The sequence below is a fragment of the Pelmatolapia mariae genome, linkage group LG15 (assembly GCF_036321145.2).
Source record: "Pelmatolapia mariae isolate MD_Pm_ZW linkage group LG15, Pm_UMD_F_2, whole genome shotgun sequence".
Taxonomy (NCBI): Eukaryota; Metazoa; Chordata; class Actinopteri; order Cichliformes; family Cichlidae; genus Pelmatolapia; species Pelmatolapia mariae.
Genome location: NC_086240.1, coordinates 28,339,629 through 28,472,841, shown reverse-complemented (window position 1 = coordinate 28,472,841; position 133,213 = coordinate 28,339,629). Strand labels below are relative to the sequence as shown.

The 133,213-nt window shown below is 45.0% G+C and overlaps 5 protein-coding genes across 9 annotated transcripts in view; 1 reads left to right on the top strand and 4 right to left on the bottom strand.

Moving 5' to 3' along the window:
- Window positions 1–20,881: 20,881 nt before the first annotated feature.
- LOC134643783 (MAP/microtubule affinity-regulating kinase 3-like) lies at window positions 20,882–29,769 on the bottom strand. Of its 2 annotated transcripts, XM_063496337.1 has the most exons (19): window positions 29,292–29,769; window positions 28,172–28,360; window positions 28,040–28,093; window positions 27,194–27,242; window positions 26,735–26,800; window positions 26,561–26,631; window positions 26,400–26,456; window positions 25,506–25,640; window positions 25,303–25,404; window positions 25,115–25,234; window positions 23,305–23,404; window positions 23,118–23,230; window positions 22,920–23,037; window positions 22,652–22,842; window positions 22,441–22,529; window positions 22,096–22,368; window positions 21,843–21,887; window positions 21,335–21,712; window positions 20,884–21,250 (listed from the first exon to the last, which is right to left on the bottom strand). In XM_063496337.1, exons 1-18 carry the CDS (start codon window positions 29,340–29,342, stop codon window positions 21,343–21,345), a joined length of 2,193 nt encoding a protein of 730 aa, XP_063352407.1. In that variant the 5' UTR covers window positions 29,343–29,769; the 3' UTR covers window positions 20,884–21,250; window positions 21,335–21,342. The 2 variants fall into 2 exon arrangements, with proteins under 2 accessions (XP_063352408.1, XP_063352407.1); XM_063496338.1 differs by lacking the exon at window positions 21,843–21,887 and having other exon boundaries at window positions 20,882–21,250.
- Window positions 29,770–37,822: 8,053 nt separating this feature from the next.
- LOC134642742 (tumor necrosis factor alpha-induced protein 2-like) lies at window positions 37,823–85,820 on the bottom strand. Its single transcript, XM_065471974.1, is given in 13 exon segments — window positions 37,823–37,934; window positions 42,972–43,151; window positions 49,149–49,273; window positions 50,623–50,748; window positions 50,818–50,970; window positions 51,215–51,341; window positions 55,642–55,724; window positions 56,035–56,149; window positions 57,951–57,962; window positions 74,716–74,915; window positions 75,045–75,055; window positions 76,345–76,758; window positions 85,703–85,820. Coding segments are annotated over 13 exon segments (1,776 nt in total).
- Window positions 85,821–86,885: 1,065 nt separating this feature from the next.
- Window positions 86,886–102,327, top strand: LOC134643807 (neuroglobin-like). Its single transcript, XM_063496378.1, has 5 exons — window positions 86,886–87,109; window positions 87,970–88,077; window positions 88,729–88,849; window positions 99,305–99,385; window positions 102,167–102,327. The coding sequence occupies exons 1-5, from the start codon at window positions 86,928–86,930 to the stop codon at window positions 102,239–102,241; spliced, it is 567 nt and encodes a 188-aa protein (XP_063352448.1). The 5' UTR covers window positions 86,886–86,927; the 3' UTR covers window positions 102,242–102,327.
- Window positions 102,328–102,599: 272 nt separating this feature from the next.
- Window positions 102,600–122,094, bottom strand: cep170bb (centrosomal protein 170Bb). Of its 4 annotated transcripts, XM_063496319.2 has the most exons (20): window positions 121,981–122,094; window positions 120,466–120,603; window positions 120,233–120,322; window positions 119,888–119,966; window positions 119,677–119,735; window positions 119,314–119,431; window positions 118,847–118,948; window positions 118,212–118,724; window positions 116,853–117,931; window positions 116,235–116,411; window positions 115,928–116,045; window positions 113,915–115,639; window positions 111,328–111,571; window positions 111,078–111,234; window positions 110,796–110,837; window positions 109,521–109,658; window positions 108,419–108,507; window positions 107,936–108,029; window positions 107,795–107,846; window positions 102,600–105,508 (listed from the first exon to the last, which is right to left on the bottom strand). In XM_063496319.2, exons 2-20 carry the CDS (start codon window positions 120,568–120,570, stop codon window positions 105,324–105,326), a joined length of 5,166 nt encoding a protein of 1,721 aa, XP_063352389.1. In that variant the 5' UTR covers window positions 120,571–120,603; window positions 121,981–122,094; the 3' UTR covers window positions 102,600–105,323. The 4 variants fall into 4 exon arrangements, with proteins under 4 accessions (XP_063352389.1, XP_063352391.1, XP_063352390.1 ...); XM_063496321.2 differs by lacking the exon at window positions 109,521–109,658 and having other exon boundaries at window positions 121,981–122,085; XM_063496320.2 differs by lacking the exon at window positions 110,796–110,837 and having other exon boundaries at window positions 121,981–122,085.
- A 3,369-nt stretch (window positions 122,095–125,463) lies between these two features.
- Window positions 125,464–133,213, bottom strand: part of LOC134643780 (inverted formin-2-like) — an 11,936-nt gene continuing 4,186 nt past the window's right edge. Inside the window, exons 6-24 of the mRNA XM_063496333.1 lie at window positions 133,004–133,037; window positions 132,775–132,916; window positions 131,969–132,101; window positions 131,195–131,728; window positions 130,996–131,126; window positions 130,846–130,907; window positions 130,651–130,753; window positions 130,446–130,531; window positions 130,241–130,341; window positions 130,043–130,113; window positions 128,460–128,567; window positions 128,298–128,368; window positions 128,061–128,181; window positions 127,762–127,926; window positions 127,435–127,525; window positions 126,926–127,048; window positions 126,506–126,853; window positions 126,030–126,092; window positions 125,464–125,857 (exon numbers count right to left, since the gene is read on the bottom strand). Of these exons, the coding sequence (XP_063352403.1) occupies window positions 126,031–126,092; window positions 126,506–126,853; window positions 126,926–127,048; window positions 127,435–127,525; window positions 127,762–127,926; window positions 128,061–128,181; window positions 128,298–128,368; window positions 128,460–128,567; window positions 130,043–130,113; window positions 130,241–130,341; window positions 130,446–130,531; window positions 130,651–130,753; window positions 130,846–130,907; window positions 130,996–131,126; window positions 131,195–131,728; window positions 131,969–132,101; window positions 132,775–132,916; window positions 133,004–133,037 (2,486 nt within the window). The 3' untranslated portion in view covers window positions 125,464–125,857; window position 126,030. The remainder of the gene's footprint in view (window positions 125,858–126,029; window positions 126,093–126,505; window positions 126,854–126,925; window positions 127,049–127,434; window positions 127,526–127,761; window positions 127,927–128,060; window positions 128,182–128,297; window positions 128,369–128,459; window positions 128,568–130,042; window positions 130,114–130,240; window positions 130,342–130,445; window positions 130,532–130,650; window positions 130,754–130,845; window positions 130,908–130,995; window positions 131,127–131,194; window positions 131,729–131,968; window positions 132,102–132,774; window positions 132,917–133,003; window positions 133,038–133,213) is intronic.

Below are 133,213 nucleotides of genomic sequence, written 5' to 3'. Positions count from 1 at the left end.
GTGAATGGCAAGACGATTTATTTTGATCATGACTATGCATCAGATATTGTCCAAAAGCGTAAACAATACAGAGAAATAAAACGGATATTAAAGGACGTGGGTGTGCGCTTCCAAACCCCCTACACGAGCATACGGATCCATTGGCGGGACGGAGTCAGATACTACAGCAGTGCACGAGATGCGGCTTTGGAGTTGCAGAGGCGGGGATATGATATACAGATCCCGGCGGAATCTGAGGAAGAGGACGCGCTAATCAGAAGGTATCGAGAGTGGAAACGGGTCCCAATTTCCAGTCAAGAGCAAATTATCTCCCCGGGGCAGAGAGCTAAAAAAAAAGCTGAAGGAATTTCAGAGAAAGGTTAATTAGTTCAGGGGACATCTCTCCCCTGCCACTGATCAGAATACCACAGGACTGCCTCATCAGTTCAAAGAACGGGAGGAGCAACACCGGATGGAGGTAAAAACGTTGGACTATAAGATGGGAACAATATTTTCAGTTTTCAAACTTTTTATAGGGCCCTCCCTTTATGGAGGTCTTTACCCTAGACCTACCAACGGGGTCATGGTGGGAGATTGCCCTCTCCTACTGATTGGGAGTCACAAGTTTTTGATTATTTTTTGTTTTATGTTTAGTGATATTGTTTTTTGTTTTTTTCAAATCTGAGGGGATGGTCACTGCACATTGTACAAGTCATGAGTGGTGTAGGTAAAATAAACATTATCTCAATCAATATCAACGGTCTGGGGAATCCGGTTAAAAGGAATAGGTTGTTATCTAAATTGAAATGACACAAGGCGCAGATTATATTCATTCAAGAAACTCATATGTCAAAAGAAGAACATGAAAAATTTAAAAAGTTTGGCTATGTAAATTCCTTTTACAGCTCATGTAAGAATAGCAGACGAAGAGGAGTTATAACTTTAATCTCTAATACGGTTAATTTTGAAATGTTAGAGGAAGCCTGTGACAAGGATGGTAGATACGTTGCTGTTAAAGGGAGGATTAATAATAATGTGGTATCTCTGATAAATGTGTATGCCCCTCCAGAGGGCAACCCAAAATTCTATCAAAAACTATCTGAAAAAATTATTAGTTTTAGTGAAGGGACTCTGATATGTGGGGGTGACTGGAACTGTGTATTAAATCATACTAAAGATACTACAAGCTTAAAAAGACGCAAAAATAATAAATCTAAGGCTCTTAATTTACTTATAAAGGAAGTGGATCTTTGCGATGTATGGAGAGAATTACACCCTCTGGAGAAAGACTATACACATTATTCAGTAGCCCATAAGGTACACTCAAGGATAGATTTCTTTTTGATAAATAGAAGCGATAAACATAGAGTCATAGATTGTAGTATCGGCATAGCTGATCTTTCAGATCACAACGCCATACACTTGACCATTCACTTATATAATCAGAAAAAGAAATCACTGTGGAAATTAAATACTGGTATTCTTAACAATGAATCTGTGGTACAAGAGATTAAAAAAGAATTACAACTCTGTATTGCTGACAACAAGGATGAACAGATGGATCCAACAATAATTTGGGATACTGTTAAGGCAGTAATCCGAGGGTATCTGATATCAAGGACTACCCATATCAAAAAAATGAAAAAGCTCACACAATTCAAATTAGAACAACAATTAAGAGATTTAGAAAAAAAACAACATACAGATATGAGTGCCAACTTGGCTGAAAGCATTAAAGATGTAAGAAAACAACTAAGCGATCTGTCTATGGAGGAAATAGAAAAGAAACTGAGATTCACAAAACAAACATTTTATGAGTCTGGTTCCAAAGCAACCAAAATACTGGCTAAACGATTAAAATCAATACAAATAAGTAATGCAGTTAATAAGATTAGAGATCCAAATACTAAGGAACTATTATATGAACCAACACAGATAAAAAATGCCTTTCAAAAATACTATAAAACATTGTATAATCAACCCGACTAGAAAAACGGACAAGAAATTGAAGAGTACTTGGATCAGTTAGACCTTCCTTCTATTGGGACAACTCAAAATGAATTTTTAACTAAACCAATCACTAAGGAAGAACTGGATAGGGCAATAAGGAGATTGAAATCTAACAAAAGTCCAGGGAGTGGTGGATATCCCAATGAGTGGTATAAGACTTTTAAAGAGGACTTGGCTCCTATTTTGATAGATTCTTTTAAGTGAACACTAAAACACGCTAAAACGCCACCCTCTTGGAAAGAGGCCATCATATCAGTCTTACCAAAAGAAGGTAAAAACAAGGAAAACTGTGACTCTTATCGCCCAGTCTCCATCTTAAATGTGGATTATAAACTATTTACATCTATAATCACAAGACGCTTAGAGCTGTTTCTCCCAGATTTGGTGGATGAAGACCAGACAGGATTCATTAAGGGGCGACAGACACAAGATAATATACGACGCACATTGCATATAATTAACGAAGTTAATAAAGAGAAAATCCCAACAGCTTTAGTGAGCTTAGATGCTGAAAAGGCCTTTGATAGAGTTTCTTGGATGTTTCTTTTTGCTGTTTTGAGAAGAATGGGCTTTAACAGTATCTTCATCGAGTGTATACAATCCTTGTACCACAGGCCATTGGCTAGAGTTAAAATAAATGGGGACCTGACAGACAGTTTTGAGCTCTTCAGAGGAACCAGGCAGGGTTGCTGCCTGAGTCCAGCCCTTTTTGCTCTGTATATCGAGCCTTTGGCTCAGTATATACGGCAAAGTGCAGACTTAAAAGGGGTTTCAGTTTCTAAAATTGAACAACGAATAGGTCTCTTCGCTGACGATATAATTATATACCTACAGGATCCTGATACGACCTTTCCTCGATTGATTAAAGAATTAAAATATTTTGGCAAAAATTCAGGGTATAAACTAAATATCTTAAAGACTCAAGTACTTTGTCTGAATTATTTCCCCAAAGATTCAATTCAAAACGAATATAAATAAAAATGGGACTCAAATAAGATCAAATATTTAGGTGTCTATCTAACTAGCGAAATAAGTACACTATACGAGGCAAATTATGTAAAGATTAGTAATACAATTCAAAATGATTTGATTAAATGGGCTCCACTTGTTATGGACCTTAGTTCAAGAATAGAGGTAATAAAAATGAATGTGCTTCCTCGACTACTGTATCCATTCACTTCATTGCCAGTCCATATACCAGACGCACAATTTGTTAGATGGGATAAATTAGTTAGTAGATTTATTTGGAAAGGGGCAAAGCCAAGAATAAGATTTAAAATACTCCAATTAAGAAAAGAAAAAGGAGGATTTGCCGTCCCGAATTTCAAGGAATATTTCTATGCAGCCCAGCTGAGATATATTGTTTACTGGTGTTCACCGGATTACACCTCAAAATGGAAGCATATGGAGATAAATTATTGCTCATCATGTCATCCACAAGCAAGATTGGGAGAGGAAACTATACAGCCTATGAACGTAAATTTTATTACTGAATTCACTATTAAACTCTGGTGGATCATAGTGAAGAAATATAGAATCATAGAAGACTGTAAATTGTTGATTTGGCCTGCATATTCTCGAAAATTCCAAAGTGGACAATGGGACAGTACATTTTTAAGATGGGTCAATAAAGGAATTACAGCAATGTGCACATTAATAGACGGGAAAACATTCAAATCCTTCGAGAATCTACAGAGACAATTTGGACTGGATAAATCAGATTTATTTAGGTACTTTCACAATTAAGACATTTTTACAATACAGAAATTTGGAAGAAGCCCTTGAGAGAAGGAAGCCAGATAATAGAAATAATAACAGGTGCATATAAAAATCCTCCATCAAGAATTTTATCGAAATTATATAATGGTCTGCAAAATTTGAATAGGAATGAAACATTATATATCAAACAAAAGTGGGAATCTGAATTACATCTTGAATTGTCAGAGGATGACTGGCGATCCGTATGTCTCACACAGCATAATTCCACCAGCTCTAGACGATGGAGAGAATATGGCTGGAAAAATGTGATTAGGTTCTTTATTACTCCTTATATTAAAAGCAAGCAGCTGAAAACACCCCAACGATGCTGGAGATTATGTGGAGACTGGGACGCCAATCATTCTCATGTGTTTTGGAAGTGTAAACATATCAAACCTTACTGGGAAAGCATTGCAGTAACAATGAAGAGAGTGCTGGGGTACGAAGTGCCGTGTGAGGCACGAGTAATGTATTTTGGAATATGGGGAAATGTAAGAAAGGAGGACCATTATTTGTTTAAAATTATGTTGTTGTCAAGCAAAAAGGTAATAACAAAAAACTGGCTGAAAAGTGACCATTTAAAAATGGAAGAATGGACTGATGTAATCGAGGAAATATATATAATGGAGAAAATGACCTACACTCTGAGACTGAAATCTGACAAACATCGAAAACAGTGGGCAAAATGGATAACCTACGAGACCCATTCAGTTCCATAAGGCAGGGACCTTTCCTCGGTTTTTTTTTTGTTTGTTTGTTTGTTTGCCTGTTTGTTTGTTTTTTCTCTTCCTTTTCATATTTTTGTCTGCGTGAACTATAAATTTGGAAAAGTACAAAATAAAAAGTAAAAAAAAAAAAAAAAAAGTTACAGTGGGATACAAATAATATCAGGCTGATCCTGCCACGATTTGTTCCCCCTGTCTAAATCACGGACAAACAGTATCCTACAGTTGTTTATGTTTTTAAACCCATTTTGCACAGACAGGCATTTTTTGAAAAATGTATTGATAGCAATGTTGAACATTATTACACAGGAAAAAAACAACTACACGTAAAATAATTATGCCTCTGCCTTTCTAAATGGAGGGACAATAACTGCCTGTGTATATGTAAGCGTGTAAAACCTGAAGATAGTCAGATTAACAGTATTTTGTCTCTATCTGCCATTCTGCAATTCATCTCATGTAAACAATAACGTGCGCACAGCATGACGTGAAAAAAGGCACATACCTTTGACGTTGCGTAACGAACTCTGTATTCCTCGTCCACACGTAAACGCAAAAAAGGAGTTTTAAAAAATCTCCGTTTTCGGTGATTCGAAACGCCGTTTACGTGTGGACGAAAGGCCCAAACGCATAGAAACAGCTGCGCTTTCAAAAATACCCGTGTAGGTGTGGACGTAGCGTAAAAGAGTTAGTAGTTTATTTTATTACAACCTGTAATTTATTGCAGTTTACTTGTATTTGTTTAATTGTTTACTAAATGTTTGAGGTGTGAAATAAACCGCAATGGAGCAAGATATGGGTGTGTGTGGTTGGAGGATGTGTTTGTGCACGCCCCCCCCACACACACACACACACACACACACACACACACATATTTTTCTTGTAAAACAAAGGGGGGAACCACTGGAGTAATGTATTCTGAATACTTTGGATTACTTAATATGTTATCATGCTTTTTACAACTACATATGAATGTTCTATTGCTGTGTGATTTATTGCAGTTACTGAAGGTTACTCGCCATACCAATACCAACTAGATTTGTAAATCTAACAGTAGGGTGGACATTAGGTAAGGCAGCACTTTTTGCAGCGATCTCGTATAGAAAACTATTCCACGCGTATATAAAACAGGTCCGCGGCTCCGAACCGTAGTAAAGGAACCTCTGGCTAATACGTCGGGTTCCGTGTCGGGCTCGTAGCCGAAAACTAGCTTTACTCTCTGGGTCAACTTTGCTAGCGAGAGACAGAGAGAGGCATTGAAAGGCTGCTCCAACGGAACTTATTGTTTCGGAGGAAAACAATAAGTCGAGTCTTAATAGCTTACTTACAACTGGGCTCGTCAGGCACTCTTTTTGGCTGCAGTGGTTATTATTATTTTTATTCCGTGAGGCCTGATATGATATTATGCACCCTCTAATATAGGCTTTAAATGTTTCCCATAATATACCAGGTGAAATTTAGAATGTAGTCCATTCTCACTGCAGCATGGACTACACTGCCCACGAGGCTACATTCTTTAGGGCTATGCCTGTAACACTCTGCCGATTGCCTTCATATAAAATTATTTTTAAAATTATTTTTAAAATTATTTTTTCATGTCATTATGCAACTAGGGGTGACATGGGCCGCGAGATTGAGACCCAGGCATTAGGGCCTCTTAATGCGTGTTTTGTTTGGGTTTCCACTGGCGTGGAATTACCAAAAATAGAGAGGGCGTAGACTAATATATGAAACAGCAAAAGACCGCTGTGTAATCCATTTATTTTAACAAAGTAGCTGTATTCTGAATACCAGCTTTTTAAAGGTGTAACGCTGTTAACTGTGACGGAATATAGTTAGTCATATTTTGTATTTTAAATACGTAACGGCGGTACATGTATTCCGTTACTCCCCAACACTGGTCATACCTGAGGGTGGCGTTGTTCGTTTTCTCTGCTGTTTGTGCTTATGTAAGTTCCAGGTAGAGGCTGACCATTGGTTGAAGACTAAATGGAGCTGGCTATAAAATGGGAGAGCTTGGTTGTCTTGTATATATTGTAAATAGTGTAAATTGAGTTTTTCTGAGTGATCTGGTGGCTTTAGGGGTGGAAGCCTTTTTCTCCTATTTAGGTCAGGGAGACAGGTAAGAGCCCTGTATTTTCTTTTGGATTTCTTGTCATAGGTAAGTTAGTTCCATTTCATTTCTAGAGCCTTTTTTTGTTGTCTTGGTCATGCCCACCCTGACGCTTGCTATCTTTAAAGGTTAATAAAATATCCAGTTGTTGTGAACCCGCAAATCTGTGGCACCGTTGGTCTTTCCTTGGGAGCTGGGGTGTTAGGTTTTTTTTCCCTTAGACTGGGTGTAACAGCCTGCTTTTCTGTTCTCTACATCAGTTTCCCAACCACTGTGCTGCGGCACATAGGTGTGCCATGGAAATGATCAGGTGTGGAAGATTATCTGGTTTCACCTGATTGGTAGTCTAAACAATCAGTGTGAGTAACAGGCAGAACAATTACATTCTCTTCCACTAGAAGGCAATACAACTTCTTGCTCCTATTATATGGGATTCCAACTGCCATTAAAACAGAAGAAGATGAAGAAGAACTTACAGGAAATTACACGTAATAGCAATAGATAAATATTTGAAAAGAAAGAGTAGTTAATCTGATCTGGGTCCTGGAGAAAACTCTGACCCAGATAAAGGCCCTAGCATGAGTAGTGGTCAGAAGAAAGCAACAAAGGACAAACCAAGCAAATTCTGCTATACCTGGTGCGCAGGGAAATATTATCAACATGCTTTTTAGTTTGGTGGTGTGCCGTGTGATTTTTCTAATGTGAAATATGTGTGGTGGCTCCAAAAGGTTGGGAAACATAACTACTGCTTTCCCTTCCTGTCAGTCTCAATACTGACATCATTACTCTAGTCCAGTTATCTTCTTTGAGCCAATCAGCCTGTGCTAAATCTCTGTTCTGTCATTCTCCCCTTCAGACTCTCTTTTGTTCAACCCACCACTCCCCATCTCCAACTCAGCCAGAGCTCTATTTAAGTTCTGCAGTCTTCAGCCTACCACCACCAGCACTAGACTCTGGGGGCCCCCATCCTAAATCCTATCACTGCTGGGATTCCTGATGGGTCATCACTCTAGTAGACAAATACAATAATTTCTCTCTCAATAAGTCATGTTCAATTCTTCTAAGTGATCTCTCCTCATTGAACTGTCTGTTGTTTATTGGTTTGTGCAGTATTAAGAATGAACAATTTGAAAGAATGAGATTTTAGAATTGAAATTAGAAAAAAAAATCCATATTTCAATTGTCACAAATATATATCTCGATATATATTTTGATATATATTTAGATTCTAATATCTATCTTTCTGAACTAACTTCAGTATTTACTTTTTCTAAACTATAAAAACAACCCCAAACATACATCCAAAGTCATTACGAACTATCTTCAGCGTAAAGAAGAACAAGAAGTACGGGAAGTGATGGTATGGCCCCCACAGAGCCCTGTTCTTTTTTTCTCCTCTTCTCTCCTCATGTATTGTTTATTTCCATTGGGGGTTTTTTTCTTACCTCTCTGACCTGTCTTACCAGTGTTATGTTAGTGTATTCTATGTGTGGTCGGAAGGGGTGCTCATCAATGTTCCCTCTAATTTTTCATGTGTCTGAGCGAACACACAAACTCCCTGAGCGGTCCCTTGGACCACTGTGAGCAACATTAGACGTGTGCACTGTGGTCACGCCAGCATCGAATCCATCCAAGTTACATGGTTTATTAAAATAATGAAATTTAAGGCATTTACATTTATGTTACACTACTTTTAATTAAGTGCTTTAGCCCACTTACAATAAAATTTAAAAAGAAAAAAACTTGTTCATGACCTGTGTACTATGTAAACACTATTGGAAGTAAAAATAACTTGAACTCCAATTTTGAAAACACAACTTGTATTATGAGTATGAGTCTGTGGTCTGGGAGAGAGTCCTGTAACTCTCTGTCTGCAAAATACAGTATACAATGACCAATGTTGGGCAATTAATTACATAGTTACTTCTTCAAAAAAGTAACTGAGTTTTGCAAACAACAAAGTTTTTTGCAGCTATTTACCTAAAAATGCAGCCAAGGCGGTTTTTTAAATAAACATTTTAAACTATTTACAGAACAATCAGGTGTTCTGCATCAAATTTGATGCCACACAAATTATTTGTGCCACTCCAAAAAATAATTTCTGTCGACTATGAGATAAAGGAGAACAACAGCCTGATACCTGCAGGCCTGACAACAGGAGATGTATCACTCCTGTAACACCTGTAACATTCAGCAGTCGCCTTATTGTTCTGACACACACAACAAAACTATTGACTATAATACACACTAACTACACAAGACAACACACTCACTTTAGACTCCAAACACGCTAAACGTCGCGAATCTCACACATCTCAAAACGCCGCCGTCACTCCTAAAACTTCCCCCCTTGCTAAAAAACTAAATGCCAAGTTGCCATATCATTTTTTGATTGGTCCACATGGTACATTTTTCCACCAATAGGAAAGGGTGGGGTTTTTTTTGGTTTTGTTTTTGCTCACAGGCGGAGAGTGCTTTCGAGCGCTGATGTGGCTTCACTCCACATCAGCCACGCCACTTTGCTAGCTAAAACACCGGTGTCGGCCCATAAGGACGCTGTCATAGCCTGTCAACGACGTTGATTAGCTGCGTATATACGAATGTGAATCGCATCATTGGCTGGAGCAGCCAGTCACCCGTCACTTACTGACTCACACTGCAAAACAGAATGATTGTTAACGTATTTATTTTAATTTCAATTCAGGTTAGATTTTTTTTTTGTGCACAACGCAGATTTTCTGTGCGCAGAGACCGTGCCAGCAGTGCGCAATTGCGCACGCGCGCAGCTTAGGGGGAACATTGGTGCTCATGATGGTGCCAGATCGTCTGGCAGCCTTTAAAACAATTTCCCTCGGATAAATAAACTATCCCAAGGGATCAATCAATCTCAACATCATCGAGTGTATCTGGGATTACATGAAGACACAGAAGGATGTGAGGAAACCTACAGCCACAGAAGATCTGTGGTTAGTTCTCCAAGATGTTTCAAAAACTGTGTGCAAGTGTACCTAGAAGAAGGCAAAGGTGGTCATACCAAATATTGTTTTGATTTAAATTTCTCTTTTGTTCATTCACTGCATTTTGTTGATTGATGAATATAAATGATTAACACTTGGAGCGCCCACTCCAGGTCAGGGACAAGTTGCTACCTTAAGAGGAGGAGTTTAAGTATCTTGGGGTTTTGTTAATGTGACAGGAGCACGAGATTAAGAGATGGATTGCAGTATCTGCATCATTGCAGACGCTGCTCCAGTCTATGGTGGTATAGAAAGAGCTAAGCATAAAAGTGAAACTGTTGATTTACTGGTTGATCTACGTACATAACCTCACCTATGGTAACGACCTATGGCTAGTGATCGAGAGAATTCAGTTTTATTTTTATATTGCCAAATCACAACAATCACCTTAGACAACAAACCTGAAGGCTCTGCCTCCCATTTTCTTTTAACCCTCTAAAGCGTAACCTGTCACTGCTGTCAGGTGCAGCATTTCGGTGACATTAGGGTCATTACGGTAATCCTAGGTTGCAGCAGCCCCACAAAGATGAAGTTTGGTTAAGAGAAGACCATGAGTGTTTAATGGAGCTCTATGGAAAACAGACATTTCATTTGGCTTCTTTTTTCTGTGTTATTTACCAAGATTTGAATGTGGCGTCATGCCTGGGATTACCGTAATGATCATAATATTACTGAAAAAGCACAGAGCGGATGCTTTCAGGAACCGTTGTAATTTTTCTATTGCGTCAGTGGTATAAGAGTTACTCTAAAGTTTGAAGAGTTAGTTTGACCTAAAACCGACACAAGCATCCACACTCCCATTAGTTTTAATGGGTTTAATATTCTAGGAACAACAAGTAAGCCAGCTGTCTTTGGGATCAACTTAAGACTTTTCAGAAACTTTTAGACAGCCTGATAATAATGAATTACAATAATCCAGCCTCGTAGTAATGAATGCATGAACTAGTTTTCTGAGCATGAGAATAAGATTATGGATACAAGCGGCAGAAATTGGTTTCCTCTGAGGGTGTTTGATGGTCCTTTGGGAGGAACTCAGAGTAGAGCCACTACTGGTCCTTATTGAAAAGAGCCAGTTGGGGTGGTTCGGGCATCTAACTAGGATGCCTCCTGGACTTCCCCCTAGGTGAGGTGTTTTGGGCCACAGAGAGGAGAATCTGGAGCAGACTGAGGACACATGGGAGAGGTGTTCCACTAGATAAGCTTAAGGAAGTCACCAGAACAAGGGAAGTATGAGCTTCTCAGTGTATGCTGGTGCATTTTCATTGTTATGTAAAAGAGACCCGTTTTATTTTTTATCTATGAAGCTAGCTAGCAGAAATCAGTTCTTTAAATTAGGTTAGATGCAAATGTTCCATGTCCAGGAGGGTGGGCTTGTTCATGTGTGTCCCACACTGGTGTCCTGGTGTTTATTATTCAGTTCTAATTCTCTGATGTTTGTTACTCTAAGTATATGACAAGTATTTGGTTCTATTATGTGAACATAGACTGATGTGGACAAGATGGAGGTCTGAACGTGGAGGCCACTTTGTTTACTGTTGCCATGTTAGTTTGTGAAACTGAGCATGCCCATGTCTTTGCAGGTAAATGTGTATCAGATACCCTGCAGAAAGATTTCGTCAATGCTCAGCGTTGTGACTCTGTGTTTTTTGCCCCACAACATCCTGTGATCCTTTCAAATCGTAAGCATGTTTATTGTAGCCTGTTCATTGTAAATCTTTAACAGCGCTGATTATTCAAACTGTGTTACCCATGTTTAAAAAAGTGTCAACAACATTTGTTGACACTCTGGATTGACAGTTGTAGTGATTTAGGGCTATGCACATAATAAAGATCTGTTTGTGTTTAGATATTAAAGAAGTGTTTTTAGCCTGATGCTCCAGTTTCTATGCTGAAAGCCTGAAAGGTAATATGAGTGATACCTCCGTATATCTACACAGTGTTATTAATGACGCAGTGCACAAGCTGTAATTAAAGAAAAGAGGCCAAATACCAGACTCTTATTAACGGAGACTTCACAAACATGCACTCTGACCTCGTCACTTCCTTTCTGGTTTTAATGCAAGCAGTTGTTCAGCTGCTTGTAAACAACAACTGGCTGTGTGTGTGTAGTGAAAGTCCCATAAATGGAATTATCACTTCAGATGGAGGTTTGTATATGTGTGTTGAATTGTATGTGCCATTGTATGTGTCTTTAATGATGGCGCATAATACTCTCCTTTTTCTACAGACCCATTCAAGTCTGTCACATGTGCTAAGGGTGAACTTGCCCTAATCCATGAGAAACACAGGGTGCCAGTGGTGGTGCTGCGGCACATAGGTGTGCCATGGAAATGATCAGGTGTGGAAGATTATCTGGTTTCACCTGATTGGTAGTCTAAACAATCAGTGTGAGTAACAGGCAGAACAATTACATTCTCTTCCACTAGAAGGCAATACAACTTCTTGCTCCTATTATATGGGATTCCAACTGCCATTAAAACAGAAGAAGATGAAGAAGAACTTACAGGAAATTACACGTAATAGCAATAGATAAATATTTGAAAAGAAAGAGTAGTTAATCTGATCTGGGTCCTGGAGAAAACTCTGACCCAGATAAAGGCCCTAGCATGAGTAGTGGTCAGAAGAAAGCAACAAAGGACAAACCAAGCAAATTCTGCTATACCTGGTGCGCAGGGAAATATTATCAACATGCTTTTTAGTTTGGTGGTGTGCCGTGTGATTTTTCTAATGTGAAATATGTGTGGTGGCTCCAAAAGGTTGGGAAACATAACTACTGCTTTCCCTTCCTGTCAGTCTCAATACTGACATCATTACTCTAGTCCAGTTATCTTCTTTGAGCCAATCAGCCTGTGCTAAATCTCTGTTCTGTCATTCTCCCCTTCAGACTCTCTTTTGTTCAACCCACCACTCCCCATCTCCAACTCAGCCAGAGCTCTATTTAAGTTCTGCAGTCTTCAGCCTACCACCACCAGCACTAGACTCTGGGGGCCCCCATCCTAAATCCTATCACTGCTGGGATTCCTGATGGGTCATCACTCTAGTAGACAAATACAATAATTTCTCTCTCAATAAGTCATGTTCAATTCTTCTAAGTGATCTCTCCTCATTGAACTGTCTGTTGTTTATTGGTTTGTGCAGTATTAAGAATGAACAATTTGAAAGAATGAGATTTTAGAATTGAAATTAGAAAAAAAAAAATCCATATTTCAATTGTCACAAATATATATCTCGATATATATTTTGATATATATTTAGATTCTAATATCTATCTTTCTGAACTAACTTCAGTATTTACTTTTTCTAAACTATAAAAACAACCCCAAACATACATCCAAAGTCATTACGAACTATCTTCAGCGTAAAGAAGAACAAGAAGTACGGGAAGTGATGGTATGGCCCCCACAGAGCCCTGTTCTTTTTTTCTCCTCTTCTCTCCTCATGTATTGTTTATTTCCATTGGGGGTTTTTTTCTTACCTCTCTGACCTGTCTTACCAGTGTTATGTTAGTGTATTCTATGTGTGGTCGGAAGGGGTGCTCATCAATGTTCCCTCTAATTTTTCATGTGTCTGAGCGAACACACAAACTCCCTGAGCGGTCCCTTGGACCACTGTGAGCAACATTAGACGTGTGCACTGTGGTCACGCCAGCATCGAATCCATCCAAGTTACATGGTTTATTAAAATAATGAAATTTAAGGCATTTACATTTATGTTACACTACTTTTAATTAAGTGCTTTAGCCCACTTACAATAAAATTTAAAAAGAAAAAAACTTGTTCATGACCTGTGTACTATGTAAACACTATTGGAAGTAAAAATAACTTGAACTCCAATTTTGAAAACACAACTTGTATTATGAGTATGAGTCTGTGGTCTGGGAGAGAGTCCTGTAACTCTCTGTCTGCAAAATACAGTATACAATGACCAATGTTGGGCAATTAATTACATAGTTACTTCTTCAAAAAAGTAACTGAGTTTTGCAAACAACAAAGTTTTTTGCAGCTATTTACCTAAAAATGCAGCCAAGGCGGTTTTTTAAATAAACATTTTAAACTATTTACAGAACAATCAGGTGTTCTGCATCAAATTTGATGCCACACAAATTATTTGTGCCACTCCAAAAAATAATTTCTGTCGACTATGAGATAAAGGAGAACAACAGCCTGATACCTGCAGGCCTGACAACAGGAGATGTATCACTCCTGTAACACCTGTAACATTCAGCAGTCGCCTTATTGTTCTGACACACACAACAAAACTATTGACTATAATACACACTAACTACACAAGACAACACACTCACTTTAGACTCCAAACACGCTAAACGTCGCGAATCTCACACATCTCAAAACGCCGCCGTCACTCCTAAAACTTCCCCCCTTGCTAAAAAACTAAATGCCAAGTTGCCATATCATTTTTTGATTGGTCCACATGGTACATTTTTCCACCAATAGGAAAGGGTGGGGTTTTTTTTGGTTTTGTTTTTGCTCACAGGCGGAGAGTGCTTTCGAGCGCTGATGTGGCTTCACTCCACATCAGCCACGCCACTTTGCTAGCTAAAACACCGGTGTCGGCCCATAAGGACGCTGTCATAGCCTGTCAACGACGTTGATTAGCTGCGTATATACGAATGTGAATCGCATCATTGGCTGGAGCAGCCAGTCACCCGTCACTTACTGACTCACACTGCAAAACAGAATGATTGTTAACGTATTTATTTTAATTTCAATTCAGGTTAGATTTTTTTTTTGTGCACAACGCAGATTTTCTGTGCGCAGAGACCGTGCCAGCAGTGCGCAATTGCGCACGCGCGCAGCTTAGGGGGAACATTGGTGCTCATGATGGTGCCAGATCGTCTGGCAGCCTTTAAAACAATTTCCCTCGGATAAATAAACTATCCCAAGGGATCAATCAATCTCAACATCATCGAGTGTATCTGGGATTACATGAAGACACAGAAGGATGTGAGGAAACCTACAGCCACAGAAGATCTGTGGTTAGTTCTCCAAGATGTTTCAAAAACTGTGTGCAAGTGTACCTAGAAGAAGGCAAAGGTGGTCATACCAAATATTGTTTTGATTTAAATTTCTCTTTTGTTCATTCACTGCATTTTGTTGATTGATGAATATAAATGATTAACACTTGGAGCGCCCACTCCAGGTCAGGGACAAGTTGCTACCTTAAGAGGAGGAGTTTAAGTATCTTGGGGTTTTGTTAATGTGACAGGAGCACGAGATTAAGAGATGGATTGCAGTATCTGCATCATTGCAGACGCTGCTCCAGTCTATGGTGGTATAGAAAGAGCTAAGCATAAAAGTGAAACTGTTGATTTACTGGTTGATCTACGTACATAACCTCACCTATGGTAACGACCTATGGCTAGTGATCGAGAGAATTCAGTTTTATTTTTATATTGCCAAATCACAACAATCACCTTAGACAACAAACCTGAAGGCTCTGCCTCCCATTTTCTTTTAACCCTCTAAAGCGTAACCTGTCACTGCTGTCAGGTGCAGCATTTCGGTGACATTAGGGTCATTACGGTAATCCTAGGTTGCAGCAGCCCCACAAAGATGAAGTTTGGTTAAGAGAAGACCATGAGTGTTTAATGGAGCTCTATGGAAAACAGACATTTCATTTGGCTTCTTTTTTCTGTGTTATTTACCAAGATTTGAATGTGGCGTCATGCCTGGGATTACCGTAATGATCATAATATTACTGAAAAAGCACAGAGCGGATGCTTTCAGGAACCGTTGTAATTTTTCTATTGCGTCAGTGGTATAAGAGTTACTCTAAAGTTTGAAGAGTTAGTTTGACCTAAAACCGACACAAGCATCCACACTCCCATTAGTTTTAATGGGTTTAATATTCTAGGAACAACAAGTAAGCCAGCTGTCTTTGGGATCAACTTAAGACTTTTCAGAAACTTTTAGACAGCCTGATAATAATGAATTACAATAATCCAGCCTCGTAGTAATGAATGCATGAACTAGTTTTCTGAGCATGAGAATAAGATTATGGATACAAGCGGCAGAAATTGGTTTCCTCTGAGGGTGTTTGATGGTCCTTTGGGAGGAACTCAGAGTAGAGCCACTACTGGTCCTTATTGAAAAGAGCCAGTTGGGGTGGTTCGGGCATCTAACTAGGATGCCTCCTGGACTTCCCCCTAGGTGAGGTGTTTTGGGCCACAGAGAGGAGAATCTGGAGCAGACTGAGGACACATGGGAGAGGTGTTCCACTAGATAAGCTTAAGGAAGTCACCAGAACAAGGGAAGTATGAGCTTCTCAGTGTATGCTGGTGCATTTTCATTGTTATGTAAAAGAGACCCGTTTTATTTTTTATCTATGAAGCTAGCTAGCAGAAATCAGTTCTTTAAATTAGGTTAGATGCAAATGTTCCATGTCCAGGAGGGTGGGCTTGTTCATGTGTGTCCCACACTGGTGTCCTGGTGTTTATTATTCAGTTCTAATTCTCTGATGTTTGTTACTCTAAGTATATGACAAGTATTTGGTTCTATTATGTGAACATAGACTGATGTGGACAAGATGGAGGTCTGAACGTGGAGGCCACTTTGTTTACTGTTGCCATGTTAGTTTGTGAAACTGAGCATGCCCATGTCTTTGCAGGTAAATGTGTATCAGATACCCTGCAGAAAGATTTCGTCAATGCTCAGCGTTGTGACTCTGTGTTTTTTGCCCCACAACATCCTGTGATCCTTTCAAATCGTAAGCATGTTTATTGTAGCCTGTTCATTGTAAATCTTTAACAGCGCTGATTATTCAAACTGTGTTACCCATGTTTAAAAAAGTGTCAACAACATTTGTTGACACTCTGGATTGACAGTTGTAGTGATTTAGGGCTATGCACATAATAAAGATCTGTTTGTGTTTAGATATTAAAGAAGTGTTTTTAGCCTGATGCTCCAGTTTCTATGCTGAAAGCCTGAAAGGTAATATGAGTGATACCTCCGTATATCTACACAGTGTTATTAATGACGCAGTGCACAAGCTGTAATTAAAGAAAAGAGGCCAAATACCAGACTCTTATTAACGGAGACTTCACAAACATGCACTCTGACCTCGTCACTTCCTTTCTGGTTTTAATGCAAGCAGTTGTTCAGCTGCTTGTAAACAACAACTGGCTGTGTGTGTGTAGTGAAAGTCCCATAAATGGAATTATCACTTCAGATGGAGGTTTGTATATGTGTGTTGAATTGTATGTGCCATTGTATGTGTCTTTAATGATGGCGCATAATACTCTCCTTTTTCTACAGACCCATTCAAGTCTGTCACATGTGCTAAGGGTGAACTTGCCCTAATCCATGAGAAACACAGGGTGCCAGTGGTGGATCTACCAAATTTGGTATACTATGGCAAATCCCAATAAGGCCCCACAAACCCACTAGAGGAAGCCTGGCCCTCAGGACGCCCTCATGAATCTTTTGGCCAGAAAGATTCACACCAGTGTAGAAGTTGGACTAACTGTGCAACCTCTGTAGGGTTCAGGTATCGCCTAATTCATTTCAGTTCAGTACCCTTAGGCCCCCTCCTCGATTCAGAGATAGTCTTTCCCTTTTCACATAAATGGCCTCCTTGATTCCCCGCTCAAAGCAGCGTTCCTCCCAGGATGTGTACATCCTCATCATTGGAAAATGACTGGCCTGGTAAGTGTAAGACACCATGTTACAATGCTGTGATTGCAGCCATTCCCCAACTCTGTTAATGGTACTCATGGCCATTGATCAATGATCAATGGTCCAGATACGTTTCTCCTTCCTCTCACTGACCTTTATTCTTCTTGATCTTCTTCATTATTATTCTCGTCACCCTCACAGCATCTTTGGAAGCATACGTGTGGAACATCAATTCCACTGTTCCCATTATGTCTGCTTTCTCCAGACGGATCTTTTTTCTGGCCTGGAAACTAGCTACAGGCACGTTCTGCAGGATCCACTGGAAGTATCGTAGATCCTCCTCATCCAATTCCCGCAACATGTGCAGCAGCTGCTCCTCTACAGGTTTTTCCATCTCTGTAAAAAGTCAGAGGGCATTTTCAGCTGAAGGACGAGACTCAGGGCATCACATTAAACCACTTTATAGCTCATTAAAGAAACATTGTCTGTTCTGACTATTCTGGATGGATTCATTGTTTAAAATAGCCTGAAGCTATGAGTAAAGTCTGTGTCATGAATTCCCCTCGTTTAACATCGCTGTGTACCACAGGAGGAGTATCTGTGATCAGGAAAAAGTAACAGACCTGGAACGACTGAAGGCAGCTTCTTGTTCTTGGTGAGCCTCCTCTGACTTCCTGTGCCCTTATTTAAACAGAGTGGAGAGGTTTTAGTCTCCAAACGTGCTCCTAACCTTGAGAGCTGAATCCTGGTTAGAGTCCAGCTGAATGTTCCCCAAGAAACCCAAAGTGTAACCTCGGGTTGTGCAACGTGTGGCCGACGCTGCAGTACGTACACCTGGGCAGCTTCTCCTCAGATCTCCTGACCTCCCGTGGCTTTTATTCAACATTAAATACAAGATTGGTTCAAGTTCAGGCCAAGCTAACCTCTGCTTAAGCATGAAGCTGAAGTTCTAAACCTGCAGTTCCTCTAGCATTCAGCAGAGGCAGCATTGAATCAGTCCTCAGAGACTCCCGTGTTAAACATGTTTACAGCCTGATACCAAAATAATTTGCCCCATAACAGCTGCACGAGGGGAGAATGTTTTTACACCTCCACTGTTTCTATTATCAGGGGCATGGCCTCTTTGACTGACAGGTAGTGTACCTTAAAATGTTCATATTTCCAGCATCTCTTCAAGACTTTAAAGTGGCCTTTTTGCCCCACCTGTATGGGTCCACAGTGATGGTGACACAGCAAGAGATCCAACCTGAGAGCTGGCTCATGATGTCGTGGGTTGGGAATGTGGCGGGCTCTATTGTGTTGTCAGTTCACTTCCTGCCTTTGCCCTCACATGCTGTATAAAGTCCTTTGAGGGCTCCGGGAGTAGAAAAGTGTGATATAAGAACCATTTGCCTTCGGGGCCCAGAGAGATGGACAGCAGAGTTGCACATTGTCAAAAAAATAAGACTCGCCACATTGACACCACCCTTGGAGTCGTGGGGTCCTTTGTTACACCCAGTAATCAGCTGGGCATTCCTGATGGTGTCAGGAGGTGTGTGACTGTGTGGATGGAGGAATTTTGGACTTGATGAAGGAATCGTTTTCTCCCTGGAGTAAAGGTGAGGCCTTTACTCTGCCGTCTCATCTGTGAGTGAACGTCAGACTCTCAGCTTTAATAAAGTTTTGCACCAACTGTTCAGAAATTACATTTTTACACTCAGTTCTCTACTTTTACAGGCTCTACAGTAACTGGACAGACAACATGTTTTAAATATAAACACTTTAATGTAAAGTTTTCAATACTTGGATGAAAATCCTCTGCAGTCAGTGAGTTCCTGAGGACCCCATGGACCACATGCTGTGTTTCAGCTGCTGCTGGTTTGAGGCTCTTTGCTCCTGTTTGGATTTAATCAGTGAAAAGCTGCTCCGCTGGCCTGAGATCAGCTCACTGACTTTATGAATATCTAATTTCTTGGGCTGCTGCTGCAGTTTGCTTTGCTCGCCATCATCTGCTCTGTGGAGCTCAGTGTGAGACAGTACAGCTCTGTACCCGCTCTGTACCGGCCAGCTCTGTTCTGGGATGCACCCTGGACCCAGTGCAGGTGGTGGGAGACAGAAGGACTCTGGCCAAAGTAACATCTCTGATGGACAGGGCCTCCCACCCCATGCATGTAAATGTTGCTGAACTGCAGAGCTCCTTCAGTGACAGACTGCTACATCCTAGATGCATGAAGGAGCGTTTCCGCAGGTCCTTCCTCCCTGCAGCTGTCAGACTGTACAATCAAAACTGCTCCCAACAATCATAATGTTTACATCTGCACTGTAACTGCAATAATTTAATCAACCGATTCGCACTACAACCTGGTTTGCCTCTTATCTGTAGTTAATTTAATTTAATTTAATAACTGTACAGTACTCTGTTTATAGTAACCATTGTCCTTGATGTAAATATGCAAGAAAAATTGTGTATGTTTCTGTTCTGTGTCCTGTTTGTTGTATATGTGTCTTTCTGGCTGCTGTTACAAACAAATTTCCTCTTGTGGGACAATTAAAGGATTATTCTATTCTATTCTATACTTCATACTGCTGAGACGCCAAAGCCCACGCCATAACATCCCCTCCCCCGTGTCAGATACACACAGTATTTTTTCCCCAGTAAGTAGGGTGTGGGTAACCCTGTTGTCATTGTAACCCTTCCAGTGTTTGTGAAGCAAGAATCTGCTGTGCATGTCTGAGTTCGCAGTTTTCACCCTGCACGCACACTTTATGCCTAATCTGCTCCCTGATTGGCATCTGCTTTAAGTCCTGAGCAGCACCCCCATCTCTCTGACGGTCACCAGGTACATCCAGCTGACCCTCCACAGAGTCACAGGACTCCACCCCCTCACCTCGAGCCGACCAGTGGTGCTGAAGCAGGAAATGCATGCGTGTTCCTGCCCCAGTCGGTAGGATTAGTGCAGCTAATCACGCAGCGCTGGCAGTTCGTTTCAGACGCACTTCAAACACAAACCGAGATTTTAACCTGTAACATTCCACCTTTGACATGATGTAACAGGTACGCTGTGGTACGGCATAACAACACCCCCACTCGCCCAGCACCACCCAACAGCTGGACCTTTATTTAACTCAGTCGTGCGTACAAAGCGTGCACGTACCGTTATCTCCGACTCCTGCTGAGGTTATCCAGGTGAGATTACATCCACATTTCTATGGAGACCAACAGTGAACCAAGGTGCTCGAAAACGACCTAAAAACACGACTGAGCTCGGTCTGCAGGCACATCTGGACTTCATCTGGCTCCGCCCGCCCCTTATGCCCCCCTGAACATCACGTGGGCTAAAAACCACGAGGCGGGCTTCCTGTGGTTACAGGAAGTGAGCTGTGACCTAGATGTCACGACACACCTGGACGTACAGGTCAGAGCTGTGGCTGCGCTGTCACATAGATGTGCATGACATGTGTTACTCTAACCAGGATGTGAACCTTTCTGTCTCAGTTAAAGAAAAATGTTCACTCTGACCATGAACTGACTATGAATCCTGACCCGTTCGCCAGCCTCCATCAGCGCCAACACCCGTTTGAAACGCTCGCAGAGTGTACAACTTACTTTTAGGGTTTTCAGCAGCTTTTATTTTGGAAACCAGCAGGAAACAAAGGCTCCTTTAAATCGAGACACGGGCCTGTCATGTGATCTCAGCTTACAGTGAGACAGGGGTGTCTCTAGGCTCCTGTAGCTTCACAGAGACGCCACACAGGAAGTTGAGCTGCGTTCAAGGTGTTTAATGAGACACAGGTGAACCAGCTGACCGCTCACACGTACAAAACTAATGAAAATATCTACATTCACAAACACTGAACTGTCCACAAGCCCCGCCCAGCCCTCTCTGCCAGGCTCCAGGGGTCAGGCTAGGCTCTTTCAAAATAAAACAGCAGTACAGTTCCTATGTCTTCCCAGGATGCTTTGCACCTGTCAGTCTGTTGATCCGGAGCAGTGACAAACAGCTGACCCTGCTGTGGACAGGATGTCGGGAAACCCTGTGCATAGAAAGAGGTCATCATCATCAGAGCAACCTGTGACATCAGCATCCAGTAATCAGTAACCAATGAGGTTGCACGTACCTGCGCGGCTACAGTTTGAGCTCGTTGGCGATCTTGGAAGCGATGTTCTTGAAGGCAATGGACGTTCCTGAAATCCGTTTGAAGCGGACGCCGTTGAGTGAGAGGCGGGGCAGCTTGCACACCTCCATCTCCCATTGGACAAGACTGTCGGCGTGGCCATCTCCATGGACACAGAGCAACAGGAAGTGCTCGGGCTGCTCATAGTCGCAGTTGTTGGCATCAAGGACTTTCCTGATCTCGCGCATCATGTCCAGTGGCTCCATAGAGGATGTGGTCTTCATGCTCCACGTGAACCTCAGCGAGCGAGGCTTGGCGTCCTTCAGCAGAGGAGCAGCGGGGGACGCAGGCTCCTCTTTCTGCTCCGACGACATGTTACGGCTGCAGATGGACAGATGGGAAGTATCAGCTGACAAACATGCTGCTCTCTGATTGGAAAGTCTCTGTGTTTACCATCAACACTCCAAACCAATCACAATAAAGAGATGATGACATCATCTGTCTGACTCACCTGGAGCCCTCAGCTCTGCCATTCCTCTCAAGCTCTGAGAGCCCTCTGACAGCAAGGACACAGGAAGCAAGAGCAAAAAGGTGACATTGATGCAGCAGGAAAGGAAGGAGGAAAGGCAGAAGGAAGCAAGGGAGGAAGAAAGCAGAGTTAGTTGTAGCAGAAGAAGAAAACACTGGAGGTTCTGGTGCTGGTCGTTACAGCGCCCCCTGTCAGCTGCCCAGTAAACCTCCCATGATGCCTCGCTGTTACATACCTGCGTGTGAATTTGGAGGTGAGCTTGGAGAAGAGGTTGGTGGAGCCTCTGGCCCGTGATTGGGCAAGTGGTGCAGTGTCATGTGACAGGGTGGGGGAAGCAGGGGGGCCATTGTAGGTGGCAGTGCGTCTCTCTCGGAGCTGACCACCGTGAAATGTGCTGCGACTTGCCGTCCCTCGAGGGAAACGAAGCCTGTCAGGAGGAGTTGTTCCGCTGCTGACGCTGTGAGTGGAAGCTCCACCCCCTGATCGCTGGGGGGGCGTGGTCACTGCACTGTGTGGAGGATGGCAAAAGTTAGATACAAAGCGTACGGATCAGCAGGCATGACTCACCTGGCAACTGTACCTGCCGTCTCTGCCGTTATGGACCGCAGCATGGCGTTCCGCAGAGCTGCACACGTACGTGTTCCTTCTCGTCATGCTGGAGGACCCGCCCTGTGACACACAGCCAATGAAAGATCATAGACAATAATCAACCAATAACTGAGACGCAGTAGGTGGACATGAGCTTCGAAAAGCACAACTCAAGCTCATCTGCAAGCTGCAGTGTCACTCACAGGGGGTGTGGCTAAGCTCTTCTTCCTCTCTGGGATATCGGCCACATTGGGGTTGTTGGCGCTCCCCAGCAGAGGACTTCCTGTCTCCACAGGACTGGACTTCGTGTTCTGACTTCTGCCCTCCAGCTTCACCTCACACTCTGCTGACGTGGTGGCCTGACTCCTGGTGGGAGGAGCCATGACAGAACACACTGAGGAGGAGAGGAAGAAGGAGGTGTTAGTGTGCCATGGGTTGGAGCCAGGTCCCGGTGTAGGAGTGGGCGTTTACCTTGGTCGCTGTATCGCCTTTGTTTGGAGGAGGAGCTACGTGGGGCAGTGACGTGCGCCGGAGACTGGCTGCTGCTAGACGGCCGCGGTTTGAGCAGGGAGGAGTCGCTGGCCTCCACCTGAAACACAGACACAGCTACACCTGTTACACCTGCTACACCTACCAACTTTACCTGCTGTCAACACTGTAACCACTTACCTCCACGGTCTTGCGTCCCAGCAGCAGGTAGGTGGCCGTAATGTCATCGTACTTCATCTTGGAGAGCGAATCAGTGATTGCATCTCTGGAGTAGCCCATCCCCACCATCAGGTCTGACAGATCAATACTGACAGTCAGTGTGTGTCTGTGTGCGTCTATATGTGTGCGTCTGTGTCTGTGTGTGTACCGATCCTCTGCTCGTCTCTGATGTTCAGCTCTGGTTCGATGAAGGGTTTCATCTCGTCTTCATCAGAGCTGCTGTTGATCCACCGATCCTTCATGATTTGCTGAAAAAAGAAACAACGTAACGTTCAGGTAACGTGTTACCCGGTGAGGGTTAGTCATTATAAACAGATATTCAGTACATAATTAATACCCTCACTATCACTGCTGTACTGATTATTTATCATGGCTATATTGACTAGGATCCAGTAATTGTTGTCCTGTGTGAGGGATCTGAGCTGTGGTGTAATGATGTCATCTCACTCTGTGCTGATGTCACAGGACCAACATTACAGAGTAAACATTTCATGGCAACAAAGGAGCCAATATTTTTACAGATATCATGTTTCTGATGCTAAAGATCAAACTGTGACGGAGGACGAGGTCACACCAGCATTCAAGGAGGCTCACGGAACCGTGATCACACACACCATTCATCATATGTAAGAATGGGAAACACACACACACAGTCCACGATTAGCTGATTCCTGTAGTCAGGCTAAAGTTCAGTCAGCTGTGCGCGTTGTTCAGTTCAAACTGAGTGGAAACATGAAAACAGACCCAAGCTGCCATAGTAACCAGCAGCTCATGACACCAATGCATAATTAGGTAACCAGGTTTCTGACAAGCACACGAACCACAGGAAGGTGCCGTTCTATCTATACCGAGTCGCACCTCAAGACAGATTCTCCAACATTAAGCAGCACATGACAGAGGACAGAGATGTATAGACTATCAGGATGTCCTAAAGACTCCTTGAAAAGCCTCCAGTTGATTTAAAATGCTGCAGCAAGAGTACTGACAGGGACTAGAAAGAGAGAGCATATTTCTCCTATAATGGCTTCCCTTCATTGGCTCCCTGTTAAATCCAGAATTTAAAATCCTGCTCCTCACATAGGTCTTGAATAATCAGGCCCCATCTTATCTTAATGACCTTATAGTACCATGTCACCCCATTAGAGCACTTTGCTCTCGCACTGCAGGCTTACTTGTTGTTCCTAGAGTATTTAAAAGTAGACTGGGAGGCAGAGCCTTCAGTTTTCAGGCCCTTCTTCCGTGGAACCAGCTTCCTGTTTGGATTCAGGACACAGACACTATCTCTACTTTTAAAATTAGGTTTCAAACTTTCCTTTTTGCTAAAGCATATAGTTAGGGGTGGATCAGGTGACCCTGAATCCTTGCTTAGTTATGCTGCAATAGGTGTAGGCTGCTGGGGGATTCCCATGATGCACTGGGTGTTTCTTCTTCACTCACTATGTGTTAATAGACCCCTCTGCACTGAATCATACTTGTTATTAATCTCTGGCTCTCTTCCACAGCATGTCTTTGTCCTGTCTTCCTCCCCCCGGCCCTCACTGAGCCTGGTTCTGTCGGAGGTTTCTTCCTGTTAAAAGGGGGTTTTCCTTCTCACTGTTACCAAAGTGCTTGCTCATAGTGGGTCATATGATTGTTGGGTTTTCTCTGTATGTATTATTGTAGGGTCTACAAGCACCTTGAGGCGACTGTTGTTGTGATTTGGCGCTGTATAAATAAAATTGAATTGAACTGAAACATGAAAGATGCCAAAGTGGCTTCAGAGACTTAAAGTCGTAAAAACCTGAAACGAGTCAGCGTTGTGCACTTCCTACACCCTCGTCCAAGTCGATAGGTTTTTAGTTCATGTTTTTGTTTTCATCTGTTTATCCTTCACTCTGAATTGAACTGAATTATGCATATATGATGTATTGATTATGTACAGATGATGTATTGATTATATTGCTGATGTAGTGGTTCACCTCCAGTGTTCCTCTCTTGCCCGGGTTCAGCACCAGGAAGCGTTTCAGCAGGTTCTCGCAGTCCGTCGACATGTAGAAGGGGATTCGATATTTCCCTCGCAGCACGCGCTCCCTCAGCTCCTGCACACACACCAATCACTGTCATGTCCTGACGCTGCAGGACATCCTTAGACCTCCCTGCTCCTCACCTTCAGGTTCTGCCCGTCAAACGGCAGAGAGCCACTGACCAGCGTGTAGAGGATCACCCCGAGACTCCACACATCCACCTCTGGACCGTCATACTTCTTACCCTGAAACAAACACGCACAAGCATACGTCACAAATACACACACACTCTATACTCTGCAGCTTCACAGCAAACCACACACACCACAGACACCTTTGTGTGTACCTGGAAGAGCTCAGGTGCAGCGTATGGAGGAGACCCACAGAAGGTGTCCAGTTTTCCTCCCACGGTGAACTCGTTGCTGAATCCAAAGTCTGCGATCTTTATGTTCATGTCGGCGTCCAAGAGGAGGTTCTCCGCCTGCAAGGTAGAAGAGACCATTTGTTAGGAACACATGGAAGCCTGTTTATAGCTGGAGCGAAGGCAAACACCTGTTCACTGTGACAGTGAGCACAATGCAGACAGGAGCTGGATTCAGCTCTCTAAAACATCAGAGGAAAACCTCAATGCTTCAAAGTCAGCCTGTGTGTGTTTGTGTGTGTAACTACACTCTGTAGTAATACAGTTGTAGGAGCTAACATGGAGAGTCAGAGTGGTTGGCTCACTGTACATGACTGCAGCCTGTATATCAAAACATGGAAATAGGTGAGCAGCTAATGCTAAGTGCTAACCTATTCCTACACTAATAAATGAAAAATAAAACCAGACAGAAAATAAAATACTGCAGTTAGTCCGACGCCTCGAGCGTTTTCATCCTCCTGCTGTTTTTAAATTTATGCGATGACTGTAGGGGCGTCCAATGTTAGCCCCGCCCTGAACCCTACCTCCTTCCTGCTCCTCTCTGTCTTTAACAGGACCTGACAGGAAACGGATCACCGAGCAGGACGCTCACTTTCTCACTTCTCCACAACCAGAGGAATCACCCCCTGATGCTAGACATCAGAGAGAATGCAGCTTTTAAGGAGCTGCTTCCATTTTTACATACAGTTTGATAACTTCAGAAGAGGAAATCGAAAACACCCGAAAACGTTAAATTTCAGATGTGAAGGTGATTCCACACCTGCAGACTTCTCATATAAAGTTTAGGTGGGGCTTCAGAATAACCGCCCGGGGCATTACCTTGAGGTCTCGGTGAACGATGTGCTTCTGATGGCAGTACTGGACTGCAGACACAATCTGTGGAGACACACACGGACCTGAAACACTTGGGTATTATGGGATGGATAGTACTGCCAATGTGTTAGCATGGTAACGGCAGTGTGTGCATGTGTACGTGTTACCTGTCTAAATTTAGCTCTGGCCTCCTTCTCCTTCATCCTACCATGAGCTACGAGGTAGTCGAATACTTCACCTGCACACACACACACACACACACACACACACACACACACACAGGGTTCAAAGGTCACACCTGTCCCAGCCTCTGATTGGTTTAAAATATATGAAGAACTAACCTCCGCTGGCGTACTCCATCACTAGGTACAGAGTCTTCTCCGTCTCAATCACCTCGAACAGCTTCACTGCAAACACGTACATGTGTATACACACACACGGACAGGGTTCAGATAATGTAAGAGAGCTCAGCTCGCTCTCTTACATTATCTGAACCCTGCGTGAAGCCATCAGGCTGTACTTCCATGAAGTACAAGGGGAGTCCTCTGCACTGAACTCAGGCTCAGTGCAGAGAACTCCCCTTGTACCGAGGCTCTTAGAGCAGAAACAGAAACCAAACTGATCGCAGCAAAGAAAAACAAAGTCATGAACCACCTGATAGAAGCAGCCAGGTGATACGAAACAGCAGTGTGACGAGGCTCTGCCCCTCACCTGTTTAACCCCAGGAAAATTACAAACATGGCATCTGAGCAACTCTGGTCGGTCACACAGGTGTAGTGATGACATGAGGAGGTACTCACCGATATTCGGGTGATTTAAGATCTTCATTATTCGGACCTCCCTGTAGAGCTGAGACACAGACAGGAAACAGACAGCGTCAGGAACGCCGGGATAAATCACAGACGTCATCAAGAACGATGGGAACAGTTTGGTACGAAACAAAGTTCCTGTCTTTCAGAGGTCAGCTGTGTGTGAGAGATGACGCAGCGCTCTAACCATTTTTTTCAAAGTGAGCTGTGTGATTACGGAACAATGATCAATAATTATAATGTTAAAAATCACATCACTGCCTCAGCACGGCTCCTGTAAAAACCATTCCTGATTAAAATCATCCCAGCAGCACGCAGACACTTGCAACTGAAGGTACATCAGGTCAACTCACCTATAACACCTGACTGTTTCAGACCAGCCTGAAAACATTCAGGTGAAAGATCATCTTGATGTGAATTATGATGAACGTCAGCTCCCTGCGTCATTAAGAACACTGAGAGTGGGGCTGCTGTCAGACGTTTGTCTAGCTTTGTTTTTTTAGGGTGAATTCTGAGGGGTGAGGTCAGGTGAGGTCAGACTAAGGACGCGTGTATGATCTGTGATCACAGGTTTGGTAGTCTGCACAAAGCACAGGCTGAGATTTGATGGCAGAATCACACATTAAAAACACGTTTTTTCCTTGAACTTCAGCAGCGAGTCAGTAAACCAGCTCCAGATGAGTGTTTTCATGTTTCCTGCTCAGGTAAACCTAAAAACACCGTTCTCTGCTTCAGCCTGACTCTTTCTAAATAATAATAATAATTTGTACCATTTCAGTGTAATTTCTGCTGTGACACTTGTGAGCACGTTACTTCCTGTCAGGTGACAGTGCTCACCTTCTGCAGGCTGCTGGGGTTCAGCTGGGTCTTATCGATGATCTTGATGGCGACCTGTCAGACACACACAGGTGATCAGTGCTCTGTAGGGGGTCTGGGATATTTCCCAGTGGTCCCCGGGACTCATCTCACCTCCCATCCTGTTGGGATATGTCGAGCCAGCTTCACTTTGGCAAAGTTTCCCTTCCCGATGGTTTTCAGCAGCCGGTAGTTTCCCACATGCGGTGACTCGTCTGTGCCAGACGCCGACGAGTTTTTACAGCGGGCGGAACGGACAGAGCGGGATGGCACCTCGCTGCGCCCGTCGTCCACCGAGGCATGCTGGGAAATAAACACACAGTCAGCATGGAGCATGGTCCCAGCTCAAAGTATCTGTTCATGTTCCAACCCTTTTATCCAGCAAGCACCTGGTAGCAGTGGATTGTGGACATATCCCAAAATCATAGGTCGAAATGATGAAGAATAAAGAACATCACAGTACTCATTGATATAACATCAACGCTCACTAACATGACATCGCAGCGCCCACTGACATAACGTCATGCTCACTGACATGACATCAGTGATCATGATGATAATAATAATAATGGATTGCATTTCTATAGCGCTTTACAATTCCACTATTCATTCACTCTCACATTCACACACTGGTGCAGGCAAACCACAGTTGTAGCCACAGCTGCTCTGGGGCAGACTGACAGAAGCAAGGCTGCCATATCGCGCCATCGGCCCCTCTGGCCAACACCAGTAGGTGGTATGGTAAAGTGTCTTGCCCAAGGACACAACGACCAGGACAGAGAGAGCTGGGGGATCGAACCGGCAAACTTCCGGATACAGATGCGCTTCCCAACCCCCCTGAACCACGGTCGCCCCAGACATCAGTGATCACTGACATAACATGACAGCACTCACTGACACAGCTGCCAGCACCTACATCTGCGCTTTACTGGGATGTTTTTATTATGTCTCTTGGCATTAGAAACACTGGAGCTGCTCATTTAGGAGGATGTTCACCTATTTAATGATGAAGTCTGAGCTTGAGGTAACCCTGTGATGCAAACCATATATAGGTAATATTAGCAGTGGTCAAAGGTCAGCAGTCAGATTTCTGCAGTCACGAGTATGTTATTTACATTTATCAGTAAACAAACAGTTTTATTAAATAGAAACTGAACTAGAAACTAAGTAACTCACTGATCTGTTTGTTTGTTGTTTTCTAACTTTTCCAAACGAAAAACACAGGCGCACTCACGTGCTCGGGGTCCCGCTCGTTCACGGTGGGCAGCGGGGTCCTGGCGGACATGTTCCAGGGTCACAATGAGCCAGGGTCGGTAGTTTCGGTCATGAAGCCCCCGCTCCGCTCCGGAACACCTGCGTGACGTCAGCCTGAGTTTACCTAAGCAGGTTCCCACGCAGCATCACCGGCCCCGGTCCTGGCTGCACGCCCGGCGGGTTATCTGTCCCGGCTCGGCTTGTCTCGGCTTCTTGTCCGGCTTTCTGTAACCGACATCGACCCGAACGGAACCGGAGCACCAGTTCCTCTCTGCTGGCGGCTAGCTGCTAGCAGCCCGGCACTACCGGGTGTGCGCGTGCGCGGAGCCTGTCCGGTGGCGTGTGGTGGCTTCTGGCTCGAGGACACGGTGCCGGTTCGGTTCGGTCAGCGTCTCCTCATCCTCCACGGCAGCCTCTCCGTTAGCCGCTACGCTAGCCAAGATGGAGGACTAACCCAGCCCAGCGCGCTGATGGGATGTGACGTTAGAGACAGCGTGCGAAAGGATTGGTTAGCCGAGCGGCGGCGTTTGTTGTTGCTGGAGTGTTTACGGAGGCCTCCAGCGGTGAAGGGCCGGAGGTCCGCATTGTTATAGTATTTCTGAACCGCTGAAACACTAAACTTCCTCTAAACCAAATTCTCAGCGGCCTAAACTTATTTTTCCAACCAAACACTCATTTGACCAAAACTCAATCACTGTTCAGAAAAACTCAGTCTTTTTTCAAAACCTTAAAACGATCCTCACTACGTACGACTCTGGATACTCCTGTGAAAAATAAGGCCTCAAACCAGAAGTACCTGTCTCCGTGGTATAATTCTCAAACACGTAGCCTAAAGCAGATAACTGGTAAGCTGGAGAGGAAATGGCGTGTCACAAATTTAGAAGATCATCATTTAGCCTGGAGAAATAGTTTGTTGCTTTATAAGAAAGCCCTCCGCAAAGCTAGAACATCTTACTATTCATCACTGATTGAAGAAAATAAGAACAACCCTAGGTTTCTCTTCAGCACTGTAGCCAGGCTGAAAAAAACCAGAGTACTGTTGAGCGAACCATCCCTTTAACATTAACTAGTAATAAATTCATGAACTTCTTCACAAATAAAATTTTAATCATTAGAGAAAAAATTACCAATAATCATCCCACAGATGTAACATTATTTACAGCTACTTTCAGTACCATTGATATTCATTTAGACTTTTTTTCTCCAATTGATCTTTCTGAGTTAACTTCAGTAATTACTTCCTCCAAACCATCAACGGGTCTTTAAGACCCCATTCCTACAAAACTGCTCAAAGAAGTCCTGCCATTAATTAATGCACCAATCTTAAATATGATCAACCTATCTCTAATAATCGGCTATGTACCACAGGCCTTCAAGCTGGCAGAGGTTAAACCTTTACTTAAAAAGCAATCTCTAGACCCAGCTGTCTTAGCTAATTATAGGCCAATCTCCAACCTTCCTTTCATATCAAAAATTCTTGAAAGAGTAGTTGTCAAACAGCTAACAGATCATCTGCAGAGGAATGGCTTATTTGAAGAGTTTCAGTCAGGTTTCATCATCACAGCACAGAAACAGCTTTAGTGAAGGTTACAAATGATCTTATGGCCTCTGACAGTGGACTCATCTCTGTGCTTGTCCTGCTAGACCGTAGTGCAGCGTTCGGTACTGTTGACCATAAAATTCTATTAGCGCGATTAGAGCACGCTGTAGGTATTACAGGTACTGCGCTACAGTGGTTTGTATCATATCTATCTAATAGATTCCAATTTGTGCATGTAAATGGAGGTCAATTATGGTGTTCCACAGGGTTCAGTGCTAGGACCAATTCTGTTTACATTATACATGCTTCCCTTAGGCAGTATCATTAGAAGACATAGTATACATTTTCACTGCTATGCAGATGACACCCAACTCTATCTGTCCAGCCAGATAACACACACCAATTAGTTAAACTGCAGGAATGTCTTAAAGACATAAAGACCTGAATGGCCGCTAACTTTCTGCTTCTTAATTCAGATAAAACTGAGGTTATTTTACTCGGCCCTGAAAATCTTAGAAATATGGTATCTAACCAAATTCTTACTCTGGATGTCATTACGCTGGCCTCCAACAACACTGTGAGGAACCTTGGAGTCATTTTTGACCAAGACTTGTCCTTCAATGCACATATTAAACAAATATGTAAGACTGATTTCTTCCATTTGCGCAACATCTCTAAAATTAGAAATATCCTGTCTCAGAGTGATGCTGAAAAACTAGTTCATGCATTTATTACTTCCAGGCTGGACTACTGTCATTCATTATTATCAGGGTGTCCTAAAAACTCCCTGAAAAGCCCTCAGTTAATCCAAAATGCTGCAGCAAGAGTACTGACAGGGACTAGAAAGAGAGAGCATATTTCTCCTGTATTGGCTTCCCTTCATTGGCTTCCTGTTAAATCCAAAATTGAATTCAAAATCCTGCTCCTCACATACAAGGTCTTAAATAATCAGGCCCCATCTTACCTTAATGACCTCGTAGTACCATATCACCCTATTAGAGCACTTCACTCTCACACTGCAGGCCTCCTTGTTGTTTCTAGAGTATTTAAAATTAGAATGGGAGGCATAGCCTTCGGTTTTCAGGCCCCTCTTCAGCTTCCTGTTTGGATTCGGGAGACAAACACTATCTCTACTTTTAAGATTAGGCTTAAAACTTTCCTTTTTGCTAAAGCATATAGTTAGGGCTGGACCAGGTGACCCTGAATCCTCCCTTAGTTATGCTGCAATAGGTGTAGGCTGCCAGGGGATTCCCATGATGCATTGAGTTTTTCCTTTCCAGTCACCTTTCTCACTCACTGTGTGTTAGTAGACCTCTCTGCATTGAATCATACCTGTTATTAATCTCTGGCTCTCTTCCACAGCATGTCTTTGTCCTGTTTTCCTTCTCTCACCCCAACCGGTCACAGCAGATGGCCAGGCTTCCTGAGCCTGGTTCTGCCGGAGGTTTCTTCCTGTTAAAAGGGAGTTTTTCCTTCCCACTGTCGCCAAAGTGCTTGCTCATCGGGGGTCATATGATTGTTGGGTTTTTCTCTTTATCTATTATTGTACGATCTACTGTACAATATAAAGCGCCTTGAGGCGACTGTTGTTGTGATTTGGCGCCATATAAATAAAATTGAATTGAAACTCAGTCACTAAATACATTTCACACTTGCACTGGAAAAATGTGAACACAACTCCAACACAGCTGTCACCTTTCACACACAGCAACTCACAACTGAACACACACGTTTGTAATGATGTGATCAGACCATTTGAGCAAAACTCTGCGACATCAGTATGTGCAAGCAGGTGTGAACTACACTCAGCAGCAACGCTTTCAGCACCTCGTTGCATCTGTGCATCTGTAGCTCTGTACCCATGTTAGTTCTGACCTACAATGCCATGGTTGTGCTCTCAGCTAAACTCTGGTCACGTGACAATTACAAACTCTACCTCAAACAAACTTTACAGCTTTAACAAAGTGCTTATTTTGTAATCACGTATTTTAGTATTTTAAGTTTTTAATTAATGTTATCCTTTTTATTATCTTATCTAAGACATGTTTAACCCTTTCCAACTAAATTAAACATGAATTTATCACAGAAACATATAAAATAAACACCTTTATTTAACTGTCTCAGGGACAGTTACATCAACTGTTTTCTCCTGTGTTGTTAAACCTGAATGATTGGTCCTGACATTTGCATCATCAGAGAAAGGCCACAAAATCAAATAGTTTGACCATAAAATCCCAGAAGTATTTGAGATTGTGGCAGTAACATCACTAAAGAAAAATATCTTCCCATGTCACTGTGCTTTCATTGCAAAAATTTCTGGCACAACTTCACCTACTTCCAAGGTGCGTGGAGAGGATGAAAGAATTCACAATGCAGGAACTCCAGCAACACTTAAGGCAGACCTTTCCAAAGTGTGGGGCCCGCCCCCTAGGGGGGGCGCAGAGCCATTGTGGGGGGGCGCGGTATGAAAAGGGGAAAAAAACAAAACAAAAACGCTTGGACACTGCTAGCAGTGGCGGTCCTAGCCTGTTTGGCGCCCTGGGCGAACACTCCCTCTGCCTCCCCCCCCCCCCCCCCCCCCCCCACACACACACACACACACAAACAAACACACACACACACAAAACATATTGAGGATTGTACATTAACATAAAACTGTTGTCGGAACCATACTGAATTTCACCAGAGAAACACACACACACACACACATATGAAGAGAGAGAGAGAGTATGCATAGTATGCAAACAGCTACCAAACAGCCATCATAATTCGTCATACAATGACAACAGGACAAATCAACAATTGACAATGACTAATTAATATTAAAATCTGTAACATAATGTATTGTTTGGAGTTTAGTCTGTTACTGTTACTATTTTTACCATTTCTTCTTGGAGCAACTGTAACCCACATAATTTCCTTAGGGATTAATAAAGTATTCTGATTCTGATCTTTTCAGGATACATGACCTGCCATTATCCAGTGACACATCTGCTTACCTGTATCTTTTGCTCGTTTCTCCTCCTCTTCTTTTCTATTTTTTCTAAACTGAGCTCCTGATGGCTTTGAGCTTTTCTTGTCCATCTTCCATTGGTTTTAATTTTGCACTCCAGTATGAGCACCCATCCCCCAACTCGAGGATCACCACAACATAACCTAATAGACCTACACCTTAGTTCACAGATTCACTTTGTCGAGGGTTTATTTCTGGGATTTCACACAACCCAGGATTCAAATCATGAATAGATAATGGACTTGGATTTACAACATTATGAATGAAATGTACTCTATTTGGAAGCAGCCGGGCCCCCTCCCCTTTCGACGGGTTGTGTGTGAGACTTTAAATCATCAAACTGTAAATTATAAATTTTAAATTGTTATTGAGCCCTTTACCCCTGGTCCTAAAGTGTATATTTATTTTCTTACTCTTCTTATATATATTGTTTGTTCACTTGCACTGTCGTCGTCTCGTCTCTCGGTGGGCAGCAAGCAGGCGCACCGAGGGCTCTCGCGCTCACTTTTCGCGTATAGAATTTCGAAAAAACATCGGTGCAAATTATAAGTCTGTATCATGATGTCTGGTGTTTTCGTGTTTGCTGGTTTGTTTTTATTTTGTTTTATTTTGCGAGTTGATTATTAGATGCCGCTCCAGCCAGCCAGAGAATCCCCCGCTGCCCCGCCCTCTCCTCCCTGTGCCGCAAGCAGCAGGCGCACCTTGCAAACGGAGGGCGCCCTTACTCCCAGCAAATGGGCGATAGAAAACCGCTCGGTGCCTATGCCATTCCCAATATGCGCTGGCATGATGTCAGGGCAGCATGAGTACGAGCAATTTTTTTTTTTGTCGATGCCCATGATGCCGCCCCCCACCACTATGCCGCCCCGGGCGACCGCCCGTCTCGCCCGTATCAAAAACCGCTACTGACTGCTAGCATGGGGCGCCCACAGAAACGCAAAGCAGGAGATGAAGCATCGCTGAATATGTTTCCAAACCAACTTCATTCTAAGTCAGAGACTAGAAAATATGGTGAAGCATATCTTCCCTTTGGTTTCACCTGCACAAGTGCCAGGGTAGGTCTCCCCTGCAGAATTGGTTTTCCCTTCGTCGGGAGCACGCGCTGGGCTGTTCAAATCGGGGACAAACAGTATCCCACATTCTTGATTTTTAGTTCCCAAACACTTGTTATAATGACAAACTACTGCTGACATTTTGGAGATGTTAGTTCTTTATACAGTAAAGTTACAGTGGGATACAAATAATATCAGGCTGATCTTGCCACGATTTGTTCCCCCTGTCTAAATCACGGACAAACAGTATCCTACAGTTGTTTATGTTTTTAAACCCATTTTGCACAGACAGGCATTTTTTAAAAAATGTATTGATAGCAATGTTGAATATTATTACACAGGAAAAAAACAACTACACGTAAAATAATTACGCCTCTGCCTTTCTAAATGGAGGGACAGTAACTGTGTGTGTATGTAAAAGCGTGTAAAACCTGAAGATAGTCAGATTAACAGTATTTTGTCTCTATCTGCCATTCTGCAATTCATCTCATGTAAACAATAACGTGCGCACAGCATGACCTGAAAAAAGGCACATACCTTTGATGTTGCATGACGAACTCTGTATTCCTCGTCCACACGTAAACACAAAAAAGGAGTTTTAAAAAATCTCAGTTTTCGGTGATTCGAAACGCCGTTTACGTGTGAACGAAACAGGTGCGTTTTCAAAAATACCCGTGTAGGTGTGGACGTAGCGTAAAAGAGTTAGTAGTTTATTTTCTTACAACCTGTAATTTATTGCAGATTACTTGTATTTGCTTAATTGTTTACTAAATGTTTGAGGTGTGAAATAAACCGCAATGGAGCAAAATATGGGTGTGTGTGGTTGGAGGATGTGTTTGGGGGGGGGGGGGGGGGGGGGGGGACCACTGACTTAAGGGAAAATGAACAACTTTAATAATTGACCAACGCGTTTCGGCTTGTGGCCGAATGTGATGACCCTGATGAAGGCCACAAGCCGAAACGCGTTGGTCAATTATTAAAGTTGTTCATCTTCCCTTAAGTGTTGCTGGAGTTCCTGCACTGTGCTTTCATTGGAAAATATAAAATGTTGACATTTTTTATGTAAAACAAAAAAACAACAAAAACTGAAGACTTTACAGATGGTCTAATGAAATCTGTGAATCTGTAGATTCATTGGTGTTTCCATCTGAGAGTGTACACAGCAGCACTGAAGTTGGCTTTAGAAATCCACCTGTGAAAGAACAAATATCAACGCTGTTGGGTTTTCTTGTTTTGCATGCAGACTCTTGGTGTTTTCTTATTTAAACGTTGGTGGCTTTTGTTTCAGCCATCTGTTTATCAGGAAGACGTGACGAATTTATATTCAATAACCACAAAGTACACAAATACAAGATTAAATATTTTATGTATCAAAGAAACATGATTATACACACAGAGTTTCTATACAAAATAACACAGTGAAAGAAAAACTGATTTTTAAAAAAAGCATAACATGGAAATTTGACATAGTTTCAAAGGATAAGAATAAAGTTTCATAAAAATCATGTTCTTTGATTATCATATTACATGTGTCACCTTTTAAAAGCGTAATATACTCAGAAAAGTGTTACACACCTTTACTTCCAAAACTCAGATAGATTGTCTGAGAGCTAACATCATTGCTGCTGTGTGAACACGTATTTTTACTTTTCTTGGGGATCCTCGCTCTGATACGACCGTCTCACGCTGAGGTGGAGTGTTCTTGGTCTAAAAAGTAGACCTCTTTTTTTTTAAATGACAGCTGCAACCCGTTCTGAATTATTATTCCATGGTTTTCATTTCTATCTCAAACATCATATTCATCACGCTGTTCCATTGCTGTGTTTTCATTATCATAATTTTGGGGGGATATGATTATTGATTATTACAGAGTTATGAATATCATGATTTTATGACATTCATAAACTTTTATTAATTCCACTGTCATAAATCATTTGACAGGGGTCATAAACAGGGGGCATCCTCTCTTCGTACAATAATAATAATAATAATAATAATAATAATAATAATAATAAAAATAAAAAGAAGCCTTGATGAATTTTTTACAAAAACAGGAAACTGCATTTGTAGCTCTTCAGCGTGGGTCTGAGGTACTCTTGTATTTCCTGCGTCTTGGATCTGATCCTTGTTGAGGTTATTTTGTGATTCATCTCTCATCACTGATTGATCATTTCACCAAGACTGTGATGATGAGTGAACTGCTCATTCTTATTAAAGTACTCCCAGATTGGACTTAAATGTTCAGGATGTGACATATGCGAGCAGAGATGAACGAAGCTGCGGTTTGTACCTGCAAAACATCACCTTCATCTGTTCGATGTCTCACAGACAGTCGGAGGAACAGCAGCCTCTAAATCTGTTCCTTCTCAACTGTCCTAAGCTCCAGAGAACAGTGTTTGTTTTCCATGATCTTCTTTTTAATAAGAAACTTTGCCGGAGGTGCTTCAGGATGAACAGGAAGCATTCACATCGGGGATCTGTTTGTGTGTTCCTGCCTCTGAGGTCTCTTCTTCGTACAGTGGCAGTGATGAGCTTGTGATCAAGCTGACTGATTGACCGGGCTTGTTTTGGAGCAGAGCTCTGGATTATTTGTTTAGATCTGATCGATGCACATTGATGTGGATTGTCACATCTTTATTTTCCTCTCTGATCTGGGTCAGACCACAAAAACAAAAAATCAGAGACAAAATTCGTCCTGTCCTTTTTTTCTTTGATTCAGTCAACGGTACAGTCTCCCAGGAGGAAAATGTCTTTGTCTTCATTTAATACCATTTCTGTTTTTTTCTTAAAATAATGTATTTTCCTGCTTGGTGCTCTGTAACAACATCCCACTAACTCTGGTTTGGTATGTGGCAGGTAGATCATCTCGAGGTCTTTGTGATCCAAGTCAGAGCTCTGAATAACTGTCATGTGACTGTGAACTTTGATCCTGATTTGTCCTGATGGAAAGTGTCCTCTCTGTGTCCTTCAGCTGAGAAGCTTTTGGCCTGATTCTTAGTCTCCTGGCCCAGGTTCAGTCTGCAGTACAAAGACCTCACAGTTATCATGCAAAGAGTACAAATAGAACTCACATACACTAGATAATCTCAATAAATCTCAATATCATGAAAAAGTTCTGTTTCTTTTTAACTTACTAATTTTCATATATTGTCATAAAACGCTGCGTGAAGCAAGCTAGGATGGGACCCAAATCCAGGACTCTCAGGCAGAACTAAACTCGCAAATAGCTTTAATCCTGCATTCACAGGATGATCACCAAAACTAGGAAAACACTAAAAAGACGAACGCACAGAGGGACGAGGGAGATGGCGATGAGGAACAGAAGGAAATGCAGATTCTGGGCAGAGATGAAACACTGAGCTACGTTAGGCTACGTTTGGACAGCAGAGAGAGGGAGACAGCTCTCCTTGGTCCTCACATGCAGAGCTGGTAAATCATGAATTAACCACATATTGTGAAAAGCTGAGTTCAGTCTCAGTGCCACACCCTGACTACTTCCAGACATACTTCCCTAACCCTTTGACATGACTGTTGCCCCACAGATCCATTTCTCTTAACAACATGGAGCCTGTCACAGCTGGGATAAAGTCAGAGGTTGGGCACACATGGTTAGGTCATACTTGTTATTAATCTCTGGCTCTCTTCCACAGAATGTCTTTCTCCTGTCGTCCTCCCCTCAATCGGTTGGTTTCTTCTTCCTGTTAAAAGGACGTTTTTCTTTCCCACTCTCACCAAAGTGCTTGTTCATATGGGGTCGTTTGATTGTTGGGTTTTCTCTGTATTATTGGAGGGTTTTTAATTTACAATATAAAGCACCTTTAGGTGACTGTTGTTGTGATTTGGTGCTGTATAAATAAAACTGAATTGCACAGAGGCCCAAGAGAACTTTGATCCTGCTTTAGGTCCTGACGTGGAAATGGAGTGTTGGTTACTTTTTGTCTTGTTCTTGTCATCTGTCTCCAGTTTAAAAGTCCTGTGAGAACAACAGAGTCACTGTAGAGGAGTCTGTAACCAACGCTGAAGCTCAACCACATGTAACTGAGACTGTGTGTAATGTTTTTTAAGTGTCAGGTAATTTGAAATGCAGCGTTTCTATCAGCTCACCAAACATCAGCAAACACACAAACTGTGTGCAGTTTGTCTCACAGCGTGTTGCAGCTGCTGTATTTCACAGGGAGAGAAAAGAAAGATATGGGCAGAACTTTGTGCCATCAGAAACTGAATTTGAATAAGTTAAATTCGAATTTGAATTGCTCAGATTGAATCTGAATTGTAACTTGAATAAATGCTTTTTTAAAACTGAATTTGAATTAGCCTAATTTGAAATTCAATGTATTGGTTTGAAAATGATCGTCACTAAATTGAAATTGAATTTTATATTTTGAAAATGAATTCATTTGCTTTGAAACTATTTTATCATTTAAAAATGTAGCTCCCGAATAATTTCACTTTCACTTTTCACCATTCAGTTTCAGTTCTACAATTCAATTTCAGTTTCAGAATTCATTTTTTGGGGACTTACATCCCATATTAGATATTGTTAACTTCCAACTGCACAGAGAATTTAGAAATGTAATTACTTACAAGAGTGAACAAGCACTGATAGTGTAATCTACAGCTGTGGCCAAACGTTTAGAGAATGAGAAGTGTTGTTGTTGTTGTTTTTTTTTTTTTTTTTTACAAAGTTTGCTGTTTCAGTCATAGTTATATATCATATTATATCACCTCAAACAGAGGTGATCCAGTAATGCTGCACTAAAGAATTTGACTAACTATTCACTGTAGCTAAAGTTATTAAGTTAGCTAAAGAGTTGGTATGCTGTGTAAGACATAAATATTTCTTCGTACCCCCTCCCCCCACCTGCTGAATCCAACTGTGCACATTTTACTGTTTAGAGGTAAAGTCACCCTTCTACAATGGAGGCAACAGAAAATACAAATATTTTTTATTTTCCTTCTTTTTCTCTGCTCATGTTCTACTTAACAGATTCGAGTTGAGTTCATTTATTAAAATTAAAATATTAAAATTAAAATTTAGACTGAAATAACATTTGTATTTCCATCTACTATTATTATTTTATTACATTAATATAGCACAGAGTTCAGTTAGATTTGGATAAAATCAGCTGGTAGAAACGTCCTCCAAGAAGATACTTTTACTTTCTTATTTTGAATACATTTCAGATCCAGTACTTCCACTTTTACTGGAGTATTATTAAACAGAAGTTTTTGTACTTCTACTTAAGTACAGAATGTGTGTACTTTTGAAAATTGTGGTTGTGGTCCACTGTGGCTGATCACATGATTAAATACTGGACTGAATGACTAAATCTTTGTCTGAGTCTCATCCTCCTCTCTCCCGGTCGGACCCAGCAGATTTCTCTGGTCTCGTGTTTAAACCAGTAAACGTTACCAGCTAAACAGATGTTCTCCTGCTCTATGATTCCCAAACCCCAAAAATTGTGTCCCAAAGAATGTTTCACAATAAGAGAAACAAAGCATTTCTGAAACATAAGAATGGTTTTATTTTGAAATGGATGCAGGAAATGTAGTTTTCGTAAATAAAGTCATAGAGGAAGTTTAAGAGGAAGGGAGCACATGAACACTTCAGGTAAAAGGATCATTAAATACTCAAATACAGGAAGTCTTTAGACCAGAATACATCAGTACTGTCTCCTCTGAAATACTTTAATTTCTCATATATTACTATTAACTTATTTCTGTTACTGTTAATAATATCCTCAGTATGTCATAAGTCAGTATATCAACATCTTGCAAACAAGCTGAAGTTAGTGCCTGGCAGTGTGGTGCAGAGCAGGCGGTGGTGAACATGAAGGAGATGAAGATATCGACCAGTTTCAGCACTGATTTCTAGCAGCTTCATATTCGAGCTCGTCAAACATCAGCTCGAACTTGTTGCGCTCAGGTGATTAAAGCAACAAACCTCTGATCAGCGTCACTGACAAACATCACTGCTGGAAGCCGGTCAGAGGAAGAGGAGCTAGGCCATGTGGACGAGGCCCAGAGGACATCAGACTGCAGAGGAGCATTTCTTCCTCTGATTGGGTGATTTTTGGAATGTTTCTGATCCTACATGTGTCATGTGACCACTGAAGAAAATATGTTTCCCAATCAGAAAGCAGAAGGTAAAAAACCTTGTTTCACTGAGAGCAGGTGTTCAGAGCCGGGCAGGTCAGAAACACACCTGGAGACAAAACATTAGGACCAGCCTGGTGTACATGCCATCAAAGAAACGTTTTATTTTGGAGGGAAGAACTTTTCTCTGATATGAGGTCAGGTTTTATTAGACTCAGAGCCTTCTGTGGGATCACCCTTTCACCAGCAGGGAGAAGCAGTGAGTAACACTCACACCTGCTTCTTCATTTTCCCCTGGAAAATTCCCACCTCGCGTGAGGAGGAAGAGGGGGAAGCTCGGTGAAGGTTACAGCACCAGCTGGAGTTCCTCCCAGAGGAGACGCTGCACAGAAAGACTCTTATTTTACTGAGAAGACGCTTCAAAAACTCATGTTCATCAGCCGGCTGTCACACACACACAGACAGACACACAGAGACACAAACAGAGACACACTCACAGACACACACTGGTATGAAGAAATAAGAGCACTATGAATTTCTTCAGCCCTCCTCAGAGGTACATTCCCAGCTTCTGCACGAGACACAAAGATGTCAGCTGACAGTGTGTGTGTACATGTTCACATATCTTTGTGAAGACAGGAAACTGGCATGCCACTATACCTGTGTTTTTAAAGGCATGTTTGTGGTTTTAGTATCAGGGTTACAGTTAGGTTATGGTTAGGTTTAGGCATTCACTTTTCATGGTTAGAGTAAGCAGCTAGGGGAAGCATTATGTCAATTAGATGTCCTCACTAAGATATGAAAACGACTTTGTGTGTGTGTGTGTGTGTGTGTGTGTCTGTGTTTGTGTGTCTGTGAATTTCTGCCTGTGTCTGTGTGTGCCTAAATGCCTCCTCAGACGCATTTAGTGCCGATGCTTCAGGAAATCATTCCTGGCGTTCTTTCAGTGGCAGGTGAGCACACCTGTTGGACATTAGAGTCCGCTCACAGATTTCTGTCTTCTCCTCTGCAGGCTTCCAGAAACCAGCCAATCAGAAGAAAGCAGAGCCCGGCTGCACAGCTCTTGAGAATTTCTAACGATAATTTGTGACCAAATTAAGGGGCAGCATGCTTCGAAGGCTGCATTTGTAGGCAATTACGTCACAGCGACGCGACGAAGGCTGTCCAAATTCGAAGACTCTTCCAAATGCGGCGACAAATGCATCCTCCTTTTCCCCAGATTTGAAGGATGGGTTGGGTGTATCCTTCGTGGCCCACCCTATCCCAGAAATCATAGTGCAGTCTAGCCAAATCCAGTTTCTAACAATGGCAGCAGCTACTTAGTTTTAATATTACTCTTTCTGGGTCACAAAATAAATTTTTAAGATATTTTCAGGGGAGAATGTAGCTGTGTAAACTTCAAATATATGCTCGATTTATCAAGACATCACATATTTGCAAAAGTGCTCCGATATTTTTGGAGACGTCTGTTACCCACCAGCTCGATAGCTGACTGGGAGGTTAAGGCTCACTAGAGCCGGAGAGAACACCGGACTCCCAGCACATCGGTTTCAGACCCCCGCGGTCTTCTGCTACTCAGGTTAAACATGATATATAAGTCAAATAGATAACTTAAAATGTTATTGTTTATTTTTTTCAGTGTTTTATTTGTTCTCGCGTAAATCGGTTTGGCTGAGATTACAGTTATAGTTTACACACAGCTGAATGAACGTCAAACAGAAGTGTGAGATGAGCTTTCAAAGGACCCGCCCTACATGGACCGGTTAGGTCGGGTCCTTCGAAACATGCTGCCCCTGAATTTGGACATAGGCGTTGTGTTTGCTGCTCTGTCCTTCATCATGGGCTCCAGCAGCACCTTTCACAATAAAATACTTGTTTGCATTAGGATGAAAAAGGTGGATAGCATACAGGAAACACTGCTCACATCCTGAACTACTAACATCATGCGGTTATACCTACAGTCCCATCTGATTCATCTTGTTGTCAGTCCATTTGACTTTGACCTTGGAGAAGAATGGAGGACTGTAATTGGTGGAGACGTCACCGTGGCGATTCTCCTCCACACTGCATCTGATAGAGCGAGCATCAGCAGCCGAGAGGCCAATTTTAAGAGACAGGAAAGCAGAGAAATGCGCGCCGCTGAGAAAGAGACACAGACACACAGGGTTACAGCAGTCAGCTGTGAGAGGCATCGTTAGGGTTAGAGTCACAAGTCAGACACAATAACAGGCGATAACGAATGATAACGAACACGATAACTAGAACAACAATGAATGATAACGAATGATAACGAACAATAATGAAAGAAAATGAATGATAACAAATCATAACGAACAACAATGAAAGAAAATAAGTGATACCGAACAATACCAAATGATGACGAATGATAAAGAATGATAATGAAAGAAAGAAAATGAACGATAATGAACAATAACAAAGATAGCGAATGATAATGAACGATAACGAAAGCATTAACTAGAATGATAACAATGATAACAAAGATAACGAACACATAACTACAATGATAACAAACACGATAACTAGAACTATAACGAACAATGACAAATGATAACAAATGATAATGAAAGAAAATGAATGATAACGAATGATAACGAATGATAACGAACGATAAAGAACGATAACAAAGATAACGAACACAATAACTCGAAGGATAAAGAATGATAACAAAGATAACGAACACTAACGAGAGATAATGAACACAATGACTAGAACGATAACGAACTATAACAAACACGATAACTAGAACAGTAACAAATAATAATGAAATATAACGAACACGATAACTAGAATGATAACAAACAATAACGAACTATAATGAACGTGATAACTAGAGGTGAGAAAGTAAAATTTATTTACATAGCACTTTTCATAGATAAAAAGCACAGTGCTTCACAATAAAACCGCAAATATAAATAAAATAATAAAAATACAAAAATACAAAAATAATATAAAACAATGGAAAAAAGTAATTAATAGCTTGTTTGTAGAAAAATGTCTTCAGCTGCTTTTTAAAAGAGTCAATGGAGTCTATGTAGCGTAATGACAACGGAAGAGAATTCCACAGCCTTGGTGCCTGTGTCCGATCCCCACATGTTTTCAATCTAGTACATGGGAGCAATAGTATCTTCTGACCAGAAGATCTAAGTGCTCAGGAAGAAGCACGAGGTTTCAACAGGTCAGAGATATACTGGGGAGCTTCACCGTATTGAGCTCTAAATGTTAAAACTAAAATTTTAAAATGATAAGATAAGATAAGATAAGATAAGATAAGATGACCTTTATTAGTCCCACACGTGGGAAATTTGTTTTGTCACAGCAGGAAGTGGACAGTGCAAAAGTTATGAAGGACAATTAGAATAAAATAAAATAAGAATAAATACAGTACACAACTGTACAGAATAGAATAAAAATAGAATACTATATACAGTAGAATAAAATAGAATAAAATATACAATAGGATAAAAATAGAATACAAATGTTATATACAACAGAGTGAAAAATACAACGGTGCCAGAAAGATTATTGCACATTTGTGTTATTGCACATGTGTGGATGTGTGTGTTTGATCAGTTAAAGTCTTTGTTGTGGAGTCTGACAGCAGTGGGGAGGAAAGACCTGCGAAATCTCTCCGTCCCACACCGTGGGTGCCGCAGTCTCCCACTGAAGGAGCTGCTCAGTGCTGTCACAGTCTCATGCATGGGGTGGGAGATGTTGTCCAGCAGGGATGACAGCTTAGCCACCATTCTCCTGTCACTCACAACCTCCACTGGGTCCAGAGGGCATCCTAGAACAGAGTTGGCCCTTCGGATCATGAAACCTAAAATTTAGTGTCAACCAATGAAGAGAAGCCAAAACTGGAATAATATGTGACCTCTTGTTAGTGCCAGTTAAAAGTCTTGCCGCAGCATTCTGTACAGTCTGAAGGCAAGCAAAAGCTGATTTGTTGAAACAAGTAAAAAGACCATTACAATAATCCAAATGAGAAGAAATAAAAGCATGAATAATCATCTCAAGTTCTGCCTTTGACACCAGTAGTCTGAGTTTAGAAATGTTTCTGCCATGTTTGACCCATGCCAGGGTCAAACATAGCAGAGAACCTTCCAGCAGCATCTTGGTTTATAATCCACCTTTGGATCATTAGTTGAGGAGGTGAAGGATCCAAGTAAAACGGCAAATTAAAAAATATGCAGCTATGGTCACTCACATGCACATCCTCCATACATACATCATGTATATTTAAACCCAGAGAGAAAACAAGATCCAGTGTGTGGCCCTTTCTATGTGTGGGGCCAGAAACATGCTGCCTAAAGCTAAAAGACACTGTCACAGCGATGAGCTCAGCAGCAGCGTTACAGGATGCTTCATCAATATGAAGGTTTTAATCTCCCACTATTACAACCTTCTCCAATTTAATGATGGATGTCAGAAGGTCGTTAAATTCCGTTAGAAAGACCCCAGCAGGTCCAGGAGGTCGATAGATTAAAATACAATAAAGGTTTTTCAGAGAACAAACCTTCATCATCTGTGACTCAAATGAAGAAAAGGAGTCCAAGGTCATCAGCCTGCACATGAATCTGTCCTGGTAAACAGCAGCAAGGCCTCCACCACATCACAAAAGACGCGGAGTTCCGATGACGGAGCAGCCAGCGGGCAGATTTTATTCAAGTGGACGTAAACCTTATTTTGCTGCCATGTCTCAGTCAGATACATAAAATCTAGAGACTCTTTAATAAAGAGACTGTTTAGAGTAAATGATTTGTTAGTTATGGAACGAACGTTAAGCAGGGCGAACCAAGTTGATGACAGTTGATCTGCAAAATCAACAGCTGACTCCAGCGGCACTTGAATTAAACACCTATGCACACCTGTGTGCCTAGAACCGCCATGTTGGTTTGTGTTACAGGAAGTCATCGTATTTGGAAAAGAGGGTGGAGCGTTAACCTGGTGGAGCATCAGCTAATGCTAGTTAGCTTGTTTACATCACAGACACAGATACCTGCTAATCAGTAACATCCAAATAAAACGCAAAACCTGGACCTCAGCCTTCCTGGACAGTCTGTTAGCACAGTAACCTCACAGCAGCCGTATTCTTGGATGGCAGAAAACTTTTTACAGCTTAACCAGGACAAAACTGAAGTTTTAATCATCGGTCCTGAGGCTCAGAGAGAGAAACTCTTGTCTAAATTACAGGCATTTTCACTATGCCCTTCACTACAAGTGAAAAACCTGGGTGTTATTCTTGACTCTGAGCTTGGTTTTATCCCACATATTAAACATGTAACCAAAATTGGATTTTATCATCTAAAAAATATAGCCAGAGTCCGCCCTATTCTCTCTCGGGCCAACACGGAGATGCTGATGCATGCTTTTATTACCAGTCGCATTGATTATTGTAATGCCCTGCTCTCTGGTCTCCCCAAAAAGAATATTTCACCTTTGCAACTTTTGCAAAACTCTGCAGCTCGTGTGCTGACGAAGGCCAGAGGGCGGGCCCACATTACACCGGTTTTACAATCACTGCACTGGCTCCCCGTGTGTTTCAGGATCGATTTTAAAGTTCTTTTATTGGTTTTTAAATGTCTTAATGGTCTTGGGCCTTCTTATCTTTCAGATCTGCTTTTACCATATGAACCCTCGCGGACCCTGAGGTCCTCTGGTACTGGCCTTTTGATTGTCCCTAAAGTCAGGACACATACTCACGGAGAGGCAGCTTTTCAGTGGTATGGTCCTCGACTATGGAACAGCCTGCCGGAGGAGCTCAGGGCCGCAGAGAACATTCACGTTTTTAAAAACAGGCTCAAGACCCACCTTTTTAATTTAGCTTTTAACTAACGTTTATTTATTTTATGCTTATTTATTCTATCCTGTTATTCTATTTATATTATTAATTTAGTTTTACCTAATATTTATTGATTGTATTCTTATTCATTTTTTATCTTCTTACTCTGTTTATACTTATATTTATATTGTATCCCACTCTTATTTATTTTATCTTTTTATCCTGTTTATATTCTTATTAGGTCATATCTCCAGTGTTTCCTCGGAGGGGGCTCTCTGCACCGGGGCTGTGATCGACCGTGGCTGCTAGGGCTCTGTGGATCCTCTCAGCCTGGTTGGGGGGCTTCTTTGCCTCCCTCCTGCTGTGTGCCCAGCCTGGAGGCTGCGGTCTGTGACCAGCTCCCGGTGCAGACAGCTCCCTGTGATAGTGTTTCCTCACTTGGCTAATGCGTACCCAGCCCAATTTTACTCTTTAAGTGTGTGTGTGTGTGTGTGTGTGTGTGTGTGTGTGTGGGGGGGGGGGGGGATGTGTGTATCCATGACCGTTTCTGTTAATGAGAGTGTGGGGAATGAGTGGGAGGGTGGGGTGGGGCGGGGTGGGCTGCTTTTAACCATGTAAAGCACTTTGTGCTACAGTTTTTTTTGTATGAAAAGTGCTTTATAAATAAAGATTGATTGATTGATTGATTATTGGTCACATGATGTTATTAAAAATGACAAAAGGCTCCAACAGCACAAACATGGTCCAGAGGTCCAGTTCAGGTGAAGCTAGCAGACAACTAGCAGCTACAGCCACCTCTGTTGCCATCCACCTGTCAGTCATGTGCCACGCCCCCAATAATGCAAACTTTAAGCCTAAATACAGTTCAGAGGAATAAAGCAGAGAAAACCTAGTCAGGCAGTCAGTATTTTTCCACTCGTGTTACACACCTGTGATACATGAACCCCACCTAGTCGCACCCACCATCTGCCATGGGAACCAGGTGATTCTCCCACAGAGGGTCAAAGTCAGAGAGTCAGAGTTTGAGTAACACTCCTAATGCACAGCACGACTGCGGGGAGGCAGCACAGGTGAGCACAGGTACGCCTGTCTGTTAGGTGTCAGGTATCAGTGAGCTGAAGGTGAAGTCAACAAAGCTTCATTAAAAATTAAGCAAAGTTAGAAAACATAATCGGACACTAAGCCTCACCTCTGACCCCCTCGTGGTCACTCACTGTAACGCTGTAGCACTGTAACCTTTGACCTTTTATCATCATTGAAGACTGACAGGTTTTTACGCTCTCCTCTGGACCGTGTTTGTGCTGTTGGAGCCTTCTCATCATCACCTGACCAATAACATGGCTGCTGTGAGGTTACTGTACTAACAGGGCAAGAAGGCAGAGCTCCAGCTTTCATTAAAATCTGTCTTTTATTTCCTGTCTGTTGTTTTCAGTCACTGAGGTTTTATTTTCACGGTGTTGTAGAAATGAAAGAGAACAGAAAGTGATCACAGTGGATGACAGATAAAGTCCTGATACAGAGATGAACGTTTCATCTGATGTTTACTAAATAACTCTGAAATATTCCTGATGTAAACCAGACAAAAGAGATTTCATGCACAAATTACTGCTGCTCTGCCCTGAATACAACATGTGGGGATCACAAAGGACGGGGAGGGGAGTCGGTGTGATGGATCAGGGGAAACTCGGCCAGCGTGATGTGTGCAGACTCAGAGGAAGGTCTGCAGGCTGAGGCCTTACATAAGCTGTGAGCATGAAGGGGACCCAGCAGGACCTCCCACCGCATCAAAGATATAAGCAGGGAAACTGAACCCTGCATTGAAAGCTCTATTGATGGTTCTAATCCTCATCTCATGCTCGCTGCTCCTCGTTATTTTATTAAACATGTCGGCGGACGTGGTTTTTATAATCTCTGTGTTTGGACAAATGAGTGAAGAAAGCTTTGGCTGCTTGCTCAGTTGTTTTCTTCCACTCAGCTTCATTCATCAGGAAAGAACATGAAACAACATGACCCGAATGTTAACCAGGTGACATCACCAGCAGCCGCCTGATTAGATGGGTGACAGTCTGAATGAGTAGTGACAGACACAACACAATGAACCAGTCAAACATCACGTTCAGCTCAACATCTCTGAGTCTATCATCACTACAACAAACCAGCGTTTGTTATCATTTCACCGTTTGCTAACAGGAAGAATCTGCCTGTTAATGATGTCAAAGTACTTTCAAATTACAAAGTACTTTAAAGTATTTTCTGACATACTTTGAGATACTTTAAAGTAGTCTGAAGTGCTTTGTGAGATACTTTAATGTGTATTTTGATGAATTGTGTTGTACCTGAGGTCGGGGAAGTTCCGGGCCAGAGCGACGAGTCCCAGCTGAATGCTGGCAGGATCCTGCAGACGGAGGACCTCTGCAAGTTTGCATACTATCTCGTAGAGCCATGAGGCCTTGCTGCAGCCCTGAGGTAAAACAATACACTGTCAGTTCTCCCAGTACTGCAAGAAAAAACTGCCTTGACTCTAAATGTCACAGTATGCACATCATCTCTCATTGTCCTTACTCAACAATCCAGTGGCTTCCTTTTTGTTTGTCCTTGTTACATCAATGTATCCTCCTACTTTATCTGTTCTGCAAATAAATGAATTATTCTGATCCAGTGATGTTCACAGGAGAGCTGTCCAAAAAACGATGTGGCCTTTATAGATAACTGGGAAACTTTTTGGGGACAGCATCCATCCCACTTCAGGTGGAGCAGATTTCATTTCTAGAAATCTGGCCAAATTTATTAACCCCTCCAAAATTCTCAGACTTTTTGTCTGATTTAGTGCTCAGCTCAGATAAAATAATTATTGTGGATTATTTTAACATCTATGTAGATGCTAAAAATGACAGCCTCAACACTGCATTAAATCTGTTATTAAATGTAAAAAAAAAAAAGAAGACCCACCCGTCACTTTAATCACCCTCTAGATGTTGTTTTAACATATGGCATAGAAACTGAACATTTAACAGTGTTTCCTGAAAACCTTCTCTTGTCTGATCATTTCCTGATAACATTTAAATTTACAATAATTGACACAGCAGTGGGGAGTCGATTTCATCACAGTAGTCTTTCTGAAAGTGCTGTAACTAAGTTTAAGAATATAATGCACCCCACTGTTATCATCTTCTCTACCAGCACAGAACACCTACCTGAACGCTACTCCAACAGAGGTTGATTATCATGTTAATAATTTTACTCCTTGGCCTAAGGAGCTTGAAAAAAAAAAGCATCTGGACTTCTTTAAGTTTCTTAAAGACATTTCATCCAAGAAACTTCTTCAGTTCTAAGAGCAAACGGTGGAGTCCCAGATTTTCAAGCCCCATCGGAGTGTCCCTAAAAGGGTCATGGACCCCCTTATTGATCCTCTGCCTAATCACACGAGCCAAGGCGTGAAAACAGGTGTGGGTCACAATCAGCCAAGGTTTCGGGTGAACACTTTGTGAGACCTTGCCCCACCCTATCACGTGACTTACTGAGGTCAAATGGCCCAGGATGTGAGTGGGCGTGGTCTCAAGGGGACAGATGGTTTGACAAAGGAGTGAAAGAAGCCATCTATGTCCAGAGTGAATGACCATCTTTGAACAGAGGCCGAGGCTTATGACACCAACTGTATGCCATCTATAATCCAGTTTTGAGATCCTTTCCAGACGCCTTAACGCATTAACAGTACTGCAGTACTATCACAGTATTACTAACTGAAGAGTGAACTAACTGAGACAGCTCTGGTGGTGAGCACACACCTATGTGAGGGTGCACCTGTCTCACCTCCTCTGAGAAGAAGCTGTTGATCTTTTTGGTGTCTTCAATCATCCGTTGAGCTCCGGCAGTCTGCTGCTCCTTGCTCTTCATCTTGGTCTTCATCATCCTCTTCACATACTTAAGGACCACATCCTGATGCAGGTCGCAAAGGAGCAATTGCAGACACACAGTGGGGTCAGACAGACAGACAGGTGTGCAGACAGATGCACAGGTATGAAGGCATTTCACCTCTCTGCAGACTGGTTTCAGGTCAGTCAGGTCGACCAGCTGTTGGCTCAGAGAGTCCAGGAGCAAGTCGACGAGAGGAAGTGAGCCATTCAGCCATCGTGGCGTCCACAGCTGACTCCAACACACCTTCTGTCATTTACAGAAATAAACGCAGTAAACATGAAACTGTCAGATCTTCAAACCGTGAGACGTGAGCACTGCTCTTAGTGACATAAAGACGTTTATCAGAACAAGCTTCAGGTGAATAATGCAACGTTTCACGATAATACTTTGAAAACCTCGGTGACAGGATTTCCAGGTGGATTTGATTTAAGGACTTCTGTTAATGTGCAGGTTTCTGAATATTATTACTGCAGTACAGTATTCGTACCTTCAGTTCAACGTGAAGAGGACAGGTGAGATACCTGTACCCACAATCCCTCAGGGCAGACAACGCATTCAGACAGCCATGCTTCTGCTCCTGAGACAGATTTCCTGTTTTAGCTGTGATGTAACCCCTGAAGACGAGTAGAGAGAACCAGTCAGCAGCAGAGCTCATGATCACACAGCTCACCAAAACATCAACAATAAAACGATTCAATGTTAAAAATAGACCAACAAAGATGAACAGTAGGAAGAAGTCAGGCTGTAACATCATGATAAAATTTTTATTTTTGTTTCCTCTGCGAGTCCTCTACAGTTTAAATGTGAGGCAGTCTCCTGTGGACAGATATGAAATATAATTCTTTATTTTCTGTATCTGAAATAAAAGCAATGGATGACTCTAACATTAAATATAAGCAAGTCTCTGCTGTAGGAAGACAAAATGGTTAACTCTCTCTATCAGTGCTGTCAGTCAGATCTGCAGGTCATGTGATCCAGGTCATGTGATTTTTTTCTTTTCTTTTCTTTTTTTTGGGGCCGCCTGTCCTGTTTGGTTCTTTTGCCATCAGAATTATTGTCTGAAGGCCAAGAAAGATGTCCAACGGATTTACTATACCAAGTGGACTATCCCGGCCTTGCCATATTGGTGCATTTGATTGACCTTTGTTTTTATTGTTTATTTATTTTATTTTATTTTCAGTTGTTACATACAGGACAGACATGACTGGAGGGAAGGAAAGGGAGAAAGAAAGGGAGAGAGGGAGGGAGGGAAAGAAAAACAGCTGGGAAGAGGAACAGCGATAAAGGGCACAAAAAAAGGAGGGGGGGGGGCAAAAAAATATATATATATATATATCCTGGATCATCTGTTGAGAAAAAAAAAGAGAAAACAAGCAAAAAAGAAAGCAATATAATAAACAACACCATCAAGATAATCTATGTGTATACAACAGTAAATACTAAATATTATTGTGCAGCACGTAAGACACACGTAAGTGTGCTTTGAGGTAGCAGCCAAAAAAGGTGTAATTTGTGTCTGTGAACACCTGTGTGCCCACCTGTGAACACGAGCGCGCTTGTATTCCAAAGGTTTCTTCATGTAATGATGTGCTAGAAGGTGTGGGGAGCCATAGCCCCATCCCCCAGGGCATGAAGCAGGTATGGAGGTGATCCAGGCCCCAGACATCCAGAGACCCCCAGAGCGAAAAGTCCAACGAAGACCAACGGAGGGGCAACCGTGCTGAGGGGTCACCCAGCAGCCACGGAACAGGAGCCAGATGGGGTTGCAGTGACGTGCCCGCGAGCTCCGCCGGCAGCCAGCTGTACCAGAGTGGACCGAGCCCCAGGCCCAGAGGCCGAGGGCACCCCACCCCCCCGAAGGGGCCCGACCGAGCCACAGGCGCCAGGCCCCGACAAGCAGCCACTGGGAGTGAGCCGGTGCATACCTGAGCGCCCAGCCCTGGACACTAAGAACCACCAGCACACCGATGTCTGAGGGAGAGTGGTGAGGGGAGATAGGCCTCCATACCTTGGAGGGCCTGAGATGTCCCTAGAGAGGTGGCATCTAATACCCGACCTGACATATAGACACACAAACAGGCACACACAGATACGAACATCCATTCCCACCCCCATGCACACATATGCAAATACTCAGCACTCACCCAACGTGGAGACAGACAAAAATAGACACTGTACACACAATCACACTCTCCAAACATACTCTGTACCCCAGGTCCAGGTACCCTCGCCCCTAGAGGGGGAAAATGCACCTAGACCCTGGAGGTTTTTTCCCCTGTTCCCTGGGGTGGAGACAAGCAGACCGCTTGCAAGTCCGCAGTAGCAGGGAGGCCCCACATCCCAGACCTCCTCCTCCCAGCCCACCTGCCCTAACGGGTAACTGAGAACGGGGGTGTGTGAAGACCCCAAACCTCCCTTTTATTTTCACGATGTTGTAGAAATGAAAGAGAACAGAAAGTGATCACAGTGGATGACAGATAAAGTCCTGATACAGAGACGAATGTTTCATCTGATTTTTACTAAATAACTCTGAAATATTCCTGATGTCCTCCAAGGAAGACGTCCTATTAACGACCTCCTGATACTCTCACTGAGTCTGACATTAGACTCTTTTGACATTTAAGTTTTTTATTGATTTTGCAACATATACTTTGACATTAGACTCTTTAAGTCTGATGACCTCCTTCATCGTGGGGTCATCCCTTTGTGCCTGCATCAGGACATCAGGTTTGACTTCCTGGAGTGCGGCGCCTGGCTGCAGTATGACGTCCTGAGAGGAAGCCAAAAGGACAGCCGCCCACGCAACTTCTTTCTGCTGGGCTACTCTTGCTCCCTCCCAAGCCGCTCTTATCACCTCCTGTCACAACTCTTCGGTGCACACTGAGGAGAGGTTGTTCACATCCAGGAACGCGGGACAGCGTGTCGGCATCTATGTTTGTTTTTCCTGGCCTGTATTTGATGCTAAATCAGAAATCCCACAATTCCCTGACCCAACGATGACCGACTGCGTTCAGCTTAGCTGTACTCATGATATACGTAGGCGGGTGATTGTCTCTGTAAATGGTGAATTGTGGTGCATAGAACAGATAATCTCTGAACTTTTCGCACACTGCCCACTTAAGAGCCAGGAACTCCAACTTGCCACTGTGCAGGTGGTAGTTCTGTTCAGCAGGCAACAGGGTTCGTGACCCATAGCCAATGACGCGCCACTTCCCGCCCTGCTGTTGGTAGAGCACAGTGCCCAGTCCCTGCTCGGATGCATCAGTGTGCAAAACAAGGGGCTGGACAAAGTCTGGATATGGTAGCACTGGAGGATGGACTAGCATGTGGACCAGTTGTTCCAGTACCCTCTGATGCTCAGGGGTCCAGTCTATGGGGGCCCTTTGGTTTTGCTCTGACGGCCATGAGTGGGCCACTCTGACAACTTGCTCTGGAGTAGCTCGTACAGTGGCTGAGCTATCCTTGAGAAGTTTTGTATGAAAGAGCGATAGTAGCTAAGGAAGCCCAGGACCCTCCTAAGATCACCTACTGTCTGTGGTGATTTGGTCTTCAGAGCCAAGACAGCTTCCAGATCCTTTGGGTCCATCCTGACACCCTCAGCGCTAATTAAGCGCCCCACATAAAGAACTTCTGTTTTAAAAAGCTCACACTTCTCAGGCCGCAGCTTCACACCATGGACCTGTAGGACCTGAAGCACTTTGCGGACCACCTCGTCATGGGCTTTGAAAGACTGTGAGTAACAGAGAATGTCGTCAAGGTATGGTACGCAACAGTCATCCCTCAGCGAACCTAAGATCTCTTCCATACTTCTCTGGAAGGCAGCAGGTGCGTTAGTGAGCCCGAACGGGATTCTCACCCATTCGTGTAGGCCCCAGGGTGTGGTGAAGGCGGTGAGATGGCAGGAGCCTTCATCCACAAACCCCTGGTGGTAAGCCTTGCCTTGATCAAGGATGCTGAACCAGGAGTATCCCCCTAAGGTGTCAAGCAGGTCGCGTATCCGAGGTAGTGGGTGTCGGTCCAGAACCGTTTTCTGGTCCAATAGATGATAGTCTATGCAAAGACGGAGTGAACTGTCTTTCTTCCGCACGCACACGAGAGGATTGGATAAGAGGACTTGGATCTTACTATCCATCCCTTCACCAGCAGGTCTTGCACGTACTCTTTAACCTTCCGTAGTAGCGGCTTAGGTATGGAAGTATATGCTCTCTGCACTGGTATGTCATCATTTAGGTTTATCACCATTTTCAGGTCAGGATTACAACCAATATCATTCCCATCCCTCGCAAAGGCCCTGCACTCATCAAACAACATTCTCTCGACAATCTCTTTTTGTTCCTCCTCCAAATGATCAAGGTACACTGGCGGATGCCACGACGTTGGGAGAGGTTCAGCTGGCTCCAACGTTACCTCGCGAACTGTTACAGTAGGTCGGGACTCATCTGGGGCCTCGGCCTCCACAATACGTTTGACTAGCTTTAAGGTGCCCAGGGCCGTCTTCCTTGTCAAGATGATATCATGTTTGGTGTCATTACTCAGAGCATTACACATTTGCATGGGATTAATGAAGAATCCGTCAATTTTAGAAACTCCCCCCATGCTGTCAGAGAAGAGCTGATGTTGACGCTTTTAAAGCATTCATGTCGTTTGATTTTTGAGCTGATAAATGGTAGGTCTGAAATCTCCAGATTATTGCAAAGTGCTTGTTCTGCATCTAGCCAAGGTTCATCTAAGAAGGTATGTTTTAGCCATCCTGAGATAAATTGAAGCCTGTTGGCTAAGAAGTAGTGTTGAAAGTTAGGTAGATCTAATCCTCCTCTATCCTTGGTCCTTAGACAGGTCATGTGATCTAGTCCACTCTGTTTGGAAGACTTTCAAAGACTCTCAGGTGTCTGAGAACTGAACAGGTTACCTCACCTGAGCTGCTGCTCGCAGACCAGCTGAGCTTTGGTCACTGAGCGGACATTACCATGGTTTCCCTTCACAAACTCCTCCACACACTTCACATAGCTGAAACACACACACACACACACACACACACACACACACACACACACACACACACACACACACACACATTTGTTACACATCTGGGTGTCAATCAGACGTGATTTACTTCTGCATTTTTTTCAGGTCAAAAACACACTTCAAATATTGACTGAAGATCAATTTTAATATGGAAAATGTGAACAAGCAGTGAAGGCTTTATGAAGAATTTTATTTAAATAAGGTTGTGGAACAATTTATTGCTGAGCTGGGGGACAGAACTGAGTTGACCCGTCAGCAGCATCAGTTCCTGCTGCTCTTTACCTCTTTGTGGGTCAGGTACTGCTCCTCCAGCAGCTTCAGCTCATCTTGCGGCAGCAGAGAACCCAGACAGGGCACCTTTATCTGTCCATCCAGCTCCGTATGTTCCAGGATTTCACTGCAATGAAACAATAGACATTCAAGATTACACCACTCGTCAACACTGGCATTGCAAAAGTACACAAATACTAAGGTGAATAACAGAAGAATGAATAAAAGAAAAAGACTAACAGCAGGAGCCTATGGAGAGTCTACAAAGTTCCTCTACATTCGTTATTCATAGACCTGGTGTCTATGAATAACGAGTGTACAAACACTAACCAAATTGACCAGTTGGCTCCACACCAACTCTGCACTAAAGGAAAGCCCTGTCCCAGTCCTTAGACAGGTTCCAGAAACCAGCCGCCTAACAGAGGCGGCTGTGGCAGGGGCTACAAACATAATGACCATATCTGAGTGTTTATATGATGTATGGTTTGGAGACAGTGGGACTGACAAAAAGACAGGAGACAGAGGTGAAGATTTTCAGAGACCAGTATAGACAGGATCAGAAATGAGCTGCATTGAGCATGTGGAGAAGAGGGAGCGTGGAGGATGAAGATACAGATACCAGGCAGAAGACTTCAGAGGAGGATGTAGTGAAGGAGGACATGCAGAGGGATGGTGTGACAGAGGAGTATTCTCGGATAGGAGGCAAATGATCTGTTGTGGCACCCCCTGCTGTACTTCAAACTACGGGCTTACTTTTTGTTACTAGAGTATTTAACCCTAGAACACTATCGCTGGGTGATTTTCACCCGAGCAAATACATTTACATGATTTCTCTCTCCTGCAGCTGTTATTGTGTCGAGGAGATTGTGCCTTCACCAGGGAAGTCTCAAATGTCCCAGGAATGGGTGTATCAAAGACCAGCTTTCCAGCGTTGATATTTTTTTTTTTTTAGGAATCTTTTGTTCTTGAATTCCAGAGTTTTCTGTAATTTTGGAGCATTACTTTAGCATCCCCCCATGACACTTTTTTTCATTTTGTTAGACATGGCACAGTTGAAAGTAAAAGCTGACCACTCTGATTTGTCATGTGTTTGATATATTTTGATGACAAGTACTTTTAGTTGGTCATATTATATCGGGTAAAAATCACCCGGCGTTAGTGATTGTGTTACTATTTATAGCGATAGTGTTCTAGGGTTAAAAGTAGAATAGGAGGCAGAGCCTTCAGTTTTCAGGCCCCTCTTCTGTGGAACCAGCTTCCAGTTTGGATTTAGGAGATAGACACTATCTCTACTTTTAAGACTAGGCTTCAAACTTTCCTTTTTGATAAAGCATATAGTTACGGCTGGATCAGGTAACCCAGTGTTTCCCAACTACTGTTCCGCGGCACATGCAGTCAGGTCCATAAATATTGGGACATCGACACAATTCTAATATTTTTGGCTCTATACACAACCACAATGGATTCCAAATGAAACGAACAAGATGTGCTTTAACTGCAGACTGCCAGCTTTTATTTGAGGGTATTTACATCCAAATCAGGTGAACAGTATAGGAATTATGACAGTTTGTATATGTGCCTCCCACTTCTTAAGGGACCAAAAGTAATGGGACAATTGGCTTCTCAGCTGTTCCATGGCCAGGTGTGTGTTATTCCCTCATTACCCCAATTACAATGAACAAATAAAAGGTCCAGAGTTCATTTCAAGTGTGCTGTTTGCTTTTTGAACCTGTTGCTGTCAACTGCCAGGATGAGATCCAAAGAGCTGTCACTACCAGTGAAGCAAGCCATCATTAGGCTGAAAAAACAAAACAAACCCATCAGAGAGATTGCAAAAACATCAGGCGTGGCCAAAACAACTGTTTAGAACATTCCCAAAAAGAAGGAACGCACTGGTGAGCTCAGCAACACCAAAAGACCCGGAAGACCACGGAACACAACTGTGGTGGATGACCAAAGAATCCTTTCCCTGGTGAAGAAAACACCCTTCACAACAGTTGGCCAGATCAAGAACACTCTCTAGGAGGTAGGTGTATGTGTGTCAGAGTCAACAATCAAGAGAAGACTCCACCAGTGTGAATACAGAGGGTTCACCACAAGATGTAAACCTTTGGTGAGCCCCAAAAACAGGCAGGCCAGATTAGAGTTTGCCAAACAACATCTGAAAAAGCCGTCGCAGTTCTGGAACAACATCCTATGGACAGATGAGACCAACATCAACTTGTACCAGAGTGATGGGAAGAGAAGAGTATGGAGAAGGAAAGGAACTGCTCATGATCCTAAGCATACCACCTCATTAGTGAAGCACTGGGGTGGAAGTGTCATGGCGTGGGCATGTATGGCTGCCAGTGGAACTGGTTCTCTTGTATTTATTGATGATGTGACTGCTGACAAAAGCAGCACAATGAATTCTGAAGTGTTTCGGGCAATATTATCTGCTCATATTCAGACAAATGCTTCAAAACTCATTGGATGGCGCTTCACAGTGCAGGTGGACAACAACCCAAAGCATACTGCAAAAGCAACCAAAGAGTTTTTGAAGGGAAAGAAGTGGACTGTTTTGCAATGGCCAAGTCAATCACCTGACCTGAATCCGATTGAGCATGTATTTCACTTGCTGAAGACAAAACTGAAGGGAAAATGCCCCAAGAACAAGCAGGAACTGAAGACTGTTGCAGTAGAGGCCTGGCAGAGCATCACCAGGGATGAAACCCGGCGTCTGGTGATGTCTATGTGTTCCAGACTTCAGGCTGTGATTGACTGTAAAGGATTTGCAACCAAGTATTAAAAAATGAATGTTTGATTTATGGTTCTTATTCTGTCCCATTACTTTTGGTCCCTCAAGAAGTGGGAGGCACATTTGCAAACTGTTGTAATTCCTACACCATTCACCTGATTTGGATGTAAATACCCTCAAATAAAAGCTGACACTCTGCAGTTAAAGCATGTCTTGTTCGTTTCATTTGGAATCCATTGTGGTGGTGTATGGAGCCAAAAATGTTAGAATTGTGTCAATGTCCCAATATTTATGGACCTGACTGTAGGTGTGCCGTGAGAGATCGTCAGGTGTGCCATGGGAAATTATTTAATATTAATTAATTGGTCCAAAAAATACAATTTAATAATTACTACAAGTAATAAAATCATTGTTGGGTATCTGTGCTTTCAATGCAGTGACTGGTAGAGTAATTACTCTTTCATGTCAGTGGGTGGCAGTGGGTAGCACAATATCACCTTGTTAAGTTAAGACAGAGTTAGTGATGCGTGTGGTACGTGGCAGCTGCAAGACATACAACAAAGATGGATAAATATTTGAAAAGAAAAACTGCGGACTCCGAACTGGGCCCTGGACAAAATTCTAATCCAGAAGAGCCTAGTACGAGTGGTAGTCAAAAGAAAGCAAAAACGGTGAGCTCGAGGCAATACAGCGAAAGTTATCTTTCGTTCGGATTTACTTTCACTGGAGATCCGACTGCACTGACTCCGTTATGTTTGGTGTGTGGAGAAAAGCTCTCAAACAGTGCCATGGTCCCAAGCAAGCTTAAACGCCATCTCCACACAAAACATCCCTCACTTCAAAACAAGAACACAGACTATTTTGTTCGCCTGCGTGAACAGGCTGAGAAACAGGTAACTTTAATGAGAAAAAACACAAAGGTGTCTGAAAGAGCTCTCAAAGCTAGCCACTTAGTGGCTGAACTTATAGCCAAATCCAAAAAAAAGCCATTCTTTCTAGTTGGCTCCAGGTGTAGCTTGTATTTTTTACTTCTGCCTCAAGGTCTCGTTGGAAGGTGTTTCTTTGATGGCCTCTCTTTTGCCTGCCTTGAGGGTTCCACCTGAGAGCCTGCCTAGTGATGTTGGTTGGTGATTCATGTAGAGCGTGCCCTACCCAGCACCATCTTTTCTTCCTGATTCTTTCTCTACTGGGAGTTGACAGGTTCTTTCCCATAGGTTATGTTACTGATGGTGTCTGGCCAGCGAATGTGGAGAATCCTTCTGAGACAGCTGTTCTGGAATGTCTGGATTTCTCTGTTTGAGGTTTGTTTGTCTTACAAGTTTCCGCCCCGTACAGCAGGACTGACTTCACGTTGGAGTTGAACAGTCGGATCTTGATAGTCTCGGTCAGCTCTCTGGAAGGCCAGATGTTCTTGAGCTGGATGAAGGCGACTCTTGCGTTGCTGATCCTTGCCTTGACATCTGCATCGGTTCCACCTTGCTGGTCGATGATGCCACCCAGTTAGTTGAAATAGTGTACTTCCTCCAGAGGACGTCCATTAAGGATAATTGGGTTATTGCTAATGGAGTTGACCTCAGTGCTCTGCGACGTGCTACTCGTGCTGATGCTGCGCCCTGGACACGGATGGCTCTTTTCAACGTCAGGTCGCTGGTAAACAAGACGTTTGTGTTAAACGATTTTTTTCTCCGCCATGAGCCTTGATGCTCATTTTTTTGACGGAGACCTGGATTCGCCCTGGTGAGTCGCTTCCCTTTTCTGAGCTTCTCCCCCCAGACTGTGTCTTTTTTAGCTCTCCGAGGCTTACCGGTAGAGGCGGTGGCTTAGCCTCGGTCTCTAAATGTAAATACAAAGTCCGACAGCTACCCTCTCCTTCCTACCTCAGCTACGAGGCTCAACTTCTGGAGATGTCCGCCTCGTGAACTTATCTGTTTGTTGTGGTTTACCGGCCACCTAAATATAATAAGACTTTTATTCACGAATTTGCTGACCTTCTTGGTTCAGTTATTTTTAAATATGACTGTGTGCTTATTGTTGGTGATTTTAACATTCATATCTGCTGTAATGACGATCCGTTAGCCAAAGACTTCCTTGCATTAACGGACTCTTTTAATCTTGCCCAGTGGGTTAACCAACCAACCCACGCTAAGGGCCATACTCTTGATCTGGTTTTTTCATATGGCTTGGACATTTGCATTAAGGATATAAGCAATGTTGGGATTTCTGATCACTTTCCTGTTATCTTTGATGTTAACTTATGTAATTCTGAACTTCACCCTGATGCTCTCCTATGCCCTACACGTATAATTAATTCTGGAACTGTGGAGAATTTTTCTATGTATTTTCCGAAACTTGCCTCCTTCATTCCTGACCGTTCCCTATCTTCCATGATTGATGACTTTGCTAGCATCTTTTTTTCCACATGCTCCTCCATCCTCAATACTGTTGCCCCTGTTAAAATGAAGCACCCTAGATCCTTTTCTCGATGTTGGCTAAACGATTCTACACGTGCCTTGCGACATGTGTGTCGCCGGGATGAGAGAAGATGGAAGAAAGATAGACTCCAGGTTTCTTATGATATCCTGCGTGCCAGCCGGTTGCAATTTCAACTTGCTGCTAAAATGGCCAAAGCTGCCTTCCTATCTAAAATTATTCTTGCTCATGGTCACAACCCCCGATCCCTCTTTAACATTTTCAATTCATTGGTTAACCCCTGTCCTGAAATGCCATTGGCGTGCTCTCCTGCTCTCTGTGAAATTTTTTTAACTCACTTTATTCATAAAGTTTTACATCTTAAGTCCTTGCTCCCTTCAGTGTCGAGTTTTATTCCCACCCCTGGCTGTTCATCATCATTTCAACAGTTTGAGCCGGTGTCACTCCATACTCTCAAGCGACTTATTGACCAATCAAAGAACACCTCTCCTGCTTATGATATCCTTCCATCTCGTATAGTTAAGGATTGCTTCTGCGTAATTGGACCCAGCATCCTATTGTGGTGGCACGAATGAGGGATAACCGGGGACAGTAACTAAGATGTTGACAACGCCACCTGGGGGAGGGAGTTACACTACAGGAAAGATTTCTCTAGCCAATGTAAGTATTACACTGGCTACCAAAGCCCACAGACTTGTTATTAACGGCAGAGGTGAGACAGATGAATTTTACAAATCAAAGTTTATTAAGAACTACTACTAAAAACATAAAATTATAAAATCAAAAAGGCACCTAAGGTAGCAGGGTTGAGACGGCAAAATAGATAATTAAAACACTTTATTAACAAAACGACCAGACTCCCTACCACAATGCTACCCTAAAAACAATCACAACATGTTAAAAGAGCAACTAAACAAAATGGTGGAGACCGGCCACTTGAGGAGGCAACCTACAGGGAGGAGTGCCCAAGGGTGCCACCAATTACTCACCCGTGTGATTTCACTGCAGACCTCACTCACACTAAACTCTAAATGGTGCAATCTACCTATGCCCGGTGTGTACACTCGCATGCATCGGGGAGGGGATTCCACCTCACGTGCCTAGCCCCTCAACAAGCGGCCGCACCTCCACTAAAGCAATAAAAGAAAGCATAAAACGTTAAACAAATTAGTAAAAGATCTACATAAAACAAATACACCCCAAATTACTGTTCGTTATAAAAGCATTGCATAACAAACAAAACAGCATATGACAAGACAGCAGCAGTATAGTGCAAACCTGCAACAAAAGAGGGAAACAGTTGTCAAAGTCCACCCTACTATATGCCACGTTATGATGAACACAAGAGTCCCACTTACCACTCTCTAAAGGGCAATACTAAACTGAGTAGCTTTCCTTGAGAGATCTGCAGCGCTTAACTGCCTAATGCTCGCAGCCACCTTGGATGGACAAGACTGCCAAATGACTCATTCTGGTAGTGAAGCGCAGCTGTTTCTTATAAGCCTGCTAATTGTCAACTGGGAAGGTGTGGATGTTAGTGGTGCGTTTGTGGACATCATGTAAAATCCTAGAATCTACTTCACTACAATCTACCCCCGGGATTTGAATCGTCGCCCCGAAGATTGACACTCACCGCCAAGGTCTAAACAGGGTAACTGTATTAGGCACAGGTGCCTGGGAGTTCATGACCCCTATTACTCTACTTCCTGCTGTCTGGGGCAAATGATGCAGATTCGAGTGCGTCCCAGCATTACCACGGGTAGTCCTACGTAGAGGGGCTATATTGTTGTGAACACCAGCCATAACTGGCAGCTGATCAGTGCAAGCCGACACCACGGGGGACGTTGAGGGTTCTAGCCCGTCTGGTCTACGAGGGCTAGGATTCTCTGGTCTTGGTTGGCAACTGCTTGGGGCTGGAGTAGGTTCAGAAACCAATAAAAACCACTCGCCACCTTGCATCGGTTCTTCTACAGGGGCAGTAGTATACACGGACCCATTTTGGTCAGGGGCCTTAAGCACTTTATACACCACTGAACTTAAAGCACCCTTAATTTTATCATGACCTCTGAGCCCAACTTTCTTCAGATAAACCAGCTGACCTTCTCGCAGGGGAGCATCCTTTGCTTGCTGGTCGTGGCGCGTCTTACGCCAATCAGCTACAGGGATTTGCTTCGGTTGGGGTGCGGGCAAATGGCCCACACACACATTAAGATGGGTTGGTGCATCTTTAGCCGACTGGCATCGCTCACACTCCTGGCACCACCGTTGGATGTCTCTATACATCCCTACCCAGTAGCACCATTGAGAAACCACATCTGCCGTGCTCCAAACACCCTGATAACCATGCTCCTGGCGCACATGTTGCAAAACCTGACCCTGAAGGGACTTGGGCAGCAATACCTGCAGTGTCTCTCCTCTCCTTGGATGACAGACCTTCCGATATAACACGCCATCCCGCTCCACTAACCTACTCCATTGCCTGACCAGCCCAAGGGCCAGCCTTGAAGTGCGACCACGCTCCTTGGCATCAGGGCCCCGCCTCCGCCTCCAAAATTGCAGAAACTCCCGGATCATGGGGTCAGTCTCCTGCAACATACGAAGGTCAGACAATGCGGAAAGGGAAGACCGAAGTAATGGTTTTAACAGCGGGGGTTACTGGTTTCCTACCAGTGATGCAGGTTACTGGTTTCCTACCAGTAACCTGCGGCAACGGGTCAGGTAGTACAGACTCTGAGCCTAGGATGCCCCCACCTGAACCTCGGCTCAGTGGTTCAGGGGGTGGAATTTTTCCTGCATGGAAGAACAAACAACATTACTTAAACTGGCTTGCGTTGCTGTACCAGCTGACTGCACAGGCATGACTGTGGGCTCACCAGGGCACTCTCTGGCAAAATGCCCAACCTTCTGGCACCGTCTGCAAATGACAGCCTTATTACGTGAAGCAGGATATGGTTTGGAAGCACTATTCAAAGCAGCAAGACTCCTTGCGAGCTGATTCAACTGCTCTTGCTGACTTTTAAGAATCTCTTTTAACTCCCGTATTTCAGATGCATAGGGTGCAATACCTGCTGGACTACCTCTAAAGGGGACCTCCTGGACAGTGTGTTGAAAGCCTAGCGCCGGGGGAACCGAGTAACTTCTATCCCTCCCGCCCTCTGGCATACCTCCACGCTCCCATAATATAGCCTCACGACGAACATCCATCAAGGTGGCAGTAGGGTGGCTGCGGACATACTGTTTTAATTCTCTGCGTAAGAAACAATCAAGCACATTTTCAACAAATTGGTCTCTAAGCAACACATCTTTGTTCAGCAGAACATGAGGGGACTGTTTCACAACTCTATCCATGAGGCACATAAGAGCATGTGAAAACTCTTGCAATGTTTCTCGCTCCTGCTGTCGTCTTGAAAAGAACTCTTCCTGCAGAGAGACATATGACTTAGTACATCCATACAGTTCCTGTAAAATAGTCAAAATCTTTTCGGGATCGTCTTTCTCCTCTGGAAGCCGATATTTAATCTCTTCTCTGGGCTCGCCTTCTAGATGATCATAGATGAAAAGGGCTTGGTCGGCTGGTGAAAGATGTCGTACCCTCAAACAGGCCTGCACCTCTTCCACCCATTCGGCAATACCTATACCAGTCTTACCGTTGAACCATGGGCACTTCCTCTCCCGAGGAATATAAATCAGTTTCTCAGTCGTGGGAGCTGAAACAGCAGAATGCCCATTGGTGGATGAACCTGTAGCAGCAGCACTGGTGCCAGGTTGCTCCGATCCTCGCTCTTGCCGCATCCGCCGATTTTCTGCTTGCAGCTGAGCTACCAAGTCTCGTAGCTGTGTGAGCTCTTCCTCCATAATAAACCAGAGTATTTAAATATCACTTTATAAAAACCAGAAGTCCGTCCCGACGCTGCCGCTGCTGCTGTCTTGCCGCTGCACTACAATAACCAGACCAACCGAACAGATTTAACCCCCCAAAAACGAAACAAAACAAAAACATGCAACAGATCTCTGCCTGAAAATATCCTGTCGACACAACGCCAGATTGTGGTGGCGCAAATGAGGGATAACCGGGGACGGTAACTAAGATGATGAATTTATCTATACTTGCAGGCTCTGTTCCTTTAGCCTTCACACACGCTGTTGTCCAGCCTGTTCTTAAAAAAAGGAACCTTGATCATAACGATTTTGTGAACTATAGGCCGATTTCTAAGCTTCCATTCCTGTCCAAAATACTGGAGAGGATCGTTCTTTCACAACTGCAGCCGTATTTGGATGCGAATGCCATTTATGATAAATTTCAGTCTGCTTACAAACCCTGTTATAGTACTGAAACGGCCTTGCTCAGAGTCCTCAATGATCTCCTTCTGATTGTTGACTCTGGACGCTCTTCAGTCCTGGTCCTACTAGATCTATCCTCGGCCTTTGATATGGTAGATCATAACATCCTATTAGTGAGGCTTGAACACACAGTTGGCATTGGAGATTGGTTTAAGTCATACCTTTCTAATAGGTCCTTCTCGATCAATTTTGGCCCTTATTTCTCCTCTGCTGCACCTATGTCCTGCGGCGTGCCTCAAGGATCTGTCCTTGGCCCCCTGCTCTTCTCGCTGTATATGCTCCCCTTAGGAGCGCAATCTTTGAGAAGTATAACATTTCACATCATTGTTATGCCGACGACATACAGATCTATTTCGAATTAACCGATGATCCCGCTATGTCTTTGCACGGCTTTCGCGAGTGCATGTGCGAGGTCAAAAGTTGGCTCGCAGGTAACTCTCTTATTCTAAATGACAGGAAAACTGAAATTATCATGTTTGACAATAGTATCCCCCGTGGCCAACTCCGTGACGCCCTCGGTTCCTTTAATAGTTTCCTCACCGACACTGTTAGTGACCTGGGTGTATTTTTGGATAGCTCTTTTAAATTTGACAAACAAGTGTCTTCTGTTGTTAAATCTTGCTTCCATCAATTGCGTCTTATTAGCAAGGCCAGACATTATGTTCCGCATAGGGACCTGGAAAAGCTTATCCACGCCTTCGTGACATCTAGGTTGGATTATTGCAACTCCCTTTACTTTGGTCTTAACTCTACTCTTCTCCATAGACTGCAAATTGTCCAGAATGCGGCTGCTCATCTCCTTACTGGTAGTGGGCGGCGTGTCTCTATTACCCCTGTCCTTGCTGATCTGCATTGGCTTCCCGTTAACTATCGCATTCAATTCAAAATCCTGCTGCTCACTTTCCGAATTATTAACAATATAGCGCCAAGCTACCTCATTGAGCTACTTAGATTATACACTCTTACTAGAGCACTAAGATCATCTTCCCAGTCACTCTTGGTACTGCCGAGATCCTGGCTGAAGACTAGAGGTGACCGCGCGTTTGCCTTGGCTGCACCCGATCTATGGAATAACCTCCCCATCGCTATACGCGAGTCTGATTCCATTCAATCCTTCAAATCGCGGTTAAAAACCCACTTATTTAGCCTCGCCTTTTCTACCAGTTAACACTTGCTTGTTAGTTAGCTTAATGCTTATTCTTATCTTCGGTTTATTCTTAATTACTTTTAATCATTTTTAAAATTTATGACTGTTTTATCCTTTACATTTATTGCTCTTTTATGCTTTTATATGCATTTCTTTTGCTTTTGTGTTTTAATGCCATTTAACCTGCTAGCATGTTTTGGTACCTTGCCATAGCCCTCATCCTTCCCTGTTACTTCATCTTACCCTCTTGCATGTTAAGCACTTTGGTACACCACTGGTTTTTAAATGTGCTATATAAATAAAGTTTGTTGTTGTTGTTGTTGTTAAGGACTTTTTAAACTCTACGAGTGTAGATACTTAAGGAATAAAGTTTGTGCGAAATTTACTCTGTTGTCTCTGCGTTTGGTTCTGCACTTGCGTCTGCAGTTACATACAGGCTTCCAGGCCCTTTTGACAGTCAGAGGTTGTTTGGTTTCCCCGATGTATAAATCATGGCAATCCTCCTGCTACTTAACAGCATACACTATATAGCTTTGTTTCTGTTTTGACCAATTTTTGGTGCAGCGTGTTTTACAGTTTAAAAGCCAAAGAGACGTGGTGCTAAGAGTCTCAACTGTTCCGATACTCCTGATACAATCTCCTGGCCACTCTGCCTGTCAGGATGGTGTTCGCTCTGTGTTGTAGTGGCCCGATGACACCCAGTTTGTGCTCCAGTGAATGATGAGAGTAAGACCTTAAATTCTGAACAGTGTGTGTGTAGGTTTACGGTTCACATCAACTTTTAAATGTCCCCCATTACTGATGGAAATCTCACAGTTTAAGAAGGCTAACCTGCCACTTTGCATCTCCCTGGTGAATGTGTTGGGCCACCAAGTACCAGGAGGATTGCCATGATTTATACATCAGGGAAACCAAACAACCTAAAGAGGTAAAGCGGATGGCGCAACACAGAAGAGCTCATCAGGCCAGGACTCAGCAGTCTATTCATACCTACAGGCCAGTGGACACTCTTTCAATAATGAGGATGTACACATCCTGGACAGGGAGGGAGCGGGGAGTCAAGGAGGCCATTTATGTGAAAAGGGAAAGACCATCTCTGAATCAAGGAGGCGGCCTAAGGGTACATTTTTCACCATCTTACAATGCTGTGAGTTCAGCCATTCCCCAACTCTCTGTGAATGGTACTCATGGCCATTTATCAGTGGTTGTTGATCAAGGGTCTTGACAATTTGCATATTAATGATCAAGAAATTGAGCCAGTTGTACTAGTTTCAGTCATTATACAAATGTACTGTTTACAAGGTCGTTTCTCCCACTGAAAACATGCAGATGAACAGAATCCACCTTTTGGGATTTTCTTACCTGGATGATTGAGCATGCATCAGGACGTGATGCACTGAGTGTTTCATCTCCACTCTCTATGTGAAAATTGACCTCTCTGCATTTAATCATTAGGTATTATTAATCTCTGGCTCTCTTCCACAGTGTGTCTTTTGTCCCATCTTCCTCCCATAACCCCCCACCGCTCACAGCAGATGGCTGTGTACCTGAGCTTGGTTCTGCTGGAGGTTTCTTCCTGTTAAACAGGGAGTTTTTCCTTCTCACTGTCAAAAAGCGCTTGCTCAAGCGGGGTCATATAATTGTTGGGTTTTTTTCTGTTTTCTTTTTATTATTGAAGCGTTTTTAACTTGAGGAAACTGTTGTGATTTGGTGATATAAATATAAAATTGAATTGAATTAAATGAAACAATGTATCTGGTTCTGTTAGCGTGATCACTCTACAGGAGATGGATTACCCAAAAGTTGTTCTGGATTCAGGAATTTCTGGAAGGATTATTTATAGATGTGAGATAAAACTGAGTGTTTGGTCTTCATAAATGCATGATAACAGCTTGCTAATTGTTGTGAGCAGTTAAGAGCTTCTGGCTTTTTTTTGCTGAACTAAAATTAACCTAACTGCTAAATTCTCTTATTGTTTCTTCAGCCTGTAACATGAGCTGATCCTTTCTGTGTAAAGCAGTCTGTGCTCCGCGGAGGAGGAAAAAAAGACCATAAAAAGTCCTAAAACACAAATCTGACCTCAGGCTCAGATACTCTGACTCCTCCATTGAACGGGACCAGAACCTCGTTTAAAGGCGTTACTGTCTCTTAATGGCAGCTGCTGTGTGTTGTGATGACCTCACAAAGTTCAGCACCTGTGTGGGTTCCAAGGTGCCTCAGAATGCGGACCAGGTTCTTACTGTGTGACATATTGCTGGGATCATTCTGATTACAAGTACACCAGAGTTATACTTTACGGAGAGAATACTTTTGTCAGGGTCTTACTGTAAATAAACGCACTGCTTATATTCAGAGCTCCGCACCTGAGTCCACTCTATCCTCAACCGTGACAGAATACTCCAGCCAGCCATGGACTCAGCGGACGCCACCAACACCACCACCTAGGCGAGAACACACATTACCGGTTCCGGAGAAGTTTGACAGGGGCCTGACTAAGAGTCTGATGCAATGTTCATTAATCTTCAGACAACAGACACAAGCTTATGGCTCAGATTGTGCTAAGATTACTCTTATGGTGGAATTAATGACTGGCCGGGCGCTGCAGTGGGCACAAGCTGTATTGAATGTTCAGCCAAATATCTCCTATCAAGATTTTCTAACCAAAGTCCGCTGTGTGTTTGATAAGGGGTCTGACCTGGATGGTGCAGCTAATCGTTTGTTTACCCTGAAGCAGGGACGTAAGAGTGTGGCAGATTTCTCCATAGATATTTGGATCCTGGCCGAGGAGACGGGCTGGGCGGAGAACGCACTCCGGGGAGCCTTCCTGAACTGCCTAAATGAAGATATCAAGCGTGAGTTAGCCACTAAAGAGCTACCCAAGACTCTAAATGCCTTAATTAATATGTGTATTCAGCTTGATGACCACATGAGAGAATTTGGGAGACGGGCAGGAGAGGGACGGCGACCGGCAGGGGGCGCTAGTGCACCAATCAGAATGCCTTCTTCTCAGTGGAGAGAAGAAGAGGAGGAACCAGTGGAGGATGAGGAACAACCTATGCAGCTGGGTCGGGCCCGATTTAGTGCTCCCCACCGGAGGAGAAGACAGGGCACGGGTGAGTGCTTTGTGTGTAGGAAACGAGGACACTGGGCCGATACATGCCCAAAGCGAGTAAAAGAATCCGCCCGTCAGTAGCAGTGGGAATACTGACGGGTGCCACTGCTAACACTGTCCCCCATCTCAGTTGCCCAGCCAAATTGATTTTTCGTTCCCTCACTCACCTGTGTAGCGCGCTGATTGACTCTGGAGCTGAGCAGAGCTTTTTGGACGAATCGCTAGCTCGTGAATTAGGCTTACCCATTGTTCCTCTCCCCGAGCCTCTCCAAGTTTCTGCTCTTGATGGCAGCCCGCTGACTACTGTTACTCATCGCACACTGACCATCACACTCACTCTCTCTGGCAATCACTCAGAGCAGCTCAGCCTGTTTCTTTTTAAATCTCCTGAGGCTCTGTTAGTGCTAGGCTATCCTTGGCTGCAGCAACATAACCCACAGCTTGACTGGGCGAAGGGCCGTATTTCTGGGTGGAGCAGTCAGTGTCATGCTCTGTGTTTACGCTCCGCCACTCTGGGTGCGGCAGTTGCTAACTCTGCGGAGCCCGTTACCTCTCCTGATTTGTCAGGAGTCCCGCCTGAGTATCACGACTTGGCCCAGGTTTTCAGCAATGACAAAGCCTCCTCGCTTCCGCCCCACCGGCCGTACGATTGTGATTCCCGAACTGATTTGATTCCCAGTGCCCCCTTACCCACCAATCGGCTTTTAAACATCTCCAAGCCCAAGCGGGAGTCGATGGAATGGTACTTTAATGATTCTTTGGCGGCCGTGCATTGACTTCCGGGGTTTGAATAAGATCACAGTTAAAACAAGTATCCCTTGCCCCTGCTTGCGTCCACCTTTGAGCTCCTTCAGGGCGCCACAATCTTTTCCATACTGGACCTCCGCAATGCTTACCACCTGGTGTGGATTCATGAGGGTGATCAAAGGAAGACGGCGTTTAACACTCACCTTGGGCACTTTGAATACCTGGTGATGCCCTTTGGGCTCACCAATGCCCCTGCCGTTTTCCAGGCCATGATTAATGATGTGTTGCGGGATCTCATTAACCACTGTGTCTTTGTCTACCTAGATGGCATTCTCGTGTTTTCCCGGAACCAGGCGGAACATGTGAAGCATCTGAGGCTCGTGCTGCAGCACCTGTTGGAGAATCGTCTGTTTGTGAAGGCTGAAAAATGTGAGCTTCATGTTCCGACTGTGTCTTTCCTTGGATTTATTGTGGAGCAGGGGCGGCAGCGTGCGGATCCAGCTAAGGTCAAGGTGGTGGTTGAGTGGCCAGAACCTAAGAGCCGCAAAGAGTTGCAAAAGTTCCTGGGGTTTGCTAACTTTTACAGGCGCTTCATTCGCAACTTCAGCAAGATAGCCTTACCTTTGACTAACCTCACCTCTCCCAAGTTGCAGTTTCAGTGGTCTCCAGGCGCCCAGCAGGCCTTCACACAACTCAAGGACCTGTTTTCGTCAGCACCGGTGCTGGTGCAGGCTGATCTCGACCGTCCACATGCAGCACTGACGTCCCGAAGTGGACGCTTCAGATTCCGGGGTGGGGGCCGTCCTCTCGCAGCAGGTGGAAGGTAAAATGCACCCATGCGCCTTTTTCTCCCGCTGGTTGTCATCCACAGAACGGAATTATGACGTTGGAGACCGGGAGCTACTCACAGTGAAACTGGCCCTGGAGGAATGGCGACATTGGCTGGAAGGGAGCAAGTACCCGGTGGTGGTGTGGACTGACCACAAGAACTTGGCCTACCTCCAAGCTGCAAAGCGCCTCAACACTCGACAAACTAGGTGGGCCCTGTTCTTCACTCGCTTTAACCTCACCATCACATACAGACCTGGATCTTGCAATGCCAAAGCGGATGCGCTGTCACGCCAGTTTGCGCCTGAGTCGGGGGGCGATGAGAGGGACATGCCCATCCTGCCTCCCTCGTGTTTTGTTGGTGCTTTGACCTGGGAGATCGAGAGGATCATGCGAGACGCTCAGTGGCAGGAGGGCGACCCTGGTACGGGCCCGGAGGGCAAGCTGTTTGTTCTAGCGTCGGTCCGCAGTAAGGTGCTCCAGTGGGCCCACACCACACGTTTTGCCTGCCATCCGGGTAAGAACCGCACTATTTCCTTCCTGCGACGGTTGTTTTGGTGGCCCACTCTGTTGCAGGATGCTGGGGAGTACGTGGCGGCTTGTCCTGTGTGTGCTAAAAACAAGACGCCGAACTCACTGCCCGCTGCCCTCCTACGTCCATTGCCGGTACCCAAGCATCCCTGGTCGCACATTGCTCTGGACTTTGTCACAGGACTGCCTCCGTCCTCAGGTAACACTGTTATACTCACGATTGTTGACCGGTTTTCCAAGGCTGCCCACTTTATAGCCCTACCTCAGCTTCCTTCTGCCCTGGAGACGGCTCGGCTACTCACCCAGCACGTTTTCCGGCTCCACGGCATCCCTCGGGACGTCATCTCTGACCGGGGTCCCCAGTTCACTTCCCGGATGTGGAAGGAGTTCTGTGCTGAGCTGGGGGTCCAGGTTAGTCTGTCATCAGGATTCCATCCTCAAACCAATGGTCAGACAGAACGGGCTAATTAGGAGCTGGAAGCAATGCTGCGTTGTGTCATCTCGTCCAACCAGTCGACTTGGAGCAAGCATCTCGCATGGGTGGAATATGCTCACAATTCCAGCACATCAGCAGCCACCAGAGTATCCCCGTTCGAGGCCTCCTTGGGCTCAACCCCCGCTGCTTTCCGTCACTGAGGGGGAATTGGCTGTCCCGTCGGTCCAGCTCCACATGCAGCACTGATGGAGGGCGTGGGGTGCCGCCTGGGAGGCCCTCCTGAGGACAGCGGACCAAAACAAAAGACTGGCCGATCACCGCCGCGCCCCGAATCCTGACTACCAGGTGGGCCAGCAGGTATGGCTCTCAACCAAACACATTTCACTCAGAACTGAATCAAAGAAGCTTGCTCCCCAGTTCATTGGGCCTTTTTCCATCCAAGCTGTGTTGAATCCTGTGACGGTTCGGTTGAGCCTACCTCGTAACATGGGAACTCATAATGTTTTTCATGTCTCCCAGGTGAGACCTGTTCGGACCAGCCCGTTGTTCCACGCCCCCGGGCCCCTGCCACCCGCCTGGATTATCGACGGTGCCCCGGCATACTCCATCACCCACATTATGGATGCCAGGCGCCGCGGTATGGGGCTTTCAGTTTTTGGTGGATTGGGATGGGTATGGTCTGGAAGAGCGTTCCTGGGTGCCGCAGTCCGCAATTCTCGATGATGCCATGGTGAGAGAATTCCGCCGCCAGCACCCTGACAAGTTTGGTGGGTCACCGGGAGGCTGCCGTTAGAGGGGGGGTACTGTCGGGGTTGGACGGTGCCCCGACCAGTCGACCTGCCTGTGTGTATATGCGTGTGTGTGTTTTCCTCTCTCGCTCTGTTTCCCTCCGGCTCCGCTGCAGTGTTTACAGAAGTCGTGTAGCAACGAGGGACCTCCGACCCGGAAGTGCTGTTGCCCGGAGCTGCCTCACCTGCAACCGATTCTTCACCAGCTGCTGCCAATCATCCACCATCTTGGGCAGGGCTATTTAATGGTGTGACTGAGCGACAGACAGCGCTGAAGTATTGCACTAAGCCCAGTAGTGTTACGAGCCGCTCGTGTTGCTCAGTGTTGTCTGCTCTTTTTGGTTATTCATTACTATTGTCTGTGTGCAACTAGGAACTGGGACGGAGGATTCACGAGCACAAGGAAACACTTGGAGGAGAGACGGGCACTCACTACCACGCACGTTCTGAGCACGGGAAGGAGGACGCACCAACTATTATTATTGCACATTCTAACTATTGTCAACCTTTATCCACTGTAAATAAACACACTGCTTATATTCAGAGCTCCGCACCTGAGTCCACTCAATCCTCAACCGTGACAACTTTCTGAAGTCTTATTGTCGGTGATACCACCACACCGAGCAAAGATCATAATTCACACACACTAACGTCTCTCCTTCACATTCATAAGCATGAGTCTGACAGAATACGATCATGCAAAAGAAACTAGCCAGTGGTTACTACAGAGAGGATAAAGATAAGGCCTGTGGACCAGAACTAGGACCTACAGGGTCCAGTCTGGCTGATGGTTTAAATAAATAATTGTGGATGTTTCACAGCGCAGCAGGTATCAGGGCTGTGTACAGGTAAGGCAGAGGACTGACGCTCAGACAGGACCTGCTGTGACGGTTCTGCAATCATGGTTCTGTGTAACAGCTCTGCATTAACAATTCTGCAGTGATGCTTCTGCTCTTACAGTTCTGCTGTAACCGTTTTGCAGTAACCATTCTGCAGTATTGGTTCTGCTGTAATAGTTCTACTATAACAGCTCTGCTGTGATGCTTCTACTGCTACAGTTCTGCAATAACAGCTCTGCTGTGCCGGTTCTGCAGTGATGGCTCTGCTGTAATGGCTCTGCTGTGACGGTTCTGCAGTAACGGCTCTGTAGTAACGGTTCTGCTGTAACAGCTCTGTAGTAACGGTTCTGCTGTGACGGTTCTACTGAAACGGTTCTGCAATAACGGCTCTGCTATAACAGCTTTGCTGTAACAGCTCTGCAGTAATGCTTCTGCTGTGACGGTTCTGCTGTAACGGTTCTGCTGTAACCGCTCTGCAGGAACGGTTCTGCTGTGATGGTTCTGCTGTAACCATTCTGCTGTAACCGCTCTGCAGGAACGGCTCTGCTGTGACGGCTCTGCTGTGACAGTTCTGCAATAACGGCTCTCCAGTAATGGTTCTGCTGTCATGGTTCAGCTCAGTAGAAGTGTTTAAGTTCGCATTGATTTGTTTCAGGGTTGTTGTTATGGTTGTTGCTATGGTGATTAGCACTCTGCTCTTTGGCCTGTGGGCGGAGCTGCTACACCCGGTGCCGCACAGACTCACTGTGGGTAGTACTGGTTGACCCAGGACAACAGGTAGCTGCAGTCATCGTTGTCCAGCCCTGCAGTGGTGAGCTAAGTGAGGCGGGCCGAGAACTCCTGATGGTACAGGCTGGCGCAGAGGTTCATTATGTCCATGTGGGGAGGGTAGCAGTTCTTCACCCTCCTCACCACCATCAGCAGGTCTTCCTTCACACATCTTCCCACTCGACACACCTGGACAGGTTCATCAAACAGGAAGTAGGGTAAAAACTCTCATCAAACCCCGTATTAACATTAATCGACTGTCCCAACCAAAACTAGAAGGGGGACTAATCCTGCCCAATATAGAGTATTAAAGCATACTTCTGAAAGGGCTAGATTAGGCAAACATTGGGCAGAGAAAAACAAGATAAATTGGATTTTAATAGAACAAGAGCTTGCATCTCCATTCACACCAATTGATATTTTATCACAAAAAGTAAATAAAGAGGGTAAGACGAAAAATCCTATTTTGAAATTTTCGAAAATGGTATGGTTGGAGATGCATAAGAAATATAAACTTGTGCCATATGTACAAAAGTGGTATAATCCCAAAAAAAAAAATTGGTAAGCAGACTGTTTTTTGGGCACAATGGCTAAGAAGTGACCTATTTGAGGGGGGTGTTTTATATTAAAAATAAGTTTTGTTTGGAGGGTTATCGCCATTTTTGGAAGTATTTGCAAATAAGAAACTGTTTAAAAGGAGGAATTACAATAACACACGAAAGTAGCCCGATAAAGAATTTCATGCTGTCACCCCCATTACTGTGCAAAGCTGTCAAATGGTATAATATTTGCCCATGGATTAAAAATAATATAAATAAGAGCCTGAAAAAAATAGGATCTAGGGTGTACAATGGATGAAGGTACATGGGATTCTATACTGTCAAACAATGGATTATACATTAAGGAAGCCAGGGGGAAATTTATTCAGTAAAAAATTCTTAATAGATATTATTATACTCCTTCAAGGTTGTATAGAATGGGTGTTGGTAGAGAGGACTTGTGTTGGAAATGCCAACAAGCCAGAGGTACTTTGATACATGCCCCTTGGGAATGCCCGCTGGGTTTTTTCAGTTTGGAACACTGTATTGAATTATATGCAGGGATGGACACTGTAACTTGCCCAAATCACCTAAATTATGTCTACTAGGAGGTGCCACAATTAAATAAACACCAGTTTAGAGTGTTAAGCACTGCATTGGTAACATGTGCCCGTGTCATTTTGGAATACTGGAAGGACACCCATACTCAAATGCTTAAAATGTGGAAAGAAAGAATGATTGGGAACTTTACTTGCGAAAAGATGTTGGGAAGGTAAGATCATGTGACGGAAGCTTCGGTGGAACAATGGGACAATTTCTGCACCTACATGTCTCCCTGCTTTTTGGTTTGTTTTTTTTGTTTGCTTTTTTCTTGTTCTCTTTTGGGTTTTTTTTTTTTGCTTCTTGTTTTTGGTTGTTGTATTTTTGTATTTTTTGTTATAAAATGCAAAATCTAATAAATACTTGAATTATTAAAAAAAAAAAAAAAACCTCTCATCCAGCTCAAACTGAACACCAGCAGAGCTCCTCCCACACCTCCTCCCAGGTGACTAACCTGTCTCTTCATAGGTGAGGAGAGCCGGTCGGTTCCTCCAAGGTGTCTTCGGCAGCCTCCTTTATTCGGCCCTCCACCATGTTCTGGAGCAGTATGTTGTGGATGCTGAGACATTTCTGAGGACGCCATCTTGGGATTCACTCCTCCTGACAGTCTCTCCAGCGCCAGTCCTGCGCCTCCTGCTGCTGGATGGACGCCATGGCACTCCTCAGGACCTCCAGCTCCCCCGCAGAGGAGGAGGGGGAGGAGGGGGTGAAGGTGTCATTGATGGCCATCCACAGCATAGGTTGCAGAGCCTCGAAGTCTTTGTGCAGCTCGTCCTGCTCTTCCTCATTGACCAAGTCATGGCTGAACAGGTCCTCCTCCCTCTCTATCAGCCTTGTGCTCGACTCCTCCAGCTGCTCCTCCTGCTCCACTTGCACGTGCTTGACCTCATCCCCTGAAGAAAACAGAAAGCATCAGAAGCAAAAAACCACAGGAGCTAAATCCATCAACAGTCCTGCTAGCTCTCATTCTTCATGTGAACCAAACACCTGCAGTTCCTCTGACGTCCAGCAGAAACAGCAGTGAGTCAGCCCCATAGACTCCCATGTTAAAACTTCACAGCACAAATAAACATGTTTACAGCCTGATAAACAAACAGTTTGGTCTTCTCCTTCATTGCACATGAATGGGGTGGTGGGGTCTTTATACTTCACCTGTTTATTAGGGGCGTGGCGTATTTTCACTGACACAGGAGGCTATAGCTGGTAGCTAGCTACCTTCACCTGAACTGGACTTCTGGACTGTGTTTGTCCTGTTGGAGCCTTTTGAACCATTTTTAATGAGATCATGTGACCAATCGTATAGTTGTTGTGAGGTTACTGTACTAATAGACTGTCCGAGAAGGCAGAGCTCTGGTGAAAATATTGTGATTGGATGTCACTGAGCACTAATTAGCAGGCACCATCGTCAGTAAGATGCTCCCATTCAGTCTATGCTAACCTAGCTACCATTAGCGTCCACATGTTGCCATTTTTGGAAACAAAAACTAACATAGAGAAAATCCTCAAACTGAGTCTTCATGAAAGCTACCAGTGGGTGACGTGACTGTTGGTCACCTGGTTCTAGCAGGTCTTCTGCAGGTCTCACCTTCATTGTTGTTGTGCAGTTTGTGGTTCTTCCAGATCTTTGAGGAGATCTTCAGTCTTGGCAGTTTGCTCCGGGCTCCTTCTCCTTCTCTTCTCTCCTCTCCTCAGCTTAGAGCTCACAAAACTATTTCAACAACTGCAAAACAGCTAAAACAGCAACGATTAAAGAGCAGGAAAACGGAAAAAGATGTAAACCCAAAGCACGGCTCGTTCACCTGACGGCACACAACACAGACACGCCATTGGTGCTGAAAGCCAAAATCTCAAAAATTCTGAAACTGCAGGTTTCATCACTTTCCGACTAAAATTCACTTAACGAGCAGCGAAAGAAGATCAAAACTGGGCTTCACATTTGATAAAAATTGTCATTAATTCCCTCTTACTTTGGCTGTTATTTCCTGCACAGCTCTCTCTCTCTCTCTCTCTCTCTCCCTCTCTCTGTGTACTCAGTTTACCATCAAAAATATCTGTTTTCTGCATTATTTGCTGCTTATTATGCACCAGTCTACCGTTGTGTTCAGTGCTGTCGGCCTCCAACATGAAAGCCTCATTTCTGCTGTTCAATGCTGAAGAAATTTAAACTCTTACAAATGATTGCTTAGCTGTCTCTCTAATCAGACCTCTGTAACTTTGCTCTGCTTCACTTCAGCAGCATCAGGTAATGTTTATATATTTTCATGGTTTTCTTCTGTTTTTGATCTACTGCAGAATATTTTTAAGGCGGTTATCTGCTATAAAAAGCCAGGCCAGGAAAATCTCCTTCATGTTTTTATCCCCAGTTACTTTGGCACAAAGGCATCTGCTGTGATGCTACATAGATATAAGTACTGTAATAGATAATGATGATGAAATGGTCACAAACACCAAGCCCTGCTGCAGACAGTGAATACAGTGTAAGCTGACAGGCTCGGGGTCACTGCAGAGGGCTCACAGATTTTCCAGCTAAACATGAGCGGCAGCATGAAATACTGATATGAACACCAGAGTGAAATTCGCTGCTGCACCGTAAATCTGAGTTTTTTTGAACGGAGTTTGGTGCGGACTCTGCACTTCCCCAGCAGAGCACCACCTGCAGTCTGAAGGTCTACCGCTGTAGCTCTGATGGAAACACTTCAAACAGCCCGATCAATCAGATCAATGAGTCCGCGTATCGATCACCAGCACACACACACACACACACACACACAAACGTCAAACCGACGACAGGGACTCCGCAGCTCCTTACCTCTAATCTCCTCACCGGCCGCTCTGTGTCTGAAGGAGCAGCGGGAGAGGGCAGGGCGCGTGAGCAGCAGGAGCAGGAGGTGTAACTGCTGAGTCTAACCTGAGGAAGAAAACACAGCTGAGCTCACCTTTACTCCTCTGATGACTCATTACGAGCTGAAAGCACCTCAGCGTGGGCAGGACGACGATCCGATCAACCGGGACCAGGACTGGATGCAGCTGTGAGCAGGTGATGTCTGAATCCTCCTCACATCATCCTGAAAGAACACTATCAGTTTCAGTTCAGAAAAGCTGCATCATCATCAACACTTACACTCAAGGACACACACAAAGAGACACACACAGATTGTGTCAGTGTGTGTGTCTCTCTGCGTGTGTCTGTGAGTTTGAGTGCTTGTCATAGACCGTACTCCCCCTGGAGAGAGCTCCAACAGCCAAGGGTGGGGGTGTTGAAGGATCAGCGGGCAGCCAGTCCCACACACACAGATGTAGAAAACCTGCCTGTTCCCCTCCTCACTGGTCCGTGTTTAAAATGGCTTGCTGGTGTATCTGAGTAAATGAGCTATCTCTTCTTCGCATAACTGGTAAAGTTCATGGTTTCCTGGCACAGACTTCTAAGTGCAGCCATTCCACGACTTTAATGTTAGCTGCTTTATGTACCACAAACTGTGGTGAAGCAAGTCAATACAACAGAAAAGCTCCGACAATACTTTGTCTCTTCTTTCCACTTACAGTGACGTCTCCACCGTCTGTGTGTCGAAATAAAACAAGGCCTCTGTTATACTTGTCACACGACCCTGCAGTGCCCTGAGTGTTTTGTCATCGCACAGCGACCACGAGGATGCCTGCCTGTGTTTTTGTGACCATGTGGACTCACTCACAGAGAACTGCACCCCAGGAGCAGACTTCATCTGTCGGTGTCTGCAACAGACGGTCAAGATTTCTGACCACTTCTTGCACAATTTTCGGCTGCTATCGTCTCCACAGCGAATCATCTGTCTCCACATCACTCTGTTCCTAACATCCTCCCCAACACACCAGCCCTCTGCATGTCCTCCTTCACTAGATCCATGAATCTTCCCTAAGGTCCTCTTTTCATCCTCCCTGGCAGCTTCAACATCCTTTGTCAAAAATACAAGCCTGCACACGTCCAAACACCTGAGCTTTAGCGAACCCGTCCCTCTGAAAAACTCTTTCTAATCTGTCCGTTCTGGTCAGTCCCAGAGCTGAAGATGTTAAATCAACAGTTAAACCTGACTGAGGGAAAGTTTGCTATGACTCAGCCTGAACTAAATATATTTTCTCACTAATCCCGAGTTCTCTTATTCAACACATATGAGCTGTGAGATCAAATTAAGCAAAAAAGTTCTAATTAATAATCTGTAAAACTGCAGCCAGGAACTCTGTAATGCAACAAAAAGTGATTTTCATAGTTTTCATTTTGTCAAGGTTGTTGCTGCTTTGCGCCTTTAGTGACCTACCTGTAGAGTTCATTGATTTGCTACACAGACTCAGTGAGTGTTTGAACGTGTGTAGATTGGAAAATGTTAAATTTATTTTGTTAGCTGCAGAACAGCTGTTTACAGCTGTTTACTGTTTACTGTTTGCACCTGTTCCATTTGTTCCACGAGATCAGATGATCAAACTGCAACTCAACAAACTTGTCTAGACTTGTCTCTAAAAACTAAATGGTACTTCAGAGTTTTTACCACAGAAAGCCTATAAATCACAAACTGCGTGCTGCAGTATTATGGGCTGGATCTGCTTTTAGTTAGCTGTAGGCAAACCTGCTTGCATTCAAACCACATATTACTTCTTTACTTATATAATGAGTCAGTCAAGGAGGCTAGATCCTCTTATTTCAATAATCTTATAAATCGTCATAAAAATAATTCAAGAGCTCTATTTGATACCATAAACAGTATTGTTTCTCCTCCAACTCAGCATGCTGTGTTACTTTCTAATGTAGATTGCAATACTGTCCTCAATGATTTTGTAAATAAGGTGATGGACTTGAGATCCAAAATTTCCTCAAGTGCCACCCCTTATGAAGATACCCCTTATTGTCTTGGGTCATTTGCTTCCTTTTCTCCAATCACACTTAATGACTTAATTACAGTATTAGGTAAAATGAAATCCTCATCATGCTCTGTAGATATATTACCTCCCTCTGTCCTGTCTGGGTCTATCACCAGCATTGGTTCCACTTTACTATCCATCATCAACAGTTCACTGAGGTAAGGCTGTGTTCCATCTTATTTTAAACATGCAGAATTAACGCCGCCAGTGTTGGGGAGTAACGGAATACATGTACCGCCGTTACGTATTTAAAATACAAAATATGAGTAACTGTATTCTGTTACAGTTACCGTTTAAAAAGGTGGTATTCAGAATACAGTTACTTTGCTGAAATAAAGGGATTACACGGCGATATTTTCCTGTTTCATATGTTCGAGTGGAAAAGTACGAGCTGTCACCGACCAGAAGCGGGAGATGGACGCATGTAAATATAATAATAACCACTGCAGCCAAAAAGAGTGCCTGACGAGCCCAGTTGTAAGTAAGCTATTAAGACTCGACTGTACACTTTTTTCGTGCTTTCCTCTGAAACAATAAGTTCCGTTGAAGCAGCCTTTCAACGCCGCTCTCTGTCTCTTGCTAGCAAAGTTGACCCAGACAACAAAGTAAAGCTAGTTTTCGGCTACGAGCCCAACACGGAACCCGACGTATTAGCCAGAAGTCCCTTTACTATGGTTCGGAGCCGCGGACCTGTTTTATATACGCCTGAAACAGTTTTCTATACGAGATCGCTGCAAAAAGTGCAGCCTTACCTAATGTCCACCCTACTGTTACTCATTTTGTATTAAGATTTAAAAATCTAGTTGGTATTGGTATGGGGAGTAGCCTTCAGTAAAAGTAATAATTCACACAGCAATAGTACATTCATGTAGTTGTAAAAAGCATGATAATATAATAGGTAATCCAAAGTATTCAGAATACGTTACTCTCATTGAGTAACGTAACGGAATACGTTGCAAAATACATTTTGGGGTATGTATTCTGTATCTGTAGTGGAATACATTTTAAAAGTAACCTTCCCAACACTGAACGCCGCTTATAAAAAAAAAAACAGAATTTAGATCCTAGCTCCACTAGTAATTATCGACTTATTTCAAAATTGCCATTTTTAAGTAAATTACTAGAGAAAATTGTTGAAAATAAGTTCAGGTCCCTATTATGTAAATTACAGATTTTTGACCCTTTTCAGTCTGGCTTTCAAAAACAGCACTCCACTGAGACTGCTCTCTTAAAAGTCTATAATGATCTATTAATGGCATCTGATGCAGGGAATTGTTCTGTGATCATTTTTGCTTGATCTTAGCGCAGCCTTTGATACCATCGACCACAAAATCCTACTTAACAGGCTTAAGGTTGTGGCTGGTATATCTGGCTCCGCCTTAGACTGGTTTTCTTCCTACTTATCAGATAGGACCTTTTCTGTTAGGACTGATAGGTTTACCTCTAACATTGCTGCCCTAACCTGCGGGTTCCACAGGGTTCAGTTTTAGGTCCATTATTATTTTCTTTTTATATGCTTCCTTTAGCTGGCATTATTCAGTCTTTTAGCGACCTGTCTCATCATTTTTATGCTGATGACATTCAGCTGTATATGTCCTTTAAGCCTCATCAGCTAGATAGGCTGTCCACCCTATAGTCCAGTGCTTAACTCAGGTTTCTGATTGGCTTTCAAGCAACTACCTAGTTCTAAACACGAACAAGACAGAGACCATGATCACAGCTCCTCCTGAACTACATTCTAAAATTAGTCAGGTTCGTGCCTCTTTCTGTCCTTCTGTCAAGTCAAATATTCGAAATCTTGGAGTAATATATGACTCTTCTCTGGGCCTCGACTCTCATGTAAAATCTTTGTCTCGTTCCTGTTTCTTTCACTTAAGAAACATCTCTAAACTGCGACATATGGTCTCTTCAGCTGAACTGGAAAAACTCATTCATGCATTTGTGTCATCACGTTTAGGTTATTACTCATATAGTTAGTGCTGGATCAGGTGACCCTGAATCCTCCCTTAGTTATGTTGCATTAGGCATAGGCTTCTGGGAGACTCCCATGATGCATTGGGTTTTTCCTTTTCAGTCACCTTTTTCACTCACAATGTGTTAATAGACTTCTCTGCACAAAATCATACTTGTTATTAATGTCTGGCTCTCTTCCACAGCATGTCTTCTATCCTGTCTTCCTTCTCTCACCCCAACCAGTCGCAGCGGATGGCCGCCCCTACCTGACCCTGGTTCTGCCGGAGGTTTCTTCCTGTTAAAAGGGAGTTTTTCCTTCCCACTGTTGCCAAAGTGCTTGCTCATAGGGGGTCATTTGATTGTTGGGTTTTTCTCTGTATGTATTATTGTAGGGTCTACCTTACAATATAAAGCGCCTTGAGGCGACTGTTGTTGTGATTTGCCGCTATATAAATAAAATTGAATTGAATTAAAAGTAGTGTAATTCCCTGTTTACCAGCTTGGATAAATCATCTCTGTCTCGCCTCCATGCGATACAAAATGCAGCAGCAAGACTACTAACTCGTTCTAGCAAGCGAGCTCACATTACTCCCATCTTATATTCTTTACATTGGCTCCCAATAGATTTTAGAATTCATTTTAAAATTCTTGTTTTAACATACAGAGCACTAAACGGCCAGGCCCCAGATTATTTATCCAAGCTTCTTATAAAATACACTGCTGCTCGTCATCTCCGCTCACAGACTCAGATTCTGTTGGTTGTTCCCCGTACACGACTGAAGACAAAAGGGGACAGAGCCTTTCAGTCTGTGGCACCAAGGCTGTGGAACAGTTTACCACCACAACTACATTTGGTTGACAATGTGGATTCTTTTAAAAAGCAGTTAAAAACTTTTCTGTTTAAACAAGCCTTTTGCTGATCTACGTATTTTATATTCTTCACATTTTTTAATTTACATTTAAACTTTTACATTGTGTATAATGTCTGTTGAGTGTACTCTTTATTTTAATCTTAGTGTACAGCACTTTGTGACTGCCTATCTGTGAAAAGCACTTAATAAATAAACTTTACTTACTTACTTACTTATATTGGCAATCAGCGGCAGAGAAAAAGAGCTGCACCGAGTGATGGAGGTGATGGAGGTGATGGAGGTCTTCATTTAATAATCAACCGAAATGACAAACAGATCTGTGTGTTGATGGATCAGTTTAGCAGGAGCCATTAAAAATGAATGTGTTGATGAGAGCTGTTAAAAGTTTGGTTTGACTGGATGCAGACCAACTCGTTCTTACAGATGACCTCACTACAGATGACCTCACTAGAGATGACCAGAGTGGAATGCTTGAAGTGTTAGGTGCATCAATGTGCCCATAAATCCAACGTTTTAGTCTCTGGAGCCGACCCTTTACGGCCGCTTGATTACAACTCTTTCACAACGAGATAGGGATGTGTGATGTAGACGTCCAATAAACTCTCACTCACTGACGTCATCTTTAAAGCTCCAATCAGAACGAGAATACTCTTCATTCAAGTCTGAATAGTGACTACATATCCCAGCAGCCACTATGTTCACGTCACATGAAACGCTTCAGTTGGTTTCTGACACTGAAGTACTCTGATGAAGTACTCTGTGTGGTGTGGTGAAGTACTCTGATTTCTGATGAAGTATTCTCATCTGTGTTGAAGTACTCTGATGTGCGATGAAGTACTGTGTGTGATGTTGGAGTACTCTGATGTGTGATGAATTACTCTGGGTGATGTTGAAGTACTCTGATGTGTGATGAAGTACTCTGATGTATGTTGAACTACTCTGTGTGATTAAGTACTCAGATGTATGTTGAAATACTCTGATGTTGTTTTCAGAGGAAGAAGTGAGTATAATTGTGAGCACTATGTTAAAGTAGAAGTACTTTTACTAGAACTACTTTAGTTGAATTTAATTTGAAGTGGGCTGGCTAAGTGAAAGTCTGTCGCAGTACGCTAGTTTAACTAGTACAAAGAACAAATGCAGTTTTTGTACACACTGGTGTAGAGCAGCTCATCGCTCCAACTGTCCTGCAGTCAGAAAACTGAAAGTTTCTTTTTTAAATCTGTTTTTGAATCTTTTCATTTTTAATGTTTTTACTGTGGACACATAAAAAAAACCTGACATTTCCAACACAGACGTGAAAAAACAGTAACTTTTCTGTCATTCGGTTGTTTATCTGTTAATTATTAGGTGTATATGAACGGCCATTCAGGAGCTCCTTATCAGCAGGAGTTCTTCACATGAACACTAGAGGGCTCCATCTGCTCTGGCTGACTGTTGGCTAACAGGTCAGCCTGGCAGCATCTGAGGAAGGGTGATTTTACCTCAGGTCTGTGCTGCTTATGAAGACAGTGTCTTTAATAATGTAATCACTGCAACACCAAACACAGGACCTCTAAGAAAGAACGTCATCATCATCATCGTCGTCCTAAAAGCCCCATGTAAAGTCTTCAATTAATCCAAAATGCTGCAACGAGAGTACTGACAGGGACTAGAAAGAGAGAGCATATTTCTCTTATACTGGCTTCCCTTCATTCTCTCCCTGTTATATCCAGAATTTAAAATCCTGCTCCTCACATACAAGGTCTTGAATAATCAGGCCCCATCTTATCTTAATGACCTTATAGTACCATATCACCCCATTAGAGCACTTCGCTCTCACACTGCAGTTTTACTTTTTGTTACTAGTATTAGTAACAACAAGTATTTAAAAGTAGAATGTGAGGCAGAGCCTTCAGTTTTCAGGCCCCTCTTCTGTGGAACCAGCTTCCTGTTTGGATTTAGGAGACAGACACTATCTCTACTTTTAAGATTAGGCTTCAAACTTTCCTTTTTTCTAAAGCATATAGTTAGGGGTGGATTAGGTGACCTGAATCCTTCCTTAGTTATGCTGCAGTAGGTGCAGGCTGCTGGGGGATTCCAATGATGCACTGGGCGTTTCTTCTTCACTCACTATGTGTCAACAGACCTCTCTGCACTGAATCATACTTGTTGTTAATCTCTGGCTCTCCTCCATAGCATGTCTTTGTCCTGTCTTCCTCCTCCTGGCCCTCCCCTGAGACTGGCTCTGCTGTAGGCTTCTTCATGTTAAAAGGGAGTTTTCCTTCTCACTGTTGCCAAAGTGCTTGCTCATAGTGGGTCATATGATTGTTGGGTCTCAATTGTTGGGTTTTCTCTGTATGTATTATTGTACGGTCTACCTCACCACCTTGAGGCGACTGTTGTGATTTGGTGCTGTATGAATAAAATTAAACTGAATAATAATTTTCTCATTTTTGGGAAACAAACCAAAACAGATGGAGAGAGTCTGACCTCACTGAATGTAAGCTGATCTGGGACCTGTGCACTGGAGCAATAACTGTGAGTGAACCTGGACCAGCACACTCAGAATCAAGCTGGAAGAGAAGAGACCTCTAAAGACCTGCTGAGGACAGACCAGGATCAGAGGACCTTGCGTCCCAGTGCTTTAACCCATGACCATAGCTAAGGGGAACATACACAGTCTTCATGGTTCTGACATGCTATCATGTGATCATACATGTGACCCCAGGTTTAAATGCTGCACAGAAACACAAGTGATGATGGTGGCGGTCATCATACGATCAGTTGTGAGGACAGCTGATGACATGACAGTTTATCAGACTCGGCTGGCTCTGTGCTCAGAGGTTTTCTGCTGCAGCTCACTTCCTGTTCTCTGCTTGCACACAGGAAGCTAAAGTCGCCTTAAAAAGCTGTTGTTGTTGTTGTTGTTGTTGTTGTTGTTGTTGTTGTTGTTGTTGTTGTGAGCTGATGATCGTCAGGCGGCTGATGATGACAAGCACGAGACTGTGAAGTTGAGATTATCAGTTCCTCTCAGCAGGTTTGGACTGAGCAGCTGTCACATTCTTACCTGTGCAGATGATCAGTGTGTCAGCGCATTCAGGTGATACTAAACATAACAGGAGCGCTGTGTGTGCATGTGTCCCTGTGTGTGTGTGTGTGTGTGTGTGTGTGTGTGTGTGTGTGTGTGTGTGTGTGTGTGTGTTTCTTTTTAACTTTATCTGATAGAAACAAGCTCAGATCTGAAAACGAAGCGCGCGTCTGTGCGCGCACACAGGTGACCCGCAGCGTGTGTGCGGAAGTGAGCGCAGTCAGTACCAGCTGTGCGCCGCGCTGTGTGCGGCGGTTCTGGTGTGCTGTCGGTGATTTTCTGGATGGGCTGCTCCCTCTCAGCGGAGGCTCCGGACCGGCGGCCGGAGCAGGAGCAGGAGGAGCAGGAGGAGGAAGAGGATGCGGTGCCGGTGAGTCTGAGCGCGGAGAACCGGGAGGCGATCAAGAGCAGCTGGAAGGAGATCCAGGAGGACATCAGCAGGGTGGGCGTCATCATGTTCGTCAGGTGAGTTCACGCGCGCTCCGCTGTCCCCTGTACCGTCACGCAGGTAGACGTTATGAAGGAGTGTTACGTCAGAGCAGGTATCCTTAACTACCGGTCATAAAGCCGTGTTGAGTTTTAGTTTAAGGGCGAGGATCTCTCAGCTCGCTGATCTGATCTCCCACCAGCCCACAGGCACGGCTGTGACGTCAATTCTGAGTAAAACGACGTTCAGTCAGAAAACAGTGGCGATTATCGTTCAGATGATCAGATTATTGTAAACAATGCGGTTTTTTTTTTAATGCAGCAAGGTTTGATTGACAGCTCATCACCAAACAGCGGGCATGCGCAGGTCTGAAAGACTTTCTGGTTCTGATGCAGGTGAGTGCCTCAGAGTCAGAGGTCATGTGTCAAAGGTCACGGGAGGTCATGTTCTACTTTCTGGAGTCTGAGAAAACTGTGCAGAGGTTAGAAGAACCCTGACAGGAAGTGGGCTGGAGCTGGTTTGGTTGCTGAGCCTGAGTTTGCAGTGGGTGGAGGTCCTCCTCTCCTCTGCGAGATGGAGCAGGGCCGGGCAGAGCCACAGTGTTTGGGCTCAGGTGTGCTGTTTGCCTGCAGACTGATGTTACTGATGTTCATGCAAAGCAGCTGCGGCGAGCCGCTCTGCAGTCTCAGCCGCTCTCTGTGGTTTGTGCTCAGCTGTCTGTTTTCACCTTGTGTTTGTGTGTGAAAGTTCACCTCAGCACAGCACAGAGGACTGTGAGTAATGAGGACGTGACCTTTCTGCAGCTGCAGGTTCACTGACTGTTAGCCCTTTGTTAGCTTATCAGACATCAGAGCAGCGCTCACACCAACCATTTAACTCCACCCCCACCCTCTTCCAGGCTGTTTGAGACTCACCCGGAGTGCAAAGATGCCTTCTTCACCTTCAGAGACCTGAATGATGTGAACGCCCTGAGGGCGAGCAAAGAGCTGAAAGCCCACGGCCTCAGGTTACACACACACACACACACACACACACACACACACACACGCACATGCACACACACACACACTTTAAGTGAGAGCTGAGCAGTGTAACTGTGAGTGAGGGGAAAGTTTGTGACCAATCAGAAACAGGGACAGATGTGCTAACAGCTGATCAGCTGATTTCACAAATGACATAAAACACTAATATTAGTCAAATGAGGCGTCAAACATAAATACCACCTCTGTTGGACTTATAAATAAAGTTCTTTTGAAGCCAGGAAGGATGTGAGGGTGGTGCTAATCTAATGTCGTACACAATAACAAGAGGTAGATGTTGTTATCAGTCATAAAGACTCGCATCCATTTTTATCTCTGAAACTGAAACACTTTGTTAAACTGTGGGGGAAAGGAAATATAAAACTGTACTCTCACCTCCTGCTGTAACATTTTGTATGAGGGCTGCGATGAGGGCTCAAGATATATTTATTATTGCCTCTGATCAGTTTTATCGCAATCATACAGAAGCATGAACTTAACCTTTCATTTCATTAAAACACAGCCCAGAGGGCCGGTTAGCTGACAGCTAGCCTCAAAAGCTGCCTGTGACTCCTGCAGGGTCTCTGGTTTTAGCAGGGCCTCTTGCTGACTGGTTTTGTCCTCTGCTCTCTCTGCAGGATCATGTACATCATCGAGAAGACGGTCGCCAGGATCGACCAGGACGACCGTCTGGACCAGCTGATCCTGGATCTGGGCAGGAAGCATTACCAGTACAAAGCCCTGCCAAAATACTATGATGTCAGTGTGAAGCCGAGCACAGTGGTGGAGATTTGTTTCCACTCAGCTGTGACATTAGTTCAGTCTACACTGGTCATCCTCAGCCGAGCCTGCTCACACACGTCTGGCAATTCTTGTCAGTTTTCTGAGCTTTGGGCAGATTGAAAGCTATAGGAGGGTTGTAGAAGAGCTGTAGAAGAGCTGGAGGAGTATTGTAGGACAGCTGTAGGAGGACTGTAGGAGGGTTGTAGCAGAGCTGGAGGAGGACTGTAGGAGGGTTGTAGAAGAGCTGTAGGACAGCTGTAATAGGGTTGCAGAAGAGCTGTAGGACAGCTGTAGGTGGACTGTACAACGGCTGTACTAGGACTGTAGGAGGGTTGTAGAATAGCTGTATGACAGCTGTTGGAGAGTTGTAGGACGGCTGTAAGAGGGTTGTAGAAGAGCTGTAGGAGGGTTGTAGGACGGTTGTATTGGAGATTATGTATCGGAATTTCAGGAGCAGGACCATGCCTCCAAACACGCTCCTTCCGGCTGTCATCTGTATAGGTTCCCCCAGTTCTGCAAGCTGATCATTCTCGTTTACGTGCAAACAGGGTCCATTCTCGGCGGATTCCTTTAAACACAGCTTTCTCACAGGAGTAACATAATTTTACTCACCCTTCCATTCACTACAATCGTCCTGTCGTCTGTCAGCGCATCAGATGAACAACTACTCAAGCTCTGCGTCCATCGTTTTTCCTCCGGCAAACCAAGAAACACACCGAACGTCACGGCGAGAGACCGAATGCTGACGACCCTCTAGCAGTTTTCTCGCCACCCGACATATGGTCTGCCACGTCGATCCATCCAGTTGTCGTATCTCCGCTAAATTCAGTTATGAAATAACGCCAGTTCTATATTCCTCCATAGCAAATGCAGTACAGAGTTGCCAGGTTCCCAGCCTCTTCCCTCCTTCACAAATTCTGCTGTTAACCTCAGCACCGAGTTGCCAGGTCTCCAGCCTCTCATCCCTCCTTGGCTAAACTTCCTTTATCCTCATTCAAAAAAGCAGCATCAAGCTTTTTGACCATTGAGTTGCCAGGTTCTCAGCATAGCTTAAAAAAAAAAGGCACAGAGTTGCCAGTACTCCACCCCTCCGTAGCGAATGCAGCATGCTTTGGCACAGAGTTGCCAGGTTCTCAGCCACTCATCCCTGCTTCGCAAAATTCTGCAGCAAACCCTGGCACCGGGTTGCCAGGTTCCTTTATCCCTCATTTGCAAAAGCAGCAGCAGCTTTTCTACCATTGGGTTGGCAGTTCTCAGTGTAGACAAAATAAATTACTTAATTAATTAAATTAAACGGCACCAGGTTGCCAGGTTTTCCTTCATCACCCATTTGCAATGCAGCATCTAGCTTCCCTACTACTGAACTGCCAGTTTCTCTGCATCCATCATGGCAAAACGCAGCATGAATCCTTCTAGCCCCGATACCAAGTTCTCATTTCTCATTTGGAAAATGGACAGTTTCTCTGCATGGGAAAAAAAAAAAGGCACTGGGTTGCCAGGTTTGTCCTTTATCGCTTATTTACAAAAGCAGCCGCAAGCCTTCTACCAACGCCTTGCCGGTTTCCTTTGCCGGTCCTTCCCTCATATCCAATCGCACCAGCAAGCTTTTCTACGAATGAGTCGCCAGTTTCCCTTTCCCGTATCCCATATTGGCAAAATGCAGCAGCATGCTTTTGGCACCGGGATGCCAGGTTCTCTTCCTCTATCCCTCCTATGCAAATACAGAAGCAAGCTTTGGCACCGAGATGCCAGCCTCTATCCCTCCTATCCCAATACAGTAGCAAGCTTTGGCACCGGGATGCCAGCTTCTCTTCCTCTATCCCTCCTATGCAAATACAGTAGCAAGATAAAGAAGAACCAGGCACCGAGTTGCCTGGTTCTTCTTTATCCCTCACTCGCATACTCAGCAGCAAGCTTTCTAATATAGAGTTGCCAGTTTCTCTGCATTTATCACAGCAAAAGCAGTGGTGAATCCTTTTACCACTGGGACGCCAGCTTCTCCACATCTAGCCCTTATATGCTAAGCAGCAGATATTCCTTTCAGCACCAAAACGCCAGGTTCTCTGTCTCTATTCCTCATTTGCAAATGCAGAAAACGTTCTTTGCACCGAGATGCCAGGTTCCGTTCCCTAAGTAGCTTAAGTAGCTTACCTTTCCGTTACTGGATTGGCAGCTTCCGCCATCAATCACTCGCAAAAAACCCAAAACATTCCTTTCACCAGGATGCCAGTTTCTCCCTTTACGTCTAGTCTTCCACAAGACGTAGCAGCAAACTGTTCCGGCACCGAGATGTCAGTTTCTCTGCCATCTTTCCTGCCTTCACAAAGCACTGACGAACCTTCGTGGCACTGGGATGCCAGGTTCTGTCCTCTATCGCTCCTTTTAAGACATCCAAACTGCGCCGTGTGCATAATTCTTCATGGCATTCCTTCACTTCTCACGTGCTTTTGCAAGCATTATCTAGCATCCACCCTCGACACAATCATTCAAGACTACGTCTAAACAGCTCATCATCTCCCACGAAGTTCAGTGGACTTGCCCTCTGCTCTCTGACGATTTTGGGGGTTATTATTATAGAAGATGACTTTCCTCTAATCAGTCTTTCAATTCATCAACCCTTCCCAAGCTGCCGCTGTCACTTCTGTTCATTTCAGAAATAAGCACAATAGTTATCACTACCTTATCTGAAGTAATTAACCAGCTAAGCACCCCCTCTCCATCTTCTGCTCAAAGACAAGCTCACGCAAGCCTTACGAACCTCCAAGCCTCACCTCAAATCTCGAAATCCAGCATACTTCTCTGTCAGAGCTTCAGTTTAAAGTTGAGCCATGTCACTACCCGATTGAGGGTTCCCCTCATTCGCCTATTAAGATTTCCGTTGTTCTCAATTTCCTTTGACCTCTTCTCCTGCCGTTCCTTCCTAATTGTCCGAGCTGATCCACTCCACTCCATGGAATCTTCGACTACCTTATCGAGAGCTGTTCAGCTTCGCTAGCCTGCTACCAGTTATTTTCCTCTTCTTTGGGTGGCGAGGCCACTCGGCGTTCGCTCTCCCTACGCTTGCCTCTGTCCTGTTCTCCTTCTCTCACCCCAACCGGTCGCGGCAGATTGCTGCACCTCCCTGAGCCTGGTTCTGCCAGAGGTTTCTTCCTGTTAAAAGGGAGTTTTTCCTTCCCACCGTCGCCAAAGTGCTTGCTCATAGGGGGTCATACAGTTGGTGGGTTTTTCCTCTAGACATCATTGTAGGGTCTCAAGGCATCTGTCACCGTGGTTCGGTGCCATATAAATAAGTTGAATTGAAAATCGAATTATTCTCGCTGAGGTCGTCGACCCTCGTAATGCACAGTTATTACCATTTTCAGGGGATGCCTTCTTTGGGGATCTGCCAGGCCCAGGAGCCATTGCCAGTCCCCTTCGAGGCCTTCCCCGCAGCTCAATTCATGTCAAAGCATTCACTTTTACCTACTAAAACGCTGTCAAACCTAAAATGAGGATGTGGGCCCAGCTAGTGAATTGGAGATTATGTATCAGAATTTCAGGAGCAGGACCACGCCTCCAAACATGCTCCTTCCGGCTGTCATCTATATAGGTTCCCCCAGTTCTGCAAGCTGATCATTCTCGTTTACGTGCCCCACCCTCCCTCCCTCCTTGTTCTCCATTCTTTAACTTCTTCACTTCTATTTAGTACATGGGGATCTGCCAGGCCCGGGAACCATCGCCAGTCCCCTTCGAGGCCTTCCCCAAACCGCAGCTCAATTCATGTCAAAGCATTCACTTTTACCTACTAAAACGCTGTCAAACCTAAAATGAGGACGTGGGCCCAGCTAGTAAATGAGGGTTGTAGAATAGCTGTATTACAGCTGTAGGAGGGTTGTAGGACGACTGTAGGAGGGTTACAAGATGGCTGTATAACAGCTATAGGACGGGTGTAGAATGGGTGTAGGACGGGTGTATAGGGCTTTGGAGTTGATGTCACGCCGCAATGCATTGTGGGAGCGCGGCGCCATTTTCGGGGTCTACAAATCAAAACAAACACACTGTGTTGGAACGACGACTACAAGAAAGATGCTTAAAAGCAGCTCAAAAGAGAATGGACTGTATAGAGACCGATTGCGTTCAGAGGCGAAGCAGCGGTACTTGCAGAAAATAGCGTGCATTGGAAATGTGGACCCGTATGAAATACGGCCGTGGAGTAGAAACCCTGAAGACCAACCGCTATTGACGTAGCCTGACATATTTTCGTACCTTGTCTGTGGAGTCAGCGCGTACAAGTCATCATTCAAACAAAGGTAAGTCAGCTCGAGTACTGCGTGTGAAATGCGTTTGATTTCCCTCCAAACATTCAGATTAGTGCAAGCATAAATTCATTCATGAGGGGGAAATTACAGTGAGAACATGTGGAGGCTCTGTTAGAGGGATAACATAGTGAGTTCAGTGCATTGATGTGACATTGTCCTGAAGGATTTAGTTATTCTTTATGGTTAAAGAAATTGCAATGATTTATTCATATTTATTATAAATAATTCTAATTATACATCTTGCTTCAATATTTGTATCTTGTGTCACTAAAAATACATTTTATTTTAATTTTATACATTGATTAATGACCTGCAGAATCTCCTTATCATATTAAGTGATTCATAATTGTCACTTTATGCTTTCTCCATCTTGAAAGTGATTACATCCTTGCATTACATACTTTAGTTTCATTTTCTGCAGGCAGGTTTCTGAGAGAGAACAGGCAGATTTAGAATATAACATGCAGCGTTCTATAGATGGATGCATAAAAAAATGAAAAATTACATGTACGTGCTAACTTTCTAAACACTTTGTTACATTTATGATAAAGTAGATAAAACACTTATGTCAGCCTTGGCTCATAGTTCTTGTCTTTAAATTAACTTTGTCTGTGTGTGTTTCAGGTACTGCACTCTCAAAGACTGAATGAACCAGCATTGCAGCCATGGGTCACTGCGAGCATAACAGGGAAGGTTGAAGCCGGCCACTGCACCTGTATGGCCTGAGTTGCGGAGACCTGCAGCCATGTCGCTGCTCTTCTGTTTAATGTAGAAGCAACAGTGCGGAGCCGTGGCACAAGGACTGTTACAGATGAACCTGCATACTGGGTTTTGCTGGGTAATGTGACCAAGATACACTCAGTGGTTGGCCATAAGATAGACTTCTCCTCTTCAGCTGCCCAAAAAAAGGCTCTTGATCAAAACATAAACAGACCATCCGTATTGAAAGGTAAAAGGAGCCGTCCTCAAAAAAGAAAAATCCCACCTGCTACTGTGGAGGAGTTGTCACTGCTATAATGCCATAATGTTTTATCTAGGGGTCTAGATTTATGCCTGTAGTGCACTGCCATGTAAATAATTTGCATTTACTGAATATGTACTGACTGAGTACCACTGTTCAAAAATTGAATAAAGAAACAAACTAATTTTTGCCTTTTTTTTTTTTATTAAAACAACTTTATAGAACATCACATCAGTTACAATGTAGAATCCATGTCATTTATAGTTTACAAATGACAAAATGATAAAATCATGACAGTGTTTACATGATATCACCCACTACTAACACTACTTAATTTACTGTATCTTTTGAAAAAGAAAAAATACCGCTATTTATACAGCAAAAGACTTAAGAATATTTAACAGGAGCAAGTTTCATTTTTCCCTGGTTTTACTACCACACTGTTCAACAAACGCAGCAAACTTTCACCATCTTATCCAGGAGGGTCACCTCTTCACCCTCACATGGAAGAAGTAATCTGATTGGCATGGTGGTATGTTTGAAGCAGGTCCCTTGTGTAGCACTGGAACTCAGTCACGATGTGTTTCATCCATTTCATAGGCTGGTTTGCCTGCAATAATGCCAAATAATTAGCAACTCTATAAATAGAAGGTAGTTCTACAAAATCACTCAGTAGGATGTTTGTTCTAATTTGCTATGACCTCAGAGTGCATCGGAAATAAAACTAATAGGCTATAAAGAGTGATATGAACATATTTAGAACTTACCGGAATGAAAATATCTGGAGCACACCAACAGATATTTGGAGATGGAAGAGAACTGGATATCAGCCCGTCTCACAGCTGCTATCCAGGCTAGATGCCTTCGTTTGGTAACGTCGATACACGAGCTCCCTCATGTTGCTTCCAGGTTGAGAAAGAATGAAAAGATAAACCATTTTCAAGCTTATTCTCTTGCCAGTCGTGCGATTGAACATTGCAGCTGACCACACAGCAATTAGAACCATGGCTGTTGTGTGTGCCTTCGCTCCTTTTTCGCTTGCGCTTTGTTTTGACCCCGAAAATGGCGCATCAGGCCAAAATCCTTTCCACGCCCACCCCCGTGACATCACGTTCCAAAGCCCTATAGCAGCTGTAGGACGGGTGTAGGATAACTGTAGGAGGGCTGTAGGATGTCTTGATGCATGCTCAATCATCCAAGTAAGTAAATCTCCAAAAGTTGATTCTGTTCATCTGGACGTAGCGTTTTGTGGGAGAAACGTTTCGTCATTCATCTTCAGTCTCAGCTGACTCCAGGTTTCCCCAATCTTATAAACAGTACATTTGCATAATGACTGAAACCAGCCCACTGAAGGAACAATGGGCTGGGAGGTCAGTTCCTTAATCTTAATTATGCAAATTCTCATGACCATTGATCAATAACCACTGACCAAAACCTGATCAAAGCCCACTGATCAATGCCCATGAGTACCATTCACAGAGAGTTGGGGAATGGCTGCAATCACAGCATTGTAAGATGGCGAAAGATGTACCCTTAGGCCCCCTCCTCGATTCAGAGATGGTCTTTCCCTTTTCACGTAAATGGCCTCCTTGACTCCGCGCTCAAACCAGCGTTCCTCCCTGTCCAAGATGTGTACCTCCTCATCATTGAAAGAGTGTCCACTGGCCTGTAGGTGTAAATAGACTGCAGAGTCCTGGGGTCCGTTCTTCGTACCTCGCTAAGTAAGTTAGCCGGATTTGATTGTTGACGATTTCACGTGATGTTGGATCATTCGGTTCTCCGAAGCTCATCCGGGACTTGTTGTCATAGCAACAGATCCGTAAGCGTAAACCTGCTTGGGAGCAGGCTTACTTTATGTAAACAAGATTAGATCGCGGCCACTCAGGTATGTCCACTGCATGTATACGAAAGCAACAGCGATATTTCGCCACTGTTTTACCATAAATAAATATTATCAATGTAACTAAAGATAATGCAGTATTTGATTCTTTCATTGATTTCATACAGATACATACAGGTCATTTCCGAAAAAAAGGGAAATGTACTATTAATCATTCTATGTCATGTAGTAGATTATGTCAGATGTAATTCATATTTTAGGGTAGTAATAGTAAATTACTACGTGCAATCAAGATGAGAGACCACGGCTATAAAAGCGAAGGTGGATTTGGGAAGTCTGTCGCAGCCATGTCCTGTCCGTTTGTACGCGAGCAACCCATTGCGGAAGGTGCAAGATTGATAAGGAGAGTTTTCAGAATTCAGCGTATATTGCGGGATAGACGGGATATATATATATATATATATATATATATATATATATATATTTCACCCCAAGTCCAGCACCCTGAGGCTGTATGCTAAGCGGAAGGAAGGGGGCCGGGGACTGGTGAGTGTCAGCACCACAGTCCAGGATGAGACAAGAAACATCCACGAATACATCACGAAGATGGCCCCAACTGACAGTGTGCTCAGTGAATACCTCAGGCAGCAGAAACCCAAGAAAGAGGAGGAAGGCGAGGAACCATCATGGAAGGACAGGCCCCTGCACGGTATGTACCACCGGCAGATAGAGGAGGTGGCTGATATCCAGAAATCCTACCAGTGGCTGGACAAAGCTGGACTGAAAGACAGCACAGAGGCACTAATCATGGCAGCACAAGAACAAGCTCTGAGTACAAGATCCATAGAGGCTGGGGTCTATCACACCAGGCAAGACCCCAGGTGCAGGCTGTGTAAAGATGCCCCAGAAACAATCCAGCACATAACAGCAGGGTGCAAGATGCTAGCAGGCAAGGCATACATGGAACGCCATAACCAAGTGGCCGGCATAGTGTACAGGAACATCTGTGCCGAGTATAACCTGGAAGTCCCGAGGTCAAAATGGGAGATGCCCCCAAGGGTGATGGAGAATGACCGAGCTAAGATCCTGTGGGACTTCCAGATACAGACGGACAAAATGGTGGTGGCTAACCAACCGGACATAGTGGTGGTAGACAAACAGGAGAAGACGGCCGTAGTGATCGATGTAGCGGTTCCGAATGACAGCAACATCAGAAAGAAGGAACACGAGAAGCTGGAGAAATACCAAGGGCTCAGAGAAGAGCTCGAGAGAATGTGGAGGGTGAAGGTAACGGTGGTCCCCGTGGTAATCGGAGCACTAGGTGCGGTGACTCCCAAGCTAGGCGAGTGGCTCCAGCAGATCCCGGGAACAACATCGGAGATCTCTGTCCAGAAGAGCGCAGTCCTGGGAACAGCTAAGATACTGTGCAGGACCCTCAAGCTCCCAGGCCTCTGGTAGAGGACCCGAGCTTGAAGGATAAACCGCCCGTAGGGGCGTGCTGGGTGTTATATATATATATATATATATATATAAATATATATATCTCAACTTACTGTGCGTGCTTCAGTCACCCCTTGCATGGGAACAGGTAGAAGTGATGGAGTGTTATGTAAAACTACACACAAAAAACCCCACAATGTCAATAAATGTCACAGTACAAAAAGCATTTTAATTAAGGCAACAACCAAATATTTTACATTGTACAAATAGCACCAGTTATGAAGGTGCTGCTACCGCACCCCGGCTGCTGGTCTAAGGAAGAGCTGCCCCCAGGGATGCCCTCCACAATGGGTCTGGTGGCATTCAACCCTAGGGCCAGCTCCTCTGCCGGGGTGTGACGAGGGGGTGCAGGACCACCACCTGTCTTTATTTGCTCTGCCCTTTTCTTGGTTGCTGTTATAAACAAACAAACAGATTATTTCAGGGTCTCTTTTCAGGAGACAAAAAGCAATATAAGTGATAAATATTACCATTCTGTAGAATATTCTTATATTTCACTTTTACTTGTTCCCATGTTCTAGTGGGTCCTGTTGTGGCTCTAATGTGAAAGAGGATATAATGTAATATAATATAATAAATTACTTAAGAGTTTAATTTGTCAGCAACTTTCTGACAGCCCTCTCTCCTTGCTTTTGCAGCCTTTGCAGTGTTCCCTTGCGTTTTAATTAAACTCTGAAACTCCTGAAATCCCTCAATCAAGAGTTCTTGCTCTGCTGCCGTAAAATACTGAGCGCGCTCCTTCGACATCTTCGCCGACCAATCACAGGGTTGCCGATCAATGTTTCTACTATCGATGCGTAGCCCCTTTTAAGCCACCCAGTGATCTCAGATTACTTCATCCAGCTATACTAATCGTCAACAACAGGTGTGTTCGGAGAACCGGATTAGCGAGCTCAAAGTTAGTGCGATGATTTGATCTTGGATGTGTCATTTGATCTTGGATGTAGTAAGCGAGGTACAAAGAACGGACCCCTGGTCTGACGAGGTAGCTCGTCTGTGTTGTGCCATCCGCTTCGCCAGAGGTTGTTTGGTTTCCCTAATGTATAAATCCTGGCAATCCTCCTGGCACTTAACAGCGTACACTATGTTACTCTGTTTGTGTCGGGGGACCCGATCCTTGGGGTGGACCAATTTTTGGCACAGCGTGTTTTGGGGTTTAAAAGCCACAGAAACCCGGTGTTTAGAAAAAATGCGTCTCAACTGCTCCGATACTCCTGACACATACGGGATCACTACAGGTTTTCGCTTAGGCAGCGGTTGTCCTTCTCTCTTGGATCAGCTGGAGCTTTCTTTTGGCACCTTCCCAGCTTTGACAAAAGTCCAGCTGGGATAACCACATTTACTCAGGGCCTTCTTGATGTGCTGTTCTTCTGCTTCCCTGGCCGCTGTGTCTGTGGTGATGGTGTTCGCTCGGTGTTGTTCGCTCTGTGTTGTAAGAACTGACCTCCCAGCCCATTGTTCCTTCATTGGGCTTCAGTGGGCTGGTTTCAGTCATTATGCAATGTACTGTTTATAAGATTGGGGAAACCTGCAGTCAGCTGAGACTGAAGAAGTCACTTGGATGAGTGATAAAACATTTCTCCCACAAAACGCTACGTCCAGATGAATAGAATCAACTTTTGGAGGGTTGTAGGAGGACTGTAGGACTGCTTTAGGATGGCTCTAGGAGAGTTGTAAGAAAGTTGTAATAGGGCTCAGGTGGAGAAAGGCCTTTTTTTTCTGGTTTATCTTGTCACGCTCTGTGGAAACATCAAACTGCTCTACTCTTAACTCCACCCACCCAGAGCTGCATGTGTGTGCTCATCAAACAAACCCTTTCTCTGTCTGTCCAGCTCATAGGGGAAGAGTTCATCCACGCAATCCATCCGGTCCTGCAGGAGCGCTGGACTTCAGACCTGGAGGAGGCTTGGAAGGTAAACAGAGGTGACGTTTACGGATTCTTCAGAGCAAGCAGAGAAAAGTTAACCTCATCATACAGATGATGATTAAACATGTGATTTATTGCTTCAAGAACCTGAACATATAAACAACCAGAGGAGAAACAGATGAGATCTCTGCTGAAGCCTGAAGCTGACGATAGCTTCAATAAAAACTGCAAATCAGAATGAAGAGCCTGTTTTCTTATTGGCCAACTTCTGGAAGCCTGTAGAGGGGCTGTCTCTATCTGTCATGAAAGAAGAGAAAGACATTTTAAATAGGGCAGGCTTTACATTCAGTCCACAGTGTTCTCATTCAGGCTGACCTCTGGACTCGTTCTGTCCTGTTTCAGTTGTGCGTGCATCTTTGTCCTGCTGAGGACCCAGTTTGGTCCAAACTGGAGCTGTGGGACAGACGGCCGCATGCTGACTCCACAATACTTTGTAGACAGAGAAGCTCATGTCATCATCATCATGGCTCCTCCAGCGTGCTCACAGCTGTTAGGAGGGAATGTGTGAAATCTTTGCCAAGTCAGACATGTGGCTCATAAAGAGTCAGATTTCCACACCGGGAAAGGGAAAGCAGAGTCAGGTCGGTCCTTGAGGAAATGACTGAAAAAATCCAAAGTGATAGTCTGAACAGTGTTACTTGATTGCAAGTGGAGTTATGCAATGGGGGACGCGAAGTAACAAGGCCTGGGTGAGTCCAGTACAGTAAAGGCAGGCAGGTGAGGTTGGAGAAAGAAGACTGAGAGTTCACCGGCTGTTGAAGTGCGAATGCGATCAGCGTCCAAGTGAGTGAAGCTATTGCAGGATTGTAAGGAGAGTCAGGAAACAAGTGGGTTAGCAGACAATCTGGCAAAGGCTGGTTGTTAACTCTGATCTTAAATAAAGCCAACTCAGTCAGTCTCAGGTGGTGATCCTGGGAGGAGCAATGAGGGCTCCGCCCCAAGGGGAGGAGCAGACACTGTGGAAAATTACCATGACTCACCCAGCCCATGACAAAAGTTTATAGTGAGCTGTATGTGAGGCCGGACACTAAGGATGGAGAAAAGGATGGAGCTGGAAAGCATGTGCATGGAGTGAGGAGAGTGTGGTGAAAAGATGCAAGGAGGAATCTGAGGAGCTGATGAATGTAGGAAGTGCAGAGAATTAGTAAGGAGGCAACTATGAAGAGGATGAAGAGGTAAAGGAGGTTGGTCCAGAGGACACACCTGTGCAGGTAAGGAGACGTCTGGGAGAGAGGGTGGTGGAGGGTTTAACACAGTCCTGGAGAGTTAGAGGATGTAGGAGGAATGAAGAAGAAGTGTACTGCTTCTGATCAAGAACATGATGAAGGAACTACAGTGGGATGATGAGCCATGAAGATGGGAAAGCTCTGTGTCACACCTGAGCTTGTGCTCCTGTCTGCTTCTTACCCTCTGAACTCGTACATGGCAGTAGCAGTGGACTTTCACAGGGCTGTGCGTTTATTTGGTTATCAGAAATGTCGGTAACCTTTCTAATACGAAAACTGTAGCTTCTCCCACTGAAGGACTTCAAATCTGCTCCAGCTGTTCTCTCAGCCTGTAGTACTTCTCCCTTTCTGACGTCACTGTTAGGTGGAATTGCCACACTCATCACAGTGGTGATAAATGTGGCAATTCCAGGAAACAGTTGCACTCTTATGTGTCTCTCTGCAACTTCCTCCCCCCACTCCTCCCCCTGTCTGCTCTCAGACCACCGAAAAACAAAGAAACAGCAAGAAATGAATTAAGCAGAAAAATTAACAACAAAAAGTGAAAAAAAAAACCCCACTTTAATCTGTTGTTACCTGTCGTCCACCTGGCCCTTAATTACTAGCATTTAAACTTATGAAAAAGGGAAATACATTTCATAATTTAACCTGGAGAAATAGTTTACTGCTTTATAAGAAAGCTCTCCGTGAAGCTAGAACATCTTGCTATATATCACTGATTGAAGAAAATAAGAACAACCATAGGTTTCTCATAGGCACTGTAGCCAGGTTGACAAACAGTCAGAGCACTGCTGAGCCAACCATTCCTTCTCACAAGCCAACCGGTCGCTGCAGATGGTCGCCCCTCCCCGAACCTGGTTCTGCTGTTGGTTTGTTCCTGTTAAAAGGGAGTTTTTCCAAAATGCTTGCTCATAGGGGCTCATATGATTGTAAGGTCTAACGTAAAATATAAAGCACCTTGAGGTGACTGCTGTTGTGATTTGGCGCTGTATAATTAAAATTAAATTTGTCTTTTCTTTGCCACAGGACCTTAGGCCTGATGTTCTACGTTTTAGCTCTACTTTTTGGTTGGTTGTGCTGAACTGTCTCCGGGTCACCTTTGTGCTGCCTGCAAAGATGGATAGAGCAGTGATAACATCACCATGCTGGCAACAAAGACAGCCTGGCTGTGACGAGCTTCCTCTGATCTGACCTCTGCTTTCTGAGAAAATGAAAGAAACTCGTAGAAATAAAGAAACAGAAAATTAACTGTTCATATTCCAGAGAGTTTTGCATAAATGAAGATGTCAGTTTGTTGGGATGACCTCAGCTGATGATTGGACTGTGTAAATATCAGCAGCAGGTTTAACGCTGTGCTTTCAAACCTGCTGTAACAGGACCAGGCTCATGTTTGAATGTTTATCTGCAGTCCTGTGTTTACCTCATTTACCTGCACAGTTCAGCTTGCTTGGGCCTGCAGACTCATGCTGCCCCCTGCTGGTCATTGCACAAACCCTGCCGTCTGTGTTGACCCTTTTTCACGACTCTTCTCTTTCCTGCAGACTCTGTTCCTGTACATCACTCGCACCATGAAGAAAGGCTACCAGCAGGCCCAGAGGAGCCACAGCAGCAGCTGAGAGCAGCTCGTCCCGTCACGTGACTTCAGCAGCTCAGCACGGAGTCTTTAAATGAGAAGTTGTGTAGTGAAAATGTTGTTTTCAGCTCTCATGTGTAACTGTATGAATGTTTAACAGCTCTGAGCTGTGGGCTTTTATTTTGAAAGCGAATAAACATCATGTGACCTTTTACACGACGAGGAGATCTTTTATGCGCCTGTTTGTACACGATCTGAGTATGAGCGGAGTCACGTGTTGTGATGAAACTGCTCCTGCGATGCCACGTCCTCTGGGCACGATCACCTTTGACCTCAGCCACACATCGAGCACAGGCCGTCTAAGGTTCTGGTTTTTATTTTCATTTCAATTTTTACAGCACTGAAAAACCACAGAGGCCCAGACATCTGCATGAGATCAGTTTATTACAAATGACATGGTGATAAAAGAAATCCCGTCATGATGAAGGCGTGACGCTTCGGATATGTGGACAGAAAGGCCGTGGACGGCCGCAGGACCGTTAGACATGTGATTAGACGTGAGCACACGTTTCTACAGCCTGGCTGCTTCTCAGCCGCATGCACTGTAATGAAAGTAAAACACAAAGGCAGGTAGCCCAAATGACCTGTAGCAGCAGCAGTTACATCATCACAGCAATGGCCAATCAGGTGTCTGCTGTGGGCGGCGATGAATCGGTACATTCTGGAAGGCTGCGCCAAAACACCACGAGCAAACGAAGCTCAGCTCCAGCTGCCCTCACAGGCGTTCGGCAATGAAAAAGTGCACATTTGGTGACCCAGCCTCAAACTCTCACCTGCCGCAAGCTACAGGAAACATGCACCTTACAAAATAAAAGTCCAGCTTCTTCAGACACACACATTCCAGCAGATTCAGTGAAGTCCTCTTTTTCTCGGCTCTCCTAGCTCACAAGGTGATGTGAGCCTAGCTTAAACTGTTCACCTTCTCTACAGACCACGCCCACTAACGGCGTGTTGGGGCAAATCCCTCCTGAAGAGGTGCTGGACAGCTCTGCGGCTGGATAAATCCTGGACCCACACAGACCCGTCTAATACATCACCTGCCTGCCACTCGCCTGCACTAGTCCTGAGAGTTGCAGCTGGCAGTTGATTGGCTGGGTCTGCTGTCCTCTCAACGCAAACGAACTCCTGGCATGCCGTGTGTGCCCCGCCCACTGATGATGTCTTCACACAGCAAACTTCCTCCTGTGGAGCTATGGGGATTTCACTGAGCGCGCTCAACAACCTGCTTCTATCCACACAGACGCCTAAACGAAAACACAAACACACACACGTGCCATCCTCCGCCTCTCTGAGAGCAGGCAGTGCTCTCACAGGTAAAACTCTAAATACTTTCTTCATATAAACTTTTCTAACGCAGCCGAACAAGAAATTTACAAGAAATTCAAAGATCAGAAACACTCCAGATGAATGGAGTTACACACTCAAGTCCACAACACACAGATGTATCACAGGTGAGCCTGATCCCGCAGCTCATGCTGCTCACAGACGAGCAGAACTCAGCAAGCAGAGTCAGCTGAAGCGAGGAGATAAAGGACACGAGCTGCTCATCAGTCGGAGAGTGTCAGTCCTGAACTCCAGAACAGAGTCTGCAGCTTCTCTGACAGAGCAGCTTTGAAAAGAAAAAAACTTCAATGTCGAGTTTTTTCTCAGCTGATGAGTCCACACTTCATCATCAGGAATACAGCCTGTGCTCATGACATAACGCTGCCAAACTGGACTCTCTGAGCCCTCACAGATCAGGATGGGGCAAATGGATGGCGGCTTGTTCTGATCAGAGCTGCAGCTTTGTTTCCACAGACGTCTGCGGTCTGCGATTACGGCTCTGCGTGTCAGCCTTACAGCTCATTTCATTACCAGGAACACATGAGGAGTAATAATGAAGAGAGGCAGAACTTGTGGAGAACACCTCAGCGTTCCTTTGTTTCACATGACCCTGAACTGTGTTAAGGGGCAGGCCTTTCTATCAGAAACCAGCGTGCCAAACAGAGCCGAGTCCGGTCATCGCGTTTCTTTCATTTTAGGTAGAAAGGCGATGCGTTCAGGGACCAGCACAAGTCTGATCATTCAGCACAACCTGACGCAGCTTCAAAGCTAATGCACAATTACGGCAAGATGGCAAAAGGAAATGAGGCTGAGCGTGTCGGGACAGGCAGTGGGGCACCCAAACATTCAGGAAACACAACATTGCATCGTTTTTTCTTCTACAGCTGAGCTCAGGGTTCCGTTTCCTGTCTGCACAGCCCACAAGAAGCTACAGCTTTCTCTTCATAAATACAGACATGAAAACAGCAACACAATCTATCTGTTCAAATGCAACGCAACAACAGATTATCAAAGCACAAAGTTTATCGGTATATGTTTGTACATCATCCACGTACTACGGTGGCGCGAGCGGCTGCTTCATTTTGGAGCTTTGACTACGTTTGCTGAGCTTGTGCAAAGTGGAAGCAGTTCTACAGACATACACTGACCACGAATGAGAGTTAGTTCTGGACAGTTTCAGTGCATCCACACGCCGCAGCTCTTCCACCCTAACAAACACACACCGGAGACGGGTCGTCACGGTAACAGCCGGAAGGAGCAAGACCGAACTGCTCCCTGCAGACAGGGAAGGGCCGTGTTTGAGGTCTGTTCACAGCCACAGTATTTACAGACAAGGATTCATGTGAGAGGAGTCTGCTAGAAACGATGCATGTGGTTCTGGTCCACGGCAGCATTTCACTTAAAATTTGCATCCTTGAAAGTTCACAGCTATGACTTGTGGGACACCGAGATCATCACCTCATCACATCGCTCTGACAGTTTTGGGTTGGAAACCAATAAATTCAGACCAAAAATTCCACTGACGCACGGCATTTGTCAGAAGCTTTGTAAATATCCATTCTTGCTGCGAATGGATGATAAGTTAGAGGCAGACCTCAAACAGGCCCGCCACAAACCCACACCAGCCTCCAACCACACATTTACAGCTGAAGTCAGCACTGAGTTGTGGATCTGGGTGTTACAGTCAGAGGCAGGGACTGGTGGATGCACAGTTACTTTCCAGAGGTGCTACAGTGGCCAGCTCAGGCCATGTTGTGGGCCCCATCGGGTCCACGAGGCGGTCGTTTGCTGCTTTCGTTGGTGTTGGGGGCTCCGCGGTGTTTGGTGCTGGGTTTCTTCTCCCTTGTGGACGGTCGAGTCTGACTGAGGGATGCTGCACTGGCTGCTGCCTGAAGACCACCACCAGGCTCCACGATCGTGTTTATAACTATCACAAGAACATTACAAGAATATTAAATAACACACCAGGGCCAATAAGTCTACTTCAGATAGAGTCTGAGATGATTTATAAGATGTACAGTGCTCAGCATAAATGAGTACACCCCCTTTAAAAAGTACGAATTTAATCAGTAGCTCAATGAACAAAAGAACAATTTCCCAAATTTTCACAAGGCTGAGTTTTATTGAACACTTGTTTAACTCCATAACATGAAAATAAGGTTAATAATATAACTTTGATCACAAAATCTTCGGTTTTACTCAAATTGGTTAAAGCAAAAATGAATAGACCCCGCAACAAAAACTACTACATCTAGTATTTTGTATGACCACTGTGATTTTCAAGGACAGCACCAAGTCTTCTAGGCATGGTATGAACAAGTTGGCGACATATTGCAACATCTATCTTTTTCCAGTCTTCAAGAATAACCTCTTTTAGAGCCTGGATGCTGGACGGAGAGTGGTGCTAAACTTGTCGCTTCAGAATACCCCACAGGTGTTCGATTGGGTTCAGATCAGGAGACATACTTGGCCATTCTATCACCTTCACCCTGTTCTTCTTCAGAAATGCAACAGTAGCTTTAGATGTGTGTTTTGGATCATTGTCGTGTTGGAAAGGTGCACGACGACCAAGTGCACGCAATGATGGCAGCATCTTCTCCTTCAGTATAGAGCAGTACATTGTTGAGTTCATGATACCATCAATGAAATGCAGCTCCCCAACACCAGCAGCACTCATGCAGCCCCACATAAGGACATTGCCACCACCATGTTTCACTGTAGGCACCATGCATTTCTCTTTGAAATCTTCACCTTTACGACGCCATACAGTTTTGAAACCATTAGTTCCAAAAACTGATCTTTGTCTCATCACTCCAGATTATAGAGTCCCAGTAGTCTTCATCTTTTTCAGCATGGGCCCTAGAAAATTCTAGGTGTGCTTTTTTGTGCATGGGCTTTAGGAGAGGCTTCCTTCGTGGACGATACCCATGCATGCCATTCCTCTGCAGCGTGCGCCGTATGGTGTCACGGGAAACGGTCACTCCAGTTTGGCTTTCTACTGCTTTAGCTAACTGCAGTGAACTTGCATGGCGATTTTCTTCAACCCTTCTCATCAGAAGACGCTCCTGTCGAGATGTTAACTTCCGTGGATGGCCTGGACGTCTCTGTACAATGGTTGCACTTCCATCTTTCTTAAATTTTTGGATCACTTTTGCTACAGTATTTTGGCTGATATGTAAAGCTTTTCTGATCTTCACCTTTTTTTGTGTAAAGAAATGATTTCCTTTCTCAGATTTTGTGACATTTTTCTTCCATGTGGAGCCATTGCTGACAGCATGAAATGGGAAGGGCTTTTCTTTGTTAAGTAATACTCTTTTATAGTCACCTGTCTGCTGGACACCTCTTAAATGAATCATTAGACTCACCTGTGCTTGAATGCCTGTTAATTCGAATTTTGTAGTCTTAAGTGTGGCTTTTCTCCTAAGACTATAATTGGGGTGTCCCCATTTTTGCGACATGGGCTTGAATGAACCTTTTATGGAAAATCACTTTTTTCTGTGTGCAAATAAGCAAATCTGGTTTGCAATCAATGGCCCACATTTGTGGGAGTATTTTGTAGTATAGTATCTCATAGAAAATGTTGATTCTGAAAGGAAACTAAAGGTTTTCTGACAAATGTAGTGGGGTGTACTCATTTATGCTGAGCACTGTACTCTCAGGAAAGTGCTGGACACAAAGAGAACATTAAAAAGAACCACAGTTAAAAGTTCAATTCAACTGAAAACCACAATGATGAGGGCCGTTTAATAGTTATGAGGTAGATAAACTGAATTCACACACACAGGAATGATTCAAGCACAACATTCAACCACTAAAACTGATTTTCTGTAAATATCTATAATTTGGTATCCTAATTAAAAAAAACCCAATAATTTTGCTTTACTATATGTTCTGCTGAGTCAGACACAGTAATGATATTTTAGCACTGAAATCACTTCAGTTAAATGAGCATAGTGGTGGATTAACCATTAGAAAAACATAAAACATGATAAATAATACTGTTAATTAGGGCAGCTGTGCCATAAATCTTACACTGTGTGGTGTAATAAATTTGTTGAGCACTGTTCATCAGCTCAATTATTAGGCAGTTCTGGAACTTCTTTGTCTTTTTCTTGTGGTTTCATTAGAAGTTTAAAAAACCCTGTCCCTGAACTGTTTTTGGATTCGACAGACTCAAACTGGACAAAACACACAAATCCAAACCTGAACTTACCTTCAAGCTGCCTCTGAACTCTCCTCAGCTCTTTCAAAATGGAGGTAATTTCCTGCAACAGGAAGCAGAAAACAGGTTTCCAGATGTTCTGTGAAGTTGCTTTTGTGCTGTTTAAATCAGCCAAAAAATATGGAGATGAACCTTGTTGGAGGTCTTCAGGATGGGGACTTCATTTTCAGTATTGATCTTTGCCTCAATCTCCTCCCAGACCTCAGCCTTGTTCTGGAACAAAACTCTGAGAGGAAGACACTGTCGAGTCAGCGCCAGCACTCAGAAACCACAGCGTACAGTTCCCAAAAGTGCCCCTTACTATACCGAACCGGACTTGAGACCTGAACCCCTAATAAGCCTGATAGCAAGTGAAGTGAACCAAAGAAATCATCCTCGTTTTACATCTGTGGTCTGAAGTTTAAATCTTTGTCTCACTATGAGGGGAAACTAGCTGTTCCCCCAAAGAGAGGCTGCACTTGGACTGAATGGTTTGGGTAAACATGTGTTGAATGGGAGGAGGTGGTTATTTCTGTTCAAACTAAAAAGATATTGATGAAAAGGGATCCTTTTAAGCATCCCCAACATTTCTCAGGTTTGAGCTGCTACAGCCTCGGGGTGTCAATGCTTCCTTACTTCATTTTTTCGGCCAGCTGCTCTGTGTTCTCCCGGATGGCCTGAGACAGCTGAGACACTGGATTCAGCATCAGGTTGTCCAGAATCACCTGAAAGAGTTCAGAGGGACATGCAGAGGGCAGGAGATGAAGCCAGCGTTGCACCCGTCACGTGGCTCCAGCAGGTTACATCCTGATTTCCCAGCACACCAAAACTAACTGCAGCAGTTGTAGTCATGGTAATGATCATACTGGCTATGTTCACACGGCAGCTCTGTAGGGTTTCATTACTTTTGCATCATATTCTAGTCTTGAAACAATGAATAAAAGTGCCTTTGTCTAGAGCCCTGCTTCAGTCTGACCTTTGCATGGTGCGAGCTGTAATGATCCCTGCAGCCTCTAGGTGATGCTATCTGAGCATATAGCACAGCTAGAGTCCTCAGCCTGACGCACCTGCCAGGGCTGAGAAATGAAGCTGGAGTTCCTCTGACGTCCAGCACAGGCAGCACTGAGTCAGTCTTTATGGATTCTGTGTTAAAACAAACACATTTACAGCCTGATGCTGATAATTTCCCCTAAATAACACCTGATAGCAGATCACTTGGAGCACCACCGTCCCATCCAAATATGGTCACTACAGGAAGTGTCACAGCATGCACGTCCATGTTTCAAGCTGCGGTGTACCACAGTCACAATTCCTCCTGAAGTAAGCAGACCAAAATATTAAAACTAGTGCTGTCAGCCTTAATCTTGTTAAAATGACGTTAACGCCATAACCACATTAACGCGGCAAATCTTCGTTAGCAAGTTAACGCAAATCCCCCTGTGCGTGAGGCCGGACAGCGCTAACGCATTAACGAGCTAACCGCGCTAACACGTTAGCTCGTCATTTTAACAAGATTAACACTGATAGCACTAATCAAAACCTAAATATTACAATCACTTTAGTGGTTATTAGTCCCAGCTAAAACAAAGCTAAATCTGGGTGTGACGATGGTCAGTGCGATGGGTCACACACACACACACACACCTTGGAGTTAACTGGTCTGTTAATTACACATGAACATGACCGTGGCGCTACAAGCTGCAGTGTGAACGTAGCCTCAGAGGGATTAGACAGTGACCTCTTCGCGGTTCCACGGACGCCGTTGCTTAGAACCGGTCTCTGGCTCATTCATATTTGCGTCCAGTTCCGAGACAGCAGCAGAACCTGGAGGAACCTTCTGGTAGTTTAAACTGGCCTCAGGGATACGCTGGACCAGCTGGAAAGAGAATAAAAGGAGTCTGACTCCGGTGATGAAACCAGCTAGACAGTGATGGCGGTGCTCTGTGAACGCATGCACCAAGTCAACATGCAGCTGCAATGGTGGAGGCAACAGCGTGCGCAGTGAATTTCAGTGCTGCTGGGAGACAGAGCGTAACAACCACGGGGAGGTAAAGGAGGGCAGGAGAACCCTACTGGGCACCAGCCACGGCTTCACGAACTGTTCCAAAACCAGTAACGCCAGTTCATTCACGGTGGAGGCCGATGGACGCAATTATCATCAAAACCACTGAGTGAGTGCCAAACAACACCGAGCGGGAACCGACACAATCGGGGCAGGTTCAGGTTCTTACATCTGATTCAGCCACCTGAGAGGGGACGGACTCTGTTTGAGACAGGTACGAACTTCAGAGCATCAGGGTTTTATTCGTCTGTTTATGAGGGCGTGTCAGATGGAGCCACCCGATGGTATGCTGTGGAAATTTGTTCTCTGTGATGAAGAACTGCTTTCTCTGATTCACACTCTGTGGTTTGTCATTAGCTCCTTTCCGCAGAGGACTACAGGTGGAGTATCTCGCAAATCTGTGAAACAGCCGATAGAAAACACAATAAAGCCTTAAATGTGGTGGCTGTGAAAAGTGAGAGAACAGGCTTACACTACAGGGGTCGTGACCTCTGATCTTGTTTTTATTGGCACCTGGAGGGTGTAATGTGTTACGTCTGCCAAAAGGTGGCAGTTAGGGCCCTACAGGCTGTTTGGTTGCCACTGTTAAACCATAGAATCCAAAGAAGCGTGCCAAGCTGTGAGACGTTTTTATTCTCATGTAGGGAGTGTGAAGTAGCACAGGTGAAGCCACCTGTCACCTGGCCTCAGGTCATATTCTTTATAGAGCTGTTTGCTCTCGGCAGACCCTCGGGGGGGCTTCGAGTCCTCGCTCTGACACACCTGGGCACTTGTTCCAGCTCGGGTTTGTTCGGCACCGCCTCAGCAGTTTATTATCAGTAATCTTTCAAAACATAAATAAAACAAATCAAATGTGCTTCAACATAATCCAACACCAATGAGAAGGGAGTGTTAGGATCAGTGATGGCAGGGGAACCAATCACAGGGCACGTGGAGAGATGAGTCAGACACCTGAGATGGTCGGACCCCCCATAAGTATGGACAGGATGGCGTCTGCGAGCAGAACAGAGAAATGAACAATGAGTCGAAGCATGACGAAGGCTTTTCCTCCCAGTCAGACCAGCATCTGAACTGGGAACACTGGAGCTCGCACTGACCTCTGCTGAGCTAATAAACAAGACCTGGAGACACTGCAACACAACACCTGCTGCTAACCCTGCCCACACTGCCGCCTGCTAGTCATTCTATGGCCTGTGTGCAGTGAGAGTGTTATGAGGGATTTTTGTGGCCCACCTCCTCCCTGGCGGAGATGGTGGAGGCTGGCGTGTTGGGCAGCGAGCTGGGAGACGTGGTGGTGCCCATGCCAGAGCTCGGCAAGTCCCCATCCCCGGCGACATCGTGGATTTCCTTCGCCAGGATGGCCAAGTCTTTAGCCAGGTCCTGACTGAGCCTGCAGGGTAAACGCAAACACATGATCACCATAGAGACGTGAGTGACATCACCTTACCGTGGCACACGTGTTAACATGTGACGGTGCTTTTACTTGGCGATCTCAGCGCTGTGCGTGGACCAGTTCTGGTACGGGTCAACGTCATTCTGATCCTCATCCTCCTCCGTTTCCAGGGAGACGGACTTGGTCCTGGTGGCGGGTGTACGGTGGCTGTGTGGCGTCTGGTCAGAGGTGGAAGGATGGGAGGAGCGTTTGGCTCTGGAGATACTGCCACTCGTCTCGTATTCTTCATCAGAGGAAGAGGAGAAGTCCGAGCCCTTCTGTCTGCGACGGGAACCTGAGAACAGCCGGTCGTGAGAAACTGCGAACCTCAACTACGAGATTCTGTTTAACACGAGGTTAAGATAAGAGCCAACCATGACTTCCAGAGAGCACCGCTATGCCAACATTCAGGCAGAAACCTAAGACTCTCAGGTGAAGTTTGACATCTCAGGTGAAGTTTGACATCTGATCCTTGTGAGCCTTCATCAGTCATCACCCTGACCCTCCCATCTCAGCTCTTTGTGATCAAGGGCCAAAAAACGAAATTATTCAATTCACTTCAATACTATTTTATATTGTGCCGAATCACCACAGCAGCTGCACAAAGGCGCTGTTCATCATCCATCCAGAGCTTCTGTCTAACTCTACACAGCGTTAGGTTTTGCCATCATCAGTGGCAGCCGCAGCCGTGGCTGCCACTGATGATGATGACCTTAGAGCGTTGGTAAGCATGTTTGGATGGCTGTGAATGTGACAGGACATCAGATTAAAGTGTCTGTAGGGCGAAGCTCTGGGCTGCAGCTGGTATCTGGGTTTGTGTCCTAATTCCTGTTCATAACAAGGGAGCTGATGCTGTTTCCACGGTAATACAAACAGACTCAGCAGCATCAGAAATCTGATGAGATTTCCAATGACAGCAAAGGTCAGCAGATCCCACCAGAGAGTCTGTCCTCATGGAGGGTGGGGCAGTTTAAGTGCTTTTTACCATGATTCCACTGAATTCAATTTTATTTACATGGCCTGGAAGTAGGGCTGGGCCATATCATACCATTCACAGTAATAACGGTATAATGTTGGGCAACGATAAGAAAATGAAATATCGCGATAGAATATGGGTAAAACGCGCATGCGCAGTGCCTTTGTTTTCATACGCACATGGCGGAAAAAGCATGGCGGCGACGGAGAATGAGAAGGGCGAAAGCGGATCGTTGAATGAAACGGATGAACCAGAATTGGTTTGTAAAAATGCTGCAACTTCAGTGGTGTGGAACTGGTTTAGCTTTCATCCGTCAGATACACAACAAAGCACTATTTTTGGTAGAGCATGCTAGCGGGCCGTCATTATTACCGTGTTTTTTGGAAAATACGGCACACTTAAAATCAATCCTTTGATTTTTCTGAAAATTGACAGTGCCCCTTATAATACCGTGTGCCTTATGTATGAATTCTGGTTGTGTTTACTGACCTCGAAACAATTTTATGTGGTACACGGCGCTCGAAAATCTGTCAGATGTTTTAGTACGACTTTGCTAAGCTACGAAGCCGCACCGCTTGATGGATTGTTGGAGCATTACGGCTATCGTAGACAGGAGCCTTGCGGAGTGATACGTACTGTGCTACAACATAATATTACCGTATTGTGTGTGTATAACTTCTTTTTAAGTTTTGTGGATATTATACATGGTTATGCTGAGGATATGTCGGCCAATTTCCACTGGAAATGCCTTTTGGTTAAACTGTCAGCAAGGAATTTGCATTTGCACTGTTAAATTTTTATATAACTAATGCATATAAAAAAAACAAAAAAAAAACAGCTGCTTGTTTAAGTGAAAATACATTGATTTTTTTTTTGCACGAATAAAGTTGTGGAGTTGTAAAGTATTTTGTCTAGTGTCAATTATATTGCCAGTTATATCGTTATCGCAAATTTTCAAATGTATATCGTGATAAATATTTTTGGTCATATCACCCTGCTCTACCTGGAAGCACTTTATGTTGTAAAGGTAAAGATGCGACAATGATACGACTCAAACAATTCAGCTCATCGTGAAGCTCAAAAAGTGAGACCGCGATGAGGATGTGTTTTCCCGATTTCCTCACATTTGTCCTGATTCCTTTGAATCATCTGTTTGCTGTTTCACACCAGTCAGCTGAGGCTGCTCGCTCTAGCTTTTGACAAACTCGGGTTTGCACAATAAAGTTAATTCTAGTAAACAGACTTTTTTTTATCCAACACTCACTCCTGGGACACATTGGACTTGCGGTTAGTACCTTGATAGGCCGGCATAAGCAATTGCTTCTCGGAGTTCTGGGACTTACACACACAGGTTGTTGAATTTATGCATGAGGAATTTAATTGCACCAGCGAAATGAAATTATTTTCTCAGAATAATTTTTTGGCTCATGCATTTATCATGACATGATTATCATTCCATAATAAAAGGCCAAAAAATTCAAACTGACCAGTCCTCACCTGTTGGAGAATGATGGAGCAACTGAAACACCTATGATTTATGCAATTAGACTGAGTGACGGCAGACTCGACCTCTGTCTCTCATCCTGGAACAACTCAGGAGGAACAACTCTGACTGAAACATCAGGAACCCCCCATATTCAGGGTCAGTAAGGAGTAACTCACCACTGCCGGTGTACTTGGCTCCGCTCGAACGGGTACGTGTCAGAGGTTGCTTCACTGGAGCTCCGCCTCCTCTGCTAGCTGCCTGCCGGTTGTCACCCACCGATGTCTTCCTGGTGCTGACAACAGCCTCTGTGTTCCGGTTGGAGAAAGTGGGCCGTCCTGTGGAGGATGCCTCGGTATCGCTGGGGTTGGTGAAGGAGCCGGTCCTCTTCCTGGGCATCGCTAAGATGTCCAGCCTGGACAGCTTCTTCCCCTCGGTGGACACTTTGTGCGCCGCAACGATATGGTCAGAATTCTGAGAGCCTCGGTCAGTCTCCGCACCTTCGTTATCTGAAGCTTCACCCAGACGTGCCCGCCGCAGCATTGAGGCTCGGGTCGGCCGTGGCGCTGACAGGCTGTTGGAACGTGTCAGAACCTGCTGGGTCGCCGTCCTGGGCGTCTTACCGTTGTCTTCTTTCTGAAGAGGGGCAATGAGTTTTTTGCTGCGGCTGGATGGACGGGACGTTTCGTGATCAGATGATGGGGTTTCGGTCCACTGCGGACCAGACCCCTGCTGGCCTTCAGACAGATCCAGAGAGCCACGATTCCCGGCACTGCGGCGCATCTGGAAGCGCTTCGCTGCCTCTGCCTTATTTGCTGCATTGGCAGTGATCTGGTTTCGGCGTTTCTCAGAAAGTCGCTCACGGGCGCTGAGCTGCTGTCCCTTCTCTTGGATGGATGGACTAGAAGAGGACCTCTCCTTTTGAAGGCTGCTGATGGGAGGACGCTTTTTAGAAGTTGAGCTGACTGGAGTGTTTTTGCTACTCACTTGACTCACCGTGCTAGCTGTGTCCACATCTGACTCACCAGATAGGGAGTCGTCCATGTGGCTGGACGAACCCTCCTTCTTTGAGCTGCGACCTGAACCAGAGGAGGGGAACTTGGCATCCAGAGAGGATAGAGTTCCTTCCTGAAGGAAGGACTGTGCGTCCTGGATGTTCTCCCGCCTCTGCTCCATGTCTCTGATGGATGGGTGGCTGGAGATGTGGGGAAGCTTCTTCATCTGGACAGTGTCACTGGGCTGGTCTTTGGTGAAACTCTCCTGACGGATGAAGGATGATGTGCAACTGTCTTTGGTTGGTACTGAATCTTTGTCCTGTGTTTGGAGGTTTGGAGCAGAGCTATTGGGTTTGACTCCCGTCCTCTTGGGTTCGTGTCCACTCAGATGTCGGATCAGGACAGTGGTAGGGGGAGTTTTTGCTGGGAGGTCTCTTGTCTTCTCAGACTGTACTGGGCTCTGGGCTTGCTCAGGTTTGCTGGGATGGTCTTCTGAACCAATGTAGAAGCAGGTGGATTTGGAGGATGGAGGCACTTTCTCCTGACCTCTAAGCTGAGGACCAGTGATCCCTGGAGATACAAATGCAGTCTTGACCTGATTCGTCCTCATCTTCTCTTGAACAGGTCCATCATCTGAGCGACTGGCATCACTCAGGCTGTCTGGGTCCACATCATCCTGAACAGACAGGCGCTGGGTGGAGTCAACTGAGTGGGAGGGACCAGAGGCTCTGTCCAGAGGTTCCTGGCTTTGGTAAGATTCATGGCGAATCATGATGCTTGGGGTGACACCGTCCAGCTTTTCTGGAGGCACTTGGGGCAGCAGCCTTCTTGTCCTGGAGCTGTTGCTGGACTCTGACTCAGAGTTGTCGTAGCTGTAGTTTCCCATTGAAGGGCTCATGAGACGTGAATCTGCAACACAGGTTTAGTCACGCCAGCTTTTCATATGAGTTGCTTTAATGTTGCGTAACTACTTTAGTTTCAAAACAATAAGCGGAGTAAAAATTAGACCATGGGTCCATTGCTCTGAACTGTGTATAGATACATTTACTGTTCCTTTACAAAACTGCAAATTACTGATAAATTCAGGACTCCAAGTAGACAAACGGAATCACATTTGGAGGTCCATAAACATAAAGCTGAGATAACAGCGGTTCTGTGCTCTTTAAACATGTTTAAGGTATTTTTAACAAACCTCACCTTCTAGACATTCTCCTTGAGGTGGAGTGGAACCAGGTTCGGCGTAGCTGTCTGCTAGACTGGCCCAACGTGAAACCCACTTAGGGCCTTCCAGACCTGCAGCATGAGCAGCTGGAACCTGCAGAACAAAATATGATGACCAACACCATTTTCAGGAAGATCAGTGGAAACAAACGTCAACATTTACATCCATATCACGAGGAGAAATAGGGAATAACAACATGGTTCTGCAGGCACTGGGATCACAATGTGCTACAAAGGTATTTCTCCAGGTTGTACTTCAAAATTTTCACTTTTTTTTTTTTACCTGTATGGGGCCTGTTGAAGGGCCGCTGATAGAAGATGGGATAAAGCCATGCAATGAGTCCACAGTGCTACCATCACTAGGCAGGTTAGCGTGCTCATCCTTTCCATCATTTATCACAGGTCTATACACACCTGTGTTCACACCACTGTACTCTGGAGAATCGAGGACACCAAACACCTGTCAGAGCACAGGGAATGCATGAGGACGGGCAGAAAAAACAAACAGGAAGAAATAGGAAGGATACAAGGGTCAGTGCATCACTAAGAGATACTGTTTAGATAGGCAACATCAGAATACTTCCAGATACTCTAGGATCATTTCTAATTTCATAAACATTTTTCTATCTGGAAGATTCAGTGAAGACGAGACAACAAAAGTGAGATAATCAGCAATGACACAAGGGTTTGAATACAACAGCACATAAGACGTGTTATTTTATCAAAGCCCACATCCCTGCTGAAGAATCATAAGGCACAGCACGTGTGATGTGCTGCAGCTTTCCTGCACTCACCACCACTTAAAGACACCCTTTCACGAGCAGCAGGAACAATGAATGCTGCCTCACCCCACCACTATCAAAAAGATCTTATTCTTACTGTGTTTTCACTGGGACTTCACCTGATCGATCATGTTACGAGCCTCTTCCACCTCTTTGTCCTGCGACTCCGTCTCGATGGTGTAGGTCCCAGCATCGCTCAAGCTGTCGTCTTCCTCGTTCCTGGCCATCCTCTGGGTACCTTTGACATCTGCTCCACGGACAGCCATGGGCAACATGGGGGAGAAGGGAGGTCCAGACGGATGGACCGGAGCGGCAGCTGGGCCTGGAATGTTGACTGGGACTGGGGTCTTTGAGATTGCTGGAGGCTGTAATGGGGAGGCAGGGTAGGAGACAGAAGATGGAGCTGGAGGTTCTTGTGTGGAGGGGATCCTTGTATGATGAGGCGACACCATCACAGGAGGTGCAGACATTGGTGGAGGAGATGTCTTATCCCTGGTTGGGGAGGAGTCATTACGACCCGAATCCTTCAGGAATTCAGCAGCAAACTCCTGGGCGAGCTTTGACTTCTTCCCAACGCTGCCGAAAGGTCGGATGATGATGCCCGATGAGGAGCGAGACGAGGAAGCCGACGAAGCCGCCTCCCCCTCATTCTTTTCTCTCTTCAGAGAGCTTGACCTCTGAGGGCCGCCATGGCTCTGACCCTTCAGAGGAACCGTCACCTGCTGTGTGGGAGGGATGTGGCCGTGCACAGATGCCGGCCTCTCGCCGCCTTTCCGCCGCTCCAACTTGGCTCTGAGTGTGGAGTACGAGTCAGCATGGGCGGGGTTGTGGGTGAAGGACTGAGAGCGCTTCTTGCGTGGGTTGTCATCAAAGAACTCAATGATGAAAGCTTGCTGAGTGAGGTGCTCGGGGGGCCCCTGTTTGGGAAATTCGGTGGGTGATGGAGCTTTAGGAGGGCTCTGGGACAGGGGCCTCTCAGGGGCCACGGGTGAGGCAGAGGCCGGTCTGGGTGGAGCATACTGCAGTGGTTGGTGTAGCTGACTATGGATGGACTGGCCTGATTGGATGGCCTGCTGCGACGCCTGGGACAGCTCTGATTGCATAGAGTGCTCAGTGCGGACTGAGTGGTGGGATTTACTCCTTCCTTTGAGAACTGGGTCCTCTGAGTCACTCTGGGTCCCATCCTCATGGTGGTGACCTAAAGACAGGAATAAAGACGTCAGTGAGTGCTAGCTTTTGAACTTTGAAGCTCAATGGTCACAAGTGTATGACTGAAGCTTTGATAGCCTCAAACGAAGACAGAAGTTTAGTGGGGTTCAGTAAAATCAGAGAAATATCAGAAGATTCAGGGACCGTGTGTCAATAAATTGTTAACAATGAAGTGGTGGACAGGTTTTATCACCAGCAGGAAGCATAAACCCCGATTACCTGTGAATGACAAACACAGGTATGGTCCGGAACACAGGTGCAACTCTGACCTTTCAGGGTCTTGATGTTCATGGCGAGGTCACTCTTGGTGCTGTAAACGTCTTCAGACGGCGGACGTCTCTTCATCATGCTTACATCACTGTGGACCAGCCAGTCAGCCACCTTGCTCTCTGCTGACATTACCTCTGCAGGTGTGGCCATGATGGCTGTCTTGGTGGGTGTAGCCTGCGGCTTCCTCTGGCGAGTGGAGAACTTGGTGATGTGGTCTTTAATCTTGATCTTCCCAGGCATGCAATCATCAAACTCAATGGTAAAGGAGGCGTGGCTCTGAACGACAGGTGGAGTCGGAGTGGGAGGTGAGGGTGGGGCCAGGGGCGTGTCAGTGTCCTTGGTGGGAATCTCATGGAGCTCCGCCCCTGAGGATTTAGGGTGCTGGAAGTCCTTGGTGGGGATCTCAAAATAGCTCGGCTCACGGTGGTACGAAGGGAAGGCGGACTTTGCCTGACAGTCTGACAGCGATGCAGAAAATTCTGGATCCGCAGACGGAGCATCTTTCTGAACATCTGACAGAGACAAAGAGACGACATCTCACCAACATCATCAATAACGCACCATCAGCTCAATTTAGCTTTATTTATACAGCACCAGTTTACTGCACTCCTCCACTTTATTAAGGTGTGCGTACCTGAATGTGGCTCATCGCTGGTTTGGACTTTACTCCCATAATCCTCCTCTCCCCACCAGGAAGGCTGGCCATACAAAGGAGTGGGCCGACACACCGGCGCCTCTGTCACAGAAACGTGTGATAGGTGAATGTGACGACCAATCAAAGTGTCCAGAGGAGCGTGAACTTCTGGTTCGTTATTAAAACATTTTCCTGAACGAGCAGATTTACAGTAAAAAATACATACAGAACAAACAGCGACACATCGTCTGCGTACAGGAACACACAGCGGCCAGACACCTGATCCAGTACTTTTTAACCCTCCACCAGGGTTTTGTATTATAATATGTTTTGTACAGTGCAGTATATTTTTGACCCTGTGTGATGTCAAAATTTTGTGTTATTGCTTGTATTACGCCCAGTATTGTTAGGAGTACATTTTTTACACAGTATATTTATTGCCAGTACTGTTGCTGTATTATTTTTACCCTGTGTGAGGCTCTTGGTACTCTGCGCTTTCTCGCCTCTCGCCTGCTCGTCCACGTCGCTCTTCTTCCCCTCTGAAGGCTTTAGGCTCATCTGCAGCTGACTGCTGTACTTCTCATGCTGAAACAGAAGAACGAGGCAAACGTACTCAAGGTACTGCAAACTGCATGTACTCACGGTACTGCATGTGCTCACGGTACTGCATTTACTCACAGTACTGTACATGCTGTGTGTAGTTATGAGAAATTCATGATACTCTGAGTAGTTTTGGAAATGCAAACTAAATGCAGTTAAACAAGGAAATTAAATAACACCCTCTATGCAGTAATTTGTACACTAGAAAACACACACCCACACACACCAACCTTTAGGGCCTCCTCTGGGACTTTGTGTTGACTTTTCTCCAGAACGTAGACGTGAGAATGTGAACAACAGCTCAGAAAAATATAAAAATTATCACACACACACACACAAACAGAGACATCTACACACACACACACACATGTACATGCACAGAAACACAGACACGCGCACAGGCACGCCCACAAACAGTGAGTGTGTGCGTCTGAAGGATATCATATCCGAAGCGGATGATGTCGGACAGTTTGAGGGTGATGTAGGTCTGATCAGGAATCCGCAGGTCGTTTACAAACGTCTGCAGGAAACAAACAAACAAACAAACATCCAGGCGAAACTTTCTGATTATGATGATGAAGTCCACTCTGAAGGTTTTCACTCTTTTGTGATTTTACAGTTCTTGCCTATTTAAATTAAAGTGGAATTAATTTTTTTTAAAGTTAATAAATAAAAAAAATCTTTGTACTGTGACCTGTGACCTTAGACATCACCACCCCCCACCTGTGTTTGCTGCTGATTGGTGGATACCTATGATAATGTACTGATATGTTGTGTATGGCTCACCCCATTGAGGCTGCCCAGGTCCTTCACCAGGTGTTCATCAGTGGTCGGGTTGTAGTTGATGACAGCGTGCTGTTTGTCCACACTGCGAGACTGAGACACACACACACACATACAACTCTTTCTCCTTATTTTCACTGCGACTCAAACAAGACACCATTACAACTTCCTTTTTCAGACCAACCTAGAGGGAGGCAATTTCTACTAACCCAAACACCTGCACAGGTCAGCCTCACCTGAAGCATCAGCTCGCAGTCCTCTCGGCCCACAAAGATCATCTCTCGGGGGAGGCGGTGTCGAGTCCCCGAACTGCTTACCAGGAACCATGATGTCACACTCATCTTCACAGGCCTGCAGAGAAACCCCAGAGCATCCTGGGAAATGAAGACAAAGCCAGGTGATGCAGGTGGGGTTGTTCGGGCCTGTTGTGCCACCATGACAGATTTTTAATATTTAATCAGAAGAAATGAGTAATTTCAGACGATCCTGCTCTTACTGATTTGTGTGTGTTTGAATCCTGACAGCCGAGGCACCTGCAGGTGTGTAGTCAGGTCCAAAAGAACCTGTAGGTTGTCCACACCAGCCTGAGTCTGAGGTTCAAACACCTTCAACTTCATTCAAGCACTGAATGAACTACAGACATTTTTATTCACAGTGCTCTGATTGCAGAGGCTCAGCACAGAAACGGGGTCATGCAGTCACATATGTGATATTTATTAAAAACACAGAGCATGAGCAGATCAACTGTTCATTTCATCTTTAGAATTAAACGTTGAACTAAAGCAACAGAAAAAATAAAAAATAAAAACGGGTCAGTCCTCGCTGACCAGCAGAAAATAAAACACGAGCGCTTTACAAAAACTTTTATTTTGAAATAACGGCTCAGAGATTATTCTGTTTCCTGGGAACGGGTTAAAGATATTTCCTATTTCTAACAGGAAATATCCAACGGTCAAATGACCACATGATCTCACACACACACTCTTGCACAGGTGAGAGTCACTGACATAAAAACTTCACTGCTTTAGTGTTTTTCTGCACATATACTGCAGTATCATCAGTACTGTCAATACTTTTGTGTGAACCACAGGAACAGATGAAGTGAGAGTTTGGAGTTTGAGCACTGGGTTTTGTATGCAGGAGCTCTCACAGACACAGCTGAAGGATAGATGAAGCTCCTCTGCAGCACAGACAGCAGCACCACAGACGCTCTGTCCAATCAGAGGCTGACACACAGGCAAAACATGGAGTAGATCAGCTCCTCCATCAGTCACTGAGACTTCACATCCACTCTGGAGCTCTGCTGTGAAGCTCTGCCCTTCTCAGGAGGTCAGAGGTGATTGGACAGCTCACTCCAAAGGGTTCCATAGGTAAAAAGTCTGGGGAAGGGAGGGGGGATCTTCCTGTTCTTCATCACGGCATAGAACCAGTGAAGAAAACTCAGTGCTGCTCATGATGTGGACAAGTGTGCACAATACACACTCAGACGCACATACATACATACACACAGACAACCACATACACACACACACTGAACTGATGCTGGAGGAGAGGAGCGGCTCTTCAGCAGCATCTCTCCAGGCCTCAGCGCCTCTCGGCGGCTGCTGCCTGGAGCGGCTCCTCCTGTCCGGTTCCGACAGACCGACGGACGTGTGGGTGTGTGTGTGAAGGGGGGGGTGGGGGAGTTACAGACAGATGACAGACAGGCTCTCCTCCTCCACGCCCTGCCCTCCCCCCTCCTCCTCTCTTACCTCCGGCCTCTTCCCGGCTGCTCTCCGCTTCTTGGATCCGGGGCTGGCGTGCGGGGCGGGCAAAGCATGAGCGGGTCCCGTTAGCCGGACTCGGACGGACTGGAGCGGCTCGGCTCCGATGATGCTCTACAGCATCTCCTCCTGACGCACCCGCTGCGTCAACACGCACCGCGAGAGCGACCACCGCACCGGAAGAGCTGCCGGGACCTTCACAATAAAAGTCCGCACCTGATAATATGCCCAGTGAGGTTCGAACAGGTTTTATTAGAAAAAATAGAATATTACAGTCCACTGCAGCACCGACAGAGTCTGAGGCAGGTACACTGGGGCTGGCTGTCACATTACCTGGTACTGCCACAGCAGAGGGCGCTGTGGAGCTCTGTTATCATACAGCTGGCTTGGCAGTGGTCAGAGGTTAGACTCAGAGGCGCTATGTTGTAGTTTCGGTGAGTCAGACTGAATTTTCATGTTGTTTTTGTTCACACAAAACTAGTCATTGATTAAAATGAACCAGTGGTTCACCTGCTGGCTAAAGTCACGTGGTAGGCAGGATTCTGCAGATTGTGCCGGTAGGGATGGTGTGTGCTGAGCCAACCCAGCGGTGCACTGACTGACTCGAATGGCTGTGTAAGTGGCACGTCAGACCTGCATGATCCAGCAAGACTTAAACCGGAGAGCAGCTCGGAGTCCCTTTGATATACTGTAAGACTTTAGCACGGAAAAGCACGGCCCCTCAGCGTTGGTCTGCTGAAGAGCGATGATGGAGGATAACTCATGTACGAGTAAAAAGTGTGACCACGCGAGTAACTTCGTCACAGCACACCTGACTGCAGTAGTGACCGTGACGGAACGGCTGCCCTCGGCCGTTTCATCACAGCACACCTGACTGCAGGTGTGACCGTGACGGAACGGCTGCCCTCGGCCTGCTCTTATTGTGAAGGCGGGTCCGTTTCCGGTCGCGCGCTCGGCAGTGTGAGGGTTTTCGGAAGACCTGCTCATCGATAATCAGCACAGATTCTTCTGATCGATCAGCTCAGCGTGCGCCGGGCAGAGGTCACATGCGCTTCAGTACGGGAAGCGCCGGTTTTGCGTGACGTCACCGCAGCGCTGACAGGGATGAGGATGATGACGTCATCTATTGTAAAAATGAACACATAAGTAAACACGTGAATAAGCACGTGCACGTCTCCGGTGCATGGCTCTGCCGTCTGTGAGCTGCAGATGAAGTCCACCTCACAGGTGTGACTCAGCTGCTTACCTGAGCTGTGTGTGTGTGTGTGTTAGGATGGGGGTGGGGGGGACACTAATTCAGTTTTATTTATACAAGCTCAAGGCGCTTTATATTGTAAGGTAGACCCTACAATAATACATACAGACCAAAACCCAACAATCATATGACCCCCTATGAGCAAGCACTTTAGCGACAGTGGGAGGGAAAAACTCCCTTTTAACAGGAAGAAACCTCCAGCAGAACCAGGCTCAGTGAGGGGGTGGCCATCTGCCACACCGGTTAGGGTGAGAGAAGGAAGACAGGATTAAAGACATGCTGTGGAAGAGAGCCAGAGATGGATAACAAGTAGGATTCAGTACAGGGAGGTCTATTAGCACACAGTGATTGAAAAAGAAACACCCATCATGGGTGGATGCATCTGGGAGTTATTTTTTCTAAACAGGCTCGGATTTGACCAATCAGATTACTGCATATGGCAATGAGCACGCTTGTGGCTCAAAAACTGGAACTGAAAGTCCAACGACATGTGTTGGTTCTCGGACAGCTGCTGCTCTGTCTGTTGGCCCACAGACACCTCACCTGCACTGGTCATGGACCAAAGCTTCCACCAGGAACCCCTCCCACCACTGCTTCTCTCATCATTGCCACAGAAACGTACAGTACATAGTCAGCATTCAGAATGTGTAAAGGCCTTGATGCTGAGCCAATCACAGCAGCTCCTCGGTGCAGGTGAGCATCAGGTGAGCTCAGGAGCTGCTCGCTGTTTCAGGATGTGAGGTTTGAAAAGGAAAACAGCTTTAGAAGAGCACGCAGCAACACGACATATGAGCGGGCGGAGTGAGGTATGGGGTCTTCACACCCCTGTTCTCTGTACACCATCGGGACCGGGGCCTGGGACGCTGGGCCTCCCTGCGGCTGCGGGCTGCTTGCCTCCACCCCAGGGAAAAGGGTAACATTTCCTGGGTCTGGGGGTTGATTTCCCCCCTGGGGGCGGTGATACCTGGGCCTGGGAGTATAGAGTATGTTTGGGGAGTGTGAATGGGTGTATAGTGTTCATTTCTGCTTGTCTCCACATTGGGCGAGTGCTGAGTATTTGTATTTGTGTGAATGAGGGTGGGAATGTATGCTTGTGTCTGTGTGTGCCAGTCTATGTCTATGTGTCAGGTTGAGTCTCCACCTCCGCGTCTCTGGGAACATCTCAGGCCCTCCAAGGTATGGAGGCCTGTCTCCACCCACCACACTTCATGCCGGTGGCAGATGCCCTCAGCCGTTGGTGCGTTAGTGGTTATCGGTGTCCGGGGCTGGGCGCTCAGGTATGTACCCGGCTCCCTCCTAATGGCTGCTTGGTGGGGCTGGCGCCCGTGGCCGCGCCGGCCCCCTTCCGGGGTGGGTGGGGTGCCCTCGGGCCTCTGGGACCGGGGCTCGGTCCGCTCTGGCGCGACTGGCTGCCAGCAGGGCCTGCGGGCTCATCACCGCAGCCCCCCGTACCTTCTGCACCGTGGCTGCTGAGTGACCCCATGTCAGGGGCTCTCCTCAGCTCTTTCCAGGAAGGTGGCGCAGTTGCCTCTCCAGTGGTCCTCCTTGGGCTTTCGCACTCTGGGGGGGCCTGGGTCTCCTCCATGTCTGCTTCATGCTCTGTGGGGCAGGGCTATGGCTCCCCACACCCTCTAGCAGATTGTTACATGGATAAACCTTTTGAACTCAAGCGCACTTACAGGTGTACACATGGGTGCTCAGAGACACAAACTATATCTTCCTTGGCTGCTACCTTAAAGCATATCGTGCGCTGTCGTTGTGTGCTGCTCAATAACATTCAATATTTAATATTTACTGTTACTTACACGTAGCTAGGTTGTTCCTTTGACCTCTGTTTTGTGTTGTTCTCTTGTTGTTTGTTTTCTTTTTTTCTTCTATTAACAGGTGATCCAACGGATTTTCTCAGTGTCTTCTCTTACTGTCCCCCGATCCCCTCTGTTTTTCTTTCCCCCTTTCTGTCTAATTGTCTGTCCAATTTCTAATAACTTAAAATAAAAATAAATAAATAATAATAATAATATAGATCAATAAAGTGGACCAATATCACAATGCCACATTTTCTCCACTTTAAAAAATAGACCCGTTGGGCATCTTTCCTGGCCTTCAGACAATTCTGATTGCTAAAGTACCAAACGGGAGAAAAAAACAAATAAACAAAAAACAGGACTCATCAAAGAGCTGGAACAACATTTATTCTAACAGTAAAAGTCTCAGCGAACATTTCCTCAACAATAAGAACAGAGAAGTCTAAAACCTGAACACCTGCAGGGGAACAATGCGAGGCTTTTATTCTGAAAGGTCTTTTGCAGGAAACCAGGTGAGCAGGCAGGCGGCATTAACCTGGCCAGAGTTTCTTTGCTTTGCTTTCTGAGCCCCACCCACATCAGACCACCTGAGCTCAGAGACCAGCAGCGCCTCCACCTGACAGGAAGTGCACACAGAAACCTTGCTGACATCACAAACGGACGCAGTCACTTCGGCGCCACTGAGAGGTGAGCGAGGGTTAGATCGGTCAGCCACAGGAAGCTCTGCCCAGAATTCTTGCTGCTTCCTCCTCCTTTGTGATTGTGTTCCCCTGCAGGTCCAGTCCTGTCGCCACAGAAACAAGTCCTGATCCATGTACCCGGAACCATAGAAGAAGAATAAAATAGTAAATGACATTTAAAAAAGACCTTCAAATCCCACAACATAAAAACATTTCGACCAATGAAATGTTTCAGAGTGAAGGACAGCAGTGAATCGCCGCTGACATGGATTTATGCACAGCTGCAGGCGAGCTCACCTCACTGAAGGATGCATTTTTTCTTTTTCTTCGAACGTTTCCTTCCTGTGTGACCAGTGCCTTCTGGGGATCAAAGAGAGGATACGATTGGTCAGTTTCTAGACATAAAGCTTATTTCATCATCAACACTAAAGGATGTTCTATCATCGCCTTGATGTGACCTTACAGCCTGAGCCTCAGCTCACCATGTCACAGGAAACACTAATGTTCAGGAACAGGAAGTGACCTCATAGACTCAGAGCTACATCACAACAGCCAGACTGACCCGGCTACATCACTATGGTATGGCAATCTCGACTCCACTCAACTGCGATCTGCTGCCGAGTCTCCGTCACTCTGCTGCAAACACTGAACACAACCTGATCTGTGTGGGTGGGCTGTGGGACAGGAAGCGTTAAAGTGTCCACGTTTCAGAAACAAACAGCAGCACTGAGCGTGCTCAAAGCCTGAAGCAGAGCACCAGCGCCTCACTCTACCTGCCGGGCTGGTGTCTAAGGTGTTCGATGTGTTCTGGGGAGCAGAATCTTCCGGGTTAGAATCTTTGCTCCTGTTCACATGGGTCACATCCTGCTGACCAGCTGCTGTGTGCTGGACTTCCTGCTGCGCCGGTCCAGTGTCCACTTCAGACTCCGGACCCTGGACCTCAGCAGCGGGGGGTTCGCCGAGGGCCTGGAGCTCTGAGGCAGCTCTGTCGGGCTCTGCCGGCTCCGGTTCTGGTCTGGTTCCAGCAGGTGGATGTGTGAGAGTCCGGACCTCCTCCCGAGGCTTCTCGGGCAAATCTGGCTTGTCTTGGGCCGGTGACATCTGCGTGACCCCAGGCTGACCTGAAAAGGAGAACCTGGGTCAAACGAGCAGTGGTGACAAGAAAGTCTGCAGAAGTCCCGCCGGGCTCTCACCTTCGACCCCACCGTCCGGCTCTGCCCGTGGCCTTATCTTCCTCAGCCTGCAGCCCTTCCTGATCTCAGCCAGCAGGTTGTCGACAATGCATCCTTCGTCCCGATTGGCCGTGTCTGTCCTAACTGCAGCACAGACACACGTTCCCCTGTGAGCTCAGCGCACGTGTCACAAACTACAGGTGAAAGCTGTCACCGCGTCACCTGACAGCCTCACAGGTGCCGCAGCATTTAATCTTTACAAACTTTCTTCTCGTCCTGATGCTGTCACATCATTTCCTTTAAATATTCAGCTGCTGATAAACTGTTGCAGAGAAATGTTGCTGATGTCAGCTATTGATTCTCGACCTGTCCTTCACCGGCCCTTCACATGTCTCACCTGTTCTCCACCTGCCCTCCACTGTACTTGACTTGTCCTTGACCTGCCCCTCACCTGGAGAGACAGGTGAGGGACACCTGTCTCTCCATTTAAGGAGGCAGGATTTAAGGTGAAATGATGGTGTCTGACTCACTGATCTTTCTGGTGGGGGCTTCTCCTCTCAGTTTCCTCTCTTCCTCCAGCCTCTTCCTCCTCTTCTCCTGCTCCCTGTGACCTTCGTTTTCCTGATGGAAGAATAAAAGGAACACACAGTTCAAACTTCAGCAGGCCTACAGGCCCCCAGAGAGGGCGGAGCTTAACATTTACAGGGAAACAGGACTAATGTGTGGCAGCTACCACACTTTGTCACGGTTGAAGTGAGAGCTGATTGGCTGGCTGAGACACAGTTTAAATGACTCATGCAAACGCGCGGCAGGGTATGAGTCCTGCAGACTGAGCCGCACTGTGATTGGCCGCTGACCTTGAGGGTTCGGAGGAACAGGTCTCTGAAGGTCTTGATGGTGCTGAAGAGCTCTTCGAGGGAGAAGCTGCTGCTGTCCTCACAGAGGTAGACGGACAGGTGCTTCCTCTGCTCCTCCACAGATGACAGCAGCAGTTGCAGCTGCTCGACAGCCTGTAGGCTCTCCTGGTAAAACCACAGATGAACAACAGGTAAGTTCACCTGGAACAGCAGGTCTGTCCCACTAAAACGGTGTTAGTGAGTGTACAGACTGGATTTATCTGCCCGTAAAGGTGACAGCGTCATCCTGAGTGTCTCACCTGTATGGTGGACAGGTACTGCTCCTTCATGTCGTCAGATGAGGAGGAAACGCTCTTCTCTGAGTTTTTCAGCCGTTTGCTTAGAGTGTTTGTTTCAGACTGAATAGAGTCCAAGCTGAGCCTGCAGGTGGAGTCAGAGGGCAACATTTAACACTGCTGCAGGCAAAACACCTGAGCTACCACGTCACAGACTCCGCCCAGCAGTCTGTACGTGACTGAACTCTTATATGTGTTTACCCAGCAGCCTTTGCACAGATCTCCAGGTCATCGGGCAGGTTGAGCAGGTCGGAGTGATTCTCTTCAGCCTCCTGAGGGTCACAAACAGCAGCAACTGAATTATTATGAGAATACTGCAGTATTCCCCAGTATTCGTAGTATTCCCAGCATTCCCAGCGTTACCTGCAGGATGTGATGCAGCAGCGTGACTCTCGACTTGTTGGCTTTGGTTTCGGTCAGTTTGAGCAGAGTGCTGATCTTAAAGCCTTCAGCGTTCCCCGTGTGAGTTCCCTGATGGACCATACATCACATGACTAAATCAGACTACCAGCCTTTACATTTTATTTCAGCTAAATAACAGACAGGTTTATGATTTGGCAACTAAATGAACTGTCTTTTGGTAGATTTGTCACACCCGCCTGAATCTGCAGGCGAGCATACACACCGTATAAAAAATGGACACAGCTAGCGTAACACCAGCGTCAACGTTAACATTTTGTTTGGTGTTATGTTGCTTTTTGTTCCAGGAAATGACCACGTTTGGATAGTCAGGTGCTAAGCTAATGCTAGCTAGCTTAGTTATCAGTGTTTTGTCACACAGATGCCTGCTAATCAGTGTCATTTAAAAAAAACAAAAAAAAACACTCCTTGTATGAACTGTTAGTGCAATCAACCTCACAGCTGTGATATTACTGCTTAGATAACTTCATAAAAACTTCATCAGAGACTCCAGTTAGCTGAGGTGAAGTCCAGCAGTCGCTAGCAGCCCACTCTACAGCAGAGACATGGACATGACTTATTTTTCTTGCACGAAAGGACAAGCATGATGGTGAAGTGGAACCAGCATCCAGGACATAAACAGCTGCATTATACTGCTAACATCTGCACAGACAGCATGTTAATGCTAAGCTAGCCAAGAACTTAAGGCCCTTTCACATAGGACGCGGCACACTGACCGCTAGCTTGTTCTCCACCTGTCCCGCTTAGCGTAAAGGACCTAAACTCTGTGTTGTGCTGGCCGATGTGCTCTGCTTGGACGTCTTTTTTTTTGTTGCCATTCTACGAGTCTTTTTTAAACCTATATCTCTCTGACTTTGTGTCCTTCACAAGAGTTTGTATTAAATTATGTTCAAATTTTTAATAAAAAAAAAAATATCGCTCATTCATATAGATGAAAGCTTTCAACTATCCCGACTAGTGAAGAGTGTGTCGTCCCCAGAGCTGTTGAGAGGCTCTGGAGGTCCCCATACATGCACATAAACCTGTATGAAAAAGTTCACAAAACTCTGATACGCACTGATACGAATGTTTTCCTTCATCGTGTGACGGAATTTAGTGCAGCGGTAGGCTTCGATTCTATTGGTCGTGTGAAACTACGTCACAGCGCACATGCCGAGTACTCCTCACTGACGTGCTGCACTTTACTTGGCACAGCGGGAAACTGTTACTGTGCGGCGCAGCAGTGGAAACAAATGTGCTTCAGAGCGCTGCACGTGTAAATGTAGCCTCAGGTTTACACTGGTCACTGACGATCATGTAACATTATGCTTCAGGTTGGACGGGCATATGACAGACTGCAAAGCAACAAGTGATGTGTAATAGATTACTTTTTCTGAGTAACGACCCCAACACTGGTCAGAGTTTGTGTTTGAATTTGTTTGTGTGGTTTGAGTCTTCGGGAAGAGAACTGCTTTAGGACCGTCACTGAGCATGCCACACAAAGTAATCAGATTACAAGGAGAAAAAAAAAAAAAAAAGATTCTCACATAGTTAAGAAAGTTTCCGACACTCAGGATTAGTTTACAGAAGACTGGCAGCCGAGCGCTCTCCTTCACACCTGCACACAAAACAACACACACAAACAGAAACAAGAACACCACTACAGCAGATTAGCAGCAAAACGTGCGTGTGCAGCCAGTGTGTTTGTTGTGTAGCTGCTGTGTGTTTGTCATGTGTATACACACTCTGGCAGGCACGGTCCAGCAGCTCAGCTCTGGGCCTCATAGTCTCCAACACACAGCTGCTCTCCTCACACAGCAACATACACTCAATCCTCAGAGAGTAACTGCAACACACACACACACACACACCGTAAGTGAGTGGACCTGTGGTGAGCTGTGCTTATTTATCTGTGCTTGATGTGTGCTGCAGCTGGCGCTGTCCTCACACCTGGGCAGATCCATAAGCTGCAGGTAAAACTGATCTGCTGATGCCAACTTGTCCCGCTCTGCCAGATGAGACTTCAGGTTCCCTACCTGAGGAGGGAAAGATGAGATACAGGTCAAGTACAGGTGAAGGACAACTGGAGCACAGGTGAAGGGCAGGTGAGAGGCTGGTGAAGGACAGGTGAAGCGCAGGTGACCTCTGCTCTGACCTCATGTTTCTCTGGGAGGAGTTTGATCAACTGTTTCAGGGCCTCGACATCAAACTTCGATCGGTCTCCTCTTCGGATGAGATCCACAAAGTCCTCGTGGGAACTGCAGGTGAGACAGGTCACGTGATACAGGGACGGTGATGTCACAGCACAGGTGTTTTTATTGGCTGCAAGACTCAGAAAAAGAACAGTCACCATTTGAAGTGCTTGAGGAAGATGTTGAGGTTAAGGCTCTTCTTGGCGTCGATGAAGGACACCTGTGGACAGAATTGAACATGTGAATGTGAAAAAGGTAAAACCTGTAACGCCACACCTGTAAGGTGAAGACAGAGAAAGCTGCGGCACCCCTTTGGGCTCAGTCTTTGACTTGGTTCTGGTCTTGGTCTCAGTCGGAGGGAGACTGAAGAGCTGCTCGATGCTGCAGTAATCTGGCTCCATGGAGTCCAAAGATGTCGACGTCCACAGAGACTCGTGGCCTGTGGACACAGAGTGACGTCAGCTTGGATGAATCCTGCACCTGACCTGGGCCAACACCACACCTCACCTGACACCAGTCTGGACGGAAGTTTCTGCCAGTTCAGCTTCTTCATCCGCAGTGTTGGGTAGGGGGTGTGGCTTGAATTAGGGGCGGCGCTGCTATATGACCTGCCCAGACTTTGAACTGTCTCAGCTCTGATGTCACCTGGAGGAGAGGGGGGGAGTGGAGGTCCAGCACCAGGTAAGGGTGGGGGTGGAGGGGGAGGAGCCATAGCACCAGGTAAGGGTGGGGGTGGAGGGGGTGGAGGGAGAGGAGCCATAGCACCAGGCAAGGGTGTGGGCGGCGGTGGAGGGGGTGGAAGGGGAAGAGTCATAGCACCGGGTAAGGGAGAAGGTAGAGGGGGGGCATAGGAAGTGGGAGGAGCCGGAGGCAGTGCTGCTGCGGTGGGGGCTGTCGGAGCATCTTTGGTGAGTGCCTCTGATTGGCTGGGAGGACTGTCTGGTAGTCTAGTCTGGACCGCCCTGTCGATGGTAAGATTGGCTGAGTAAGTCTTTCGGGGGAGGAGCTTCTCCAGCAGGTGATCTGCAGAGTCTATCTCAGCTACGATCAAGAAAAACAGAGCCGGTGAATTCACCTTCGCCTGATCCTGTGAAATGCCCTCAGCTTTGATCATACTCTGCCTGCTGTCATTTATACAAACTGACATAAAACAGGGCCTGCATCTGAACCTTAAGGGACTCTTTACAGGGGTCATGGTTCATATAGAGAGGACACTTTTACAAAGAGGCGGCATCAGAGCTGGACCCAGTGATCTGCTGCTGGATGCGCCCTCATACTTACCATCCTGAGCCAGCAGGGTGGCTCGATCCGTCAGCAGCTCCAGAGCACACCAGACCTCAGATCTGTCCGGACCCACCAGCAACAAGGCCTGAAGGATGGACAGCAGCTGCACGGAGGACGGATGGCTGGACACCTGAACGCAGAGAGGGTCAGGACAGGTTATTCTGTCTCCTTACATTTCTATCATTGAAAAGAGAACTACCAGCAGTGTCACTTTCACAGATGCTGCGCCAATCGCTCTGAAGGTGGCAGTGTTGGGTTCTGTAGTTTAAACCAGTGTTTCCAAATCTTTTGGAGCCACGGTACATATTTCACGTTAGAAAAATAACACAGCATACCACCAAACAAAAATGTCACAAAAAGCATATTGATAATTTTTCCCCGCGCAGCAGGTATAGCAGAATTGGTTCAGTTTGTCCCCAATCTACCTTTTTTTTGCTTTCTTCTGACCACTACTCATGCTAGGGCCTTCGTCTGGGTCGGAATTTTCTCAAGGACCCAGGTCAGACTCACTATTTTTCTTTTCAAATATTTATTTATTGCTATTACGTGCTGCGTCGTCTCACTCACAGCATGACTATTATGTAATTTCTTCTTCATCTTTTTCTGTTTTACTGGCAGTTGGCAACCAATTTAATTAGAGCAGGTAGCTGTACTCCCCTCTAGTGGAAGATAATGTAATTGTTCTGCCCATTACTCACGCCGATCGCTTAGAGTACCAATCGGGTGGAATAAGATACAGTGGTTGGGAAACATTGGTTTAAACGTTCCAGCTTGAGTCGCATCACTCTTTAAACTGTGGTTACCATGGTGTAGAGCATTGTGAAGACCTGCTGGTGGCTGCTCATATCAATCCCTCCGTACAGCCTCTCCATCTCCTCCATGTCCTCCGACAGAGAGTCTTCAAACACGTCACACTGGATGTTCAGGTCCTTGTCCTGCGTCTCCCTGCACACACAGACAGGAAACTGATTGGAAACACGATTGATTATTGATTAACAAGTGATGTAAGCAAAGTGAGAATGAAGCCAGTACCTGAGCCTGGGGAGCAGGTCCAGCAGCTGCAGACCTAAAAATCACAGACACATATATCACTTCTTATTTTGGTCAAGCAGCAGGACACACTCACACCATGACAACCTCTAAGGGTCTGACGCTCGAGCCCTCAGTGAGACCTGACTCCAGGAAAGCCTCCGTACAGGGATGTGATGTCACACTGTGACAGATATCAAGCTCCTCCTACAC

Coding starts and splice junctions, on each gene's coding strand:
- LOC134643783 (XM_063496337.1), bottom strand. CDS start 29,342: ATGTCCGCCAGGACCCCGCTGCCCACCGTGAACGAGCGGGACCCCGAG. Junction 27,243..28,039: donor ACCCCAGCAGCCTGCAGAAG/GTGAGCACTGTC, acceptor TCTGTGTCTCAG/CTCTACAGGGAGGTCCGAAT. Junction 22,843..22,919: donor AAGGCGATACAGCGACCAAG/GTAAACGCCCAC, acceptor TCTCCTCCTCAG/TGTGTTCTGTCATGGCTCCT.
- LOC134643807 (XM_063496378.1), top strand. CDS start 86,928: ATGGGCTGCTCCCTCTCAGCGGAGGCTCCGGACCGGCGGCCGGAGCAG. Junction 88,078..88,728: donor CTGAAAGCCCACGGCCTCAG/GTTACACACACA, acceptor CTCTCTCTGCAG/GATCATGTACATCATCGAGA. Junction 99,386..102,166: donor ACCTGGAGGAGGCTTGGAAG/GTAAACAGAGGT, acceptor TCTTTCCTGCAG/ACTCTGTTCCTGTACATCAC.
- cep170bb (XM_063496319.2), bottom strand. CDS start 120,570: ATGAGTGTGACATCATGGTTCCTGGTAAGCAGTTCGGGGACTCGACAC. Junction 118,949..119,313: donor TACCAAGAGCCTCACACAGG/GTAAAAATAATA, acceptor TTTCTGTGACAG/AGGCGCCGGTGTGTCGGCCC. Junction 111,235..111,327: donor CACAGCGCTGAGATCGCCAA/GTAAAAGCACCG, acceptor TTTACCCTGCAG/GCTCAGTCAGGACCTGGCTA.